Source organism: Melospiza melodia, chromosome Z (assembly GCF_035770615.1).
Source record: "Melospiza melodia melodia isolate bMelMel2 chromosome Z, bMelMel2.pri, whole genome shotgun sequence".
In the NCBI taxonomy this organism is placed as follows: Eukaryota; Metazoa; Chordata; class Aves; order Passeriformes; family Passerellidae; genus Melospiza; species Melospiza melodia.
In genome coordinates, this window is record NC_086226.1 from 37,018,935 (window position 1) to 37,163,113 (window position 144,179).

General features: G+C 39.7%; 1 protein-coding gene and 1 long non-coding RNA gene across 5 annotated transcripts; one reads left to right on the forward strand and one right to left on the reverse strand.

The window, feature by feature from the left end:
* The first annotated feature begins 240 nt into the window (after positions 1-240).
* On the forward strand, positions 241-60,712 carry PIK3R1 (phosphoinositide-3-kinase regulatory subunit 1). 4 transcript variants are annotated; one of them, XM_063180882.1, is made up of 16 exons: positions 241-383; positions 4,830-5,581; positions 33,844-33,936; positions 35,278-35,352; positions 38,151-38,282; positions 39,158-39,359; positions 39,556-39,635; positions 49,565-49,667; positions 50,338-50,436; positions 50,563-50,743; positions 51,201-51,326; positions 52,313-52,455; positions 52,725-52,901; positions 52,999-53,067; positions 55,582-55,752; positions 56,209-60,712. In XM_063180882.1, the coding sequence occupies exons 2-16, from the start codon at positions 5,248-5,250 to the stop codon at positions 56,396-56,398; spliced, it is 2,175 nt and encodes a 724-aa protein (XP_063036952.1). In that variant the 5' UTR covers positions 241-383; positions 4,830-5,247; the 3' UTR covers positions 56,399-60,712. The 4 variants fall into 4 exon arrangements, with proteins under 4 accessions (XP_063036952.1, XP_063036953.1, XP_063036955.1 ...); XM_063180883.1 differs by lacking the exon at positions 241-383 and adding an exon at positions 4,548-4,578; XM_063180885.1 differs by lacking the exons at positions 241-383; positions 4,830-5,581; positions 33,844-33,936; ... (2 more) ...; positions 39,158-39,359; positions 39,556-39,635 and adding an exon at positions 45,686-46,025.
* LOC134432308 (uncharacterized) lies at positions 13,025-48,827 on the reverse strand. Its single transcript, XR_010031288.1, has 3 exons — positions 48,762-48,827; positions 23,824-23,870; positions 13,025-13,106 (listed from the first exon to the last, which is right to left on the reverse strand). It is a non-coding gene; the product is annotated as an uncharacterized LOC134432308 (long non-coding RNA).
* Positions 60,713-144,179: the final 83,467 nt, after the last annotated feature.

Sequence of the window (144,179 nt, forward strand, 5' to 3'; positions counted from 1 at the left end):
AAGCTCGCCGACGGCGACCCAAAGGCCCCTGGCCACGGCGGGGACGCTGCGGGACACCCGGCGGCGCCCGGGCTCCGCACCGGGCTGTGCCGAGATCCCGCGGAGCGGGGGGCGGGCGGTGCCGCCGTCAGTCAGCGGCCGCGGAAGGCGGTGCCTGAGCGGGTTGGCGAAGGCGCCGGGGGCGGGGGCAGAGCCGGCGGCGGGCACGGCACCGCCGAGGCACTGAGGCGGCGAGCGCGGTCGGGAGCGCGGCGGGACGGGCGCACGGCGGAGAGTGGGGCGTCGCGGCGGTAGCTGCTGCCCGCCGGTGGGAGGGAGGTGGTGACGGCCCCGCCGCTCTTGCTGTTCCTGCTGCTCCTGCTGCCACCGCTGCTGCCGCTGAGGTAAAGCGAGTCCTGTTGCATCCGCTGCAGCTGGTGCTGGCCCTCGGGCGGCTGCCGGGGGCACGGGAGCGGGGCGGGAGGGGGCGGCGCGGGGCCGTGCGGCCGCCCGGAGCCAGGGCACCGGCCGCCCCTGTGGGGTGACAGCGCGAGCGGCAGCGCCGCCCCGCGCAACTTTTTCCCCCGTGCCGGGGCGGGCGTCCGCTGCGGCCGAGGCCGAGCCCCGGCGATGGGGCAGCCTGTGCCCTCGCGGCCAGGGGCGGCTCGGCCCGGCGCTTCCTGGACGGGCCGGGCGAGCGGCCGCCGCGGGGCTGCCCGGGTGGCGTGGGGAGCCGGGCTGGTACCCGCGCCGGGATACAGCCCCCCCGGGCGGCGGAAGGGGTGTCCGTAGGGAGCGCTGGGGCGGGAGCGGTCGGCTCGGCGTCCTCCGTGCCCGGGCCTCCGCCATCGAGTGCCGGCTCGGTGCAGCCCTGCCCCGGCGGTGGAGAGACAGCAGCCACTGAGCAGCGGCCCCGGAGAGCGGCTGCTCTGCGGCGGGGACTGCGTGTCGGCGCGGGCTCCGGAGTGGTTAACCTGCCGGTCTCTTCAACGGGACGGAAGTTCAGACTGTACTGCTTTCCTGAGTTTTTTCATTATCACCTCCCTTCGTCCATAGTTTGCAGCCTTTATAAGGTCTTTGAGATGTTTCAGAACGAGATGTGGTGTATAGTGCTTACAGTACTTATTCAATGTGTATCTGTTTGGACTCGTTTAAAGACTTGTGATAGAACCTCCACAGATTCAAAACAATTATTTCAGACTGTAAATGGTATAAAGGTATTACTACGTGATACATCACGTACCTCACTTTCTTGCAGAAAATAGTGTTCTAAAGTGGTACTTGGTCGTCTCCACTTGGAGAGTATATTTCAGAGAAAGCTGCAGTTTGAGTCACAGGTGTGTAGACACCTAGTGGGGAGAAGATTTTGGTCTCCAAGCAAATTTCCCTGCTTACCCCACAATTCTCATTATTTCAGTGTCCCCCTGAGTACGTTAGTCAGCTCTTCTATCTACCAAGCTTATCCTGCAATGGGTAAGCAGGTAGGATTGCAGGGATTTCTCTAGCGATTTTTGGAAATTGTTAGAGAGATTGCACTGCAGGAAATATGGTTATTAAATTTGTTAATATAAAGGTGAAGAAAATCTTTGCGTCTTGTACTAGGCATGCTGTACCAGTAACAGCCCACCCTTCTGGTATCACTGTGCATGCAAATGCAGTGTAGAAGTTTTTATTCTCCAGCTCCAAAGACATGATAGCTTGTGTGGGAGGAAACCCTTGGGTACCAGTGAAGTGGGAGCCAGATGTCTTTTTTAACAGGGGAAGAAAGGGAGGGAGAAGGGGAAGATTTCATGTCCCCTTTGTTTTTCACCTAAATTTGTAGGAATGTCTCGAGTTTTTCTGTTGAATATTAAATTTTTTTCCCTACTGAAATGCTCAATGTAAACGATTCTGCTAAGAGATCGGAATTCTGCCTGAACTCAGGAATCTTTCAGTGGCATCATGCTCGTAGACAGTAAATAAAAAACAAATGAACATTGATTCTCCTCCTGTACTTCTTCTTCCTTTTCCATTTGACCAGCCAAATGGAAATCCAGTAATAAAATCATCTCAAATATAGGAGTATTTCTTCCCTGAAGTGTTTGGTTTGTTTGTTTCAACCTATTTAAGATGGTGTTCAAGCTATATATTTTAGGACCAGTCAGCTTGAGTCAAAATGCCTGAATGTAGAGACTGTGTAATTTCAATTGGAGTAAAAGGAATTTTTTTTAATGCAGGATCTTAGCCAAGCACTCTAAGAGGCATTTTGCATACACTGTGGTGTTACTGAGCAGGTGAGGAAAACTGGTGTTTGTCCCTGTGTTAGATCTGTATGCAAGGCTCTTGAACTCTGAGTCTTAGTTCATCCCTGAACCTGAGACACAGTAACAATAGAAAAAGGCATAAATCCAAGGAGTTCACAATGGCTGACTCACAGGAGTGTCTCCAGGTACATGAGCCGTAGATCAGGAGGGCAGATCCTGGGTACTCTGTACTGAGGGTGGTGCTGATAAGTGAGCATGAACAGGTACTGCAGCTCTGAGCCCCAAGGAAACTGGATCTAAGGAAACTTTGCTATCATAACTTCATTGAGTTTTTCTAACGGTTTGAGTTTTTAAAATATGATTTAAAATTGTCATAAGAAGTTCTACTACAACATTTCCAGTTCTGTATGTTCAAGAGATTAATAAGAGACAGAAGTACTAATTTTAAATATATGGCCATAAAGTTGCTATCATACATTTGATAATAAAAGATCAGAGGAGTAGGTCAAGTCAGTTGAATTATGCAGTGTTTAGAAGACTTTGTTGGCTGCCAAAATGCCCACAGGCAGTAGGAGTTAAATAAGTAGTTGTAGCAGAGCACTTGTTGAACCTTCCTTAAAAAGAAAATAAATATTTCAGAGTATTTAAAGTAGTCAAAATGGTAATTTTCTAGCAGGCTTTGCTGTATGCATGGTTGGTTTTGATTGGAAACATTTGTATTAATCATAATGCTTGGATCAAAACTGTTAAAGTGCATTTTTTTTCTCTTGCTACATGAAACAGGAGAAATCCATGCTTTTGTAAAGGCTTCTCTGCTATTTAGTTGATACACTGGTACCTGTACTTTTTCCACAGTTTTTGTCGGTAGAATTTTCTCTGGTAGAAGAGTCAAAATTAAATATAAGTGAAACTATTCATGCTAATTACAAAGTCTGTGATATTTGGTAGCATCAGTCAGGTAGGCAACATAGTTTGGTTTTTCAGAAGTGGCAGCAGAAATCTCTAATTAAAGCTTTGGTGTGAGCTGGGTGCCTAATACACGTGGATAGATTTGCAAGTTGTTAAAATAAATACTTATGTGCAAGCTTTTTGAAATAGGAAGTCTAATTCAGGCCCACATAATTCTTTCCTACAACAAAAACTGGTTGCAAGGGATGATAAGGAAGTTCTTCTAGAACTTAACAAGATTTTCTTCTGTGTTCTGTCACGAGAGATGTTGTGCAACATGCTTCAGGGACCTGATGGGCTGAAGAGGAGCCACATACAAATTAGGGATCAGGTTTATTCACTGGCACAGAAAGTCCATATGCGTTCCTATAAACACTTCTTAGCTTGTCAATCACATTTCAAAGGACTTGATGACTGAGGCATTAGAAAAAATGGTGAGGAAAAGAGCTGTCAGATGTTCCCTATTCCAGCCCTGTCTACTGATGTCTCTTTAAAGAGAGTAAAAAGGGAGTGTTTTACAAAAAAAAAAAACAAAACACAAAAGGGCTTTCTATACATTGAATGCAAAGTACATAGTCAATATTTACCTGCTGGTATTACACAGCTCTCTCAAATCTTTTATTCAGATGTAGTTTAGGACTTTCATTGCAGCTTTGTGTAGTTAGTACTTTCTGGTTTCCAGTATAGCATTTCAAATTATGATTTGGCTTGTCTTTTTAGGTAGATGTAAATGAGTAACAGTTGAAATAATATTTAGAAAGCTTTTACTGTTCTATATGTCTTCAAGCAACTGTTCTCTAAATAGATTTGGGTTTTAGTCATATTTTTCTTTTACTTTATGGTTGGGCAACCTTGAGCTAAAAGTTCAGGCCTGTGTTCTCTTGCCTTTAATGTAATTTAAGCCTGTACCCTGATACTTCACTCCTGCTAGGGCTGCTTAGGTGGTCTGGGTGTGCCTGTTTCAGTTGCTGATTGTTTTTCTAGTATTATACCATAAACACATTAAAAAACATCTGGAAGATGGGGGAGTGGTAAAGCCCCTCTTTAAAAAAGAAAAAGGGGAAATATGGTAGTCATCAAGTAAAAGTTATTTTGAGTCTTTGGTTCTTCTACAGATTACAAGAAGACCCGTTCCTACAAAATGTTTTTGAAATACAGGCGTCAGGATGGGGATTGTTGCCCATCCTCACCCTTGTCATAAAGAGGAGGAGACTGGATACCCCAGTGGTCAATGCTAATTACAGTAAGCTCCTCCTCTCTCTTGACAGACCTTTTGTGGAGAAGGGGTGTGGCTGTCTGGCTTCTGGAGATAGTATATAAAATCTTGCTGCCTAGTTAGATACTGCACTAGAGTGGAGAGGAACAGCTCCAGGGCTTAGCCCTCTCACTCTGAGGCTTTTCAGTAGCCGTAAGTCACAGAGAAGGAAGTGTGCCTCATACTGCAGGGTTACAAATTTGGTTCAAGTAATTTGACATATATCCTTTATAAAAATGCAAACATTTGCTGTAGATATTTTTTGTGTTCTTGCTTGATTTTATTGTCACATAGGATTCTTGTGTGGGACAGAGTCTTTGCCAGGGTTGCAGAAGTAGAATCCCAAGTTCACAATCATCAAGTGAATGTGAAATGATTTCATGACATTTCTCTTCTCTTTCCAGGAAAAGCATGTGTGCAGAGTTTGGTGGCAGAATATTTAAGGTATGTGGGCAGTCTGTGGCAAATACATCTGAAGAAAGCGTGACTGGCTAAAGAGTCGTCTGAGCTTGTGTATGAAGACAAAGAAGTGCTGGGAAGCCCAGGAAAAGAATTAATTGGAAGAATATTGCTAGACACAGAAGAATTGGAACTTTTAACTTCTGCAACAGACAGTGACTAAGAATAAATACATTGGTAAAAACATCAGCAGTGAAAAGGCAGACTGTGTTTTTTCATTATCTTTTGGATTTTATTACTTAAGAGACGTTTTCATCATCCCATTTAATTAATCTTGAATTTCTCTGTACATAAAACTATAACTGGACAATTGCATTTCAATACTGTTTAGTAACACTTTTGAATGTTAAATCATTTGCCAAGATGAGTGCTGAGGGATATCAATACAGAGCTTTATATGACTACAAAAAAGAGCGAGAAGAAGATATTGACTTGCACTTAGGAGATATATTAACTGTGAATAAAGGTACCTTACTAGCACTTGGATTCAGTGAAGGGGAAGAAGCAAAGCCTGAGGAAATTGGTTGGTTGAACGGCTTTAATGAAACCACAGGGGAGAGGGGGGATTTCCCAGGAACTTATGTAGAGTACATTGGAAGAAAAAAAATATCTCCCCCCACTCCAAAGCCTCGTCCTCCTCGGCCTCTTCCAGTAGCACCAAGTCCTGCGAAAGCTGAATCAGAGAGTGAGCAACAAGGTCAGTATTCAGAAGGTGCATGGTTTCAAGTATTGTTGTTTCACAGTCTTGTCTGAGTGTACTTTCATGTATATAGCACCTGTTGGTTACCTTTTTTTAGTGTACGGCTCATTTCAGTCAATTAAGAATTGTTTCTACATTGTAATGTTTAGCTCACACACTTTGTAGTTTTGTATGGTTTGTCTCAGGCACAAGGACCAGTGACTTACTGTGAGGTACATCTCACAGGTTAGAAAGTCTGCTTCTAATTCTCCACTCTAAAACCTTAAGTGGAAAATGAGCCAGTTAACATTTATTTTAGGTTTCTAAGAAATGGATGGAAGTATTTCCTTTTGTGGTTCATTAAACTCACTATTGAGAAAGTTCTTGGTGAGTCCAATACTATGCATTCTAAATAAAAGCATGTTCTTACCACAAATCTTTTGCTACCAGCAGAAGATAAATAGTCTCATCATGGGGGGTTACCTGTGGCCTTAAAGATAAAATTGAATAATTTAAAATTAAGAATGAAATGATAATAAAGAGAAATTCAGATTTATAATTTTGGGGTATGGCATACAGTAGAAAAAGATATCCTTATATGAAAAAAGCTTAAACAGAGGAAATATCTTCCTAAGTTGCTTTTTAAGCTTTATTTGCAACAGGATGCTAGGCACAACTTGGAATTTTATCAGAACTCTTCTGTTAAGAGAAGAAACAAGTCTTGTCTTTTATAATTGGAAAAGCTTTGGGGTAAAAAACCAAAAAAAACCCCAAAAAACTCTTCCTCCAAGTGATTTTGTCTCTTTTACCTACTGACATTCAAATTTGGGTTTTACAGATCAATAAGCCAAGTACATTTTAGAATAGACTTTATAACTTATTGGAGAAGTCTAGACTGGCTTTTATTTCTTCAACTTCTAATGCTTCATAAATTCTCTGGGTTTCTAACTGTAGGTAATAAGAGTTGTAGTATGTGGTCATGTTCATTACTATGGTGTCACTACAGTGACACCATAGTAATGAACAGTATCATTGCCCTTCCTACACAGAAATGTTTGCAGCATCACTTGCAAATTTGTGGTATCAGTTTATCAATTTTCATCCCTTTGTGCATATTGTAACTTTATATTCAGCTGTGCTGATAACCAGCAAATATAAGGGCAGAAATATACAAAAATGTATGTGGCAACCAAGTTAACCTGGCAGAAGCATTTCTAGGTTGGTGGGGACTTAACAAAGAGTGAATCTGCAGTGGTTTATACAGCAGTGTTCTGAAGCACTGCAGCAGGTATTCCTTACAAGTCTGCAGTGCCTAGATGTAAATCATTGTTAGGATGAAGTTGAGGGCAGATGAGGCTGTAGGGGATTTTAAGTTGTGCTGTCCCTATCTCTGAAGTCCTTGAACCCTTAACTGCTAGTCATTAGAGCCTCATGTTTTCTCTTTCATTGGCATAGTTCTGAAAATGGAGTATCTCCTTTTAAAAGAAAAACTATTATATCTTTGATCATTCTTTTATTGTATATTAATTATGCTGCTCAAGTGACACTGGCTGTTTTCGTAACCCACCTGTGAAGGTAGTTATCATCATCCTGTGTAACTGCAGAAGAAATACGTTTTTTTGGATAGACACCTCAAAGTTGACAGATTATTTTGAGAAGCAGAGAATGGAAAGAAAATCCCATTCTTTACATGTTCTGTGGTGTGGTGAAGCAACCAGCGTCCTGGCTTTGATGTTTATTGTTTTAAAAAGTAGCACTTTGTAACTTCTTTAGTTTCTGTACTCATGCTTGCTCGATGCTTCTGTTCGCAGCACCATGCTGTGAGCTGGCCGCAGCACTGCGCTGGGAAGTCCTGGTGTTAATCTTGCTGTTTCCAAGCCTGCCTCAGGACTGTGTTTGTAACAGACATTTATGGGAGTTTCAGCTGCTGGGAGTTACTTTGGGAAATTCTGCTGCAGACTTGCGGGGGCTCTGCTTATATGTAACCTTCTATGTGAGATTTATTGCCCGTAGACAAAGTACTATTTACATACAATGTGTTTATTTTTAATACCATGGGACTCTGGGAATTGGAAACAAGAGAATGTTCTGATTTAACTGAGAATCTTCATCTCAAAGCCTGCGCACATAATCCTGCTGTGTTCTAAAATGCTTAAGAATCAGCTTGCAGTCCAACCTTGTTTTATTCTGATAAAAAAAAAAAAAAAAGGACTTCCCATAGCTGGTTTTGAATTAAAGATTTTAAGCTTCATATAAGAGGCTAGACACCTCCATAATGCCCTAAGACCAGGGATTAGACCCTTCTGAATAGAAATTTGAGCTTCAGGCTTAATTACTGTTAAAATAAAGTATGCTTTCCTAAAAGAAATTAGGAAAAGTAATTATAAGTAGTCTCTTTACAGATCTTTTTTCCTGAAGAGATCTGAGGCAGAGAGTGCTTTGAATCTTAGAAGCAGACTTGGAAATTTACTGAAAGAGTATTATAAAAATCAAAATGAAGGTAAGACATTTAAGTTAGCAGAATGCTACAAAAGTTAGGGTAAAATCAGAGGTGAGGGCAGAAATACAGTTCAGATAAAGAACAATGTAGCAATATATGTTTGATTTTGAGATGGCTTCACTATTTTTGTTTGTGCTATTTGGGGCAGGGAATAGCACAGTTAACATTGTCCAGCAGCCAATGTAATGGGCAGTAGGCCAAGAGATTCTTCCCAAGATGATACTTCTCTCTACACCCTTAGAGTGTATTTCAAATAAATTAAGGTGTAGTGTGAAGTTGCCTGACCAAATGCAGTCAAGTTTACATTTTCACTACTTGATGAATTGAAAGTACTGTGGATTAAAATGACAAATTAATGGAGAACTGTAATTTAAAACTACTTAAACGTACCTCATTTATTTGTAATCTGTATCATTTTTTAATTCTGTAAAAAGGGAATTCTGTATGTACTCCTGTTGCGTATATGTTGAATAAGAGTATCAGAAACTTGCGATTTCAAAGAATATATATGCATAATCAAAGAAGTTCCATTAATTTGCCATATACCTAGGTTTATTTTTTGAAGAAAACTTTTTAATACTTTCACTACTCTTTTATACTTAATTATTGAACGGTACTTAATTACTGAATGGTTTTCCCCCTTGTCTTTATTAAGCCTGATCACTTACTCATCAATGTCCAGATTGCTTTATATTGGATATAATTTGCAGTATTTAAGCACAATGCTGCCAGTACTCATAATGCTGTATTACTCAGAAACAAATAATCATAGACATCTGAACACACTTTGCAGTCAAGGAGGCTGTTGACATGGGAAGAGCTCTGCTCATCAGGCCTGTCTTATGCAGTCAGTCTTAAAAACAGAGAGCTTCCTAAATGTTAAAAGCCAATCTGAAAACAACCCCCCCCCTTGCTGGTGGTCTTAAGTTCCATTAAAACACTTAACTCTTTCCCCATATTTTTATTTTATTCATCACTTATTTTAAGTTTCTTGAACCATTGGTTAAGACAGGAATTAGCATTCCTTGGCTGAAATGTTAGGACTATTATATTTTGCCTGTCTTCCCCTTATCTTTGTCAGTAAAGAATTAGATTTAGTCTGATTTTGGGGGGATTTTTTTTAAATAGCATCTGAAAAGACATAAAAAGAAAAGAGAAACAAAAGCCCCAAGAAGTCTCTAGCACCTTCTAGTCTCAGTGTCAGATGATGTAGTGTCAGAGCTATGGCAAGGCAGATGTAATTCCTCTCACTATTGAGAGATTCCAAGTGATCCAACATGCCACATTTTTTTCCCAGACAAGGGTGCCTGGCTGCTGCTGGGAGGATTGAGGTACTTGCAACAGTGGAGACACAGCAGCGGGTCATCTTTATTCCCCCCAGCAGATATCTGAAGTTTATGTGAAACAGTAAAGATTTCGCAAGACTGTTTTTTTTTCTCTTGGAATGATTTTTTATTTTATTTTAATTGAAGCTACATTAGGCTGGTTCCTCTCGCTTATCCCAGTTTTCCTCAATTCTTTGCAAATGGAAAGTGCATAAGCTGTACAAAGTCCAGATATGGTTTTCAAACGTTGATTCAACTCATCTGATATGGCCATATATATTTAGAGTTAATTCATACAGTATCATTTCCCTACCTATTTTGTGAAGGCTGATCTTAAGCATACTTTGGAGCATTAATCTTTGATTTATGGACTGAAATACAGATTTAACTCAGAATGCTAAATTCTCACTTTGAAATGAAGATCAGATTGCAGTAGGGCAGACCAAAACTTTATATGAATAATTTGTCTGGTTTGATGTTTTGGCACTGCCTGTAACTTCCGTATAACTTAAAAGGGTTGTTTATGTTGACACTTTGTACTATTTCAGCTGATTTTGAGCCTAAAAATAATCTGAAGCTCTTCCTTCTTGTGGTGAAACTATAAAAGAGATTTTTTTTTTTTTAAAGAAAAAGTCCAAACTCTTTTTCACTCTTCTTCTAGAACAGATACAGATCAGCAAGTTACACAAAGATAATGACACATAACATTTGGAAACTCTTTCCTTTCACCAACCAGGTTATGTATCTGATAGAGTTCCAAACTGACAGAGGGCATAAAACCATTTGTGCATGGTTTAACCGAGTGTGTTGTAGGATTTGTTTCTTTAATTTTGCTCTAAAGCCAGTGTAACAATCCATTTGTGAAAATTACTTAGATTTGTGTATTGAGGGACATAAGAGTGAGTGAAATGCAGTGAACCTGGAGCCTCCATTGGCAAGAAAACAGTCATCTTGGATGATTTAGGCAAATGGAAAAAGGAAATTATGAGATCATGAGCCACTATCTCATGACATATACAAATGGTAAATATATTTACCATTCAAGCCAGAGCCCTTGAATTCTTTCTTTTTAGAACCAGTTGGAGTATAAGCCTTTGCCCTGCTGCAGTTGTCAGAACTTCATTGCAGACATGAGTTTTCACGTCAGTTGAGTTTGACTTGCACTGGGAAATGGGGCAAGTTCCTGCCGTAAAGCCTTGCTGGCTGCTTGTGATAACACTTCTAGGCAAATTTCTAGCTGCCAGATAAGTGCATGCATCTGAAAACAGAGTCCTTGCCAACTGCTTTATCACTGATGATGGCAAAGATTTTTGCAAGCTCCACTGAAGTGAGATAGAACTTTTTTTTTCACAGCGATAATATCAGGGTTGATAATAACTATAAAAGCCTTTATAAGCACCACAGGACGCACAGGGATAGGCTTTGCAAGTCCGAGTACAAACTGCACGTGGAGAGAGGCCCTGGGCAAGTTCATGGTTGATGCGTGGCCCCACCTGCTGGTACAGGAGGAAGGAAGCAAGAGGGAGGAAGGACCTTCAAACACACTGTCTTCCATGTTACATTTTAATCCTCACAGGATAAAAATTAAAGTGAGAGAGAGAGCTTTTTAAAATTATTCTTGAATTGAAAAATAGATATTCCTGTGAAAAATATATCGCTTGGAGTACACAGAACCCCCTTTTAATCCTCAAGGCTGATCTTAGACTGAAAAGGCTTGTGTGACTGAAATGAACCTTTTTTCCCTGACTGTATCAATCTAATTAATCTAACACATTATTTTACACATTTTTGCATTAAGAAGCTGAAATAATAAGACACTCCTGTTTAGCTGCTGTAACAAATATTTGTCAGTTTTGTGTCGTACTTATTTTAATATGCCTTTCTGTGATTACAAAGGCGTCACTATGTTGAGTGACTTTGCTTACATTTTCTTAGCCTTCTGTTATACTGATTTAGTCTGCTAATACCTTGTGCTGACATGAAAGCTGGGGCAGATGTAAAGCATGGCAAAGGTGAATTGGCCTACACTCTTATTGGAATTATCTTTGTCCTGTAGCTGTGATCCAGGAACATCTGAAAAAATCTTCACTGGTTAGCAAATAGTTGTTACTTAGGCTTGCATGTGATAACGTCAGTTTGTGAGTTTTAGCAATACACGGTACTGTTTGCCAAGAATGGATCATTCAGCACCCTGAGCAAATAACCATGCCCACTTAAATAGTTGTGTGATGCCATATATGCATCCAAATTTTCTTGTGTGAAAGAACACGAGTCTGTAACTGCAGCTGGCTGTGCACTGTTTTACATCTGCGTCTTACCAAAGCCACTCTCCATGATGAACATCCATGAAATCAATCTGAAGTCTAGAATACAAAGAACTTCTTTATTTTCATAGCTAAGAATGATAAAGGGAATTACACAATATTAAAGACATGGTTATTTTAACTGGAGAAGGGTATTAAGTCCTGAGAATACTTTGGTAAGAATCTAAGTGCTTGAGAGAACTTAAAGAGAATTTCTGGCTTAAAAAAAAAATAGTTGGTTAATAGTTGCTAACTTTTGTTCATGTCTTCATCAAAATACATATCTAAAATGCAATTCTGTTTTATGATGGTTTCATTAAGAGAAGGTGCTTGTGTAGATTTTTTTGTTAGGGTTTTGGTTTTTGTTTGTTTTCTTTTTTCTACTGTCTTGTAGAAATGCCTGCACCCTTGCACATTGCCTGAAATCTTTTCATAAAGTGTTAGCAGGTGTAACCTTTTGTACTAATGAGACTGCTTTTTGTTCAGTCTTTTATAAATGCTGTATGCTGCAGTCCACAAGGGTAGCACCTAAATTTTGTTCCTTATTTTCACATGTTGACCCACTTTATAAAATAGTTTGTATGTAAAACAGCATTAAAAAATTATATTTAAGCTGATTACCTGATATTTCAGGTAACAAGATTCACAAGGCAGATTTTCAAAAACTCACTACTGCCTTGATCCAGGGAAAGATGTGATTGCATATGGTTTCTACACTTCAAAAATGTCTTTTGAGACTATCTCCTACTTCAAAACTACTATGTAAACTATGAATAATGAATAATGACATGAATAATGAAAAATGTCTTTTACAATTTAGTTAGCTGTCAGACAATTTTCTCATTCAATCCACTAATGTTTGTATGTGCTCTTCATCATTTGCTATGCTAGAACATTTCCCAGAGGTCAGTATCTGAGATAATTTCTTCACTGGAGGTTGTGGATGTTGAGAGCAAGAAGTAAGATCTGCCTTTGGTAGGTCTAAACATGCCAGTTTCCATCTCTGCTGGCAAATCACTTGGTGGCATCTGGGACAGGAAGATGCTCCTGCAGAAGGGAGACATCTTGCAGGAAAGGCAGTTACTTTGAGTCCATTTATGATGCAGCAATTGTATCTTTCCAGTAAAATAGATGGGGTTGATTTTTCTCTGTGGGTTTTTTGCCTTTTTTTTTCTTTTTATTGTCTGTGTTTTAGAAAAACAAAGTTAAGCTCTACTTTCCTTGAACATTTTGATGCTTTCCTGTAAAACACATGCACACCTTAGGTTGTAAAGGTAGTGGCAAAAAGCCAAATTATTCCACTCTAGAACATTTAATTCAAGTAGTCTCTACCTTGCTCTTTCTCCTCTCTGGAGTTGTATTTGTCGGATGCATCATGTTTGAACACTCCAGTTCCATAGCCTCCTGCTCGCCACCTGGGAAGAAAGGAAGCATATTGCAACCTGAGATCTGTAGTCTTGAGAGGGAATGCACCTCTGAGCTGGTTTGTGCTGGGATAGAGTTACAACGACAACCTAGCAGAAGGCATGGCTGCACCAGGTTTGTATGTCTTGTTTACAGATATAACAGTGGAATTTATTTGTTGGGGTCAGGAGAGAAAACTTCAATGCTATCACCTATTTTTCCAAGATCTCTTCATCCTGCTTGGATAACATTGGTAGATAAGCAGATAAGCATGGAGGACTATTCTTGGCAAAGAAACTTTTGAATGGTACGCTGCAAATCAATGTTCCAAAGCATGTTACAACTTCTCCAGCTGTCTCTCTCAAGGAGAAGCCTCTTAGTTTGTGAGGTTACTTTTTTATTTCCCAGTCCTCTTCCTCAGCTCTTTTTTGCTGGAGGTAGATGAAGGCACTTAAATTAGGGAATTAATGAAAGAAACCACTAATTATGCATCATAGTAGATAAGGCTGCACAGCTGTATGTGGTTTCATTATCTCTCTATCCAGGAACATTCCAGAAATAAGCAGTTAAGGGGAAAAATTTTCAGTCTTTTTCATATTTGCACATGGTGTTCGACACTGTGAGCACAAATTCCAGTCCTCTGGTGCTATTTTTTCATGAAAATTTCACTGCAATTTTTCATGTGCTGCGCTTGGATGCAGGGAGCAGGAAAATGTCGCTTGTGTTTTCAACCTTACCCTTGAATTGCATCCTTGCCAAGACACAGCTGCTTGGCACAGGTGAGGAGCAACAGAGACTGTGGCAAAACCCTCCATCATTTCCTGCTTTGCTCTTAGTTGACTGGCACATGCATGAGAGACATCTGCCCTGATGTGATCTGCCAAGAGTTGTGAGGTGCCAGGACACCATGGGGTGCAGCGAGGTGTGATCTGTTGCTTGGCCTTTCAGTCTCTGCTGGTATATGGGTATTCTGTGAAGGCTTGTTTTAGGTACTTTGGAGTAAAATCTGTACAGATGTTTAAGTACAGTTAACAATATATTCTGGCCAGTCCAAATCTACTCAATTGTTCTGAAGCCAGAGGAGTATAGCCTAAATAAGTCAGTAGCCCAAATAAGTAATTTTCTTAGTAAGAAGATTAAGGGAGGCTTTTTTGCTCCAGTGCAAGCCAGTTCTAGCCATAAAAATTTTTCTACTCATCCTCGTAATCTGGCTTGGCCAAATGATAGAATTTTAAGGAACAAATTCTAAACAGCAAGTAGCAAAAATTTCTTCTGAAATAACCAAAAATAGGACCTCTGTTCATTGAATGAGGGCTTCTTAAGGGCACAGAGTGATGAATGTTTGAATTCTCTTTGCTGTATTTATAATTAATTACTGTTGGTTGAAAAATTAGTGTTCCCTGCAACTTCCATGTTTTTCTGACTACTTCTTGGATCAAACTTAGTGCTTACAATTCTAAAAACTTTCTGGTAGCCTGTGTAAACTGCAGTTTCCCCTACATGAAATAAGAGATTTTCACAATCTCGTTATTGTCAGGATTTGGGAATAATATTAAACCACTGGTTGAACAATGCTTACTACAGAGCAACTAGCATTAAATCTTGCTTCTTAGCAAATTGAAAGTCTCATCTATTTTTGATACTAAAACCTTCACTGAAGGCGCTAGTGGGCTGCTGCTGCCTTCCAGAGTGATTTAGAATGCAGGACTTTGAGTTGCATGAACAGTTTAGCAAAAAAGGGGAAGACAGTTACCAACTGTTATGCTTTTTCTCCAGATGTTTCCTCTAAGACAAATATGTAGAGTTTTATTATGACACAGTAAGAACATGCCAATTAGATGAGTATGGTTGTTTTGTTGGGGGGGTTTTGTGTGGGTTTTTTTTTTTAATTCCCAATGTCTGTTTGAATTAAATAGCCAGTCAATCAAATACGGTGGTAAATTGTCTAGTAGTTTGGATGGAACATGCCCATGCTTGTTAATGTGAGCTGCTCTGTTCTAAATAGAGTACTAAAATCCTTTCTTCAAAATCCTTTTGGATGCAAACTAAAAATAAAATTATTGTAAAGTACTGATGTTCTTGAAAATACTATACATGATTGAGGGTTTTTTTTTCCTTTACTTCAAGAACTTGTTCATACACAAAGCCATAAGTTACTATTCTACTTTCTCTTAAATTTGTGGCAAAACCCATCTCGACTTCAGAAGGAACAGGATCAGACCTATAGTCAAGATTTAGCACCATTGGGAAAAATCGCATAGTTCTTAGTCTTAGTTCTTTTTGGCAAAATTCACAATACTTTTAGTGTTTGGAGCACAAATCTTATCTCTTTTTGGAAGAGATTCCAGTATACCAGATTCATAGAATATGAATGTGCATTAAATACTACACTATAAACACTGGTGTAAAGAGCAGAGTCTGATTGTCCTTTCATAAATTTTGAAAACAAGTAAGGGACTTGTGAGCATCTCTTCTGAGGTCCTGGGCTAATGTAGGGCATGTAATTTCACCCTGTTATTCCTGCTTGAAGCTCCTAACTTCTAGATGAATTTAAAGCCAGTTATTAAATAGTCCAAACTGCTTCCTTTGTACATATTTAGTGTAGATTACTTAACTTTTTATCCCTTTAATATCCAGCACATTATAAGAATTGTGAATGTAGTAGTTAAATGTTTTCATTTAGGAAACTACATAAATTTAATTGTATTTGGTGATGACAGTATAGAAACTGCTTTGACAAGGTTATTTTCTTTCTATATATTCAGAACTCCTCACTGATACTTGTTAAAAATTTGCTCTAGGGTGATAGATACTTTGGCAGGGCTGATGTTTTCCTTAGGGCTGCCTGTTTGGGTAATAATGTGATAGTAATAGGGTTTCTTATAATTGAGGAAGTGATATGGTGACAGTTTTATTTGTAAATTCTTTTACTGTAACAAATTATTATACTTAGAATAAATACAGAGTTTTATCACCTTGATGTATGTGTGTATAGACACAGAGCTGCACACTACAGTAGGAGAACATTAGGGTTTCAAAACTGCATCTAAGTCTTGTGTTTATACATAAAAGTACAGCTTCTTTCAGTGTATACCGTCTGATGCAATTTTTTTAATTGATATAGTTGTTGCACCCTTTCCCCCATTTATTCTTGCTTTCTTTTTTCCAAGGTCTTCACTGAATTAAAATTGCTTCATTCAGGTTGATCAGTTCCTAGTATTAAGCCACCTGTTCTTCACAGCCTTCAACCTTCTCTCTGGAAACAGGTTTTTTCATTGATACTTGTGCTCTTTCCAATGACATGACTAATTAGTGTTTCACAGTACTTCATAATGACAAGTACTAAGTCATCTTTAGGACACTTTTGTGAGCAAAGGTGCTATCATTGTTCCTGTAAGGAATTAGGTAAACAAACCAGACAATTAAAAAAACAACTAAACAAACAAACCTACTGCTTCAGGATAGTCTAAGGTTAATCTCTTCATGCCATGTACATTTCACTTCAAAAATGTGAACCTAGGAAGTAACTCTTAAAAATTCTTAACATATGAGAACCTTAGCAGTTACACTTCACTGAGATAAATAAACCCAGGAACCAGAAATGGATTAGGTTCCATTAAAAAAAAATCTTTATGGTACTCACTCCTTGTGACATATCTTTATTTGTCACAAGGAGTGAGTACCATACTCTCACTCCATGTCTGGCTTCAGTTACTATGTACTGGATGTCCAAAACAATTCCTTGCAGAACAAATCTTCCTGGCATGCCTCTTCCTGCGCCAGCTGGAATCCAAATATAAGCATCAAAATCAAAATAATTACTAGAACGTGAATGCACAGATTCAACATATATGGTAACATAATTTAGTGTTGGTTTATTTGTTCCATGACTTTGCAAATCCAGAGTTTCAAATTCTCAGTACTTTGTTGTTCCTGTTAGACATGCCTTGCAATAGAAGATTTCAGTGACACGTTTTAAGCACCTCTTACTTTAGGTTTTTATGGTGCCTCTCTAGTAGTTTTGAGATGTTGTTGTATCATAGTTGTGATTCACAATACAGGAATATTTTGTGAATGGTGACATTACATAGTAAATTGCCATTCTGGGAACTAGATCTTTGCTCTTGTAATACTAATCAATAACTTGCTTCCTTGAAAGATGCCTTTGCTCCTGTCTTTATCTTGCCATGTAGTAAGCTGCAACCTTAATTAATCAAGAGGTGTGGCAGCGCAATTTTATCCTAGTATGACAAAGTTCAAAGCTTTTCCTGGGCTACTCTGTTGCTAGCATCATACATTAGATTCCTCTTTCAGGAAACACTAGTTTAGAAAGTGGAAGTCGAGACATCAAGTGTGGATGACAGATGAGTAATGAGGGAGGTATGAAAAATACTCTTGACACCTGGAATGGTTATTCATTAACTTTCCAGATGCACTAGAAACGTGGAAGGAGTGTTCTGCCATGGAGGAATCTGTGCTGTCTTGCAGGAGACTTCTGCCAAATTGGAGAAATTGAAGGATATACTTACTCCATATGAAGTTTTCTGCTCTTACTCCCTATGAAGTTTTCTGCACAAAGATCTTTTTGTTTTTAAGTTTTTCATTTTTCATATCTTTAGATGTTAATATGGAAATTGCAGGGTCATTGGGTTTGAGTGTACAAACAAGAGAGAGAACTCTGGAGAGCCATGGCATTTGATCTTTGAAAACTATGTATGTATGCATGCTCCTCTGAAAACCCCAGATTGCAAAAATCATTTGTAGTGGGCTAGAGAGGTATTTGACAGATTATGTGCAAGTACATACATGTGTGTTTCATTATTTGATTGCCTTAGGAGACTGGTGTTTAAGTTGGCAGATCTACTCACTAAAAGCAAAGCTCTTTGGCTGGCAGGATTACAGAATGCCTGAAGGAGAGAGTCCAAATGCTGAGAGCAAAAGAGAGGGAACATGTAATGTGCAGAAAGCGTGGGGAAGCTATAAAGCGAGCAGGAAAAAATAGATTTGAATATGGTTCCAATTTGTTCTGTTGGGCTCAAGTTGATAGCCATGCAGAAGTAAAAACATGAAATTCTCTTATTTCAGTATGAAGTTAATGTTCTGGAAAATACTGTGTTTTTTATCATGATAAGTATTATTTGGTTACCTATTTGCAGCTTGTCAGAAATCTTTAATCCATGCTTATTTTCTGACTCAAATTTAAAAAAAAAATCACAGTTTGTCTAGGATATTTACAGAGCACTGTCAGACTGTGACGTAAGTGGCCGCTATAATAGGCTATGAAACTTTGTTCTTCTCTTTATTAGCATGACTCAAAACTCCACTGTTGACTCCCAGTAGATGTTAAATTTCTGCATTTAATTTTGCGATATGTAATTTGTAGCTATTCTGGGAAAAAAATAAAATAAACTCCCAACCCAGTCTTTATGCATTCAAGTTTGGAATGAAACTATCCTGCAACATTTTGTAATCAGCAGACGAGCAAGTTGAGTATGTGTAGCTAGAGAAGTCTACACCTGTGGCCTTGGACTTTCTTGATGTCTTGCTCCTCAACCTACGGCAACACAGAGTAGCATTTTGACTTGGTTTTTTGTATTGCTCACTCCTACCTGAATGCCATTATAGAATAACCAGCCACCTTGCTCTGTCCCCTAAGACTTACTTCTCAGTTTGAGAGCAAGGTTTGAAGTATGGGAAGCTGACAGGTGAAAAGCAGACTGATGTACTGAAACAAGAAAAAGAGAAGCAGAAGGGCTGGCTCCCCTGAGAGATCAAGAAATATGCTATTTGAAAAAAACCCAAACCACCAAAAAAAGCAAAAATAAAAGGGAATTTCCCTTTAAAAAAGGCCAGAGTTTAGATGATTGCTCATACTGATACATCTAAATTATTTTAGAGACTACAAGTGGCATATTTACCATGAAAGACTAGAATCCTTTGAGAGGTAATAGGTCCCGCAATAAAAAGGACCTATTACCTCTCACGGTGGTGGCATAGCAGAGTTTAGATGAGTTAGACCAGCTGTCTGCTGCCATTTTTGAGGAGCTTTATATTGTAAACTCCTCAGTAAAGTTTTCTGAAGTTGCCACATGTGAACTGTTTAGGAGACAAGTTTTTCCAGCTTCATGCAGGCAGTTCATATGAACTGTGCTTAAAAACAAGGAGTCATATGCATTTTAGAAAAATCAGGTCAGTTTAAAATTAGTGTATTCCTCTTTTTCCTGTTCTCAGCAGGGAGCTGGTTCTTTTGGAATTATTTTCCTTCTGGAAGTAAGTGAGATACCCTTTTGCCTTCTGGCATAGCCGATAGATAGATAGATAGATAGATAGATAGATAGATAGATAGATAGATAGATAGATAGATAGATAGATAGATAGATAGATAGATAGATAGATAGACAGACAGACAGATAGATTTTGAAAAGGCAAACAAAATGAGGAAAATGTGTTCCCTTCTGCTAAGGCCAAATAAAGGTAACTGGTTCTTTCTTCTGGCAAGATGATCAAGGGATTCCTCTGGAGCACAATAACAAAAAGACCATAAATGTAAGACTTCCTTTCTTTCCTCTCTCGCTCTCTCTCTCTTTCCCCCAGCCCCCACACCTGGTAGGGTAGCAGGAAAACAAGCAATATATACCTGGCATTTTGACAGAATAGACAATTCTCAGTCCTTGCTGGCCAGTGTGGAAGAAGGCTTACTCCAGTCAGCCAGCAGCCTTTCAGCCTCTCAATCCCCCACCCATTTCTTAGTGAGTCATAGCTAGAAGGCCTTTTCACATGTTTGATCACATCTTGCTCAAGTCAGGAATGTATTTTTACTCCTTTATTGCATCCTATAAGCAACATTCCAAGTCAATTGAGTGAGTTTTGCTTTAAGCTTTGTACATATGTGGAAATGGAGATAAATATATAGATAGATAATGCCACTGTATTTTCAGATATGGGTTAGAAGACCAGCTAACTTTCCTGGCAGGCACATGATGGTGGAAAAACTGATTTGTATGTTTTATGTGTGTGACCTCTAGAGGAGTGGTACATGAGCAGTACTTAAATATTCAAGACATTAGTTTTTCTTGTCATTCTCATGTATACACTTAGTAGTCCTCTAAGTTCAGAGATAGCATTGATCCTGTTACCCATGAATTTTCTACAAGAAAGTTGGAGAATGTCTACAGCACATTCCACTGTGCTGGAGTAGGTCAGTGTAGGGCATCTGCTGAGTAGCAGAAGTAAGGAATGGAAGCAATGGATCAAAAATGCTTCTTGCTTATCTCTTGGGTCTTTGTAGAGGACCTAAAAAGAGCTTCTGCCTCCTCATTTACTCCATGAAAGAGCTGCTTTTATTTGATTCACCTGAGCTAAAGATCATTAGGAACATGTTGTCAGTTCTTAACCAGATTTATGTTTTTCTATTTTTGCCCTTCTGTAGCTTACACCTTCCAAGTTCACTTACAAAATCTTTCTTTCGGTTATTTCATCCTATTCTGTTCAGTCTCACTCTTCTACCACTGGTTTTCAAGAGAGAGACTTTTTTTTGTTTTAGACCACAAGGCACTCTAACACTGTAAGGTTAGAAAAGGATTTCTTGGATTTGAAGTGTTTATGTTTTCTTAGAGAGGCTTTGTCTCTTGTTTTTGGTCTCTTTGCAAATGAATGCACCCACTGCAGACTGAAATCCTGCTCCATACCTTCTTACCCTGACTTCAGTTAATCCTTGGCTTGCAGATGGTGATGTAAAAACAGCCAGTTTTTCATGAGCATCATCTTTGTTGTCATTGTCAATTTTCTTATACACTTTCTATAAACAGGTTTTACACTATGTGAATTTCATAACACAGTGTGATGGTCAGTACACAAATGAAGGTTTTTTGCCAGTTAGAGTTAGTTAACCAGTTGGAGCCCTGACAGCTTTGTAAAGGTTCATGAAATTCATTTGTCTCCCTAAGTGCTAAGGTCTGAATTAAAGCTACCTCAGAAGAGAAGTGTGAACAAACAATGATTAATGAAAGAGAGATCTTTAGGTTCATGCATTAAGTACATGTACTTGATATTGTATGACATCTTTTTGGTTTGGGATCTTGGTAGTATGAAATATATTGGAATAAGAAAATAACACTGATACTGCTATGCAGAGAAATCTCCACAGGAGTATGATATGGGTCAAAAAATCTTATTACATATAGACTTAGAGTTTTCTTCTTCATCTGAAGGTAAAGAGGATGGTGGGATTACCTCTCTATAGATTCAGTCCAGGATTTTCCTAATAATGTTGTTTCTGTAACTATGTCAGATCACCCAATGGTTTAATGGCTGTAAGGATTAATCCAGTTTTACTTTCTTATAAGTCTGCCTTTCAGCATTGCTGTATTGCTGTATTCTGTTGCTACAGCTACGGCTGTAAGCTTTTCTTTTTTTTTCTTTTTTTTAGAGGAGGAAACATGTTTGATTTGATTGGAAACACATTCAGTTTTTGAATAAAAGTCGTGCTGGAGAGCTGTTGCCATTGTTTGCATTTTTTTTCTGGGTGACTGCTGTACACTCATTATTTTTAACTTTCTGTGTACTTACAAATGTTTCCCACAATTCCCAAAAGATGAAGGAGCAGTGTTGACTTTTATCTATCAGCAGCTTCTGCCAGTTCTTTTATGTAAATCTTCCAGATCTAAACAACTTGACTTCTCAAGCATAGTAATATGCATTATCTTTTCTTGCAGCTGTGAAGAGTCTATTCTTTTCTTCTAGATTTTTTTGTCTGTGGATAGTTTGACAGGGATTTGTTGTTATTCTTCTCCCATTAGTTTCTTCACAGCAAAAAGGTAACAAAACAAAGCATTCTTTCAGAGCAAAACAACATACTGCCCTGAATTTTTATGTATTATGGTTATTGAATAAAAAGAGAATGCTTTAAATTCTGCTCTTCTCAAGCAGAGATACTATCACAAACCAGTGTTTGCCCTGCATAAGAAACTTTGTTACTGGTAAAAAGGACACAACAGTAAGGAACAAGGATCCTTTAGAGATAGGACAGGTCATTCTCAACAGTGTTGCAGTGACCATGGTATCTCACAGTGAAGGTTCATCCACCGTCATGACCTGTCCTGGCTACAAAGAGCAGATGCTGCTGGAGCACTGCAGTTTCTAACTGTCACCATTTATATGGGGAAAGGGAATTGAGATTAGTAGTCCTTGTAGGATAGCACCAGACATGATACTGCTTTTTAAAATACATGTTACTACTTTTTAAATGAAAATGGTTTCAGCACATGAATTTGCTCTATCTATGCAGTTTTATCTGATAGAGGTCATTGAAATAGTCTCACTGTGGATTTCCACTAGTCAGCCAGAACCACAATTTTCAGGTGCCTTTTGAGATGGACCTCAGCATTCCTTCCCTTAAAAAGATAGGCAACTGCCTCTTTCCTACGTGTCAAATGTTTTCAGGAAAAACCAAATATGTATTTCCTCTCCCACTTGCTAGGAAGAACTCAAGAACAAATTGTGGACCATAGTACTTTTACATGGGAAGCCATTCTAAGAGGAGATGATAGAAAATTCAGGTTTGAAGAGGAAAATAAACAGGAGAATATAAGCCTACTGCATGACCATGTGTCCTTGTACAGTCTACATAATATTCCAGGTGCTAAAGTACTCAGTGATTCAGCTGAGTTTTATCCCTTGAGAGCTCTGGTCTTTGTGCACTGAAATGGGCAGTGTAATTTAATGGAGAAAATTCTATGTTGTTATATGAAAAGAGACAAAAGCATGATCTGAAATTTAACATGCAGCCTTAGTTCTTTGTGGTCTTAAGTTTTGAGTGCTTGACCTTGGTGGTGGTCTTGATGCTCTTACAATGTAGTTTTGTTAATGTGTCTGTGTGGTATGGCAGGCATCAGAGGGAGCTTTGCTGCTCATTCCTTATGGAGTGACTGTAGCAAAAGTACCACATAAATTTTGACTAATAGCAAAAGTACCATGTAAATTTTGCTAATACATACTAGATGTATTAGCATACATCTAGTCACTTTACACTAAATTATATTTTTAGTGAATTTTCACTCTTACTTAGTTAAAAAAAAAAGCCTAGAGTGCAGAAGTTAATAGAAATCATGGCATAAATATCCTTGGGAATGATGAGGTAGTTTGTGGGAAGGCAGCTGGCAACAGTTCTAAGAGAATACTTAGTTAATCATAGTGCCAGTGAGGGAGGTTTTGTTTTGAGAACTATCAAATTTTTTTTTAATAAGGACTTCTATGTACCACCATTAAAATCTGGATGTTTAATGGCAACAATAACATTGAAGCACTGGGAACTTGATAAATAAGTCACAAGATGCAGCTGCTGGTGGAATGTGCTGTTTGTTCTCTCACCAGCACTATCAATACTACTCTTGACCATTTGGTGGTATATATTTCCCTTCTTGATAGTATGTATGGTTTCATGTCAAACCACTGTCAGAAGCTGAAATTGTCATTTAGTTTCTCTGAGGAGAACTAAGCAGGCCGAGTTGCTCAAATTCTTGCAGATCTCAGTTCTTTTCTAGTCCTGGAACAGCCATCCTGAAGGAAGGGGAGGGAATATAACAAGCCTCACTTCATGAAAAAAGCAGTTCTGCACTTTATTGCTTCAGTTATTTAGTTGACCCTGTCCTGTTCCTTTTTTTCCTGTCGTCTGTCATCATCTCCTTGCATGTGTTGATGTAGTAACTTGGTACCTACATCAGAGCTTACCTCTCATCTGCTGGTATCTCTCTGGCTGAAAACTGCTGGCAGGGAACCTGCAGATGTCAACAAGACAGGAAAAACAGGTGTTAGCTTATTAATTTTTTTCCTCTGTCATTGGAATCATGCACTGAAATCCATGCTGGCTTGTTCTATTTAGAGATGTTAACCTGTCCTTCCATTTAAAGGGATGCTCATGGGAATGTGACAACACTACTACTGCTGTGCTCCTGCATGTCACACAGGGCTTAGGTTGATCCCTGAGAGTGAAGGGTAAGAAGGAATTATTCACCAGTCTGCCACGCCTGAGAAAAGCATGAGAAGCCTCAAGCTGTGCCAATGCTCCAGACCACTTGAGGGTGGTGAGATGTGCCTCTCCTGGCAGCCAGCAGTGTCAAAGTTCCAGTGCTAGCCTGTTTGGTTTTCAGCTCCAGCTAAGTATATCCTGACCCACACTCTATCCTCCTCAGCTTTTTGAGTGCCTCCTCTACTTAGAAGCAGAAAGACGTCTTTTAGTACATTCTTGCTTATTTCTTATTTTTTTCTTTCTGTTTATCTCACAGATCCTTGAAAAAAGAGTTGAATAAGGAAGTGATTTTCCCACCTCTTGCTTGCTTTTTGGGGGAAGGAGTTTCTTTGGCAAAACTGTGTATGCATTATGTATGGCATCATGCAGTGTACTTGATGCCGGCACATTTTACTTATTTAATGTTTTTTTTTTCCTCAGAATGGTACTGCTCATGTTTTCTAATCATGCTAATAATAGTTGTAAATAGTTGCAGCCATTAAATTCAATTCTTTTTGGAAAAAGAGTATTGCAAAAGCTCACCCATAGAGGGAAGCAGAATACTGTCTGAACTATGGGCTGCTTTTAAAAAATTATCCATGCTTCAGATGAAGCCAACAAAGAACATCTGTTGTCTTAATTATAGCTTCTATTTCTAAGAAGTATGTTCTGTAGCAGATGAGAAAAATGTCTGACAGCTCATAATTCATAAAGTTATTGAGGTTTAATCTGATAGAATATTACATACAGAGTTTCTTCCCAGTACAGACATTATCACTTCCCTTTCAACTGATGATAGAAACAGGACTTTATGAAATATTAAATTAATAAGTGTGAAACATGATTATCAGCCACTATTGAAAGTATTAAACTGTTATAAAGGACACACATATAAAGTTCTCTATACTATGTTGCTTTGTGGTTTTTTCTGCTTATCTCTGCAACTAAACTTTCGTCAAGCCAGACACAATCTCTTTGTTCTTCCTTTCCCTACTTTAATTTTGCTTTGTCTTAGAGGAATTCTTTGTTGATAATGCAGCAGCTCTAGGACAAGTATTCATTTTTGTGACAGAGAAGGGTAAAAAGATCCTGGATTTCTTTCAGAGAATTGGTATCTTATTGAGTAAGACTTTCAAGATCTAATCAGACCTTTTTTCTTCCTAGTCCTGCCATCTATTCTTTACAATTTATTTTCTTGTAATCTATATTTACCAGGGCTTGTTTCACCCCTTTTCACATAGCCGCCCCTTGTCCTTTTTAGCCCCGAGAGTGCAGCTGGCACAGCTTCATAAACTGGAATGAAGAGAGGAATTAGTTCTCCTGGCCCCCAAAATTCCCTGCATAGTCACCATGCACATGATACTTTATCATACAGCATTGCTTCCATGTGTGCTGATAACCCTGAGAAGCATCTAGGCAAAGTAGGTCTCAGTTACAACATTGATTTATGCAGGTAACCTTGTCTTTTTGACGTACTATGTGTAATTAGGATAAAATGAAGTAACATTCAGGTTTTTTTCTGACCCTTTTAGATTTAGTGGGTTGGACTATAAATGGCCCAATCTTAATATATGTGTGTTTATCCTTCTGAAAAAATGATCCTTCTGCCTTATTCTATTAAGTGTCATAATATTATGACAAGTTTTGTACATTTTTCTATAAAAGTCGGTTTGAGGTCCCTTTTTCAATGGTATAGGTTATGTGTTAGTACCTATCTTGCACAGAGGAATCTGGCTTTGTTGGCTTTGTTTTGGGCAGTACACTGGGACTGGTGAGTCAGTAGGTCATGCTTGTGAGAACTGCTGTTGTCTTCGTTTTGGAATAAGCCCCTTGGATAAGTTGTTGTCAGTGTTACTGATGTAGGATCACATCAGAACTATGAATGCTTTACAAAGATATTTGAAGTCTGAAAGTCTTGGAATACTGTTTTGCCATGAGGGTTAAATGTTGCCATTAATGCCCTTGAAAGGCTTTATTCAGATGTTCCATCATTGAAGACAGAGAAAAAAGAGGAATGACAGCAGATGTAATAAACTGTATTCTCAGGACAGATCTGTATTTCCTGGCTAAAATCTTCAGTGTTCTGTTAAAAGGAAACATGTAAATCAAGTTACCACTTGTCCTCCAGTTCATACCCAACACCTGTTAGCCAGTGGAAGAAGCAGGCTGTCCTGGGTACATAATATTCAAGGATTATAAAGTGGTAGTATTTTCATTCTGCTTTGCAGTTGTACCCCAGTAATTTAAGGTCACCAGCAGGCATCATTTTCCATATTTCTTTTCATAGCACTGGGGTCATTCATATCACAATAAATCCTGAGTCTCAGACATTTTTTTGCCTCCATAATAAATGGACTTCTTCTGAGCTCAAAGGCTCATAGTGTTGGTGGGCATGACCATTTCTTTTTCTAGTGCTGCAATACTCTTCACCTGTCTTCAGTTCTCCTGAATCTAGTCTTCTCTACTGCCAAGGCTTCTGTGATATTCTGAGTCTGCACCCTGCCTGAATGATGACATCTCACAAAAGTAAGAGACAAGTAATAGTTGGCAGACTTATTAAGTTGCTTGTAATGATGTATCAAATTCATGGATGCTTAAGTCTCTTTCATATTTTTCCATGAATGATGTTGTGTTTTAAAAATCTTTCTAATGAAACCAGTACTGGAGAAACAGCTCTTCCTCCTGACACTTTAAATGGTGATTTCAGCCATTGAAAGTAGCATTTAACTATAGCCAAACAAAATCATCTCAGTAGGGACTAAGAAGTATTCTCTACCAACAGTTGCAGCTGAATTTGCTATCTGTTCCAGTCCTTGATTTATTTGAGACACACAGTAACACTGACTTTCTCTTCACTCTCACCTTTTTGTCTTTCCTCTTTACCCAGTGAAAACCTTTTGCTAATGGCAATTGGGCAGTTCTGAACATTGTTCTTTTGGTAAATACAGTTAGGTTTTCTGAAAATGCAAATGTCAAGGCAAGGTTGAGCTCTTCAAATCAAATGAGTTGCTCCTTGTTATTTAATTAATACCAGACTTATCTTTTGTGTTGGTCTGACACTGAACCAAAGCATAGATTTCTGTGGAAAATTTCTCCAGAGTTAAGAGTTGAGGGATTTTTTAGTCTTTCATACTGTTGTACGTAAACTTTTTGCAAAGAATCACTACTTTTTAAAGGAACATTTAGCAGATCACAGAATTCCTTTTCACTATGAATTAAGAGGTTTTTGTCAGTAAAGCTTCTTTCACTCAGACATTTTGTGAGGCTCATGTGGCCTTTTCTTCTCCAGCTGATTACAGCAGGTGCTGAGAGGGTGGTGGTGGCTGAGGCTCAGCATCTGTACCAGCTGACACCACAGGGCCAGGAAAGGCTTCAGGTTGTGCCATCATCTGTATGATGGCGTACCTCCTAGTGCTTTCCAGGGTCTGAATTTGTGTTTCTGCAGGCATGGCTTTTGCTGTGTTCCCAGCACAATCTCCTCAAGCTCTGCTGTCTCTGATGTGGGAGTCACTAGCAGCCAGCACCCTGGAGGGGTACATGGGACAGCTTAATATATACCACTGCCTGAAACGCCTGCAGAACTGCCAAACTGCCCTCATTTCCAATGCATCATCACTAGAATTCAACATTGTATACTGATAAGCTGTTAAATTCAGACAGTATGAATCCTTATTGAAATTCAGATTCTGTTTCAAGGAAGATGGATGATAACAGTGGCACATTGTTTGAATTCCATTTCCCATACATAGAGTAGAGTACATAACTGCTGAAATAATAGTATTTCAATCAAGAAAGTAAGCTCCTGTGTTTCCCAGAAATTCCAATAGCAAGCATGGGTATTGAACTATGTAGGAAACCCCCCGTTGTCCACAGCTGGTAATGCATTAATGGATGGTGCTGCTGGCAGAAGTACTTTAGGTGCTTGAGCAGGCATCATTTCTTTACAGTTTGTTGGCTAATCTTGTTGGAGCATTATCACAACTTGCTTGACCATGATCCTTACCTTTGCATTTCTTCTTCTGCATTAATTAATATGCCAATGTTTAATATAGCTGATTTAAGTACTGGTAAAACCTTTCATGTCTGGAGTTATTGTATGACTTCCAAACAAGGTACCTGTGTAAAGCTATAGAAAATCATTATGTTAATGGATACATTTGTATCCACTAACATAAAGAGTATATCTGCATGCAGCATAAGTATTGTGATCATCTTAAGACATGAGCTCGCAAATAGTAGACTTTTATATAGAGCTGTATTGTCATCAAAAGCGCAAAATGCGTGCACAAACTTTAATGCTGTTTCTGGAAAAATAAGAACATTCGTGGAGTAGTCTTAATTCAAAATTAAATTCAAGTAGAGTTAGTATATAGTTCCTGTAATTATTTAGAAATTAAATTCCCTTTCATGGTACATACTGTACATTTTAAGGGGTTTTATTATATATGTTTTTAAATTTCATTCTTCTTCTAGCAGTAATGAAAGATATGTCTCAGAATCATCTGAAGCCAAATTACGGCTTTAAATTTCCACTTGTCATTGCCAGGTACTAACTCTATATATTTTTACTGAGAACTCTTCCAAAAGGTGCAGCTGTGTGCTGGTTTCATCTTGCACTTTGTAGCTGTGCTGGCAACCCTTGAATCTAAGGTATGCTCTCATCTTCCACACATTGCCATTGCCTTAGAGCTGTTCAGTCCTGTCTGTAACAGGGAGAAGGAAGAGTTTGCAGGTTGGAGAGAACTCTTGATTTGTGGTTCATCTCATCATAGATTCTCACTGTTGCAGGGTAAAAATAGAGCTAGTGGAAAACCCAGCTTTTATTAAGTGTCATCAGAAACTTCCTTACAATGTGGAGTAAGCTTCCTTATGATCAGTTTTGAGAAACATTATGTTTTGGAGACCCTGGGATTAAGGGAAGGGGAAAAAAAGTAACAAAACAGAGGCATTTGGGGAGAAATATTGCTTTTAATGAAAAACTGATTTTTTAGCAAAGGCATCTACAAATTTGCCCGAATTCTTTAGAGTGGATATGGTTCTTCAAACATCTTTGCTGCCCTACAGCATTCTTCAAAGAAAAAGTCAACTTTGAAATCAGGTACTAAATGCAGGTTGCATGTGAGGTTTTTTTCAGTTGTCTTTTACTAAAACTGACCTATCTAAAAAGTCTTCCTTTTCCACTGCAAATCTTAACATGCATTCTGTGTTTTCTCCTGGTACACATAATCTAGGATTAGGACTTCTTTAATTATAATTTCTATTCTGGCTCTTGGAGTAAAAAAAAAAATTTCCAGAAATTAGGTGCAGTTTTCTTAGTTTGGCTGCTGAGATTTCCCCTCAGCATTTTGAAACTGAAGCACACTATTCCCAAATTAGGCTGTCTTCTCTATAAATGTAATAAAATGGCTTCAGTTCTTTGAGTACTGTTGAGTTTTTTGGTTTTGTTTTTTTTTTTTTTTTTCTGACTACATGTGTCTTGTAAAGCCTTTTGCCTTTAAACAAACTTAATTTTCTATTTTGTGCGAAAGCTGGGAAATTTGAAGCAAAATTTGAGCATCAGTATGATGTTGTGCACTAATTAAATTGAAGGTGACACAGTGAGTGGAAAATCCTAGAACAGGTGGGAGGTTAAATTATTTTAATTTGTTCATGCTGTCTTCAGCATGCTGATGAAGTGAATGTTTTTCGTGTACATTGCTGAGCATTGTAACTATGTGACTTAGATGTTTTCTTCTCTAACTTCGAAGCTGCTGATAACTGCAGGTTTTGGACCTGTTTGTGTCTTTTTGCTGCAGAGCTTAAAAGAAAGATGAATATCCTGAGTATTCAGTCAAATACACAGTTATTTTACATACTATGTATTTATGGAAGGCATTGTCATTCACTTGAAGTCTCATGTCATATCTAAAAGTTCAGCAATGTCTTTGGCTATATAAGTTTCCAGTTTTGCAAAGGAATGGGATAAAGAAAGGAAGAGACATCAGCAATCCTCTGAACTCCTAAAATGCATATTTTATGCTAGCAGAAAACTTTTGGAAACTTTTCATTTTAAGCAATGCAGCATTTTGTTTGCATAGGCATGTTTTGTAGATACATTACTTATTTTGTGTAAATATAAAGGGAAATGCATAGCTTCCAAAAGGGTTTCAATAAGTAAGAATACTACTGATTGATGAATACTCTACAACAAAGATATTTGTAACAGATTATGATAAAAACCTGGCTTTAAGCTAAAGGGCTGCAGGAAGAGGCCCTCTCTGCTTAGGTAATTTAGGTAAAGTCTGCAGAGACAAACTGTTTTCTGTATTGTCTTGTCTTCACCTTGTAAGGGGCTTCTTCCCCTGTGGCTGGGTTCTCCTCTTTGCTTTCCTTGGACTCTGCCCCTTGTGTAGAAAGTCTACATCAGTGGAAATTAGAATTATTTTTCTAATAGGTATATTTCTAATATTTCTCTATATTCTTGATAGGTATTTGTTGATGTCTTGCCATCATTTCAAAGCACAATTTGGTTAATGGAAGAAAGCACTGTGCTGCTCAATAGCCTAGATGGGCCATCCCTGAACCACCAAGCTGTCACTTGATAGGATTCATCTGTCTGTCAGTTTTGACTTCCATCCTCTGTCTCTATTTATCGTTCTTTGTCTCTTTCCTCTGTTTCAGTTTAGGCTGTTGGCTGTGGCTGCATGTTGCCTCCATCTGGAATTAGAAAATGAACTTCTTTGTTCAGAGATGATGCAATTTTGTTGATGTTATGAAAGAGGGAGGAATTAAATGTAACTAGCTCCCTCAGGAACCAGAAAGTTACTTTCATAGGTCAATTTATGTAAGCTCTGTTCTTAAAACATATTCTTCCTCTGCTACCATGTAAGGGATCCATTTTAAGCCCTTAACATTCACTTGAGTCTACTGGTATCTCACAATCTGAGAAATTTCATAGCATACCCTTTGAAATCACTCCAATCTTTCATTTATTATTTCAATAGATTTGTCCATATCATAAGATAGATACATAGTTTGGAGTTGAAAATAACCATTTGATTTGAATATTACAAATCTGTTGGTCTGTATTTCAGTATGCCTCAGCAGAGGCTACTTAGAGTGCAGCATTTTCCATTTGAGCCCATCTTGTGTTCATTAAGCAGATACAAAAGAGATGTTCCAAATGGAATCTGAAAATGATTTGAAGATGGAAAAAGCTGAAAAGTCCATTTACTCCCTGAGTAGCTTGGTTCTACCTTAATATACCTATATAACATGCTTGCATTGTATTTAGCTTAATCGGAGTGTTATACTAAACCAACTATCTGGCAGAATTTTGGAGTTTATTATGTCTACTCATTGGCCTTTTTCAGCTCACAAAGGTGTCACTAAGGAAAGAACCTATCTTCTAAAAAACTGTGCAGATTATCCTTCATTACAGTGCTGTCTGCTGTCTTTTGTTGCATTATATGAGCCTGGTTTTAGGTTTTCCTTTATTTTGTCCAGGACCTATAATGACATTAGCATGTAGGCATGTTATTTGTCCTTGCAGAGTATGGTATCAGGTGTTAGAGCTCTTTGGATCTGTGGGAGTTGTTCTTATTTTCCTCAAGTCATTAAAAAGCATCAACAGGGCAGAGATCTGCATAGGCAACTCTTTCTAAACTCCTGAATGGTTATCTTCCAGGCCTCCTAAGTTAAACTGTTATGACTAACAGATGTTTTTCTAATACCATCAGTTATGAATGGGTTAGGAAAGTATTTCCATCATTATGGTACCATAATTTTCCTTCTTTTTGCCAGTATGCTTCACTTGTATTAATACTATTGTCTTTCACTCCTTGTCTCTCTACACTTCCAAACTTCTGTCCCTTCCTTGCTGTCCTACTGTTTTTTAAATTTGTGCTGGTTTTGACTGGGGTAGAAGTAATTTTCTTAATAGTAGCTATCCTTGGGCTGCATTTCAGATTGACACTGGAAACAGCGCTAATAGTACTGGGATATTTTAGTTATTGCTGAGTGGGGTTTATACAGTGTGAAGGCCTTTTCTGCTTCAGACCCCACCTCACAAGTGAGGAGGCAGGGAGTGCACAAGAAGTTGAGAAGGGACAGAGCCAGGAGTGCTGACCACAACTGACACAGACACATTCCATACCACAGAGCACTGCTCAGCCGTAAATCTGGGGAAGAATAAGAAAGTGGGAGATGCACAAAGTGATGGTGTTTGCCTTCCCAGGTTGCTTTACTCAGTGATGAAACCCTGCTCTCCTGGAGATGGCTGAACATCTTCATGCCAATGGGATGAATTAATACCTTGATTTGCTTGATTTGCTTTTGTATGTGGCTTTTGCTTTCCCTGTTAAACTATCTAAACGTCAATCTGCTAACCTTTTCTCACTTTTACCCTTCTGACTCTCACCCCTATCCCACCAGAGGAGAGTGCCTGAGCAGTTGTGTGGGACTTGGTTGCTGGCTGGGGTTAAACCACAGCAAAATTGTTTGCATTTTAATGAAGTTATGTAATTCAAAACAGGGTGAATTACCAGCCAAAACTGTCTGCTCTCTCTTTCTCAGTTGATATATATTCTTTCTCAGTTGATTTTTTTTGTTGTTGTTGTTATCTCAAAGTTTTTAGTTAAAAACTCTCTGTTCATAATTTTCTGTGGGTTTTTTTCTCCTTCTACTTAGTTATCATCATCATTTTGTTTCAGTCTTCTGAAAATAGGGGTGGAGGGTGTGCGTATATATATTTATGCGTATCCTTATAGGCACCTTTGTGTATGTGTGTTCAAGAATTGCTCTCTGTCCGTGGTGAGTTTAATTGAGCAGAGATCACCATTGCTTAGGCAAAGGACAATTTTTGCTTCAATGATTAATTTTTTGTTTATCAATCATAATCCATCAAACTATGCCAGATGGTTCTGGCAGTAGTTTATGTAAACATTTTTGTTTCCAGGTGTTAAACAGCACCACTCTAAAACTTTTGAATTATTCTTTTGGGGAAAATTGTGTATTTAGAGATAGATCTTTACTCACAGAGCCAGAACATACCTTTAAGAGTGTGTTCTTTCCATTTAGAAACCAGATTGCATGAAAGCTGACTTTGTATAAAACCTGTGTGCAGTTTTGTTTGAATCTGCAAATTGTCCCTTTCCAATTATACTGCTATTTATTCCTAACCAGTCCATGTAGAAAATTCATGCTTCAAGTAAACTATACTGTTAATAGTATAATGCTACTGTTAATAGTATAATGCTGGAAAATTGAAATGCACAGAAGTTACTGAGCTTGTGTATGAGTGTGAGTTGTTTCTACTGCTCTTTCAGGCCTTTTTAAGTCTGTTTTACCCAGGGGATCAGGCACTCACAGCCAGTTATATGTTTAATAGCCCCTTCACTTGGTGCACAGTGTATGTGAATATCTCAGACAGAAAGACTTTTTCTTTCCTTACTTGCATTGTATTTCTGCACATCCATAGACTGCAAACTTTTATTGTGTTTTCTTTTCCTAGACAATATGGAGATTGAATCTAGAACTGAGGTTCCTGAAAGAAAATGCTATAAAAAATGTAGTTGTCATAATTTTTATTCTTTTTTTTTTTTTTTTAATTATGGAGCTTGTTTTCTCGTACAGCACTGACAACAGGATGTTTGTTCTGTGATTAAAAATTAACTAGTTGCATTATATGTCATGATTTTCATAAAAGTAATTGCATTGATCTGCAGCTTGGCTTATTTCTCTTCTTTTTTTTTTTTTTTTTGCAGCTTTTTCACTTCCAGACCTTACAGAGCAGTTCACACCTCCTGATGTTGCTCCACCAATTCTTGTCAAGATAGTAGAGACAATCGAAAAGAAAGGTAGGCTGAAGAATGATCTACCAAAATGTTCTGTTGCTTATGTGAAGAACTGGATCCAGAGCTGGCATGTCCTCTTTCTAGAACTGATAATGCATCACATTACTTAACATCCAAAATAATCTCCTTAACGTTTGTTAAGGTTTTTGCTCATTACAGGCTATTTGGACTGTAGGAGCAAAACCAAAGCTTGCCTCAAATGGCATTTAATCATTAACATAAGTATTATTGGAAAGTAAGGGAGAAGGGTTTGGTATTGTAACAAGTAAGCACCTTTAGTTGGTTATGTAAATGCCAGCATAACATTGACTTGGTGGCACAGGGAAAAAAGTAATGTTTTGCCCCAAAGCAGGGGAAAAAAGAAAATAGTAAAATATGAAAAGGTTTCAAGAACTGGTTTTATTCTTCAGGAGCCAATTCCTTATTGCTGCTCTATAATGAGCCGGACAGTGTTATTTTTATGGTTTTTTTCCCTCACCTGCTTTTCTGTGTTGATGTCTCTCCATCCTTTTGAAGCTTTCCTCTTTCTCTTACAATGTCATACTTCTTTTGCCCTATTTATATCTTCCTGGCACCTCCTCTGATGTGTCTTTCATAGTGCTGGTGAGGTAAGAAGCAGCTCTGTGAGTCCTGCTCATTTAAGGCCTTAAGCTGGGGAACAAGAGCAAAAGTGGTATTCTGACGAGAATCAGGCTGCTGTCATTGGGCTCATGGGTTCTAACATACTTCTCTGGCACTTTAAAAGACTGTAAGCCTTTCATGAAAGAGTGGAAGCTTGCTGATACCAGCGTGGAGGGCCAGTATTTAGCACAAGTGTGCATAAGGAGCTTCTGCTTTCAGGAGACACCACTGATAGAGTTAAATCATCAGTGCTCTGCATATGGTCTCTTTCCTTGTGTCTTCTCTATTTTCACTGATGTAGAAGAGTTGTAAACAATATCTTTTATGTGAAAACACTTTACTGATGTCTTCTCTTAACAATTCAGGTGAGTTATTTTATCACATTATGCGATATATACAGATACTTTCTCTGACACTAGTGTGAATCTGTTTCCTAGTCCTGGCCATTTGTAGTTGGCCAGCGGACAATTCTACAGAATATGATGCCAGCATCTCTGATCTTCTTTGGCCATCTCCTTCTGCAGACACAGCAGCTTGAGTGCACAAAGAGGTGTCTTACAGCCTTAAAAAAGCAATCACATTCTGTAGTGTGGTAGGTGAAAGAATGTTGCTAGTTTATACTGTAAGTACTCACTGAACAAAACAGAAATATGCTGCATCAGGGCAACAGTCACCAAAATATTAATGCTGTCCTGAACATGTCCTGTTGATTTTGTTTTGAAGGGCTGGAGTACTCAACTTTGTATGGAGCACAAGGCTCAAGCAGCGCAGTGGAATTAAGACAAATTTTTGAGTGTGGTAAGTACAGTTCTCTTCCTTAAAGCACTAGACAGATTTTGTGGTCAGACCACTCTCACACATATGTGCTGGTTCTCAATAATATACTATTAAAAAGACATATATAAATAAAAAAGTTTTCTAACTTTTACTCTTGATATGAAAAGTAATTTTCACTTTTACAAGTTGTCTTTTTTCATGGCTCAGCTGCACCTTTTTTTCCTAAGAGTATTTATTTTAATCTCTTGTTGTGTGGCTTGTTCAAAGACTGACAGTTTAGCTGTACTGAGAAAAATGAGATGTTTTGTTGAAAATCAAGATAAAGATAGATTAGTCCTGAAAGGCTGCAGGTTTTTATTTTGTAAACAAATGGCCAGTTGTTTACATACAGTTCTGTGGTGCGTTTTTTTTGTCCAGTAGGTGGGGTGTCAATAGCAGCCCATTATCTACCTGCTACAGAGTGATACTGAAGAAAGACAATTGAATTAATATTGTAGGCTGAATTCTCAGACAGTAAAATGCAACCACACCACATACCTGTTCAAGTTTCCTGAAATGTATTTCCTCTTCTTTTTTTTGAATTAATTGAAAAATTATACCTAATTTTTTCTTCAAGACAGAATATAGTGGCAGCACTGTTTCAGTATGAGAGTTGGAGGAGAGTTTGACCATGACTTGGCAAGCTGGGATGCAATGTGTGGTGTGAGCTTTCATTTGCCTAAAAGAGTGCAAAAGTACAAGGGGTAGAAAATGGAAATGGTTGCGTGCCTTGTTGCCAAAGGGACAAAAAAAGCAAACTCACTCAGTGATTTAGTCTCCTCATTTTTAATAATTGCAAACATTAACAAAGCTAATTATACTCTGAGTTGTCTGTTTTTTCAAAATAAAAGAGCATCCTATCCTATGCTGATTGTGGTAGGAGTGAAGAATTGTAAGGGTACAAGCAGGGAAAGAAGATAGGCATGTGGTACTAGCAGCCTCATGATACCAGCAACCTCTTCACTGTTGTGTTTATGTTTTTCAGTCTGCATGAATCCAGATTTTTGGTGGCATCAATATGATTACATTTCTTATTTATCTGAATCCTTTCTTAAGTCTCTAAACGGAGCTATAATTTTTGAAAGGTTTATCTGCCCCTTGAGATTAAAAACTCATGGTTTACATGTATTCCTACTTAAAATGTTGTTAGTTTTGAGTAACAGAAATAGAATTTTTCCCTTTAGTAAAAGTGTCTCTCTCTGACTTCTCTTTAAAATAGGATTAGGATCTTCAGCTCAGAGCTGGTGCAGTGAGTATCCAGATACAGGGATAGAGGCAGATCTGTCTCCTCTGCCTGCTGTCTTTGAATTAGCAGAATGCTAATTCAGAGAGCAAAGTCAGCTTTGGTCTCAAAGTTATGAACTTGCATTAGTATGCTGTTCTGCTAGTGGTTTAAATACTCTCCATTTTTTAATTGGATAACTGTCTGTTAGCATTAACACAATCCTATCTAGCTCCAAAATCAAAGCTGATTTACATCTTGTCAGCTCAGCAGATGGAAGAGTTTCAGGTCTGTTTATGATATTACACCCAGAGAGTTGCAGAATAAGTATATTCTTACTCATGTATTCATTATAGTAATTTGGGACATACTTCAGAGAAATGGTCAACAGTGAAAATGCATGATTTAACTTGGCTTATGAATTAAAAAACAGCCAGTAAGCAGCAAAATTAATGAAAGGTATTTCTTTAAGAATTTGTGGATTCTCTGACACATAATTGATCTTGCAGAAATCATTCCCACACTGCAAGTTTTATATAATTTAAGACATTTATTATGCCATTTCACTCATGCAAATTCTTGGGTGTCTGAGAAGGTTTGAGCTCATACTGCAAGCTCTTTGTTGAGGAAAACAAAGGAGGTGGAGGAGCACTAAATTTCTCATTACCCCCTCTTGGCTGCCTTATTTCACAGTATTGGTAGACACACAATTTATTTGAGTCCTCTACCTCCCTTTTCCCTTTGTTTAAAGTAGACAAAAAGATTCAATAGTTATTTTACCAAGACTCTTGCTAGATAGAAGGCTGATCAGCATTAATGCCTCCAAATTCTTGTACAAAATAAGGGTCTTTTTGTATACACTTAGGACTTTACTGTGCCAGAGTTTCATGTTATAGGATGAACCCTAACCTTTCTTTCACTAAATAAGGATTTTTGTATTTTCTCATTTTAATTTTTGCTGATGATATTCTTTGCTCCAACACTAACAAGTAGTTCTTTATGTGACGCTGCCAAACCTTATCCCAAGTCATAACTATCCTGGAAGGGTATCAGGTTTTACAAGATAAATCTCAACAGCTGCATAAAACACCAAGCACACTGTTCTGCACGTGTATATTTGTTTCGACTTCCTTACATAAATATTTGCAGACTTGAATCCCCAAGATGTTAATCAAACTTTTAGTCATAATAGGAGTAGCTCCCTGTATAGAAGCTGCATTTGGCCAAACCTTTGATTAGTACTTACTTCTTACACAAAATATTTACACATAAAACAGAGACCTGTTAAAAATATTCTGATGTTCCATAACATTGCCAAGATGCAGCAACAGAAGGCCACACACAGTTATGGAAATCATTTGGTTCATCAGATGCCAAGGGACTGGGCATGGTGTTGAACTCTGTGTGTTGTTCTTCTCTAAGACGTTTCTTGGTGTCTTACATTCTTATGAATTGTTCTCCATGAACCATATGTAAGTTAGCAATTTTGGCTTGTTGTGAGCTTGTATATTTTTTCCACTTTCTGAAGTCTTAAAAGCATGTTGCTCTTTCCCTTTAGATGCCTCTTCATTAGATTTAGAGACATTTGATGTTCAGACTTTATCAGATGCTCTCAAGAGGTATATCCTGGACCTGCCAAATCCCATCATTCCAGCAGCTGTTTACAGTGACATGATTTCTGTATCTCAAGGTATGATTACAACATTATTTCAAATGTCAAACAGAAAGGCTTTTATTAGAATTCTGGATAAGTGGTGGTTCAGCTGTTACAGAACAGCGAAAATTCTACACAACCTGGCAGCATCTCAGGAGCCATAAATATACCTTTACCCATTTTTATGAAAACTGTTTCATAGAAAACTGGTTTTAGACATTATTCTGCATTATTTGGTATTTAGGCAAACATAATGTAAAATATAAGGGATAACACAGTTCTCTTCATTTGAGTAAGTAGAAACACTATAGAAAAACTGGGGATAAAAATCAAGGACTGTATACAGAAAGCTAATTTTTAACTTTTTATCAGTGCTGACAGAGTAAATATATTAGAGGTCATGTAGTGCTGTGTTACATTGGAGTTGCAGATTATGAAGTGAGAAATACATGCATGTGAGATTCGTCATCTACAGTGGTCATTTCAAACAAGTACAGCTTATAAGCTTTCAGCACATGGGCCAAGTATTCTGTTATATATCTCAGGACAGGATATTGTTACTGGTAACCTTCAAAGTTAGAACAGCACCTGTGAGACTTATCTAGTGCATCTCAGAATTACCCAATCATGTGTGACGCTAAACACAAGACAGACTTCTACCAGTACACTCTGAACACGTTGTGGTTTTTACAAAAATGCATATCTGTTTCCATTCGACTTTTAAATACTTGTTCTTTACTCTTCCCTGAGCGTTTCTCATATTTTAAAAGAAGAAAGATATCTTTTGGTTTTAATACAGGACAGATTTTTTTTTCTGTAAAATTGGTGTTTCTAAAGGAGCCACATATAGTTTCATTTTACTTGAATGTTTCTGTGCTGGTTTCAAGAACCATTTATCTGTTTCCTTGCAGAAGTGCAGAGCTCAGAGGAATATGCTCAGTTGCTGAAGAAACTGATCAGATCTCCAAATATACCTCCTCAGTATTGGCTCACACTCCAGTATTTGCTCAAACATTTCCTCAGAGTTTGTCAAGCCTCCAGCAAAAATCTCTTGAATGCGAGGTCTCTGGCTGAAATTTTCAGCCCTCTGCTTTTCAGATTCCAGATAGCAAGGTATGTGGGTCATCTTTACCATATTTTGTACTGTAAATATGAATTAGTTATATGCAAAATAAGATTAATTAAATAATTTTCTGACCTTATTTCTGATGTGAGGACATTGTAGTAAATTCTTACTATTTTGTTTTAATAATTTAAAGTAAACTTTTGTATTTCTCCTAGTTCTTACTGCCTAATCCATCTCTTGCAGCTCTGATAATACAGAACACCACATAAAAATCCTAGAGGTTTTAATCACTAGTGAATGGAACGAGAGACAGCCCGTACCAGGTAAAAAATATTTTTAATTTTAAAAGTTTATATGTTCTATTAAATATTAAAATTCAACTTAATGACAGTAAATGCTTACAATTTTTTCTATATAAATCAAACTTCATGCAAAACAAAAGTGCACAATTACAGAGCTAAGCAGAAGTTGTGTGTTTTATAGTGGTGTGTAATGTTTGTTTTATAAGAAATAAAACATTTTTCATTAAAATCATTTTAGTGCCTGTAGTTTGTACAGCATTAGGACTTTTGTTCTCTTTCAGTAAACAGCAAATTGGATTTTGTGAGTTTTTTAAGACCTGTAAACAAGTAGAATGCATGTCATACAGTGGTGGGGAGGCTAATTCTTGGGATTTTATTGAGCTCTCAATTTACTCCCAGGCAAATTTTCTTAGATTTGCTATACCCTATGGAGATATTATTTACATACATATTTACATACATATTTTTTAATGCAGATACACAAAATATGTATTTATCAATATCAATAAATAACGTAAAAAATATTAAGAGCCCATCCAGGAAAGTTCGTTCCTACTTGTATTGCTTCTGTAAGTTAGCATCTAATTAAGTCAACAAATAGTAAACACACCAGTAATTTATGCAAAATCCCTGGGTTTGAATCAAGTATTCAGTAGAAGCAAGGCAGAGTTGCTAACTATGTGCAAAGGAAATTATTAATGCAGACAACTTTACATATTAGCTGAAAGCAATTCCTTTCACAGCTTATTAACAGAGAATAATCTAACAAAGGAAAGGGCAAATAGAACATTGGACATCCTATACCTTTCCCACCTCTGTAGTCAAAGGACAAAATAAAGTTCATGGCAGTAGGATTTGTAGGGTTACTTAAGTTCTGAAGAGCTAGAACACAGCAGAAAAGTACTTTATTTCCTGTATTTCAGGTAGGCACCTTCAGCTAATGAAGATTAATTTAAAATGGCTACTATTTTTGTTCCTAATGCTATGTTTGAAAGGCTTTTCTGATCTTGCCAGTTCTGTTAGTTAGGAAACTTTCCCTAATATTTTGTGTACATCTGTTTTCAGCTTGCTATTTAGTTTTGTTCAATTTTGGTGAAGTAGTTAACAGAGATTTCCAGAACCACTGTGTATTTTTCTGCCTAATGCTTTGTAACAACTAGGAGAGTCCAGACTTAGAGTATTTGTCCTGTTTTACTAAGAATCAGCAAATAGCTGCTAATTGTTAAAGAATTATTGTCTTTGTCACATGATGCAAGACCTAAAAAGCAAAACAGATTCTAATAGTCAGATGCTAATAGCATTTTTTGTAGTTACATGTTTGCAAATGCTTTGGAATGTGTAAATATATGTCTCGAAGCTGGTTGGGAGGTTACAAAGGTGGGGTCAACAGTTTCTTCAGTTTCAAAGCAAGAACTTCAGAAGTTTCATTTAAGAGATCGCTTTGGTTGCTTATCTGCCCAAGTAGCTTCATGTGAGGAAAGTATAAAAGTGAAAGGTGTTGATGTTAGAACGACTAAAGAGAACAAGGAATCTAGTCATTTTGAGAGCGTCATTAGAGTGCTTGAAGAAATGTATCCACCAGATTTATATGATTTGACACTACATTAATAATTATAATGGAAGACCTGATTATTTTTAATATTACTTCTGCATTAATTAATATAGCATGATGCAGTAGTTTACTTTGACAGTCCTAGGATTTTTCATGCGATATGTTATAAAAATAGAACTCCTTCCCTGTGCATTTAAAGTCTATCATGTCTAGTAGAATGTTTTTTAGTAGAACATTTAGTAAAACACATGCACAAATATGCTGGAAAAAAAACCTCAGATACAAATTTTCAGGCTTTGTAGTGCTGGTTAGCTAGTCTTTGCCCTCAGGCCTGTAAGGAGTTTGACTAATTTTCCGAAGTTGAATCTTACTAATATGTTCTGTAAGTTTGCAGGATTATGTCATGAGTCCATTTCCACACCAATATCATTCAGTCACCTGAACATCTGGAGTGGTCTGTTTTTATTGTTCTCATAGAACTATAAAAAGCACTCTAAGATGTGTTTTTCAGAATTGTCATCTTTAAGATTACTGCTTTTAGTGGCTTGATTTTCCATAAACACTGTTTAGATAGACTCTAATAAAAAGAAAATCCCAATAAAATATACCTTCTTTATCATGTAAGTATTTTGAGAATTACAATCTTAAATAGAACTTTACAAGTGGAGAATTTGAGAGGTCTTAAGCAGAAAGAAGTTTACTTATTGAAAATAATGTCATGACAACTAAGTGATAACAGGGAAGCTAGTGCTGCCAGGTTCCTTCTCTTCACACGGGCTGGAGTGATGGCTTCCTTCCTTCTTAATTCTTTTTGTTAAGATGAGAACATTCTGTCTGAAACAAGCTGCGCATGAAGTTCTAGTGGTATCTTATGCAGTATATAAATACATTAAAGGTGGTGTTAAGAGATAACCGATCTGAATAGCAGGCAGATCTTTGAAAGCTGTGGGTTTTTTCCTTTCCACATCACCCACTAATACACTTGTTACCTGAAAACACTAGAAAGTAAGCAGCTGGACCTTACATCTTACTGTATTTTAAAATCTGTATCTTAAATTAGGCATCTTCAGTTGGACATCTTTTAGCCAGAGTGGTGCTTCTTGGATGTCATAACATGAATAAAATAATTACTCCTAGACCATTACTTGACTTACCGCAGAACATATGGATTGGGGTATTTTGCCTGTCATGGTGTTAATCAGCAAACTATAGATTCTAGTTTGTGGATTAAAATAGTGCTTAGTCCTACAAAGAATACTAAAGTTAACAATACTTATTAATAGAATCGTAGATTTTTGTGTAGCAAATGAAGACAAAGTAATGTTGCAGGAGAAAGGCTGGAAAAAATTAGATCAATTTTCTGGTTCTTGTCTCATTCTTCAAGTTTGTCAGTACAAAAGGAAAAAAGATGGTGTTGGTGGGCAAGGCAGGTGATTTTTGTATCCCATCTAAACATCCCAGCTTGATGTACAGCTGCACAGACTTTAAAGAGCTCAGTGAGAAACAAAGTACAAGCCTCTAAGTGTGCTATCCAAAACAGTACTATTAGAAGAAAATATCTTAATTGTAACATACATTTTAGCAAATAGTGCTGTTCAGGTCTCACAGAATCTCACACATCATACAGACTTGTGACGGTAAATAGGCTATATTAGGCTATATTTGTAGGTATAGAAGACTGGGGTAGTTTTTCAGTTAATTGTCAAGGATCTTAGAGGCTCCTGGTTTTTCTTTGTGGAGGCGACTTGCCCTGGATGAAGATCCCAAGGCTGCCCATAGTAGGTGTAGTAAGTGCTCAGAGCAACAGGGTCTGTTTAACACTCATAGCTGTGAAAGCAGGCCACACAGGGAAAGTTGGGAAGTAATTTTTGGTGGGGGGTTTAGAGAGATAGGAGTCCTTTCTGGAGCTGGAGTGTGTGAGAATAATATCTCTTTAAGGAAGGCAAGGAGGAAGTGGGATTTGGCGAGAGAGCAAGGGGATGTGGGGAGCTCATAGCACTGCTGGTGAAGAGCAGAAGAGGAGCTGCAGCAAGGAGCTGCCTTGTATCAATGAATCAAAGCCTCCAGCAGCCTGTGCACTGACTAGAGCTGAGCTGCTTTGTCTGGGCTGTCTATCTCAGTTTATTCCTGTTTCCCAGGCCTATATGTGACCTTGTAAATAACAGCTCAGACTGAAATACTGCAGCCTGAAGAAGCAGTTTTTATTACTCAGAGCATCATATGCAAGAATGAGTGAGGTAATAAGGCTGCCTTACATGTAACTGCTCATTTGTTGGGGATGAGGTGAAAGTCGTGGTAGCTTCGCCAAAGTGCAGAACTTTGCTTTTGGCTACAAAAAATATTCACAAGTGTGGTGGCATAATAGCTAGAGCAGGGAAACGTAAAGGCTGATCCAGTGCCTCCTGGAATTTGATCCTCCTCAAAGGTACAATGCCTGTTGATACAGGCATTAGCCAAGACCACAGTCCTGTCAGTAATGTCCTGGGGAAATAAACAAATGTGTAGGAATGCTATCAGTTGTCAGAACTTATCTGCATCGTGTCAGAGTCTTGGCTGGACTGCTAGCAGCGCCGAGCGGGGTTTGGAGCGGGCAGAGGGCTGCGAGTGCCAGGGACAGCGGATGCGGTGCCCACGGCGGCCGCGGGGACCGTGTGCATCCGTGTCCGACCCAGCAGAGGGCTCCCCTTCTAAGCTAATAAAAGCCAGGCTTTATCCCCGACCTAACGGAAACCACCGTGCTTGGCTAACCACCGTGCTTTGGAATGCTGTATCCTTGGTTTAAGGTTTCACACAAGCTAGTGCTTTATGTTTCTCAATAACTAATTGCAGGAATTTTATAAAAGTGAAACAATATATACAACATTATTAGCGTCTTTAAAGATTGTTATATCCTTGTGCAGGTATGTGTGTGCAAAACATGTGGAAGCGTGTCAAAACTGCTAAGTTCTTTTCCTGCTTCAGACATAATATTTTAGAAAAAAAAATGTGCTGTGTTAATAGAGGAACACTGTGAATATGACTGCAAGGAATGGCAGGCTGCAAATTAAATGGGCACCACTCAGTTTTTTGAAATTTAGATAAAAAGAAAAGACTTGGCAATATATCAAGGAAAATACAGGTGTGTGCATGCCAGTATCTCTTTTTGACAAGACACTTGTATCTGTCCTGCAGGATAATGATGAACTCATTATCTCTGTGTGGGTATTTGTGCTTTTTTAGAGATAAAAAGTGAATGAAGTTTGCATTGTCTTTTCTCTTCTGACTATATACATCTGTATTGTGGTCCTAAAACCAAAGAAATGTTCTCAAATCCTTCTGTAATTTTAGCAGTAAAGAAGTATATCAAGTACAGTCTGAAGCTAAATTAGTTCAGAAAACACAGGTTTCCATCTCCACTTGAAGTAGGCTGTACCTTTATGACTCTGCAGATTTAAATTATATTTAGAACTGACAATTGTTCGAGTAGGCAGAGGCTAAAAGTAGGGAAGCAAGGGATTGTTATAGATGAAGCTAATCAATCAAGTGCAAAACATAAATGTACTGCAGGTATTTGGGATTTCATTATTAGGTACAAGTGGTGTTTCATAGTGTAGGAGGATTTTGGTATGTGAAGTATGAAGAAGGCAAAAACTTTTCAATACTATTTGACTGCCTTGAGGAGCAACAAGCAGATCTCAAAGAAATTCTCAGTGTTTTTATTAGAAATTCTCACTGTTTGCAAGAAGGGAGAGGAAAATATTAGTCCTCTCTTCCCCTTTTCTTAATGTGTCTGCTTCTCCTTTTACTTTGAATTTATTTCCTTTTGGAAGTTTAACTGGCAAAGAAGATAACCTCTGTGGGCTCTTCAATTGCTGCTCTGTTCCTTTAGCAATTTTGGAATCCACCAAACACTAAGGCAAGGAAAACCGATTTAACCTAAGCTACTCCCTTTTTGTACCATTCCTTTTCCCACCTGCCTGCCCAGGAAATGAACAATCCGGATGTACTGGAAACCACCATGGATACAGACAGATTTTTTTTTTTTTAATATTTTCAGTATATTGGAAATTGATAAACAGTCTCACAGCCTCAGACTAAGGATCTTGAAGGAGCACCTATATTTATGATCCAGCATGAGCATGTACAAAGTGATGCTGTGCTTGCAAGCAGGCTATTTTGCTTGCACAAGGCTGCTTCTACAGATGCAGCTCTTTTCAATGAAAATTTTTATTTTATTTTTTTCTGCAGTAGCCACTTCCTGTATTTGGCTGTTCATGGTGCTTTTCTCATCTTCAATGCTGCATGCAGCAGCCAGTGATAGGGACTATTTTAAGACTTCTTACAATGGTCTTCTCATTTACTTAGCTAAAATGAGAAAGTTAGTTCTGCATTGGCCACTTGTTAGTTGATGACAACTTTTACTTTGAATATGGCTCCCATCCCCCAGCTGAAATTCCTGGCTCAGCAAATATTTGAACCTACCCAAGTTAATCATGAAACTGAGATCTTTATCTGAGAGGGACGTGCAAGCTACTGAGGGTGGTGGTTTCTTTTTTTTCTTTCACAGCACTGAAGTCAGGTTCACTTTTAATGATGAACCAGAGTAAGTGGATACCTTCTGCACAGCACAGAGGTTTAAGCAGTTGAGAGAGAAGGCTTGGCTTTTCTCAGTTCCAATTACAACTCTACTAGGGGGTTTTATGGAACATTGGTTTGAAAGCAGAGCAATTGCTTTTTCTTCGTTGCTTCAGAGAAGCTTCCTAGTAAATGGAGATTTTCGAGTTTGTTTTTAAGCAAGATTTTTATAAGAGGAAACCAATATTGGATTGTATTTTCAACTGTTTTACAAGAGTGATCATTTGCGATGCATAATTTACAAAGTAAGTGATTTTGAATTTCTGTGGTTTTTTCATCATCTTGTGGAAGTATTATACTGCAACTGATTACCAGGTAGAGCTTTAAAAGTTTTAGAGATACATGAATTCAAGTCTAGCACTTCAGTACCTCTCCAGGTTATATATGAAATGGGTAATAGCCTATCTGCCTCCTCTGTCTTTTCTTGCCTGCAGGCTAGGCTAGTCTGAACTGAGCACTAACCTGATTATACAAGTTTGTTCAGTCCTAGATTTGGCCACCAGTGAAACTCTAGGGAAGTAATTTTTCCTGAAAATCTTTATTCAATGGAATAAAAAAAATTAATGCTCCCATATGAGACCTAAAAACAACAATGCAGTTTTTGTAGGAAATCTTTGTAAGTTAATTTAAATTATTACCTTGGCAAGTTAATTGTTTCGGCAGCAGGTGGGTTAAACCCCAAAGTTTAGCATTTAGACTTGTGTCTGGAGTGATTCTCATTTTGGAAATTGAAAGAATCTTTGGAGCTTATCTACCTCAACAGGAAGGGGAGAGTCTACTTCAAAATGAAGCTTCTTAATGTACAAAGCAAACTAGCTTGCATCTTTTTGTATATGTTTGTACTCCAGACATGCTCTTGTATGCTGATGCTTGTCTGAAAGGGGTAACCTGCTCACAGGCACAGACAGTGGGGGGGTGAGGGGGGGGCGGGGGGCAGGGGTGAAATATTTGGAAATCATACAAATTATGTTTATTTTTTTTATGTGAGATAGAGCACAGTTCAGCTGTTCCACAATTTCTTAAGGTGTAAGGCACAGGTAGTTGCTACAGCTAGTTTTCGTTGTAGTTATTTTTTGTCTCTGGTTTTCTCCCCCCCATAGATTATAGCAAGTATATTGCGTTACACAGCATTCTGCTCTGAAGTTAATAGTCTATTCTGTCCATGTTTCTTCCAAGTGGTCAGAGAGAGTTATGGTCAGTGATGAGGAGAGTTAAGGTAGAATATTTCTAAATGGTTGGAGGATGCTGCTGACATAAAGGGGCAAAGGAGACACTGACAAGGGGCAGAGGAGACACTGACAAGAGACTCTTGCTTTTAAAAACAATTAACTTGATAAATATATCAATGAGAATAGGGCAGAGAAACTGTGTGAAAAGGCAGACTAAATCTTGTTTTGTCCTTACAGCCTTTTTCATGTACAGCAAAACCATTTTTGAAGATTTTGCTCAGTTACAACTTTCTTCCATTGTTTGAGTGAATCAGCTGAATGTATGATTACAGTATTTGAGGTTTGGATTTCAAAATTAATTAATATAGATTGATTTGAATAGCAAGAGAGGAAGACATCTCTTCAGTAAGCACATTTATATCATAATATAAACTCTATCAGACCTATGTGCCCATAAAAATAGTAGAAGTATGGAGAGTTTAAAAACATAATCCATATTTCATTATGTGGATATATACATCTCTCTGTGTGTTTGTGTAAAATGAGTGTGTAATGGATATACACACACAGTCATGCTCTTCTCTAATGCATCTCTAATATGTGCACTAGTTATAGAATCTTTTTTAATATTTTTGAATGACAAGCTTCAGGCATTTAAGCAGGAGAATGCACCTGAGATGTGACCAACCTGCTTCTGAAGGGAGCTGCCCTGTGTGTGAGTGTTGTGTGCGCCTGTGTCTATGAGCTACGTGCTGCAGCATATCAGCCTTTTGTCATCCTGCCAGGATTGGACTGTACCATGCTGCAAAGTCAGGAAAATGAGCCAGGAATATGGGCAAGGAGAGTCCACTTGCTCCTTTTGCATGTAATACCAGCTTTATATTGCAATTCTGCTAAATAGAGATTCTTCCCAAAACTGAAATTGTTTTAAGATTAATGTGGAAAAAAATGAGAAAGCAGGAGTGGTTTGCTGACATTATTTTGACATGATTGGCTGAGGATTATGATGTAATAGGTTACAGTGCAGCCCCTTATAGGTTTTAAAATGAATTCCAAGACACCATTACAAAGACAGCCTGACTCTTTTCTTGTATCTGAGCTTACTCAGTGAAACTCATACAAATGTACAATACTGTTTGGAATATGGAAGAACTGGATATAGAATATCCTAAGACAGATATAAATTATGGCACAGACTTGATGTTTTACATAGAAATGGATCCACCAGGTAAAACTGCAGTCTTATTATAGAAGACTTAATTAATTTTGCTCTTTACAATAGCTGCTGAAAAATTCTTACTGGATATGTAGGATTTCTTTACTTTGTTATTGATACAAATAGGTTTCCTTTTTTTCATAAATTAGAATAAAATTGTGAATTAGTGCATGGTTGTAGTAATTAGAATCTTAACATGTTAAAATACCTGATTGCTTACTTAATTGAATTTTTACTGAATTGACCTCTTTCTGTTTTGATTTTATTATGTCAGATGTAGTATTAGTCCTGCTATTTTATCATGTAAAAATTGTATTTCTTTTATTACTATTTTTGCTCTCTCTGTTCCACGCTGTGCCTAAAAGGAGATGCTGTAGTAACACTCATATTTCCTGAAACAGTAATTCCAAATCATTGGGATGGATTGTTAAAGAAAAAACATTTTTAAAATCTAGCAATACTAATTGAATGCCTGTTGTAGCATCATTTTTTCATATAATATGAAAGTATTACACGATCCTGATATTCCTTGCAACTTTAAAAACATTGTCTTTTCAGCCTGGTCATAATATACAGGACAGGAATGTTGTACTTACTGGAGAACTGAAAGAGCTGGGTTGATTTTTAATCCTGATTCCAGTGTAGTCCCCCTTGTTACTAAGTCAGTGCTGCAGTATCTTCTCTGGCACCCACTGGTATACATATGCAGCTTTGACATTGAAAAAAGGGGGGGGGGGGGGGTCTTTTTTCAATCAGTCCTGGCATTTGGAACACAATTTATTCTGTGGGATACGAAGATTAACACAAGGGATATTTGGGTCACAGACGGGTTTCTTAAACTGTTGAGTTTGGGTTTTTTTTTGTTTTCTTGAAAATCATTGCACAGAATGCTGAGGATTTTAAAACCCTGATGCTTCTTCTACAGTATATTGCTATGGGTTTGCATCTTTTATTAATCAGCTTCTAGGTAAGAAAATAGCAACATTCCTCTAAGATCATTACATAGAAGGATAAAAAAAAAAAAGCGGCATGTTTTATTACTTGTGTTCACCCAAAGATGGTGAAAGAGGATAAAAACAAACTTCGGATTTTTTTTTTCTCAAATGCTTTCTTCACAGGGGCAGGAGTTGAGTATGGTGTTATATTTTCCTTAAAATATTATTGCAAGATAGCATCATTTTTTGAAACAGTAAAACTTTGAGTTATTTTGTTTTCAAATTTCTTGATTCCTGTAGTGTCTTTTAAATTCTGTTAATGATGGACAACTCTATTTGGTAACCAGTTCTTTTTTTAACGCACTCATAGAATTTTAAAATTTATGTAATAATGTGTAATTTCAAGGAATATATGGTAATGTTTTCAGTGAGTTACAACTTTTCTGCCCCCCTTTCATTTGCAGCACTGCCTCCTAAGCCACCGAAACCTAATACCGTAACTAACAATAGCATGAATAACAACATGTCATTACAAGACGCTGAATGGTACTGGGGGGATATCTCAAGGTAAATCACCTCAAGACATGTATTTCTTATGTTTAGCTTTGTGCTTTTTTTGCTGTGCTATTCTTTGTATATTTATTAGGCTTTGAGTATAGAAAATTCACAGTTTTAAGAGAAATTTTATTATAGTTTCCACCATAAACATATTACAGTTGGTTTTATTCCAAATATGACTAAAAAGTTACTGGCAGTCACTAAGAATGTAGTATGCAAAATGATTGTTCTGTTACTTTAAGACTTATATGAAATGCTAGCATGAAAAGATTGCACTAAGAAAGAATTTTGTTCCTGTCTTTCATTCAGAACCTCAGCTGTAGGCACTATAGTCAGCAAGTCAGACTAACAAGTGCCATATATTAGCAACATTTTTATCTGTACTATATATTGCTATATTAGACCAGCACTGACTGCTCCACTTGCATAGGCTTGTATGAACAAGCAGAAAGAGCTTTGTATGAATAATAATTTTGTCCAGTAGTGAGAGCACAGAGTATGCCATTTTTTATCCCACTTGCTCTCTAAATGTTAAATAAGGTAATATATTAATATGGAGACATAGAAGGCTTCTAAAACACACTTATTTCAAAACATTTGATTTTGAATTTAGAGCACTGTGGAAGAATAAGTGTGTGAGAACTGATTGAAATGTTGGTTACTTTTGCTTTCATTTTAGAGAAGAAGTGAATGAGAAGCTTAGAGACACAGCTGATGGTACCTTTTTGGTACGAGATGCTTCAACCAAAATGCATGGGGACTACACACTGACACTGAGGTAAGACTAGTTACACTGGGTCTGTAATACTTGATAGTAAAATGCAACAACTGCTCTTAATGCAGGGTATTCTTTAGGAAATAGTACTTGAAGCATGCCTAACTTTTCAATATACTTTATTTGCAGGAAAGGAGGAAATAACAAATTAATCAAAATTTTTCACCGAGATGGAAAATACGGCTTCTCTGACCCATTAACATTCAACTCTGTGGTCGAGCTAATAAACCACTACCGGAATGAATCTCTAGCCCAGTATAATCCTAAACTGGATGTGAAATTACTCTATCCAGTGTCTAAGTACCAGCAGGTAATTTAGTTTATTTTATTTGCGTTTCACTTAATAACAGAGAAATTATTGCCAAACTTGCCAAACATGAAACAGTTCAGCTGTTACTGTTCAAAAAAATCATGTGGGTACAAAACCTGATATTTCTGTTTAAAATCAATTCCATGCTTTGCATGTAAATATTTAAAAGTTTAAATAATGCAGATGCACTGTTAGGAAATAAACATCTTAATAATTATCCCATTCAGTGGTGAAATATGTAATTTTCAGTATAAAGCTAAACACTTGCAATGCAAAATTCCTTTTTGTAATTAATATCTCATTTGCATATTGTGCATTTAGTGTATCTCCATATTGGTGAAAGAGGAGTCACATTTCCATGTAATTATCTAAGCATTTTTAAGCAGTTTTATCCAGAAAAACTGGGCAATATAATTGTTTCCTTACAGAATATCTGTCTTTCTGCTCATCATTCCAGGATCAAGTTGTAAAAGAGGATAGCATTGAAGCAGTAGGAAAGAAATTACATGAATATAATACCCAGTTCCAAGAAAAAAGCAGAGAATATGACAGACTCTATGAAGACTACACAAGAACATCTCAGGTAAGCCGGATTTGAACCAAAGGGAGAATGGAAAACTTTGCAGATTTTGAAGAATATTATTGTGAATTTGTATTGTCATCTTCCTACTCCCCTCTTCCACCACCACTGCATTGCCCTGATGTGCTTGCTCAGAACAGTGCAATTGCTTACTCATGTTTGAACAGCCACCACCTGTAAACTAAGCCACCCTCTGCCCAAGTCTGACAGCTCCATCCAAAGCAAGTACATAACTGTCTTTATTTACACCACTTCTGCATACTGACCTCATCAAGCTGATTTCCAGTTTTCAAGGCACATTTCCAGGGAAGCATTGCATTTTGTTTTGAGTTTTTGAAGGGTCTGGTTTACCTATACAGGATAAAGAGATGACATGTGTAGACAAAATGCAGGAATGAAAAGCTGCCTCTTTCAGCTTAATCAATTATTAGCCATGCCTTGAAGTGCCACTGAAAGTCCAGTTTTAAAGTCCCAGAATCAAGAATGCTTCTTAAAAGTGTGCAGGAAATACACCTAAAAAGAATTGAAGAAAATTGGAGAATTACTGCCAACTTGAACTATTACTTAAGACCTGGCTACCAACTAGGTATGTAGGGGCAGGAGGGTAAACTAGATAACCTCCTGAAACCTGTCAAGGCTGCCTTTATTTCAGAAAGCCAGGTGGCTAATGACTTGAGTTCATACAAAGGGCAAAGTGCACTGCCATAAGGTTCTAAGCATCAATTTATTTATACAAAGCAAAGATTGTAAGTGATTCTTTTTTTAGCAGTTCTATTTCTTGATAAACCTCATCATGGACATCTTATCACGGTAACCTTTTGCACAGACCTGTTGTTTCTATGCCATGAGGCTCAGCAGACAAAATGTTTTGGTGAAGGGATATTGAGATGAAATTCTTCTACAATATCCTGAAGTGTTTCTATGATACAAGCCAATAAATCTTCCCCTTTATCTGATAACAACTGCAATAACAATTATTTTATTTTCAGGAAATTCAAATGAAAAGAACAGCCATTGAGGCATTTAATGAAACAATAAAAATATTTGAAGAGCAGTGCCAAACACAGGAAAGATACAGTAAGGAATACATTGAAAAATTTAAACGGGAAGGAAATGAAAAAGAAATACAAAGGTCAGTATTTGATTTTGAGTCCCAAATTGTATGATTTTTGAAAAAACAATGCCAAGTATAGGTCTGCCTAAAATTGAAGCAAGATGGCAAGTTTTAAATTGTTCAGCTGTAGCTGTAAGCGAAGAAGCCTCGAATAGGGTAGACGTGAACTGGCAAAATGTATAACTATATCTAGAGAAAGAATATGTTCTCTTAGGAGTCTACACCCCTAAATAGCAGACTATAAAGTTATGAAATCAGAGTGTAACCTGCCACATTGTTCCATCTAGGATCATGCACAACTATGAAAAACTAAAGTCTCGGATAAGTGAAATTGTGGACAGCAGGCGTAGATTAGAAGAAGACTTAAAAAAGCAAGCAGCTGAATATAGAGAGATAGACAAGCGTATGAACAGCATTAAGCCAGACCTCATACAGCTGAGGAAGACAAGAGATCAGTATTTGATGTGAGTATCGTGAATTAAAAAATTTTAAGTTGTTTGGTTTTTAATGGTTTCCAACTTTTGTGACTAAAAATTAATTTCATTTGCAATTATTGTCCAGGTGGCTGACTCAAAAAGGCGTTCGGCAAAAGAAGCTAAATGAATGGCTTGGAAATGAAAATGCAGAAGAGTAAGTATTGAAAGATTTAGATATTTCTGGTTGTTCAAATCACCTAAATACAGAAGTGAGATAAGGCATATTTAAGTCTTGGACCACAAAGAGTAAATCTCAAGCCTAGGTCTTCAGTAACAATGCATACTATTAAGACATGACAGACTACATAATGCAAGTATTAGAAAGGATACTGTCTCACCCTCTGCTCTCATCCTTTTTTCAGCTAAGTGCATATTCAAGTTACTGTACCAAAGCACTGAAATGTAACCTATGTCTTTTATCTTCCCAGCAAAGTTAAGTTCATAAAGTGTTAGTATTTTAGAGAGATGTCATATGGATGGATAAATTATTCAGAAGGTCTCTTAGGCATAAGCAGGCTTTTTCCAAATCTCATCTGTGGGTCCCATGATGTTACCCACATCACAGAATCACAGAATCACAGAATTTTCAAGACTGGAAGAGACCTATAAGATCATCTAGTCCAGCCGATGTTCTAACTGTTCAGCTAGATCATGGCAGCAAGTGCCACATCCAGTCTTTTTTTAAATTCTTCAAGGGATGATGCCTCCACCACCTCACTGGGTAAATGATTCCAGTTTCTGACCACTCTTTCTGTGAAGTATTTCCTTCACATTGTGGTTGGAAATGAAAAATTTGTATGTGCTGAAGAATATCCTGTAGTTTTGTGGTCTGATTTGTTTTTCTGGAAAATGGCAGGGTAGTATTCTGTCCTTTCAGTTTAGTTTACTGTGGGTTCTGACAGAGGCTAGGCTGATGAATACATTTAATTTCATTCGTGGGAAAAAAAAGGCAAAAAGTGCTTGGGTTGTGTAAACATAGGCCAAATTTAAACAAAAGCAAGACACAAAATAATATCTGAAGCACAGTAACAGTGAAAAATGAACAAATAGAAAAATCAAAATTGTCTCAGTAGTATTTGTATCAACATTTTCTGCCTATGTAGTTTCTTATGCATCCCTTTTATGTTGCCTGATTGAATATAATATGAAAGCAGCAGACTGACAATGACTGTAGTGCATTCTGTCTTGCATTCTGGCCTTGTCCATATCTATTTTCATTTGGCTTGGTTTATTGTTAATAAAGAAATTCTTACTGTTATCCTGGAAATTGTGCTTATCACTGTGGTAGTAGCAGGAGATAAAATGACAAACACATTTTAAAGCCATGTTGGTTTCTCAGTCTTAGCAAAGATTAGATATTGTAAAATAGGTAGGCACCTGTTCCCACTAGTGTTCCTATCACTTAAACAGTAGACAAAGAACACTCTGTCAGTTTAATGTAGCATCCAAATAATAATCAAACTGTTTGAAGAAAATCTTAATTTTCTCTCACTCTGATACTCCTTGCTGGCAAGTCTGATAACTGCTGAAAAATTAAACTTTTAGAATATGGCTTTTCTTCTGAAGTTGTAGTGCAGAAAAAAATTCCCCAATATAATAAACAGGATGAAAACAAGAATTCCTTTCTCTAAATGCTGGTTGCAAACAGAGCTACTACTGAATGTATGTGAATGTCATGCAGGTCAAAAGAGGGATGGGATAAGGGACCTGGAGATAGTGTTATCTGAAACAAAAAGAACCTTTCCTCTTTATGAAAAATAGAATTGTGCGACTGCTGGTTTCTGTAGACTACTTTGAGAATCTTCAGAAAAACAGAACCATGGATGAGTGAGAAGTTATCTTTTCTTAGACCAAGAAAAACTAATTAAAAGCCTATTACAGAGAGAATAAATGCATTAGCCTAACACAGACTTACTGCAAGCTGAACAGGAGAGGCAGGGCCAACCACTGCAGACTGTGGGATTGGGGAGCTCTGCAACTGCAGAATTCCAAGGTGATACCCACACAGCTGAACCAGATGCTTCTTTTTTCATGGTGGCTCTAGCTCAGAAGGTTCTCTGTAACTCTGAATCAGCTTTATAGTTGGTGGCTGATTTAGTAGAGAAGCATGTATTGCATGCTATTTTCACAATCTCCTTATAAGGGGCAGGAGGGGCAGAGAAGAGAGAGAGAGGGAGAGAGAAAGCACTCTACTGTTTTCTTGCACCTTTTCACAAAGCCATTCCCCTATAAATAATTAATGCCTCCCTGTGCAACTGCTCAGATGTTCTCTAGGAGCGACTGCATTTGATACATTGCATGATTTTTCACTGCTGACCAAGTGTTCTGATCTTTGGAAATGAAGCTGACTCACAGAGTACTGATTTTGTTGGGCTTGCTATTTACCAAAACAGTGAGCAATGATAGAAGTACTAAAGTGCTCACAGCATATTCTGAAAAATAACACATCATCTTTTTGTATTCTTCCTAAAATTTACGTTTCAAAGAAATAAGAAACAGAGCTTATATTTTACTTTTATCCAGTGGTTTAAATGGTGCAGTATTACTTAGTTTAAATCCCCAGTTTTGCCTGGGAGGTATCCTGCTAACCATTGTAATACTGAATAAAGATTACTTAATTAGTGGACTTTGTTCTGTGTTTCACAAACATATTTTTTCTTTCAAACAGCCAATACTCTATGGTAGAAGATGATGAGGACTTGCCCCATCATGACGAGAGAACGTGGAATGTGGGAAATATCAATAGAAGCCAAGCTGAAAATCTGCTGCGGGGAAAACGAGATGGAACATTCCTTGTTCGAGAGAGCAGCAAACAAGGCTGCTATGCCTGCTCTGTTGTGTATGTACCCTAACTTGTGAATGATAAACCCCACATGCAAGGGGCTACCTTCAGCTGGGGGCAGATGGTCACTTGCATATGCACAATTCCTCTTGGACCTTTTGGCTTAGTAGCAGCTCAGGGACTCCTGAGTATTCTTATTGCTGCTCCATTTCCTACACAGCTCCAACCTGTGCCACTCCCACAGAGGAGCCTCACTCAGAGAGGAAACCAAAATATGTGTGCTCTCCTTTCTGTGCAGCTGCTAAGTCCTGCCTATCTCTTTCCTCCCTAAGCTAGGATGACATTCACAAATTTGGACTAAACATACGTTTTTACCATTATCCCACCACAAAACAGAGGAATTTTATGTACTGACTAGCATCTTAAGATGTATTACTAATACCTTATTTTCTATCTTAATTTTACTGTACTCAAAAACTAAAAATTGTTTGGTTTTGTTTTGATTTTTTTTAGGGTGGATGGTGAAGTAAAGCACTGTGTGATAAACAAAACACCTACTGGGTATGGATTTGCAGAGCCATATAACTTGTACAACTCGCTCAAGGAACTGGTGCTACATTACCAACACACGTCACTTGTGCAGCACAATGACTCTCTCAATGTCACGCTAGCCTACCCAGTATATGCACAGCAGAGGCGATGAAGATCCTGATACTCTGGGTTGTTTGTTGGTTTTTTTAAAGAAATTACTTGGCAACGTTGAGGCCTCTGGAGAGAAAAGGCTCCTTTCAGCTTTACTCAAGAATTTGTAGTATCAAAGCTATTTGTCTTCAGATGGAACTAAAGATTTCCTTCACAACTGCAGTGGGAGAGATCACAGTGTTATGCTGTGAATGTATGTTTGTAATCTAAAGTGCTTTTTTTTTTTTTTTTTGTAATTATAAAAGAAAAACACAAGAGAAAAATCCAAACCTGATCTCCCTGCAGGGACATAGAGGCCTTTAAGCATGGTGCTTGTTTACGACCACTTCTGAAGCTTTACCAGCTAGAACATTGGATTATGCAGACACAAGGTATAAGAGGTCTGTGTCATTCAGTTATTGGAATTTCGTGGTCATAATCTGACTTGGAATGGTGTTGCTGCACTCAGTGGATCCAGACATACAGCCTTGTGGTTCTATTTTGATTTCTGGTGAATGATATGTAGCAGAGTGGCACTTTCATTTCTAAGGGACACTTTAAAAGGACTTCAGTTACAGTATGTTGCTCAGAGTAATTGTAATAGCAAAGTGCCAGGAAGTGTTTTGTTTAGATGATTAAAAATCCTGTTTTAAGAATATATTTAAGATTGAAGAAAACAGGATTTTCAATGGCATACAGTGTATAATAATGTACATAGTACTGGAGGACTAACTGTCATTGATGGAAACTGTCAATACCAAACTGCTTCGTTTTTGCCTTTTCTGTTCGCTCAAAGCTAAATTTTTAGACTATGCTATGCAATACTGAATTTTCTTTAGGCTGTAGTCTTCTCTCAAGCATATCTACAGATTAAGCTTGTTTTTCTTGGTTTTTTTGTCTTTTTTTTTTTTTAATTTCTTTTCCCTAATGATATTCTTCCTGGCAATTGCTTTTTGTTAATAATTTTCTTGTTTGTTTTGTTTTGTTTTGTTTTGTTTTGTTTTAATGGACAGGGAGCCAGCAAGAGTTGGCTTGAAAATTTAAACTGTGGAATATTTGACAATTTTCATTGTATAGAATATTGAGCTACTAGCTCAAAGTTTAAAAAGTTCATAAATTTTTTTTGACTAAATACTTTGTTGGGCAGTGCCTGATAAGCTTCAAAGCTGCTTAGTTCAATAAAATTGTATGAACATTACAAAATATCACTGAGTCCAACAATACTGTTTCAGAGATATCTTTAGAATACGGTACCATGCTACATTTGCTTCTTGAAGCATTTTGGACTTCTATAATGATTGTCTTATATATGGAAGACAAGGAAAATAATGTATCCTTCTTTGATAGTGACTGCAGAAATAAATGGGGATATTTTGCTACTGCAGTGTAGAGTGTAGATAGTTTGGATCTCAGAATGAATCCACCTTCACAGTAAATGAATGACTTCTTGACCTCCTGTGACAGAATTTTTGTCAGGCTCTAAAGGTATTTTCATTTCACATGAAGGAAGTTTCTCCAATCTGTTGCCTAGGTTTATTTTTTGGATACAATATAGAACTAATTAAGACTGAAAATATCTTTTTTTAAAATGATTAGGCTATGATATGTATTTTCAAAAGTCTGTAGGCTGAGGCAGTATCAAAGTGAACACTTCCATAATTTTAGGGCACCAGAGACAAAATCATGGTTCAGTTAAGGGAAACAAATACATAAATCTCACTAAAACAGAGTTACCCATAATCCTGAGATAGTTCACTGTCAATAGTTTGCAATGGTTATTTATTGTCCTGACCACTGAGGAAATTCACACTTTGCAAATCAATAAAGTAATGACATTCAGAGAAATCTTGGAGAAGATTTGATTAAGTGAACATATGAAATTATTCTTCCCCCAAGATGCAAAAGATAAGATCTATTACTATTAAAGAGAGTTGCACACACAATCAAAAGAATGAGACCCATGGAGTTCTCTCATAATAGCTCTGGTTAGAGATCCTTGTGTTTTATTTCAAAGTATGCAATGCTTTATAAGCTGTTGGAAATAATAATAAGAAATTTGCCGGTCTCCACTAATCTTCATATTATCTTTTCATTTTTACATTGTTACTTCAGTTCTGAGGCTGTAAGATTTTTGATTTTACTTTGACTTTGTGGTCTATTTTTTTTGTTGGGTTGTCTTAGCTTTCCTGTAGTTGTATTTTCTTATTTATATCAGGAAACAAGATCCAACAAATATTGTTTCACGATAGTCATCACTTAGAAAATTATTCTGAATATTTTTCCTGAATAGAAGTTTAGTCTTCATGCCTTCCCTTTCCCATTCCATACCTTTTTCAGGCCTGTAGGACCATGTGAATCTGTTATACAAATAACTGGTTTATACTACAAAAAACACCAACAATTACTCTAGCATGCCAGTTATACTACTGGGCTTGAAGTTACAGATTAGTTCAATATACAGCAGTTTAACGCTTATAGCAATCCAAGATATTCTTTGGACATATATTAATTTCTGAATGTTAAATATTTTAAGAGTAAAATTGTATTTTTTCTCTGTAGGCAAAATATATGTAATCTGAATTGATGTTTCACGTAGCATTTGTCAAGAAATTTTATCATAGTTAAAGCATTTGGATCTAATTTTCCTCATATTAAGAAAATCCCTGCTATGTCAGTGGGCCATATCCTTAGCATGCCCAGCCCAGTATGGAATATAATTCATTCCTGTGTGCTGTGCAACTTCTCTTTGTGTGTGGCTGTAGCAGAAAAAAATAGTGTGTGTGCAGATTTGACACTTGCTTTTCTTGCACAAGCAACAATGAGAAATAAGCTCTATGTTTTAATGATGAATGCTTAGGGCTTCTTAAGGGGATGTTCTGCCTACACAGGGTCTGTGCAATTTGCAGGGATCATTTACGCCCTCAAATTGGCATGAGTGCGTTTTCTTTGGTACTTACATATTGTGTGGCCTCTGCATTTCTCTCCCTCCTTAATGCACAGAGCTAAGTCCTGCCAAAGGCCCTATTCACTGCAGAGTTGTTTGTCTTTAATGTACCATATTGTTCACTCCAGTTTTGATCTGATCTCAGACTACTATATACAGAAAAAAAAGCATGGGGATATAACTAAAGAAACACAGTGTTTTTCTGTATTTCTATTGATGCAAAGTTTTTTTCATCGAATATAATCAATGGATGGGCTTAACTCTGTTACTTTTTTTTTCTTTTTTTAATTTGCATAACTTTTCGTTTTATTTTAAGTCCCTGAGTTATGCTGCACTGCAGCATCTCTTTCTCAAGGCCTTTGAAAGGCATGAGACATTGCAAAGAGAACCAAAACTCACAGGCAAAATGAAGAGTTTCTGATTTAATTCAGCTGAAGTACGAATTTGCAGGTTGGGGATGCATATCTGTGCATACTCATACACACTTGCTGTGTTTATGTATGAACAGTTCCCAATATAGATGCATTTTCACAGAACCTGATCATTTTGCTGAATTTAGTAAGTGATATCATTAACTTTGTTTAAAGACACACACATGCACACTAGACCTTTGTGGGTGCAGCATGTTTCCAGATACAGTTAGAAACCTGAGTTTCTGTGTTGTTGGATAGTTTCTTAAAAAAAAAAAAATAAATAAAAAAAGCTTGTCTGTATGGTTCCGTTATCTTGTCAAGCAATCTGTAAAACCAAATCTTCAGATTTTCTATTTGGTGTCAACTGTTCTGTAGTGAAAAAAAATGGCTTTGTCTTGTAATTGGCAATGAAATAATAATGCTTGGGAAAACATTCAGATGCTTCTAATGGGGAAAACTGCCGATTTTCACACAGTGCTTTTGCTATGCATGGTATTAAGTTGGGAAAGTGAATCCTGATACTGGTTTTTTTCAGGTTCACTTTAGAAATGGGCAGCTCAAAGCATAATGCCTCCCATGGGACAAGGTTACAAAGTGCAACATTTTATGTAAAGTCATGTTCTGTTTACTGCAGTTGAGACTAAAGTGTAGGAGTTGGTAAGGTTACATTGCACTTGTCCTGATGAGATTGCATTAGCTGCCCAAGATGCTGCTATTTTTTTTTATTCTTGTTTTTTGAAAATAAAGCTCTGTTCTGTTACATGTCTTTAAAACATTAAGATTGCTTTGTTTCAAAATTGTCGTTGAGGAGGTGGAGAGTAAAGCAGATTGTAAATTGCCTTTACAAGGCAACAGTGAAAACATGCCTCCTTAAAATTTTGTTCAAGCTGTAGAGTTGATGGAGCTGTGTCTTGTTTTTGAGTTGCTTTAAAAATTGTAATAAGTCTTCAAGCAGAATAAAGGTTGTTTTGAAACTGCAGTTCATTTGTTGGGGCTTCAATAACGACCGTGCTATCTATTTACCAGCATCCTTGCCTAACTCTTCCTGTCAATATGTGGCCTTCTTTGAAAATGATACCCAAATGCTCTTATTATTAGAGGAACTACGGAGCAAACTATTTCAGCTGACTCACAGCCATTTTGTGTCTTGAACTGAATGAGGTAGTTGAGTAGCTCCAAAATAATCTCTTGTCAAACAGTGACAAAATGATGGTTTTGCTCATCTCATGCTATTGCAAAACCAGTACAATACTCATGATCTGTGATCTGACTCTTGCAGTGCAGATAAAGTTATAGTTCTTCTGAAAAGTGTGTGAGTTTGTCACTGATTTCCATGAAGCCAGCCCTTCAGCATTTGCCATTGAAAGTCATTTACCAGCTTCCTGTCTGCATCTAATTGTGAAACCCAACAGAAGAGTGAAGAAGAGGGAAGAAGTATCGGGGGGAGGGGATTGGGTAAGGGCAATTGTGAATATTGTTTGCTTCACCTCATTATTGGTATATGGTATCTGACTTCTTCGAGTGCATTCATATCTTGCCTCAAGAGAGGTCCTCCAGGGAAGACAGCCAGCTATTCTGGAAAAAGAGATTCCTATTCCCATTCTGTCCAAGGTTTCCATTCTATACTTTGCTTAAATATTGCTCACGCTAATGTGGAAATACCCTTCACTGAGATATTCAGCCCCAACTTGAACAATTTTTAACAACCACAACATTGTCATTGGCCCTTAGAGATTCTTACAAGAAACTTAGACTAAGGGCTATTACTGTACTTTTAGCCTGTTTAATAGCAAGAGGGACTAGACCTCCAGCACTTGCATCTGTTGCAGTTTTTCGCAGAAGACTGACACTTTTATACTGACGCTGAGTTTATCTCACTCCTGCCCCCTGAACCAATGTTGGGGACCAAAACGCTTCTGCAGCCACAGAGTCATCACTGAAAAATAAGATGGGGTAAGTAGTGAATCATGTGTTATCTGTCATCATCTATTGGAGAGAAATTAAGACTGATGGATCATAATCCAGAAAAATCTATGGACTGGCAGATTTCCTGCCAGTACCATACATTGTATAGAAATTACTTGGCAGACTAGAAAAGTAATTTGCAAAAATGCCATTCTATTTTTACTGTCTGCAGACAAATGCTCCCCCATTTTCCCTCTGCTAAACTTTGATGGTCACAGAATCATAGGAAAACTGCTTAAATCTATTTTTGTGCAGATACAAATGGATGTGATATTTTTAAAGGCTTGGGAATGCTCATGGGCTGGGACTTTTTCTCCCAAAGTTGCTTGACTTGTGCAAAGTTGTGTGCGAGTAACTTCACACAAATCTCTTTATTTGAGCCATGAAGCCAAAAAGGGGAGGGAGGTTTTGAAACTCACTGTTGCTGTTTCTGTGGCTCTGCGTGGACCAACAGGTGCTCCTAGGGCTGCAGCTGGGCACAAAAGGGCAGGGGCAAGGAGAGCAGGTCCTCTGAAGCCACCGATCGCTGCTCATCATGGCCCTCCCAGCTGTCACGGGGGAAGAGCTGCTCTTGTTCTTATGGACTCTCCTGAAGTGATTGCCATTAGGATACATCTAACATTTACCACAGGGGCCCCATTCCCTCATTTAGAGGATGCAAACCAAGGGAATAGCAAACAACAAGGACTTGCCAGCATCCCTGACTAGAAAGAAGGCTAAAAATAAATGGTTTTGCTTTTTCTGCAGAACAGCTTGCAGGGGAGGGAGGTCAGACATGCTTCCACACAGATGTGGGCTGTGCAAGAGGCATCAGGCTTCCCTATTGCCTCTGGTACACAAAAAGCAGGAACTCTGGGAACACCACGTGGTTCTGGTGTCTCTTTTAATCCCTTTAAGGACCTATGTCCTCAAATACATAGACCACCAAAAAGAGAAATTCTGTTGGGACCTTCTAGATAAACGGATATTAATTGATCAGCCACTATTTAAACTTTGGATAATCTTTGCAGGGACAAGCTTTTTGACCTCTGATCAAGCAATGAGATAACCAGAAATGCCCTTCTTCGAAAAAAGGGCTTTTATCCATGGCTATTCCAGGGCTTGTTTTCTGCCAGAATGGCATTACAAGGACACCACTTGTGCCATTCTGTCTTCTACGAAGAAATTACCTTTGCATACTAAAAATGGAGGCATTTAGGGTTACTGATTTAAATGTGCAAATATTTACAGGACTAAAATTTAACAGGGAGCATATAAAAGGATCTAAAGCCTACCATTCTCAGGTCTTTGAACAAAAAATATTGACAAAACTGGACATGAATATAGTTAATTCAGATGATGATTTCACTGTCCACCTGTGTCTGGTATTCCTAACTCATTAGAAGTCATAGCCTGAGAAGAAAGATAATGAATTCATACCTGAGAGCATTTAATCCTCTATAAATGTTTGTTTTCTACATGGTTTACTTTTCCCCCCCAAATCTTGTGCTCGGTAGAAAACAAATATTGCTGGATTTATAATTTCCACAATTTTGTGAAATTAATTTAATTTTCACAACATGTTCATGTTGTAATTAGTGGAAGTCCTCCAGCAGTCATCCATGGGGTGTTAGGTGAAAAAGACACATTGAGTTTGGAGTTTGACACATCAATGTTTGGAGTCAATTCTGCAGGAATTGTGTGTCTTGTTTGTGTGACAGGGTCACCCATTACCCCTGCCTGCACAGTACCCATGGCAGTGGTTCATACAGGTGGTGGCTTTCATGGGCCCTCGTGCCTGTCACTGCACTCACAGTAATGAGCAGTAAGCTTTACCTATCTAAGAGGTATAGCAACTCTTCATAGGTGGCTTGCTGTATGGCTGAATGGGAGTAGAGACCTCCTAGAGCTTGATGTGGAAATATGAGATGAATGCAAATCTCGAGGTGTCAGAACTGGAGCCAGACCTGGGAGCAAAGGTGAGAGGAGCAGCTTTGTGCCTCTCACTGCAGGCTGAGCGAGCACCTCCCACCCAGACTGCACCGTCCACTTGCCTTCCACCCTGCCTGTGAAATCCATGAAGGATTGGCCTTAAAAACATCAGCTGTTTGCATTCTCGTGCAATTTGCAGCTCTTCATTGTTTCAGAAAGACAGTGAGTTTGAACATTTAGAGGCAGGATTCATCTTATCTAATTTTAAGCACATGAAGAAAGGCTCTTCATCAAGCTGTCTGGCAAAACTCTCTTCAGAGAGAGCCAGGCAATTCCCCAGAGTGATTCACTCCACCTTCCTCAGGCACTATTCCTAGGATGCAGTGAATCACTCTATGGAATTGTTCCATTGACTGGATGGAGAGAGCTCAGGCAAATCGCTTATGCTAGATTGCACCTTTAATGTGGCTAAGGCTGGATGAACTCAGTCTCTTCCCTACTGATAGGCAGTTCAGTTTTAGTCTTTCCAGTACCAGCTGCAATGTCTTCTGCTCTTAGGCATAATGATAAAGGACAATTAATTTGGGTCTGGAATTTCAATTGGTTCATAGAACTTGGGGTTTTTCATAATAATTGCAAGGGTGACAGACAGGTTCAAAGAGATTCTGGCCCATATCTTCCTTGGAGATGTAATGCTGGACTCCACACAGAGGAATCCATGATACTACCGCCAGCAGTAATGCCATGATACTACCGCCTTCCCTGACTGCTTCAGGGAAAAACCTGGCACTACCTCAGACCCGGCTTATCAGTTCCTCCCAACAGCCTGTCTTTGTGAGGGCTATAGACCTGTCTTTTGAGGAATAATTTGGTCTTTTGCCAGCCATGTGGTCACTGAAAAGACATGGATGAAGAAGATGCTGCCTTTTTTTCCAAGTAAGATCAGTTTGTTAATCACCACATCTATGTTTCCTTTCTTATCCAGGGGAAATCTAGGCAACTTGACTTTCTTTCCTTCCAGTTGGCTCATAGCCAAGACCACAGGGAGGGGTGCTGTGATAGTAAAACTAAGATAGGAAGGACTTTAGTCAAATTACCTGCCAGTCAGACTGAGTTCTACCTCAGGACAAGAGAACTGTGTGAAATCCCCCAGGCATCTACTACATGAAAAATTCAAGAAGGTGGCAGGTCCTATAGTGATTTTTGGGTACATTATGTATGCATACCTACTCCAGTTGAATTGAACCTTTCAGTGCAGAGTGTTCTACTGGGAAGAGCCTGCAGACAGCCTGGGGAGTTTCCCCATCCAATGAAATGGAGGATCTGGCCTTGAATAGCTTCAGCGGCTAGAGCAGATCCAGTGTCAGGTCAAAGGCAGGAACATTTTGGGGAGAAGCTACAGAAGTCTTGAGATGAAGGAAGACAAGCTGCTATGCAAACAGTCTGTTGCTCTACTGATAAGAGGCAATGTAAACAAGAAAGCCAAGGATTGACAAACAACCCTTGAGCACCAGGATTTCTCAGGATATGTTAGTAAAATCCTCAGAGTGGGTTCACAGCATTGCACCTCTTTATGGTAGGTGTAGATCTTTACTGTAGATTTCTGGGCAAGAACATATTGCTTCTAGGTGAAAACAGACTGACCTAGCTCGTGAGTGAATTTGTACAGCCACTCTCCTGCAGAGCTGTATTTCAGACAGAATGAGAGGACAAACTGATTTAAAGGAATAAAAAAAAAAGGCCAATTGTGTACAAATACACGCAATTAAATAACATTGTTATTTCAAAATGTCTTGATCTCCATAACCAACAACAGAGTTACTAAAACTGAAATCTTGTCATGGCCTGCCAAATTTGCACTGTAATCTTGGCAGGCATGGATGAGCTAGGTCTTGTCCATGGCTCTCCAGTAGAAAAAAGGCCTCTTATCTGGCAGGGCCACATGTACTTCCAGCAGGGTGTGGCCAGAGACCAGACACAATTTGCCTGTGTGCCCTTCTGACAGCTGTCTGAGGCAACTCCTGAGTAATCCTGACTCCAAACAGCCATTTCCAGAACATGGGAGCAGCCAGGAAAAGAAAGGGACTGTTATTAAAGTTTTCATAGTAAGAATTTTCCTTTTGGCATCACATACCAAAGAACACATTTTCCATGAAGATGGTTGGAGAGAGCTCCTTTTACTGGGGAAGGCAGCGGCAATTACATGAACAAGTTCTCCCTTATTTTCACTATACCAGTGTACATGCACATGCTCCCTTCAGTATGTCTCTGTTGGAGATACAGTGACTGTAACATCCATGACCTAAAGGCTCACCTAAGGTGACATTTCTTAGTGAAATACACCCAATAACGTGACCTCAGGTCTGAAGACCAGCTAACTTATGGAAAGCGTGTTCAGATTCTTAAGCCAGGCCATGCCAATGAACAGTCTTCCTTTCAAAATGCCACTCTTCCCAAATTTCTGAAATTCAAACATCCTTTGAAATTAGTATAAAATTGAGGAAAAGCCTCTGGAGAAGCCAAAGAAATCCATGTCAATGCCTAAGTAAAGAAGTAACTATGTTGCCCAAGTGAAGCACATTGCTGTAGAGGTTTTCCAGAACAGACACTTGTGGAGATTGATAGATCCTGTCCCTATTGTACATATTTGTTAGAGGTTAGGATTTTTCTGTTTTTGTTTTCTTTCTCTTAGGGCATTTTGTCCCATTTTATTGCTAAAAAGTAATAACAATTGCTACTTAGGAGAAAGAAAATAAATAACCATGGAGAAAGGAATGGAGTGCAGCTGGCTTTACTATGGTAGCTGAGGGCATTCTCCTGGAAAGGGCAGAGATACCACAAGACTGGGGCTGAGGGAAAGGGCTGGCTGCAGCTCCTAGCTCTGTCTTGCTCTCTCAGCATACGGGGGTAAGAGAGGCCGGGGTCACTGTCAGAAGAATTCGCCACCAACTGCGGGATTCTGTCTTCTGCTGCCTCCTACCACGAGTGGAACTCTGCTCCTAAGAAGCATTGATAGGATGTTAATAAAGTCCCAATGTTTCTTATGAGCAGAACTCTGCTCATAAAAAGCACTGGGATTTTATTAACACCTTACCTCACCAGACAGGGGACCCTTCCCCATCTGCTCAGCTCCCTCAGGGCATCCCAGGATCCCTGAGCCCCTTTCCCCCTCCAAGGGAACTTCTTCCTGCCATGTTCAGGAGACAGGCTGCTACTGCCCAGCCCCACTACTCCTCTGCCACTGCTCCGGGTTTTTTCCCCCACTACACTGCAGCCCCACACCCAGTGCCTGCCAAGACCTGGTGCTACAGCCGCAGAGTTTCGGATCTATCTTGTCTAGTACTCTCTGGGACTCTCTTGATCCCTGCCGTTCCAGCTGCTGCTCCGAGATCCCAGCTACAACTCATTACATTATCCAGAGGGGCACCTGGATTGGCTACCCCTGAGAATTTGTAAAGAAAACCTTTTTTCCATCCTTTCCCATCTGGGCCAAGCCGCCATCCCCGCGTGGTCCCTGAGCCCGCGGCACAGCGCCCCCTGCAGGCGCGGGGGAATCACCGCGCTGCCCGGCCCGGAGCCAGCAGCACCCCTGCTGGCTGTGACTGGAACTGCACCGAGGGGAAATGGGATAAACGGCCAGGAGGAGACTTGATTGGGTGTTCTGGTTTGTTTGTTGTTATCACTTGTTTGCCTTGTTATACGCATACATCAACCAGTAAAGAACTGTTATTCCTTTTCCATATCTTTGCCTGAAAGTCCCTTATTTTCAGATTTGCAATGATTCGGATGGAAGTGGACCATATTCTCCATTCCAAGGGAGGTTCCCACCTTCCTTGGAAGACACCTGTCTTTCAAACCATGACAATATTTATTATTTCTAGACCAGATCTGATATATTTATCTCCAGTCAAAAAACAAGGGCTGTGCTCTTTTTTACTGTTCTCAAATTTTAGTGTTCTGGCCACTGACTGGGAAACAGCCAGATGAAGCAGCCAAAGCTACTCCCACCCATGCACCTGGGTTGTTTTCTGTGGCAACAGAGCTGTGAGGGAAGGTGGTGGCTGACTTATGCCCTAATATGACATCAGGATGCATGTGAAAAACATGCCTGATCCAGAAACTACAAAAATACTCTCCCATCTGGTAACACATATGTAGCCGTTAACTGGCATGCGTCCATGCCCAATTCAACATGTATGTTTTCTTCTTTGAGCTGACATCTTCAGAGTCTCAGCACATAATTCACATCTGAAGTTTATCTACATTTTCATCTCTAAGGCTTCTGATGCGAACCTAACTCTGGAGTTCTGAGAACTAGCTCTCATTGCAAGCGGAGGACCACAAGACATGAAAAACCAAGTTTTCTTCCATAATTTTCCTGAGCTACCCATTTGCAGTAGATTATATTCCTGGTGGATCTTCTTAAATGCAAACAGAAGGGTGAAGGCACAAAAACATGTCCAGGTGTCCACACAGTCTTCTAAAACCTTGGATTTACTTATCCTTTTAATTTTGCTCTGCAGATAATAGAGGATAAGTCTTCCAGCTCAATATCCTTATCAATTCAAAGTTATTGGTGTATTTGTTAGTGCTGATGCATTTGATAATCCAAGGTTATATTCCTGTGTGATATAAATGACACACTTAGCAGCAAGATGTCATCATTCTCTGTCCTTTCCTAGAAACTAATTTAGTCATGAACCTTGAAAGACCCTAGGAAGGAAAGGCTCAGTATGCACAAATTAGAGTTGATAAAAATCATTCTTCCATAGAAATTCTTATTTTTAAAACCTCACTTATTTTATATTAAATCCCCAAAAGAGTTATGAATTTAGCGGAACTCTTTTACAGATCACAGAATCACAGAATATTTTGAGTTGAAAGGGATCCACAAGGGTCATCAAGTCCAACTCTGAAGTGAATGGCCCATATGAAGGTTCAAAACTAAAAGCACGACTTCATTTTCCATCTAATAAAGCCTCTTAGCCAACCGTGACCATCCTCGTAGCCACTTAGCCCATGTGAGATCTAGGAGAGTCTTCAGTGAGCAGAGGCTGAAGTCAGAGAGAAGGTGCTCCAGGTGAATGCTTTATGCAATTTTCACCACATTACAGAAATAGTTTCAATTCATTGGTGGTTTTAGTCCACCAATAAAATAAAATAAAATATATTTTTTGGATAATGAAAATTGTTTATAATGCCTGGTTTTGTCACTCAGCAGATAAAAGGGAAGATTGAATTCACATCCCTGCTTCAATAATTACTGCATGTCTAGAGCAAGAAAACTAGGCAGGCTTTGGGTAGATATGGGTAATTGTACAGTTATAAAGGTGGTGATGTTTTTCTATAGGCAGTTTGAGTTCTTTGGTTTTTACTGAGTATTACAGACCAAGAAGTGATATCTAGATCAGAAGTATTTTTAGATCAATATCCACATTTTAAGGCTTAATTTGTCTGCAATTGAGTCTGGCTTTGGATACCAAAGTATCAAAGTCTGGGAGATTTTTCGACCATTAAAAGCTCTCTCATGTAATCACAGAAATAACAGACCTGCTGCTTTGGACATAAGTAACTTAAAAACAGAGCAGGAAACCATACCTAGCCAGATCTGAGTATGACACAGAAACCAGACTGGACTGGTATATTCATAACCATATCTCATCCATTTAGAAATCAAAGGTTTGGCTCCATTGTACTGAAAAACTCAATACTGCCTAGTCTTTTCGATCAGAAACACAAGCATTTGACCATAGCAATAAAAAAAGGCCAATGAACACATTAGAATCTTTTATGGCTGCATATAAGACTAACCATATAACATAACTAGCTATTACACTGATTGGAAACTCCAAATTAGAAAAGACCCATTCCTATTTGTTTCAGACCTCTTCCCTCCAGACTACTCCAATCTCAACAGAAATTGGTGTGAACTAGAAATAGACAAATATACATGATGGAACTGCATATGCCAAAACTCTCTTTAGGTTCACTGATCCCATCTAATCCCAGCACAAAATGTCTCCCTAGAATTACCTACCCTATAGGTAGATCTGGCTGCCATTCAGGTCACTATTCTTGCTGTTAAATTACAGTGATTAGCCCTGCCTATCTGCTACACTAGAATATTCTTAAATGGTTTCTGCTTTCTTTACTAACATTTTAAAATGTGGCTGAACTAAAATCACTGGTCAGACCTCCCAGTCTTGAAAACATGCATCATCTGTTAAGGAGAAACTCTTCTCCTATCATTTCCAAGGGAGCAGTATCAAAGTGCAAAACTTAGAAGTGAGTGATAAAATTGCATCAGGGATATTAATTTCAAAAAGTTTAGCAGAAGGAAAGTCACATTAAAACTTCACTCAGACAGTTCCTTTCACAAATTATTGGAGGGGCACTTACTCAAATGCTGTTCAACCAGCAAAATGGTTATCATATCCATTAGGCTATTTATTTGACAACTTTTTCAATAATTTATCTAGATCTGATGATACTGCTTTTGTAAGTGCTTCTGTAAATTATCTGTCTCACCTAATTGTTCTGCCACAAGTTCCTGTGGACTGCCTTTGTACAAGTGTCATAGAAACCTTTTCCCCTTCTGTGCCTGACTGATTGCACCTACTGCACCTGAATAATATTTGCAATGGAGAAGAGAAGTTGTCTTTCCTAATTAGAGAGCTTGACTGTTCTTACAGATGATCAAGTTTTTTAATCTCTTTGTCCTTTGAATCTGAACTATAAATTTTGTTTATATATTCTTCACACAAGGTGGATTTTGTCTTTTTAGGTTCTTCTGCATGTTCATCTCCCTGTCTGAAAAATAAACTGGTGGGAGTGAAGGAGAGAGGGCAAATTGCCAGTCTGATCAGATGCTTGTCTCACTGAGTCATCAGGAGCCCCACTCTTTCAGGATGGGGCAAGCAGTTGGTAGAAGGGCAAATTTCAGGGGATGGTGAGAAAATTGTCTTAGTGGTTACCTTATTTTGGAGGGTTCAATATTTTCTGTCTCTTGTTTCTTTGTGGAGATAGCTGGGGTGGGGTGTGGGGAGGAAGTGGCTTTTTTCATTAGTCATAAAGGCAAAGGGAGGTGTACCTTTCCTCTTCTAAAATTGCAATGCTCCTAAAAGCTGCTGGGTTTCTGGCTGTATTTGTTTGTTTGTTTGGTTTGGTTTTTTTGTGGGTTTTTGCATGTGTTTCTTCAGGCACATAGGACAAGTGAACAAGTAAATGTCACTGCTAGAGCCTCTCGGCACCATGACGACAATCAGCCCGAAGACCCGTACAGACACACCTATTGTTTCATGGGCTCTAGTGGAACTTCACACTTCAGTGTTGCCTTATCAAACCTGAACCTTTGAGACAGCCCTTATATAGAACCCATCTCAAAGAGGCTCAGTTCATAAGCTGGTAAACAACTCAGCTGCTTCAAAGATAGTGGGAGTCTTTGACTACATATGGTTACTGTCTTCTTCATCATGAAAAAAAAGCAGATGACAAGCAGATTAAAAAGCTAGCAAATGTAGAGGTAGCATGACAAATGTGGTCAAAGGTGTGGCATAGCTTCACTGAAAGAGGACATAGGGTGCTTTAGCTCAGCAAAGAAGCTGATGAGGAGGTGTGATAGGTACAACCACTTCTGAAAGACAGAGAAAAGGCGAACAGAAAATTTAGTTACTGCTTCTTAGAACACAAGGTCCGAGGGCATCAAACAAACTGAACAGGTGGTTAACTTAAAACACATGAATACAAATAATATATAGATGCACTGTGAAATTCTTTAGCTGGGAAACCATGAATACTGAGGGGTGATAAGGCAAACTCATTGCAGTCAAATACAGCCAGACAACTGAATGAAAAACTGCTGCTACAATTACAGGCAGTAAAATCTGTAGACTGCAGGTAGAACTGAAGGAATGATAAACCACAGAAGCTATTATAAAGGGACTAATCAAGTGTATAATAAAAAGATATTGAAATCATTCAGACCTGGATGCCAAATTTTTGAAGGTTTTGAGAGTTAGACCCTTTATAGCGTCACCTGTGGTTATCAACTCCACATAGATCTACATTCAAAAATGTCAGGTCTTGTTATGCTTTTCCATTTTCCAGAATTTTGGTTCACATTTAGAATAATACCTTTTTTTTTTCTTCCTAAGTCTCCCAGAGCTCATGAGACATTTAATAGAAGTTCTGGAAAAATCTTGAAAAATAGGAATTTTCTCTCAAGAGTCTGTGAGACTCACTTTCAAACTCTAGAGTGTGCAGTACCATAACTACGCCACATATTTGTTAACACAAACAAATAAGACAATATTCTTATTTCATTCTTATGACCTTTTGCTTCAAGGGTAAATGCAATCTTAAATTCTAACACTTCTCAGCTTTTGCAGTGGCATTCTAAGAGGCTCAGTTTTAAACAAGATGGAACATGTTCACAGCTGAAATCTAAATGGGTTCTGCATCCCTGTTGAAATGTTCTGCTTAAATGTTTGATCCTTAATGCAGTCTACACTCTGCCCACAGCAAATGTTCCTCCCAGCTGCTGTTCTTCCCATTAGCAGGAAGGGGAAGAAGAATTAAGGTACTACTCTATCCGAACATGTTGAAGCCAAGAGTTCTTTAGCTGCTATCCAATATGGATTGGACTATAAGACATTTGAGAGTTGCCTGTCCATATATTCAGAACTCATGCTGCATGTAAATAACATTTATTTGGTTAGAAACATCTTCCTGATAACTTAGTCCTTTAAATTTTCAGTCATTCAAACAGGGCTTCCTCCTCCTTTCCATTCTGGAAAACACTCACCAAGAAGAATAAATATGAAGATTTTTTTTTCATTCTTTCCCTACGTTTAGCTGTAAGGGGAAGTTTTGTCTTGAAGTGAAAGGAGAGAAAACGAAAGCCCTACGATCATGCTGGATTAAACCTATTAATCCCTGAATTATCATAGATTAGTCACTGCGTTTCCACCTGATGAATTTCTGAATTTTTATCCCCTCCTGCCCTTTGTCTCCTTTCTGATTCTTCATTACTCAAATAAGTATGAGGAAAATAGGATCTCCTTCTATTTCCAGACACTGCAGGTACAAAAAACAAAACAAACCCAAAACCCAAAATGAAAAAAAAACAATAACAAAGAGATGAAACTAAAAAACCCTCATTTAGACAAAGCTAAAAAAAAAGTAACAACTTTTAGATTAACACAGTGACAAACCAATTTTTCCCTCCAGCTGTGAAGATACCAGTACAAAGTTATATCATCCTGATTAATTTTCAAGGCAGATATTGCAGTTCCTCCTGTTCAGTGGAATGCAGATACATCTGAAATTCATTCCAGGCATGAGATGAAGCCCTGTGAGAGGATCCACTGTGCTAGACAAGCCTGTCAAACTCTGTCTATTCCTCAATTCCTCAGTCTCACCCAGTAGCCTTAGAGCCACTGTACTTCATTTTTGGCCTTATGTTAATAGAAATTATTTGGAAGGACACTTTTCTGTCAGACCAGGCTGCTTGTGGAAAGCTCAGTCACTCTCATCAGCCTGTCTCCTTTCCTCTAGATGACTCTGGGAAGGAGAAATAATTCACTTAAAATATCTGAGTGCAAAAAATTTACTCACCCCTCCCTGGGAGGGTTGGAATATGGGCGGGTTTTTTCCTGTTCAGATTATTTCTTTTTCCTCCTGTGATGTTTTTCTTGTGGTCATCTGACTATGCACTAACTAACACAGCATATTAGGAAAGCAGAATTCATGTGAGTGTATTAAATTACCCAGTGCAAGCTTATTGCAATTGGTCACATTTTTTCTTTTCTCTGTTTTAGCAGAGCCTTATGTCTTAGCTTTCTACCACAAGCTTCTTTGAGGTGGGGAGTGTTCTCATGAGAGAACACTCAATCCATAGAGAACAAAATGTAAAAAATTAGACACACAAATGAAAAGTGAAAAAAAACTCTTAAAAGAAACATTTTGGTGAGGCTCTGAGACTGCAGAGCTTCCACTTTCCATGTCTGGGAGAAATGACCAAGGACACAGTACTTCTGGAAGAGTGTTGTGCTATTATAATCATACACCATGTTTAGCAAAGTATTATCATTACCATACTCCACCAATACCAGCCTCTTTTGTGGGAGTTATTCTTCACTGTGGAAATAATTCAACATTCACTGGCCCAGAGCAATGATAGGCAATTAGGAGGGATATGATGGCACAATGGCTAGATCTCTCACTGAGGGATATAAGAGACAAGGTACAAGATCCTTCTCTAGCATCTATTTAATTATTTATAAGCCCTAGTAGACATATTTATCTAGTTTAATAATATTAACGAGAGTTTTCATTTGGAAAAGTCATATTTCAAGTATGTGGCTGCATCATGGCGAGAGTACTCCACTACGTTGTGGACAAGCTGCTTTTTGATTTCTTAAACTGACTCAGGAACAGAAGCTCATTAGCAATTAGCCATTCTAGTGAGCAGAAGACTGTTCTCCTTTCCCTTGGGTTTTCCCCCCACCAAACAACAATGCCATTCCTGTGGCAAGAAAAAAGCATCCCAGCTGGTAGGTTTCCTCATGTCATTTGATACCTTTTTTCTGGAACATATAAGGAAGTTGTTATAGGTGAGTAATACAACAGTCGGCTCTCACAATTAAGAGATAGATATTAGGTGGATGTTAAAATGTAGAGTGATGTTATGGCAATATGTCCTCCCATATTCCCCTTTCCCTTTCCCCCTTGCCCTTGTAGTAGCTTCAGCTGCCAGGACATTTGGAGAAGGCGGGCTTGTTACCAGGAGGCGCGGTGTAACAACACCTGACCTCCAATTAAGGTGTAAGAAAGTGATCTCCACCAGTGCATGGCAGAGAAGGAGTTGACTGACAAAACTTTGGGCAGAGCTAAGGGTGTAAAAGGCAGAGCATTCCTTTTGTAGATGAGCCTGTGGCTGGTAGTCATGGGGGTGGGGCTTAGCTTGGCTCCATTCCCAGCACTGTAATTTTTTCCTTATTTAGTCCTTTTGTCGTATTTTTTGTTAAGATTTAATAAACCTTTTAAAATTTTAAAACTGAGCAGTCGTTTCTCACAAAGTCAATAGGTGTTGTAAATGGATTTTGAAGTCCTCTGAAATGGGCTTTGCTTGTGGGAGCAAGTCAGCAGTGTGGCATCATCTTGACTCTTTCAGGGAAAACAAACCCAAGAGAAAACCTTCAAGCCACCACAAACTCTAGGTCAGGGTGGAGGGGCCAAGAGCTCTGGCCCCAGTACTAAGACCTGTGGAGTAGACTTTGTTACAAATCAGCTAAGCTGAAATACAGTTTTTTGAGGATTACTGAGAGAACAGCTAACAGCAGGATAATTTGGTTAGAGACATGGAATTAGGTGAAGGAGTGGATTAAAATAAACTGCTTAGATGTTTTAAAGCTATGACTAATAGGAGAGACTGAAAGAGTGTTCTGGATTATTTTTTGTGTTAGATTTTTGAAGAAAGCACTCGAGAAGATTTGCTGGTGGCAAAGGCTGTGTTGAGGAGGAAGTAATGAGCACACGGCACTGGGCACAGATACAGAACCACAGAGGGCTGATACAGGAGTCTCTCTCATGGGAAAGGGTGCTTGGCAGGGTATATTTTAGGAAATTATCTGTACACATGGGTTGTTATTCCAGTTTGGACTAGGAAATAGTTTTGCATTGAAAGGGATTTCTCTTAGTTTTCATAACGTATTTTGGTTGCAGTTTTTCTCAAACAGAAACTGAAACACTGATGCAGCAAGCCCTATCAGCAATCAAAATACCACAGGGAAGCAAAATCAGCATCATATTTTATGCTTGGAATGGGCTTGCAGCAGTACCAATACTCCAATCCATCCCTCACTAGGCAATTTGTCATCATTATTTTTACTTTAACTGTGCAGAAATTAAAAAAAATATTTTTTTAAAAGATCACAAAAAAAAAAGGGCCAGCAAAAATGGCAGTCAAATTGTCCCAATATGTGATCAGAAGTAATTAAGGTGGTTATTGTGCCCTGGGCCTCAGTAACCCCCTAAGAAGTGTTTAAGTTTCAGTGTAAAACTCCCTTCAGGCGGGGAGTAAGTTAAGTTTTGAGAAGAACTCATTTGAGCAGTGGAGAACCTTTTGCCAGAGTAGTTCTGCCACACCACACAAGTCAGATGTCCAAAACTGCAGGGTCCTGCCAGGCCCTCAGTTTTCCAGCTCTGCTTCTCATTTTTACACGGATGAAACTGAGACAATGCACAAGGTGTTGAGATTCCAGCTTCTCTCCACCCTGCTCCATGGGCCCCTGGCTATCCACAGCCCTGTTTTGCTTCTCTGACAATGAAATTCTCTGTGGCAATTGTTGCCCTGATTTGTGCATGGAATCCATTCCTTTAGAGGACAAGAACAAGGTGTCCATGTGCATGGGAAGGGCACCATCACCATGCTCATTGTTGGACCACTGCCAGTTGGTGTTCAGCTCTTGGTCCACGCCACAGTCAGGCTATGCTGCAGGTGGGGCTTAGGTTTGTAGCAGTGCTCTCCTTTTGAAAAGAAAAGCATTAGCAATTCCAAAATTTTAAAACATGGTGGTGGTTGCAGTGGGCAGGGGAATCCAACTCAGAATATTCAGAAAGCTGACAGCACCATGGAGAGGTAAGCCATGCTTTGCTTGATCTTCTGAGCAGCCTGACCTCTGCTAGGCCTGATGTAAAGCAGCCCTGACCATGAGCTACTTCCAGCACAAATGAGGGGTCATTAGAGCAGTAAAAAGTCCCCTCCTGTAGTTCTTTTAAACTCTGTTGGAGGCTGGGTGGAGGGAGGGACTGGAGAGGGAGGAAGGTCCACCAAGAAGACTGCAATGCAAGGACTTGGAGAATAGAGGTTCATTTCATGTGTCTGTCAGGAAAAATGCACAGTCATAAGCACATAAAATTCTGCACTTCAGACACTTCATTTGCTGTAGAGCATCTCTTCAAGGAAGACAAAATTTGAGAGTATGGCATAAGCCATGATGACCTCATGAGCCATTATAACTAATAGACCTAATTCCGTTTTGTGATAAATCATGAATTGATCTTCCATTTATGTCCTCTTTTTAAAAACAGCAGTGTGGCTACAGCTTTGGGGCCATGAAATGACTGTCTCATGGATGGTAATTGTGTTGCTGTTTCTGCAGATCATTTGGGAGCAGCCAAAGTTCCCTTTCTATTTGTCCCTTCCCAGCCCCTACCCTGTGCCTTGGAGGCCAACACTGAGCAGCCAGCACCGTGTCCTGCCCCGTGGCTGCAGCCACCTGTGGTTTGGGGCAGCTCTAACCATCAAGTGCCTAAATTGAGCTGGGAGGACACACTGTGTGGGAAGGAGCCTGAGGATGTGGCAGCTTTCCACGCTTAAGGGTGTCCATTTGCTGCAGGGTTGGTGAGCCACGCCATGTCCCCGGTGCAGCAGGAATCCTTCCCGTGGCTCCTCCAGGCTCCAACTGTGGTGGCACTGAGGCCACTCTGTGACCGAATTTGCAGTGAGCCCTCTGAGCTCAGGGGCACGCCAGCACTGCCGGCCAGCCTGACTTGCCTGGCATTCCTTGCAGGCTCTGCCCTCTCAGGGGGCGTCTGGAAACCATCCAGGCAAGTCCTGTTCCTGCAACCAGGGCCAGCGCTGACCGGGCCTGGCTTTGTGAAGCCCCGTGTTAGTGCTCCCGTGTCCATGAACCGAGGCGGCAGTCAGCTGCAACACAGAGCATGGCTTGATTGGCAAGCAACACCTTCTCATCAGAGCGTGAGGGCTGTGTGCCCTTCCTCCTGAGCCCCCTTGCAGCAGGTAGGCCGAGGGAACACTCTGTGCCTGGGCACTCTGAGGGCTGGCCAGCTCCGAGCAAGGACAGCCCTGCCTTCCCCTTGGCTGTAGGACATTACGGGCACGGATGCTACGTGAGCACCCAGACAGGGGCACCGAACAGGATTGTGCTGCCCAGCGCTGTCCAAGTGCAGAGGAAGCCCCAGTTAAAGCAGACACAAAGCAGAGACCCATAGAAGGATGCAGCTGGAGACATGACAGGGACCGGCGGGAGTGCGGGGCAGCACCGCCAGTCTGTGCAGCTGCAGGAGCTGCAGAGTGGGGCCGAAGAGCTCCCTTTTCTCTTTAGCATCACAAAGGAAAGCTTCAGTTTGAAGTGAACTTTGTATTACCTCATTCTTGCAAGTGTTCAAAGCCAGTCTTAATGGGCCTTTGAGCGATCCAGTCTACTGAAAGTTGTCTCTGACTATGGCAGAGGAGCTGCAACAGGATATTTTTTAGGATCACTTCTAATTCCAACCATTCTATGACTTTATGATCCTAAACCCTTTGAAAAATGAGGCTTGATTCTTAGTCTGGGTTTGAAATCAGAAAGCAGGAAGCAAATCCCTGTACAAATTTACTTCCATCAAGCTGCTATGTGCTTTAGGACCAGTGGGAAAATGTGTATCTTGTATAAACTTACTTAAGCAAAACACAACTATATGACTGTTCAGTCGGGTTAATGTCATTAATCACAGTTCAGCAATAAGGAAGAGGTATCTTTGATCATGGGTCTTTCATTCCTCTTTAGGAGTAGAAAAGGCGTAGCTAGGTTAGCTTAGGGTGATTGAAAAGCCCAGTGCAGTACACAGATGAAATTTTCAAATATTTTAGTAACTCTTTTGTATCCTGTAACTTTTGTGTGGGCTCTCATATCACTGTTTTGAATGTCACTGGAAAGTTGCTAAAGAAGTTAGATAGTGAACCTGAATATACATCTATCTGCATACATACATATCAGTGACACTTAGTCGCTTGGAATATGTTTATACCTATATTGTTTCTTGGTTTTATTTATGCTACATTAAGAGCAAAGCGAAGTTTGAAGGTGTACAATGAATTGTAGCCTACACTAAGTACCCCCAACCAAATATGAGCAGCTAACAAGTTTTTGAGCATATTAGCCTGCAGCTTAACATAACAGTCTTTGAACTGCATGATTTGCATTGCTTGAGCTAATATGAATGCAAAATTTTACCTTTTAGAATGCTGAAACTGGATCTCTGAGGAAGCAGGGACAGAGTTCAAAATTAAAAGATAAACTTATGCTGGAGATTGACTTTTCTGCCCAACAAAATAATCAGGCCAGATCCTGAAGGTTTGTGAATGTTATCATAACTGTCATATAGGTGTGGTGCAAAAGCTACTTGCTCTTTGCTCTACCCAGTGAGATTTCTAGTCCTGAACTTAAACCATATCCTTAGACGACCAGTGAAGTGTGGCACGGTTTGTAATGCTGCAGTGAAGAAGACTTTGGAAAAGTTGTTTTGCAGCTGCCATGCATAGGATCACCATGGTTGGATGGGACTTCAATCACACACTCCTTGTCCAGCCAAGTCCAGCTCTCTATTACACAGAGCCAAAGTGCTGCATTGTCTCGGGACTGCATCTGAGCCTACATGTAGAGGTGTTGATCACTGAGATTATAGACATTTCAGCCTCTGCCCACCAGCAGGTTATCACTTCCCTACCAGCACTGCCCTGGGTTCTGATTTGCAGTGAGCCTGTTGACTAAGTTCTCTCAGAGAAGAGATGCTGAGCACCTACTAATCCTTTTAACTTCTTGGAATTTAAAGACTTTGTCACCACTAGGAATTACACAACAGCTGGCAAGGTCTAAAAGAGGAACACTAAATGCAATATATTTCTCTGTTACACCTCTGCTAAGATCTGCACATAATGTCAGGCCACGTAGAGATTTAAAGTACAATTGGTGATTCAAAACCATGGCTAGTTTTCAGAAACCCTTCACTACATATTTGTCAGGTCTCTGCTCACTCATTGCACTCAGAAATTATCATCCTAAATACAGATGCTTCCACTTGACATTTTTTCTCAAAGAAGGAAAAACTTGTCTTTATTAGACACTTCAAAGCTGTCACTCCTTGAGGTTGTTTCCCATTATGTCTAGAATAATGTGGATGAAAAAAGAGATGATGAAAGCTGCTTATCTATTATGACCAATCTGCTCTACAGGCCTCAGTAGGCCTTGAGTGTACTGATCCTCACTAAACATCAAGCTGAAATGCTTAAAATAATTTCTAACTGTAGACCATTACTCCACAACTGTGCAGACAAGATTGTTTTGTATTCTTGGCTTTCTCTTACCTCATCCAGGCTCCACCTTGACCCCATGGGAATGACAGCACATAGCTACACAGAAATGAAAGACTCAGAGACACTTTTTAACAACTTTTTAATGCAAGAACTTCATTATTTTTTTAATGTAAAAGAGCTGTAATCCTACTGTTCATTACATAATTTCCCTATCCATTGGAAGCCTTAAACAATAGACAGACACCAGATAGCCTGCCTTACCTCCTGGGAATCTGGAGAGAACCAACACCTCCTCATGGACAGTTTGGAGATTATTAAATGCCTCTCTACAATATTTAGCAGAATAATAATTAAAATAATAATTCTTCCCTTCATATTCAGCTGCAGAAATGGCCTCAAAAGCAATAAGCAGTAAGCAGTAAGCATTAATCCTGGAATTATCCTCTCAATGAAGACAGTAGCGTAAGTATTGCTCTCTCCTATATCACCACCCTGCCTCCACCTATTGCTTTTCCTCTCTGGTCCTCATCCACTGAGGAAATAATTTGAAGGACTGAGACAGGTACTGGGAAAACCAGCTCACCGAGGACATGATTTAGGCTTGAAGATTAGGAGCACAAAAGCCTCCAGAAATGCTGAAGATTTTTTTAATGTACATTTTCACATTACTATACTTAGCTCTTTGCCCACATTCCAATTTTCTCTTTAACACAACCTGGCAACTTGTAGGCTTGATTGCTTTATTTTGTAGCAGATCTGAAAGGCCTAGTTCCTGTAGGCAGGAACAACCCCTGGGTAGCTCAGGGCCATTTCTGATCTGTACTCTTTATTTCAAGTTCCCCAAGACTTCACGCCTCTAACTGCTCCTACAGAGGATACTCGATAATCCTAGGGAGCCTCTTACCCTGCACTAGACATGGGACTAGGCTGTGCACTTGAAGGGAAGGGATGCCCTGTGGCATAACTTCTGATTGGCACTGAGACCATCAGAACTCAGACCCAAAGCTCTTTGAAGCAACATAACAGTTTAAAACTTGTAAATGGGAAAGCTGGAATCTGCTAAGATTGACCTAATGTGAAGTCAGAAAGATCATGTTTGATTTACTTCGAAAGACATATACAATTTAGAGCTAGGTGTTGCTATACTAATTTGTCTTCATTAATCTTCAGGAGTATCCCACAACTGCGAGTTTTTCACTTTCTTGATGGTATAAATCTGTGACAATATAGAACAGCATGAAATACATTCAACAATTAAAGTTCAGCTCTTAGAGACATTTTATGCATATGGTTAACTAAGTGCAAGGAACTCTTCTTTGAATACACATACATATTTGTCAAAATCAGATGTAGACTTGTAAGATTATGATCTAAATTATCTACTGTAGTATAAACACGGTCACTATGTCAGCAAATCTCCTTTATGTAGTTTCACCAGACTGCAATGTGACAGAATCTGGGCTGCTTCTTAAAAGAACTTAAAAGAGGGTTAGAAATCTCTGAGGTGGAGTTAGTTGCCAGAAAAACCATCTATGCCATATAGGGTACTCTGCATGCAGGTGATCCTGATCGTCTTTTCACTTTTGATGTGATGGTATCAATGTCTTAATTTGCAGCTTAGAGGAAAGATGAGAGTTCACAGATCAGACTTCCAGAACGAGACAGTCAGAACTAGAAGGTCAAACATTAAGTGAAACAGTAAACATTTGTAAGTACAGGGAGTCCACACACACCAGACATCCCTGTTCTGAAATACCCTCTTCCTGTTTAGATTGCATAGAAATACAACTCAGTGCAAATTAGCACTTCTTTTAGATAAGATAACCCTCCTCTGAGAGCAGAGATACTGTGTCAAGAGTTAGATGTTCAGAGTTCAAATGTTCATCCCAAAATTTACCACAGTTTTTAACCTTCCAAATTTGCTTGCAGCATATATACAGGTTCCATTAGCCTTTGCTTGCTCTGCTGAAGATAAAATGCTACTAAGAAAGAAGCTAGTTTTACCCTCAATTGAGGTTTAGGTCATCACCTGACACATCCCTGAGCTCTGTTACTACCCAGGTCCATGGGTTTCATCATTGTCAGGGTATCTGTTATGGCTCATTCCTACACCACACCACCACCTCAAACACTGATCTCACAGCTATTAGTAAGAACTGAAGAGCAGAGCCTGAATAAGTGCTATACAGCCTGATAGGTGTTATACACAGAGATGTAAAAGAGCAAGAACTCAGAGAAACCTGCATTTGTCCTGTCATGTGGGTAGCAGCTGTGAGATATAACCTAAACCAGCCAAAAATTGTATACTGGGGAATACCTTGAACTCCAAGAAATCAAATTTCTCCTTCTCATGTACCTCTCCTTTTTAGCTGAATGCTTCCATTCAGTGCATTGAGAAAAGTTGCCTCAGAAATAACCTAACAAAAACTTTGCTGCTTGTTCCACTGCTCAATTAAAGTAGCAGCTATCCATCTCCAAATATTGAACCTGAGCCTTTTTAGTCCCCACCTTTTCTGTCTAACTGCAACGCATGTAGCAAAGTTTCAGATGCAGGATGGACTACATTGTTCAGTTGAAATGGGCTCTTTGACCAAATTTGACCAAACAGCTTTTCCAGTAACTGGCTTCACTTGGATAGTAAAAGCTAAGATAAAAGGTAGCATTTATAGCTCATTGCATCACCAACCACAGCAACAGGCCCCATTAACAGCCACCCAGCTCAGGGAGAGCTGCAGTCCCAAATGTAAATCAGTTAAATGAGAAGGACTGGCATCTAATGGTAGATAAAATTATTTGACATTGACAAGGTCACAATTACCTGTCTGTTTTTAAAAGATACTGCTATCAAATTTAAAAGATGTAAAAGGTGAAGTGTACCATTTCAGGAAAGGTTAAGGGAAGAACCAGAGAAGAAGATTTAGCTGCATGCTCCTTAGATAATGATATTCATAGGTTATTCTTCCATTAACTCCAAATCAGGCGAGAAAGGACAATACTTGTTTGGTTTTTCCTTACAACCCTCTTTCTACTGCATAGACTCTGCAAGCCATAATCCAGATTCTAGTAGAGAAACTTGTCAGGCTTCTGATGGGGCCAGAATTTTATAGATCCAGTAACCTCCTGGTTACTGGGAGCAAAATTTATAGATTTCTCACGGGGGATGGGTCAGCTGTGGAAATCTTTTTGCCTTGACACCTTGAAGTTTGGTTTCAACCATAATTAGACAATAATACCTACGTCATATTTCAAGTGCAAAACTCAGCTGGCCTCTTACCAGGGAATTTAAGCAGTTGCAAAAACAGTCACACTGGAGTGGGGAACCAGAAAATTATTGCCTTACATATTCCACTTTTCAGTGTGAAATGGGAAGCTTAAAACCTGTCTATAGATATATTTCCTTTGAATAAGATAAAAATTTAAAGTGCTTTTCACTGAGTCTCACACAACATGGTTTCCAAGACAGGATTTTATTTGTGATCTTTTATTTTGTTTCATTGATATGAAGATTCAAAATTGTCCATGCAGTTTGTGTGTGTTCTGTTCTGCAGAAAGCTCAAATCATGAGCAAGGAAACAGTGTAGCTGTACCTGTGGATGAATTAGGCCATCAAGGGAAGAAAAACTCTTTCCTTTTCAGACAGGTCTTGTGTTAGGGACAGTCTGATCACCTGATTAACAATCCCCTCCTCTGCAAAATTACTTAAGCATTTTTTCTTTTAGCTTGCTAGCATGTTGTATAGCTGTCTGGCTGGATCTCTGCTGAGAGACTGATGGCTGAAGATGGAGACTGCTGGACTGCTTCAGCACTGTCCATTAGGGTCAGGCTCCTGGGCAATCAGACTGCTTCTAACAAACCTGTGAGCCCAGCCTTGTCCTCAATGGTGCCTTGAGTCCATTCCCACTGGTGATGGACATCAGGTCTTTATAAAATGATAGCAGTTCTCAGAACAATGATGATCACAGCGCCTGCATTGATTTGCTTGAGATGCATTGTGTGCTCACAGTTGAGTGGGAACAAGCTGTCAGAGCACAATAAGCAAAATATTTAGGAGGACACAGTTTAGACAATTTCAAAAGACCCTGTTCCAAAGCATATGGCCCTTCTTTTTAACTAGAATCCCTCAATCAAAACAGCTAAGTAAAAAATAATGTTTAAAAAATCACATTACAACAGGTAGAAGAAAACTGCTTTTTAAAAATCTACACACAAAGTAGAAAGTAAACATTTTTAACAATAAAAGAGAAACATACGTGAGTTCTGCAGTTTTACAAAATTGCCATTGATTTTACATGAAAGGTTTTCAGGTACTTTGCCAATGGTCATCTACAGAAAATCCTGAGACAAAGAGTTGTAGATGTATCTTGCAGTGAAATACTTGCTTTGTCCCAAAGTTTTGCATTGCTTCTCTGCATAACAAAACTTCAGGGCATGAAATTACCAAACCTGTAGATGTCTGTAGTCTCACAAAGTGGGCACAGCTTCTCTTAGTGACACTGCCTTGAACTAGAAATGTCTCCATGAAGTACAGCAAGGGCTTGTGACAGCAGCTCTTTCCTTTTTCTTCAAAAAAAATCTTGGGACTCCTTTGTATAACAAACAGATTTCACACAGGCAAAGCAATCTGCTATGTATTGGCTTCTATTTTTCTGTAACAATAACCAAAAGAGCTGCATGAGGCAGAAGAAGGAATTGTTCTGGCTTTGTCTTGTTCTAAACAGGTACAAAAAACATTGCCATGAAAATCATCCCTCAGTGGCTGATAAAAATAGAGCTGCAATTTATGCTCCCAAATACTACCTTTATCTTAGGGCTCTTAAGGAGCATTTTCAGTAATAATGGCTGATTTAGATGGATTCCCAGGGTGCTGGATCATTGCCAATGACATTAATGGTTTAAGGTTCCCTGAATTTTGATTGATTGCTGTAATCTGCAGAAACTATTTCAGGACATAGATTTATTGTTATTAAGCCTATAAAATGGTGTCATGGTCAAAGCAAGTTGATGATTTGTGTTGTGAAGCAAACATAGCACAGGAGAAGATGAAATCTTTTAATAAACGTGAAATTTGTGAGAGAACAATGTTTCATCTTCTTTGAAGAATATGGGGCCAGCCAATTCAGATTGCAGCAGCAGGGAGAGTGTTTTTAGGCTAAGGCTACACTGCAAAAATTATTCTTCAACAGCACACTGATTTCACTGAGTGCTATTCCACACAGTGATTGAGGTGTTTCACTTCTTTTACAAAGTTAAAATGTGCTCACCTCCCCTTCCTCATTCTCTGTTTACATAGTCTGATATGATATTCTTTATTTCACTAAATACTGAGGTCCTAAATCCATCTAATATCACACAACATTTCAAAGATGGTTAAATTTTTCCCCCATAAGGCCCATAGCTAAATAAAAGGAAGACCACCTATACTCCGACACCTCCAGAACATAATGGAAAAGGCCAAAACTGAATCTAGAGATCACTGGGGGTTTTTTCCTATTTAAATGGGTGTTCATAAGCAGAATCAGAGCAGACGATTTCTTGTAAAAAGGAGAAACAGGACTATAACAAAGGAATTCACAACATTGCACGATGTAAAAATATCCTCAGTTGCTTTTCCCCTTGGGACTGGATTACAAAATGTTGTCAGATTGAGGACTAATAGTACAGCCAAGGAGAAGGAGAGAAACACATACTCTCAAAAATGAGGTGGCACATGGTTGTTTTGCAGTAGTCCAGACTGCATGCTGATGGGTTAATGGTTCTTTATATAACTGAATAACTTCAGGCAAAAGTTCTTTTTCTGCAGTTGACAGGACAGCTGCTGAAACACTGAGAAGTCCACAAAATCTGATCATTCATTTATTCTGGTGGTTCTGATCAACTAATAACTTTGGATGAGAGATTACCAGTAAGCTCCAAAAATCATGATGTTTATTTTATGTTGGCACTGTTTAACTTCATTTTGTCCTATTGTGTATAAAACCGTTGTCATCTCACTAAGAACTTACTATATTATTGTTGTGAACACAATCCACTATCATCAACAAGATGCAAAACCAGAATTAAAAAGTCATCTTTATCCCTATAAGTTTACCAAAGTAACTTTAAAAGCAGAAAGACCTAAAGAAATAGGATTCAGGAAAAAACAAGCGAAGTACTTGTTTTTTTTAATCTATGGTAGATGTGAGGTGTTGTAAATATTTGTAACGTCTATATTTTCTGTCATTATACAGAGTTCACTGGAGTTGAGGCAGGATATTGGAGGAGAGGGAGAGAAGAGGAATAGGCAGGGCAAAGTGCACAAAGGCTGCTACAACAGGATTTAGATGTGACCAAAAGCCAGCACCTGCACAGCATATAAGCAACTACCTAAAACAGAAGGTATTTCTAGAGTTGTAGCTTCTGAATTAGAAGGCCTGGAAGATTAAGGTGTATTTGATAATGAGGATCACAGATGAGGACTGGAGAGAGAAAAGGAAGGGTACTCATGTGTGGGTAGGACTAAGAAGAACCTTTTGCACTGGCTCTTGTGGTTGAGAAGTAGCAAGAAATGTAAACCTGTTGAAGATAGTCATAGGTACTCTCAATCCCTGTTCACTAAAATATTATACAAAACCGACAGTTTCATGAATACATAGTTTTTTTATTTGAAATTATAAAATTGTTCTAAACAAAATTTTCCCCAGTTTTCCTGGTTAGTCTAGTATCTATTTCACTCTGTTTAGAATGTGTCTTTCATGCTCCAAAAAAAGTCAATTTAAACTGTTTCATCCAAAGGCAATGAAATACTTTATTTGTGCCAAACTCTGTATACAAGGTGCTAAATTCCTTCAATATTCTGTAATATCACTGGAGTCAGGCTGGAGCCCCTGGCAAGGATAGTGCTCAGGAATACATGAAGATGACAAGCAGTCTGTCTATAACAGTTCAGTCCTGCATCTTTGGCTACTTTAGGGAGTTACATCCATAAAAATTTAGTGGAATGCAGAAGTAACACTACTGGGTATCTCTTCAGTGAGAATGTCCCCAGAAAATGCAGTCAGTCCCATGACCACTGCTGAAAATGTGTGGACAGGATATGCTAGCAGCCCAGGCTTGGAGAGCTGAGGGAACAGCTCTGGATCCTTTCACAGAGAATCTGAGCAAGAATTTGGATAAGCTTCCTCAGTGACAACAAGGAATATGTCCACATTTTTCTTCAGAATAAGAAAAAATTTAATTATCCCATGTAGATAATAATGTGAAACAGTTCTGTAATGAGGATTAATTAGAAGGAATAAATGCTCTATGTCAAGACAAGACAATAAAATAATTTAGTGGTTTTGCCCTTTTCCCATATTCTTCATTGTTTCTGACTATCTCTTTTTTGTGTATTTATTTGCTCAACTTTCATGGTACTCTTTGGTGGATTTTTCGGGCAATGTCACGAAAGGCCTTAGTGTTTATTGTGTGTGGATGATCTTAGCAGTCTTTTCACAAGCTGTACACAACCAGTTCACACGATAGGTACAGTCACTGATCAGCCAGGTAGACAAGCTTAATTTGCAAATTGCTTTGTAGACCAAGATAAAGCTGGGAAGTAGGGAGGAGCTGATCCAATGTCTCACTAACCTGAGTCTGAGGCTATGCTGACTTTTAATGGGTTCTTTCATAAGTTGTTTTAAATAGTGAAAAGTAAAGGGGCAGAGATTTGGAGACAAGTGTGAAACACAGTAAATAATCTATGAAGTTAGAGTGTAGAAAGGTAAACAAATTGATAGAGAATATTTTCTGGAAAAATGTTTTTAAATAATTAATTCTTCTTATTTAAATGGTAGAGTGTGAGGACTATAAAAGTCTTTGGAAATCTAAGTTTGACTTTTGGCATGGTTTTCTAAATGAAAATTATGACATTGGTCTGCTGTCTCTTCAGTATATTTTGAGTAGATTGGTTGATTTCTACCACCTTTAGAAGGCAGAGAGTTAAACTTGAGCTGATTTTGTGTTTGTTTGGGTTTTATTCAGTTGAGATCTTTATTACACTAGACTATATAGAATATTATCCAAGAATATTATCCTGGTCTTCATTCCTTTAAAACAGAAAGAAACAGATATGCACATCTAAGAGAGTGTGTGATTCTCCAGTTATGCTTGTGTAGAGCTACATGCATGTATAAACTATTGAGGCTTAAACCATCTTAAAACTGCAACCTATGTTTATAATTACAACTATATAGCTATACAGCTTTTTCATAAATAAATTTAAATATTAGCATGATCTGATGAATGATAAAACATTTCAACAGGCTCCAGGTACCTGAAAGACTAGATGGAACTTTCTAGAAGGTTGGGTCTTCTTTTTCTGTGTTCTCTGGTGCTCTGCTGAAGCTTTGCAGACCTTATCTGTGTTTTTCACTCATTGCATTACTTCTTATCATGTTATGGGGGCATAAAAATTACTGCATCTGAATAAGCAAAACATTAAATTCCCTCACTTTGCTGTTAGTTCACTTCACTGCATTACAGCCAGAAGGGATTTACTCACAGTTGCAGATCATCTTAGCAGCAGAGTGTGGGACAGGCACCAGATCTTTTGAGTCACAACCCAACTAAAACTATTTTGGCAATCTAGCTCACTGCAAAAACTGTACAGCACTGCTGATAAGATTACTGATGAATGTTTGGAAGCAAAAGGTAATATTTGGAAAACTGAACAGCATTTCCAAGGTTACATTCCTGAGCTCATAAGCAGAAAAGTCAAAGTAATAGGGCTGCAGTTATATCTCTTTAAGGAGATGGCCCCTCACCCACATTCACCATAGTCTGATAGCTGTGATTTCTGAGCATGGCATCACTGGTGCCACCTCCCAGCAGGACCACCCCACACTGCGCCACATCAGTCTGGAGACACTGCACCTCAGAGGGATTAGAACTGAGCTGGTCTCAGAGACAAAGAGGCAGCTCTGGAAGCAGCTCCTGGGACCCTGAGATCCAGGGATGAGCAGGATTCTCTCTCTAAGTAGCCAAGTTTCTCCTCAAAAGACCCAAAGGATTTCCTAAAAAAAAGCCACATGACTTCCAAAATAGAGTCAAGCAAAAGCACCCTCAACTTTATCATACCTCAATCCTCTGTATGCCTTCTTTGAAGTTTTGGTGGATTAATTTCAGGTCATTGGAAGAAAGCCAGAATTTATGTCTGAGAATTTTCTGAGAAAGGAGCCTGTCATAGGTTCCCAGAATCATGTGCAAGGCACAATTGCAGTGTGACCTAGTGGGCCATAAGCAGCCTCACTCTGCAGCACAGAACCCACTGCAGGATATCCCTTTCCCACAGGAGTGGACCTGAACCATCCATGGTAAAGAGGTTCATGCTCCCCTACAAGAGAGCAGAGACACCACCATCTAGGTCTGAAGATAAGTACTGCACCTGAGTATTAACCAAGAGCAAGAAAAATAAAGCCCAAAAGGGTGAACATCAGCCTTCCTCCCTGTAGTACTCGACTCCCTGCACTTTCCTCCTTAGGCAGCTGGGAGACAAGTGACTGGGAAACTACTGCTGGCCCATGAAACAAGAAGATATTTAACTGAAAAATGGGCATAGAGCAAGGAGTGGGAAAGCCGAGAAGCAAAGGAGCTAACATCAGTCACCTACTCTCACCTCTCATACATGAAGAATCTTTGTTACCAGACCTAAAATATTCTGGTAAGCAACTAAAAAAATCGTAGCACTGGTGGTGGTGGGAGCCACATATTCAATTCTGCAGTCAGTGTGGGATACAATAACAAAGGAGGCCAATGCACAGGAGAGTTGTGATAATGGGAGGAGGAGGACTAACGAGCTATTCAGGCTGAAAGGCCGCCTGGAGAGTCACGAGCACAAACCGGATCTGAAGGGGTGTTCTGGGGGCAGTTGTCCCTCACAGATGTATAGGCAGGTCTAGCAGGGCAGAAGCAGATAGCCATGGCAATCAGACCAAGAGCAAAGTTTTGTCTTCCTTTTTTCAGAAGCAGCAGACTCCTCTGGGTGGCTTCCAGGCAAAACCTGTTTGATTTGCTGTGATCTCACTTTATTGCACAGTTAGATGGGGCAGAAAGCAAAGCTTTCCTAAGCAGTTTGGAGATGTATTTTAATGCTGCACTTCTGTTTTTTTTAAACCTACCTTGCTCTGACTGTTTCCTAGCACCAAAGGTAGGACTCTCCCAGGACAGCAGTTTTTTTTCTTTGCAGTATCTTAGGATAAATAAATTATCCAGCAGTTCCTACTTTCCTTTGCTGGACTGAAAGGACACCATTACTTAACAGCTCTCTTTAGTTCAGATCAAACTTACAAAAACATCTCAGCTTTGTCAGTAAAGATACATCTGCTTTATCTTTGTCTAAATTCAGAGTTTTCTGAGTAAAGTTCAAGGGGAGTTGAACTAGCTCTATTCAGGCCAAAGTGAGATACAGACTTTTAATTGTGCAGGTAAGCAACTGACAAGGTTTCTTATAAAGGGTCAGAGCTAGTCATGTGGTTGTTTCAGAGGCAAATCTGAATTATTTCTTTGTGTAATGTAATCTTTGTCAAATGCCCTTGGGCAGGAAGCCACTGTAATCAAGTTGACTAATTTACCTTGTCCCTTTATCAAAACGCCTTTCCTAAGTAACCAGTTCTGAATTTGCCTGTGAGGTCTGTGGAGAAATACAAAATGGGCTACAAAGATAAACAGAGTTTTTAATCATCCAGGTGGAAAGAGCAATTCATGGTTAATAACTTATCCAGTTAAATCAGCCTGTTTGTCTGCTTTCAGAATATCCATAAGCAGACCACAGCTCCCCCTCACTTACTCTGTTTGCATTTTCCCAATGAGTATGTTGCAAGACTATACTCAGTGACCTGCTCCCTTCCTCCTCCTGCCAGCAGACTCTTCTTTGTAAGAGCCTTAAATGGCTCTTCTTTCCCCAAGACTCTGCATTTCATGTCCCCCTTTCTCACTAAAGTCCTCAGTCTCCTTTTCTGAGTAATACTGGGTATTTTAACAAGAGACTTTGAGGCTGCTACTGGTCTCAGGGTATTTTTTCCTGTATTTTCTAAGCCAAATGGTCCATAGCAAGGACAGAAGAGAGTACAAAGTTGCTGTGAAGCAGCTGTAATGAAGAATTACAGTATCTTACAAGATTTTTGTTTAAGGCGACCTGGTCTTCTTGCTCAAAGAGTCTTTCATGAGAGTCAGAGTCTGTTGGGTAAAGTCCTAACAGTCCATGTCCCCCTCTTCCCCTGTGTAAGATAATGCACTTTTCTGGAGAATATACCTCATTTAGGAGGGTTTAATTGGAAAACTCTTGACTGGTTTAACTTGAAAAATGGACAAAGATTCACACATGCAAACTTCTGAGCCCAAACAGACCTTCACAACAGTCAGACCATGCAGATGTCTGATCTCATGCACCTGCATGCCAGGATGACATCAAAAATTTATGGAAGGGTTTTCCTTCTTTTTTTTTCCCCAATGTCTGTTTGATCTATTTAAAATATTACAGCTGTATGTTAATGACTGCTCTGGAATTTTTTGTTGCTTCTGTAAGTGACACAAAATAAACAAGTGTGTGAACCCATGATCGCCAGTTTCTCCTCATCTCTCTACCAAAAAAAAAGGAGGAGCCAAAATCTAGAGCCTGCTGCCTCCCATGGATTGTTGATGGATGCGCAGATTGTCGTTTGTGCATATTTCACCAACAGGAAAAATGTTGCTGTGTTCCCATTAAGCTGCAGTACCATCCAGAATGATTAATATAATTCATTAACACATTTATATCACTCCAGAAAGCAAAGATAATTATATGGAATTTGGCATTTGAAATCAGTGCTACAGACTTGACCCTGTGTGGAAACACAGATGTGCATAGGTATTGCAAAGGTGCATGGACCCACAAATAGATAGACAGGCTTATTTCTGTGTCTGAAATATGTTTTAAGGCTGTGGTCTTTATTTATGCCTATTCTAATACATTTGTTCCACAAGGCCAATTTTGCTTTAACCAAGAACCAAGCTGAAGAGGTTTATCAATCACTGAATGGATAAAGTTGAAAGAGCCCTTGGAGGCCATCTAGACCAACCTCCCTGGTCAAGATGTCCCCTACACATCTAGAGTAGAGTAGAGTCCCCTAGCCCACATTACACAGGACTGTGCCCAGAAATTTTTTAATATCTCCAGGGAAGGAGACTCTACAGCCTCTGTGGGCCTTGTGTTCCACTGCTCAGTCACTCTCACATCAGTGCAATAAAGTTTATCGTGATGCGAATCATAAAGAAAAAGAGATTTGACTAGCTGCAGAAAATTTATATTGGTGAATGATCCACCTTTAGATACCCATCAGATTTTAACTTTCCCCTTCCTTAAAATGCACCCCATCTGAAATTGCAGTGAGAACTATTAGTGAGAACTATTACATATATTTGACATAATTGTCCTCTGTCCCATTCTATTGTATTTTTTCTGCTCTGTTTCCATGGAAATGGGAGAAGGGAGGTCAAGCATATGGTATAGGCAATTGTTTTAAAGGAGCTTGAAAGGCTTTATTACTCCCTGATCTAATTTTCGTCTGAGAATGGTTGTGGGAATAAAAGTCAGACACCCCACTTGTTATTTTTGGTGGTATTTAATTTCAATCTGTATCCCCACAAAGCCAGGAAAGGCCATTTTTGTTCCTTCTGCACCTAGGAAGAAGATTGTTCTTGAGGGAAAGTGATGAGATAGGCATCTCATATAGGAATCTATTCCTGATCATATTGATATAGTCCTGTCAAGTCACATGCTGTATGACTTTGCTATGTAATGTCCGAAAGGCCCAGCCTCAAACAGGGATGTTCACACCTACATGGGAAGGGAGCCCAAAAAGCCTGTTTGTCCATTAGGAAAAGGGAGAACTATTTCCTTAAGGACATTTTGAGCCTAGCTGTAGTTACTCTTGGAAAGAATTTTGACATCCACCATTGGAAATTGCTGTAGATGGAACGCATTTGCCTTCTTGCTACTACTAAGTAGAACTAAGATAAAGGTATTCAACTGCTCTCTTTTGATGGTTTTCTCCTATTTTATTGTCGTAGCTCTTAGCTTTCATTTCCATGGAAACAGAGAGGTAGTTTTTAGCAGTGTGAGAGTCTTAGTTGAGAACAACACGTGTAGATTTCAGCTGTTGGATGCTGGCTGATAACTATAAAATGAAGGTACAATACAAGGGGAATGACAAGAAGGAAAGGATGGACAAAAGGAGATCCAGACATTTCAGGGGCCATGAGCACCCCTCCTTCCTAGAAAAGGTTCTGGATATCTTTTGTTTTTCCTCTCTACTACCTTCATTTTCCAGGCCTGTGCTTGGACCTGGCCTTTGTTCTGTTACTTCTGTTTCAGTGAGGTAATATTTCATTGCCATGGTGTCTGGAGGCCCCAGGAAACCTGAGGCTCTCCTGAGCTGGAACTATGCTGCTGTGGCATAGGAATGGTACTTCCCCAGTTCATTGCTCCATGGAGACTCTCCCAACCATATGCTGCTCCTACTGAAGGCACAGAAGGCAAAGGTCGTGGGCTGAATGAGATAAGAACAATTTACCGGAAACAGCAATGAGATAAGAAAACAAATAGTAATGGCAAAAATATTATTAACAAAGGCTATAAGAAAAAAAAGTATTCACATGGACAAACACCCCCAATAATAGAGAATACTGGACAGCTCCCTCCACCACATTTTCTTGACTAGGAGCAAGCCCTTTTCTCTGGAAGTGAGAGTTCCTTTCCCCTGCTCCTGGCAATGACAAGAGATGGTATAGAATAACCTCTGTGTTCCACCTACACCCCATTACAGTTACTGCAAAAAATTAACTGTATACTGGCTGGAACCAGGACTCATGCAAACCTGGAGCAAGAGACATTAGCATAGTGTGATGGGGAAAAAAAAAACACAGGGAAGATGAAATTATTTGGGTGTTTTTACTCACAGGATATTGGCAAAGCCAAACCTGGACTTTATTCAGAGTTCATTGCATAGCTCTCTCCTCTTACTTACTGTTCACTATACCAATGCTGAGGGAGATATGCCTTTTTCACTTATTTCTTCAGTTTTTCTTGCCTCTTCTGAACCTATGATTTTCCTCCAGAAAATGTCTTTCCCACTTGCTTATTCATTTTGAGTTTTTCTTCCATGGCTGCAGATGTCTACAGACCACTTCTTTACTGTCTCTCCCACGTGGAGTAGAGCATTCCACCACGGCCCTGCTCAGGCAGAGAACTGCCCCAACTAAACCTGGTGTGGAGGAAGCATCTTCCATCTTCCCAGTGTATGCTAAAACCTCACCCATCTGCCCAAGCCTGTAGTCCTTCAGAGAGAAGTTTTGCCAATGAATTAATTAATTGTGTCTTGAAAACCCCTGATTAAAATGTTTCTCATCTTAGAAGTAGTGAGAGGTTGCAATAGTAGGGCAAATCTCTAACTGTCAACTCCTTATCAGTTATGGATACCCCACCTTTCAAATTCTCAGCCTGATAACACACAGGCTGTGCCACCTTTATCCTGAGTTCTGTGATCAGTTACCCTCTTTGCTATTATGACCCTTGGTTAGGAGCCACAAGTCTCCTAAGGACTCCACTATTTCTGAATGAAATTTCATGCTGGAATTACTACATTTTAATTACTTCATTTTAAAAAAGGTCTTCTGACTAAAATACATGACACTGAACGAACAATCTTTTATTGTTCACAAGGCAGCAGGAGCATCACCCTATTGTCAGATTTACAATTTTTCTGTTGAAGAAGGTTTTTGCTGCTAGCTACACTGGTTCACTGAGATACATAACCTTTAACTCACCAGCATTGCAGGAAGCAAAGTGCTGCAGGGAAAGAGGACACAGCCCAAAGACCAGACTCCTAAAGGATGGCTGAGCTAGTTTTTCTGATGATATGGGAAAGGACAGTATTTGGGCCAAGCAGAAGGGAAGAATTGTGTTTGGGAGGTTTTAGTCTCTGTGCTAAAGGCTTGATCAGACTCAAGGGACACAAGATATTAATTACTGCATTAGCACAGCTGACTAGACTGTCTACTGAAAAATCACAGGAACAGTAGGATGAGGGACATTAATGTGAAGTCCCTCTCTATTGAAAAGTATATTAAAGACTGTGTTTATGAGAAACAAATTTACTGACTGAAATCAGTGTGCTTATTCAGCTTTTCTGCTTCTCTCAAGACTTTCACTCTTTTGGGTACTCCAAATTTAATTTACAACCCAGGTCATCACCCCAACCTTTGTTTTTTCATTGAGTTCTCAGGATCAGTGTATGACTCTCTTCTGTTAAGAATGGGAAGACTGAAATACCCTAAGTATCCAGCCAAACCAGAAAGCTTGAACAAGAAGGTAACCAGCCTTCCTCTATGTACTCAGAAAGGATTGCTATTCCTAATGTTAAGGCAGGCAGCATCAAAATCTCCTAACAATCCTAGTATGTTAGATTTTTACTTTTTTGGTTGGTTGGTTGGTTGGTTTGGGATTTGGGGTTTTGTTTTGTTTTGTTAGTTTTTTGTTGGTTTGAGTTTTTTGGTTTGGTTTGGTTTGGTTTGGTTTGGTTTTGGTGGGATTTCTTTAGTTTGGCTTGGTTTGGGTTTTGGGGTTTTTTTGTTTGGTTGGTTGGTTGGTTTGGTTTGGTTGTTGTTGGATTTTTGTTTTGATTTGGGACTTTTTGTTATTTATTTAGTGCACCAGGACTGTTTTAATCATTTGCTGTTCTTCTTTTTATACTTCCCAAAAAGGAGAGAAGGATTTAGGGGATTTTATACAACAGGGAGAGTGAATGAAGAGATATATGATACAACACTATTCCCTTTGCGCCTTAGAACTCAACAGAGTAATGCTTCCTCTCTGTGTGTTACCTTCTTCTTCCACCTTCAGCCACAAAGTGTTTCATTGCTTCACACTTGAAGTCTACATTGTAGGACTGTTGCCCCTTTCTTAAAGCACCTAAAAACTGATTATAGCTAAACACCAACAGGGACTCCTATCACTGGAGTGCAAGCTGTCCCCAAACCACTCCTGCAGAAGAAATCAGTTTTAAACATGAAAATGCAGAATAAAACAAAAGGTTTGGAAAGATTACCGGAATCAGCCATGCTGCAAATGTTCCCCACATCCTCTAAAATGAAAGTGTCAAAGGTAGGGTGAAGTTTCAGTTCTGTTTGCAGCAGTCAAATTTTCCACAATCCAGACTATCCCAACATTTACATCCGCTTTTCAGCCCTGAGTGCTTCCCATTCTCTCCAGAGATCAGCTTAGCACAATGTCAGGGACTTTGCACATTGTCAGTGTCAGATACAAGTGATAAGCATCCTTGGCACTGCAGAAGACCTTTCTATGTAGGAGACCACACTGGAAACACACAAAACCCTATGTTTCCCCTTCTTTCACATTTCAGCATGTTAACAGAGTCATGTATCAGAGAAGCGCTGCAAGAAATCAGAGTGACCACATAAAACTCAAACCTATTCCAGCCATAGCTAATGAAAAATATCTATTAACAGCATTACCAACAGAGTTTGACTGCACTGCCATGGGGAAGGTGGCTCTCCTGAACCACAACATGGAATCTCCTGGAAAAAGCTTTTTGTACCTGACTGATTCTATAAATTGTGCTTGTCACCAAAGCACTTCTCAGTAATGGGATTATGAAGCAACTAGAGAAATATTTTCTTTTAAATCTTTTGACCATGAGGTCAACCCCTGCAATGAAATCATAGTTTTGCAACACGCTAACATGTTAGCATCTACCTATAGTCTGTTAAAAAGTATTTGTTCTTGCTCATAGGATTTCATAGTCATCTCTCTTCAGAAATTGTTCAGAAAGGGTTGAAGGAGAAACTTTTGAAAAACGTTAGTTCTGATCAGCACCAAAATAACAGGAAGGGGGTGAACTTTGAGTGAAGACCAAATGGGAGTAATAAAAATACCTGAATACAAATGCTGTAGATGAGAAAACATCATGACATGCCTCTGCATCAAAGGAGTTTGCTCCTACAGCATCAGAATAGATTATAATTCAGCAGGCTGTCTCATTCAGACTGTTCAGAGTGTTTGCCTGAGCCAAACGCTGTGCTAGATAAACATTGGATTCCTATGAAAAGCGGTGAGTGCTGTGTTTAATGTGTAACAGCAACCCAAAATGTGTTTAATATCTTGCAACTGGAAGCAAACAAGCAAAAGCCATCCTATGGTACCATACTTGTGAGTCTTATTCTACTTGTGCCACCCACTCTTCACTATCTCACCACAGAGCAGATGTGCCACAAGGTGGCAAAGCAAAAGGCTCGGGGAAATGTAAATGACATAATAATTTTGGATCTGCCTAACGATTTAATTCCCCCAAAAAGCTGAATCCAGAAGAGAGTTTTAGAAAGCAAAGAAAGCTCCTGAATACAGTGATTACAAGACAAATGGCATTACATTTGACAGACAAGCTATTTCTCATTTAACCAGATCTAATGTGTGGCACCCCTGCCCATGGTAGAAGATTTGGAATTAAATTGTCATAAAGATCCCTTCCAACCCAAGCCATTCTATGATTCAATGATTTCTTTTGTACTTCTTTGAAAGCCTTTTCTCTTATAGCCCCAAGACTAGAAGAGCCTACAGGAAATCACAAGAGGGAAAAAACACTTCCTCTGGGGAAGTTGCACTTTTGTGGGATGATCTTCCACCAAATGTTCCATTGTAAATAGATATATCACTGCACTCCTCTTATTATCTTGGGGCCTCAACTATGTTTCTTTTTCTTGTGTGTGTGTATAAATAAAAAAATTTATTTACTATCAAGCCATGTCCAAATATTTTCCTTCTTACCCCTCTCAATGAGACAGGAAAGCAAAGCACAAAGAGGAGAGCATACCCCAAACAAAAGAGCAAAATTCTGGCTAGCTCATCCAAGGAAAACAGCAGTGTCCCTGCAGCATTCCCCCTGTCTCTTCTCTTCTGGAAAGTGTTCTGGTTCCCTGGTGCCATTTCATATGCAGATACCTTCCTGACAATCAGTTTGCCTCCGTCTCCTCCAGTCTGCCTCTGTCCCCTCAGCCAGCATGCTCACTCCTTTTGCTTGCAGGGCAGCTGGAAACAGAATTGGAAAAAAAAAAGCAGCTGGAAATTATAAGAAGTGTTGGCCCAGAAAATAAGAGGGAGCCTACTATGAATCCCTCATCACCCTGGGTCTGAATCATTCTAGCTTTCTTTCACACATATCTCTGGTAATATTTCTTTTCTACTGCAATGAATTATATTAAATATTTCCTACTCTAGGTTTCCTAGTTTAAATATTTTAAAATTGATTAAACCTCTTTCTACTTGAAGAACTGGATCCCTGCAATATTTAAAACTTTCCTTACCCTAATAATTTCTCTTTATTTCCTTATTTAGGCCATGGGTTTAGGAATTTTTTCTTTATTTCCCCTCACTTTCTTTGTTTTAAATCAGACTCATATTGAGCACTTCAGGAAAGAAAGATAACACTTATTCTGCACCATGTCCCTCTAAGTTTATCAAAGAACTTGGTTAGTCAAATCTTGGTCTTTATCAGGAGTTGGCACTTTATTCTCCTGACTTGTGAAAGGCTCTGAAAACACATATTCAGGCAGTTAGGACTGATCACTGCATTTATTATCTAAGAACTCTCACAAAGCTATTTATCAAAATAGCAAATATATCCACAGAGCTCATGGAATAAGTTCTTAGAGCATAAGAATAGATACCAATATGGCATGGTTTCAGAATGGCACAGAAGATTACATTTTTAATGGCAGCACCACGGACAGAGAACGGAACATAATTTCCTAATGATAGTTCACATTTTGTTAAACTCTTAAAATGGTGTGCTTGATGTCTACAATCATCAGGAAAAATAGCTTTACAATCTTTCCTGTGATGGAGCAATTACAACCTACTATTGAAAAAGCAACCTGTTTTCTTCATCCCAAGCAGATGTCATCTGAGGGTTCAGGACAGGAAGATGAGTCACCTGTCCCTGCAATCAGTTTCTGACTTTGTGTGGCTGAGGAAAAATCATTAGACTTTTCTGTGATACAATTGCCTCATCCATGGAAATAAGAGAATTCCTGTTCATGCTTGGAGATCATGCAAATGCAAGTTTTGTGAAGTGCATTGTGATCAGCGGAATGGAGGGATGCATTGCATGAATGTGAAGATCCATTCATGCAATGCAAGTACTTTATTACTAACTGACAACATTTGGGAGGACCTCAAGTCAGTCACTTGTGGACATCCCTGGTGTCCATAAATTCTTTCCACATGCTTACAAGAATGGGCCATGCTTGTGGAGTTACAAGAGACAAAATCAACTTCAGCTGAATGTTTGAGTTCTAATTTTTTATGTCTTTTGCTAGCTCTTTTTATTTGGAGACTTTGTCTTAGGAAAGGGTAGAATGGTAGTCTGTTTTGGATTGTGTACTGTGTTTACACAGAAGAGCACACTGACCTCCAAACCCCACCTTTCTGCAGCAGAGCAGTACCTATGTGCGGCACACACAGTCAAAAATGGCTACAGAGTTAAAAGCTGGGGCTGGGTGCTAGGAGGTTATTTTTGTCACAGTCAGTTATACTTGCAGTTGTGCATGGTCATGAAGATAAATCGGAGTTTATGCTTTGTGGCAAAGCAGAAAGCTTGTGGGATTAGATTTCAAAAGAATTCTCAATGAATCTGTCACCTTCAGGGCCTGTGCTGGCAGTTGCTGGCAGTGCCTACCGAGCTGGATAGGAAGGAGGATGTCTGTCTTTGACATACATAATTAAGGTAGTCATTTTGGTGTAAAATAAGCAAAGGACAGATTAACATAATTTACTGTTTGTGTGCTGAGGGCCTGTCCTAATGTCTTCTCTTGATTAAAGAGAATAGCTCCTCAAACAGATGAAGGCTTATCAAGTACTGCAAATAATTACCCTGAGGTCCTCTCCATGGGAAGAAAGAGATTGAGGGAGAGAGACAGTCCTGCCTGTCCCCATGTGTGCATTTGGCTCTCACAGCAGCACGTAGGGCATTGTTGGCATTGTTTGTTCAGCTCCTTTCCCCCATCAGCACTGCAGCTTGTGTCTAGCCCTACTGTCCCACGTGTTGTAACTGTTGACCAGCCATCGACAATTTTAACTTTTAAGACCTATTATGTCATCTGAAACAGCAAACCTGAAGGGGAAAGCTGACACAAAAGGGGACATATTCCTTTTCATGTGGAAAGGAAATGAATAATTGGTCTTGCACAATAAATAAATAAATAAATAAATAAATAAATAAATAAATAAATATCAAGCCATAAATCATACCTACAAGCCAAAAGAGGGAAATTGCAAGAGAAAAAAAAGTCACCACTGAAACTAATAACCCAAAATCTTGTGATCACCTGTAACTCATCATCAACAGTTGCTGATGATGTGAAAGCTGCGCTGAAAGGTGTTCTCTGAGTACAGGCAATTCAGAAAACACCTCTCAGTGCAGCTTTCACATCACCACCAACTGTTGCCTTGAGAGTGGCACAAATCAGGGGAACTGGTAGAAACTCAGACAGTAACAATGAAAACAAGAATTGCAGAGATACTTCAGTCTTGAGAAAGTGCATACTTACTCCATGTACTGCAAGGGCAGGAAGGCACTTTTGGTGGCTTCGTCAGCAGGCTGGATATCCTAATACATTACTGCTGTTTTTCTGCTGCTTATTCTGGCCACTTTAAAGCAGAGATCACATATTATATGGTCTCTAGTACAGACCCTATAACAGATGGTACATAACATACCCTCATAAAATAAGCATATATAGCAAAATATCATACAGGTTCAGATGGGTTCATCTGAAATGGGACATCTTTGTGAAAATCAATTGAGAGAGGAAGGTCAGTGCATGAACTCTCAGAATATCAGCAAACATTTTTCCACATGCTTCTGCAGAGGAAAATCCACTCAGTTCCATATGACCATGACAGTACTTAATCAGACTTCTTCCTTTCACTTGTTCTTCTTTCATTCTATTTTTTTGGTTTTGCCTCATGGCAGTGCTAATCCCTTATCTCCCTTGCACCCAATATTAAGCTCCACCACCCCATATTTAGTGCTGTTCTCTGGCCTTGAGGACATCACCATCTGATCCTTTGTGCTTATAGCTCAGTTTGAGATTTCATTAGTTTGAATAACAGATATAATTTGCTTTCCAATTTATTGGTCTGTTGTTGACCGTTCTTAGTTTGGGATAAAAAGATATTTAATGAAAACGGTGTTGTCTCTTCTCACACAGAGAAGGATGAAGTCTGTAATTGCACATGACACTATATGGTTCTGCTATCCCTCAGTGACCACAGAGGTAAATCTAAAGAGATACAGACATTTATAGTGATGCACCCTGTCCACACTGTACAGTATTCCAGTATTCCAGGGTCTATCCATGGACTTCTCCTTCTCACCATCCTTCCTGGAAGAGGCAGTTTGGACAATCTAGCCACACTCTTCTGCTTCATGTAGAAGAGATACACAGCTAAAATGGGTTGTCCCTTTACCAGTAGGTTCATAAGAATTTTTCTTCCACAGATGGGTCATTATATAATGGCTTTACTGCAGTGTAATATATATTACCATTCTTGAGACAGTAAAAAATCAGATAATGCTGCTTAGTACTGATTAGTCCTAAACAGTTACCAGGTTTTGCTTCAATATGTTGGAAATCCTTTCCATAGGAGGAGCCTCTGACACATGGAAATGAAATGTAGATTGTAACTGACATCAAAAATGGTAAAAGAAATCTGCTTGTGAGGGTAGTGTGTCACAGGGGATTTATGAGTAAAGCTGTGTATGATTCCTTAGATGAAATTATTTTCTCAGTCTCTGAAATGAGCACATAAAGATCCTTGAGAGAAACAGATCCACCTAGGTGAAAAGGAACAGCTTATAGGAAAACTTTCTAGAGGTCTGTAAGGGAAGGATGCTTGGGAGATAACTACTTTTGGTAGGGCCAGGACAGGGAGGATATGGAAGGACTTCAATACCTCTGGAAAAAGCCTCAGGAGGGGTGCCATGTAGGGCTGAAAAGGCAGCTGAGCAGGGCATTAGGTCAATGTTGAGCTCCACGTTGATGGTCTTCTGCCTTTTGCATGCACAGGACCAAGGCTGTTCTATCAGAATTTGTGTCTGGAACAGGAGCAGGGGTCCACACACTTACTAACAGCTGGTTAGCTGCAGCAAACACTGTGCCTCAACACCACAGTGCATACAGAAGGGACATGGAGAATGAGGGAAGGCTTCTGTGTTACTGCTCTTCACTGCATGAGCCTAATATTTAGATCCTCAGGCTTGAACTGTGGTTGCTGAGAGCTGGTGTAGAGCTCATCCTGGACACAGCTGTAATGCAATCTGAAAATGATATCTTTATCTGCACTCAAATCCAAAGCTAACGCAATCACTAGTATTGTGTTGTTGATGTGAGTCTGTGTGTGACCCTGCACTCTGCTACTGACCCTTATTGTCTAATGTCAGTATGCTTGGAGCTGTACAGCTGGAAGAATAAATATAATCCCTGGTCTTACCCAACTGCTTTCCAGTACTGTAAGAACCTCTACAGAGGCTTTACTGCCTTAAACTGCATCTGAGAAGATTGCATTTACCCAGGAGCTTCTGCACGAAGGCTGCAATAGGATCACAAGGCAGTCGCAGTTAGCACCCTTGAGTTCTCAACCTTTGTGAGTTTGAAAAACATTCACTTTTGCAGCTTAAAATGTTCATCTCTGATTTCCAACCAGAAATAAATTATTTTAGTGGCTGTATCTCTTCTATTGTTACTGAGTTATGACAGAATACATAAAACATATTTTTCCTTGTGTTGCAAAATAAATTCTTGCAATGCTGCTGTGCTGTTGTTGGGAGGATTTAGGATAAACAACAGCAAAACCAGCTGAACTCTAAGAAATAAAATCTGACAAGGCCTCAGTTCAGCTAAGGATTGATCCTTCTGTCAGTCCTTGCTCAGGAAAATAATTTAGCATGGACAGCAAGTTGAGTATGTGCTTACATCGCCTTCAGGTCAGTGCTAAAGTTACAGTTAAGTATGTGATGAAGTACAGCGTGGTATAGGAATTGTTCACTGAATTTTGACTGAGCTATATTTCTTGCCTGGAAAATTAAATGTCTAAGCAGGAGCTGAGGAAAAGCATTTCAAAACTAGATTCTCAGGACACAGAAGAGACAGACCAAATCTGCAGAGGGATACTTAAGCATGAGGGTCAGATATCCAGGACACTGCAAGCAAGACTTCCCCCAAGCTATCAGTGCACTTTGCAAGTTCCAGAGCAGGAGAACTTGGGAGGGGAAGATGGAATGGTTCCATTGTGTGGGACTTGCTGGCCCAGCACGGCCCACAAAACTTTTCCAGAATTCAGGCAGGCTAGGAGGGACAGAGAGTAATATTAGATGCTTCTTCCTCTTCAGATCCTCCAGTCTTGCCCACCACATTCTGCTGCCCAAGCTCCATCACACACCAGAGGGCCACTGAGCTGCTCTGACCCCTGGACCCTACACATGCCCCGCCCTCAGTTTACTGCGTCTGCTTCACACTACTGAAAAATCACAAAATATTCTAAAATACCAAAATTAAAATACAGTTTTCATAGTCCAAGTCTAACACTTCTGCTGCTATTGTGCCCCTTATCTCTATTTCATTTTTAATACTTAATACTGATAAATGACAACAATCAGCTAGTGTCTCTCTCTCTCTCTTATTTACATGTAAAAAATAGACCACATGTACCATCAATAAACACCAATATGTCTGGGTTTTTTTCCATGGAAAAAGATTCTTGAGAACTTGTAGATGCTCTATTGGCAAGGTTTGCTTTTCCAGGCAAGCAACTTTTTTCGGGCTTGCTGCACTCCTGCACCAGGATTTGGAAATATTTTTGTATATCTAATGTGACTTTCCAAATCATCATGGTTCTTCTCAGTCAGTGAAATCCTAATTTCAGGATGGTGCACTTCATTTGGAAACCACAAGCCATTCTTACCAAGCTAAGCACTGGACCTGGCGTGAACTTGCTAACTAACTTGCCCTAAGCAAAGCATCATCAGGTTGCTTTTTGAGCTGGCAGCCGGAGGTCACATTGTCAGGTCTGCAGAGTCCAAAAGCAATGTGAGCAAAGCTTTCCTGTAAAATAGAGATACATTAACTCAAGGTTCAGAGTACAGAGCAGCTGTATGGATGGAAACCTCTGATTAGGGATTGCAAAAAAGAGGTTAATGTTTAGCCGGCTTATCTGCTGACGAAACATTGCCAAAGATCTTCCTCAGCTTCTGATTTCTAAATGGTGTACAGCATAATTTGGGTATCACAGGGCAATTTTGTCTGGGTCTTAGTGAGCTGTGTAAGAACAGTGATGAGTATATTTTGTTTAGATTTAGCTTCTCTGTTTTTTATTCTGTCCCTGACTTCAGTGTTCAATAATGTATACAAGGTATCTGTTCTTTCAACATCGGAATGATGCAGGGAGGTGAAAATGGTTTAAAGTGAGATTTTAAAATAGCAGATAAATACTTCTGAGCAAATAAATTAAAACCTGCTGAAGACTGAATTAGGAGATGAGAGTGTGCATTGCTGCAGTCAGCCCAGTAGCTCTGTATGCAAACACCAGAGCTCCCTTTTGTGTTTGAAGTGCACTTTGTTGCACTGCCAGGGGATGTACAACACCCTCACGTTGAGTTCTGATACTTCTTTTCCATATTGAAGATAGTGGAGGAGCTGGAAGAGGCTGGAACAAGCTGTTTTACACATGCCCTGAAGTGGAAGTGGCGCAGTATGTTATGTATCCACAGTATATGCGCTGTATGTTCCTGCTGGGATCCACCAGGGCAGATGTCTGCCAAGGGGACCCCCTTGCCTTGTTCTTGCCATCACTCTTCATTAAGCTTCTTTGAGGCATTTCTTTACATGAGGGACTGATCTAGGCCAGAGCTAGGGATGCAAGATTAAGTATGCTGTCTCATACTGTCTGCTAAGACACAGCACTAAGCCAAGGCATTAGAAACACTGCTCAAAGTAATTTTTTGTTAATCAGATTTTTTATTGCATCTCCAGTAACTGTTTGGTTGTGGTTTTGTTTTTTGTTTTTTTTGGTTTTTTTTTTGTTTGTTTGTTTGTTTGTTTGGGGTTTTTTTTGGTTTTTTTTGTTTTTTTTTTTTAATTTTGCTGTCATCCTTTTTTCTTATGTTCTGTTGTAGTTTTATTCTTCTAGGATTCTTGCAGAAATGGGGTTGACTTGAAAACTTACCCATGTCAGTTTGCGAAAATCACTTTTTACTTCTGGATTAGCTTGTTGGGCCTATCATGCAGGGCTAAAGGAAGAGGCAGGTTGATTCTGCTAATTTGTGGGCATGGAAAATAAACAAATTCTATTTATCTGAAGTAGAAGTGGGTTGATTCTATCTATGTGCATTTGCTCAAAATTGCATCAGTGTGAGATTTCACAGAACAAACGTCAGTGAATCAGGTCCCTGTTTGAACTTCTATTCCTGGTATCATTGGCAAAATTTTCTAGGACAGTGGCCATTCCTGGGAGCTGTGCATTCAGGTGCCCAGAAGGTGTTTTAGGACCATGGTTGTTTTCTCTGTGACATTTTTGAGTGAGCTTCATGGTGACAAAATGCTTGGGGTTTCAGGGAATTCAGCATATCTCTGAGTAGTAGCCCTACTTAGCTGTTCCCATCTCTGCATGCATAGGAATGGATTTGAGAATAAGGTTTGTACTTTAGAGGCAGACTTCTGATTCTGTTCTACCAGTTGGTTAATTTTTGTGTACTCAGGTGGTAGCTGGCAGAATCACAAGGCAACTAGTGGAGGTACAGCTGTTTTTGCAGTTGTTTGCAGGTGAAGGAGGCTTGGCTGTTTTTTGCAGCTGTCCACGGACAACCTGACATTATTAGACTGCCCACGTGCCGTTTTGACTATAAATACTCTCTGCTTAGCCAGCTCCCTCCTTCTGCTTCCTCGTCTTCCACGTGCCTAGGACTTCTCTTTCTGCTGTGCTGCAGCCTCCAAGAGGGGAAAGTGCCTTTGCTCTGTGCTTGTTCACTGCTTGGCACTGTGTCTATCAGTGTGCAACAACGACTGTCACCACTGCTGTCATTGCTGGAGCAAGAGAAGTTGCAGCCTAGGGGTCTTAATTGGGATGCTGTGTCCTGCCATTAAAAGAGGCATGATGAGAGCAAAACATAAGGTATGGCACTGTGGATTTGATATGCTCATCTGTCCCAAGAACCTGAATGTCATGGGCCTTGAGCAGAGCTTTTAGATGACACAGCTAGAGTACCAATGCACAAAAGCATTCTTCAAGAGGAAGAATGAAGAAGAACTTATTCCCTGTCTGTAAAGCATCCCTTACAATCTGCTTCATATGCAAACGAGCAATGAGAAAGGAGCCAACATGTTAAGGAAATGTCATTTTATCACAACAGAATGTGCACATCTTTCACTGGATGACAGTCCTTATTGATGTTAAGTATTGGTACTCCTGCAGGTATGTTTATCCTTCAGCATCTGTGGTGTGAGCAAAGAGAGAATATGCCAGAAGCTGATAAACTTAACACATATCTTTTTAATAAAACTCCTCTCTATCTTTGTATGGGACACTAAATCTTGCTGTAACAGGGTACATACAAGCCCACCACAGACATGACTATACTCATGTCATACTCAGTACTTTGGTGATGGATGTAAAACAAGAAGTAATGGATTTGCCCCTTTTTCTTCTGTAGAGAGTGAGCATCATGAAATTCAACAAAGTTAATTTAAATTTAAGCAAATCAGCTGGAAAAGTAGTCAAAGGAGTTAATAAAGGAGATAAATAGAGGACAGACATACCAGACTCTGGAAAAATTCTACAGGTGCTCTGAGAAGAAGTTTACAGCAGTATAGATCCCTATATGACATAGTCATAGTCTGAGAAAAATCAGTCGTCCTCCAGACACTCCCACAGCCATTTTGGTGAAGGCTGTACCTATAGGTGTCTTTAAAAAAACACTGGGCAGAAACATTTGAATGTGAAGATAAATCCAGGATCTGTGCTTGAGTCCCTGATGAGAAGGTTTGACTTTCAGAAGTACTAAACCACATTTGGACTTGCTAGAGTAACCAGCATTAGTAAACAAGGCCAGTTCCCTCTACACTCACTTCTAGGGTGCAAAAGCTCAGCTCCTGCTTCTGTCTTACAATTATCAGTCCTGGAACTTCACTACATTTTATCTGAGAGGTAGCCAGCCACTGAAGCAGAACTTCATCCAAACTTAATGTTTATGACAATATACCCACTGGAAGGCCTTCCTGCCTTGAAATGTATGGAAAATACTCTTCAGATTTTAAATATCTCATTTTGATTTTTTTAAATTTAAAACTTTAACCATTTAGTTAGAGTACGCAGCAAGAGGCGTGGGCATTTACTGTGAAGAGGGAGGGCAGATGGAAAGGAATACCAGATCAAATATGACACATGAATTCTTCCAAAAGACAAAAAAATAAAAGAAAAAGGAAAAATTAAAGTGATAGACACTGAAAAACATGACACAGAAGGAAAGAAGGAAAGTGTATTTGTCTGGGCTTCCATTATTTCAACTTTCTGCCTTGATCTGAGCTACAAAAGAATTGTAAAAGCCTAAAAATTCCCTCAGGTTGAGGAAAAAATCTGCTCCAGTCTAGTTATTTACATCTCTGTCATAAACTCAGATCAAAGTTCCTTGTCTGAAACGGCAGGCAGTTCTGGCCTTACTAACTTTTTAACACTTAAACCAGGCCTACCTTCCCTCTATAGTCCAAACCTTATTCTGAAATCTGTCCTTGGAGAAGTGCAGGTGGTGGCACAGGTCTCAGTGTGGGGAAGAGCATGTCCTGCCAGCAAAGGGTGTTCAGCCCACACCCACCCTGGCTGCCTCTAGAAGTACTGGGGCTTCTCACAGGTAGATTTAGAAATGGGCTTTGTATGCCTATGGATAACAAGTGATGGTCAGTACAAACAGATACCTCCACATCAGTGTTCATGATGTCTCAGAAAAATGCAGTCTGAGGCTCATGTCCAAAAACCTTGAGGAAACTAATGAGGAATGTTTTAATGTCATTTAATTATAAATCCTGTTGGATATAACTTCTGTACAGTATATAACTATCTTTAATGGGTATAGAATCTAAATTGGAAGTGATGCCATTGGTATAGTGGTCTGATAAAATGAAAACCTAAAATGTTTTATTTTTCTTGTCTTCAGCAAGGACTTTCCTATAAATTAATGTAGTTACAGATCATGAGCATTGTGCCACTTCAAGGATTTTCTGTACTGAAAAGGGTGGTTTATAACTCTTCACATAGAGAAATCAAGCAAAAGCTTAAGGCAGGTGGCTGTGCTCAGTGTACAAGCATAAAACAAGAGTGTGACAAAGCAGTAACTACTGAAGGTTGACAGGTACTTAAGGGGACACTGGACAAGTACACACTAGAAAATAAATAATCTGAGGCATTTAAGTACTGCTCCTACTGATTTTTTTCAGATTTTTTTAACCTATCCTAACCAAAAATAGTTGTTTCCTCTCTTTATTGTCCTCTCCCCAGAAGAGCAGAAAAACAAAGTATTTAGGGGACAAACTCTGGAGTAACACTGAGGAACTCAGCACAGAATATGTTTCCAGTTAAAGATATTCTTCTGTAACATGGAAGCTACAGCTGAAAGTGTGTCCTCCTTCTTGGGTAAAGAACTTGAACTCTGAATCCACCACAGGCAAAATGGAAGCCCCCTGTTTGGACTACAATTGCATGTGGTTTTTTCTGCTATGGTTTTCACAATGAATATCAAATGCCTTCAGTAAATTTTACTGCAGAAATGGTGAATTGTGGTGATCACAAAGACTTCTAATGGACATAGAAAAAACATTTCTAGCTGGCCTTCCACTGCAAGTGATCTGATACATGTGACTTCACAGACACAGGTAGCTTGAACAAAGCTTCGTGTAACCTGGCTTTCCCATGAGACTGAAGGCCCTCTGTATGCTCCTTGAATTACCCAGGGCAGTTGCTGTGATTATGTTTTCAATGTCTCTGGTCCCTAGGAGTCTGAGAATCAGATTTTAATAGAATAATTAGAAAGTTCCAATGAAAGATTCCACCTCTGCAGTGAAGACAGGTCTGCTGGACAAGTGGTTTATTGGGTGCCTTTGAATTTTCCTGCTCATACTAGCATTTACCACAGGATGTTTTGGTCAGGTGTCTATGGCCTCTCTGCTTTTCCAGATTTTATTCCAGATTGCCTCAAATATGCCCTAGAGAAAACTTTCCCTGTGGTATGGTTGTTTTCACGTGTGATGTTGCCATGGTCCGCTCATCCCATCTCACCAGTCTTCAGAGGAAGATAATATCTTGCTTTTACTGTTCATCCTCCCAGAAGATCAGCTGGTAGAAACAATTTGCAATTTGTTCTTTTATACAGCTTGTTCTCTGACTCTTCCTAACCTCTGTCTTGAAATTGCCACATGACTACCTCAATTGAAGTGTTCTGTGTCACATAGTTTCCTGTATTTCTTTCAAGCTGATGAAGTGATTCCTTTCAAATTGATGAACTGCCATGCTTTGTGTCACAATATCCCTTTGGAAAAGAAGCCAGCTAGGCACACCTCAGTACCCTGAAGTGTATTGTATAAGCGCCAGATCTGCAGTATCAATAGCATGTGGGGAAAGTTTCCAGAAGCTTCCAGTGAGGTCTTTTTTTAAAGGCTTGTCATTCATGGTCACCTTCTCTTTGAAGGTTTCCAGTGCTCAGACAAATTGAGCATATTTCTCATGTATTTTTCACATGTACATGGTCCTGCAAGCCCCAGTTTCAGTGTGGCCTTCAACACAGAAATGACACCTACTGCCACTTCTGAGGTAGGTGTACTCTCTATCACATTTTCTGTACACATCCCAATATTTTTGAGTGGGTAGTTCATGTCTGAGATGTGGCATAGCTATGTTACATCAAAGTAACCATATGGCTCATTTGTGTATTAGTAACAATGAAAGGTTATTACCTTCTACTTTCACCTAAAGATTCTGGGGAAAGAAATGAAGCTAGTTTAGCAATGTTAATAGTCTGTAAACTGACTGAATCCATTTAGTGTGGATTTGAGTTTTCTTACTTCTGCCTTCCCAAGGCCAAGTCACAACTCTTGGGTGGTCAGTGGCTCGGTGACACCTCTTCCAGCTGCAGTCCTGCACCCCTGAACAGTCACAGAAGACAATGGGGATTTCTGCCATTATTTGCATCAGCCTCCCCCCAGTGATTGCATCTATGCTGCCAGAACATCATCTGCTGTGATGCCACTTCCTAGGAATTTTGTTTATATATCTTTCTGGTAACATTGGATGTTGCCCTCAGTTTTTACCCCAAATGTCATTCTTTGCCATTGCTGTCAACCTAGTGACATACCAAATATGGTAAAGTAGCTTTAATGACATTTATTAGTATCCATTGTTGGTACTGGTTGCCAACATGTTTTGCTGTTGTCAACTCAGTTTATATGACTCCTTTTGCAGACCTTTGATGTTGATCTTGTTTTAGTACTTTGTTTGAAGCACTAAGGGTTTCTGGCAAATTGCTTGCCTGATTTCTAAGGAAGTACCATGCTACTCATCTAGCTGTTGGCTTTTGTGACAACATGATCTGCTTTTCCATTCTCTTTGCAGCTCTCACTCTTGGTTTTTTGGCTCTTGCAATGGGAACAGCCCCTATAATAACCAAACTCTTTTATCTATTATCACATATTACCGGGCCGGAAAGATATTCTTGCCTACCAAAAAAAACCCGCCAAAATATAATGGCAATTTATTAACCTTCCAGCTGCCCTGATGGAAAATTAATTTTACTTCCTGCTGCTATATCTTCAGTTTTCCATTTTTCTATAAGGGGAATATTTCTTTTGGCTCTGGAATTGTTAGGGTCATATATTTTAATAAAATCAGATATTTCTCATTCTCTCTTTTTTTTTTCTCTCTCTCTCTTCCTGAAATCCCAGTCTTTCTCTTTCCTTGTACTCTGCTTTTAAGTTACACTATGATTCTAGTTTTTTGACCATGTCATCATATGATTTCAATTTTATTTGTTTTGCTGCAATTTCACCTTCTTTCCTTGCAGAAGACTTTGGATACCTTTGTGATATAAAGCACAAAGCCATATCCCACTCTTTGTTTCTTTCACTTCTGGCTTCACTTCCAGCATCACTTCCTTCAAGCTCAAGACCAATGTATTCCCATGAGCAAGGAATCAAACAAAAGGGCCAGAAGACCCACAGAGATGAGCAGGGAGCTTCTACAAAATCTTAAACAGAAGAGAAAAATGTGTAGGGTATGGAAAAAGGGACAGGCCACATGGGGCATCTATGGTAACATATCAGAGGATGTAGGGATCCAATGCCCATTTGGAGTTGAGTATATAAACAGAAATCAAGGATAGCAAGAAATGCTTCAAGTACATTAGCAGCAAAAAGAAAACTAGGGAAAATGTGGGGTCACTACTGTATCAGATAATGTCCCAGTGAAGGAAGACAGAGAAGGCAGAATTACTGAATGCCTTCTTTCCTTCAGTGTTAACTGCTGAGGCCAGCCCTCAGGAATCCCAGACCTTGGGGGAAGGAGAGGAAGGCTGGGGAAAAGAAGACTTCCCCCAGTCATAAAGGGTCTGGTTAAAGATCCACTGTGCAGACTCATAACACACATAAATCCACAGGCCCTGATGAGATGCACCCATAGGTGCTGGGGGAGCTGGCAGATGCTGTAGCAAAGCCACTCTCCACTATCTTTGAAAAATCACAGGAAACAGAAACAGGGCCTGATGACTGAAGGAAAGCCAATGTTACTCCCATCTTCAAAACTGGCAAGAAGGAGGGGGATCCAGGAGACTACTGGCCAGTCAACCTCCCCTCCAACCCTGGAAAGGTGACGGAACAGAACATTCTGGAGGTCAGCACCAAGCGTGCAGCAGAAAAGAAGGTCATCAGGAGCAGTCAGCAGGAATTTCCTGGGGGGAAATCATGCTTGACCAGTCTGACAGCCTCCTGTGATGGCAGGGCAGGATGGCTAGGTGAGGGGAGAGCAGTGGTTGTTGTCTGCCTCCACTTCACCAAGGCTTTGGACACCATCTCCCATAACATCCTCATAGGTAAGCACAGGAATCATGGTTTAGATAAATGGCAGTGGGGTGGACCAAGGAGTGGCTGAATGGCAGAGCTCACAGGGTCAGGATCAGGGCAGCAGAATCCAGTTGGAGGCCTGTAGTCAGTGGTGTTCCCCAGGCATCAATACTGGGCCCAGTCTCACTCAGCTTGTTTATCACTGGCCTGGGTGAAGGGATCCAAGGTACCCTCAGCAGGTTTGCTGCTGATCCAAACTGGGGATGGCTGATACACCTGAAGGCTCTGCTGCCTTTGGGCTGGGCCTGGCTGGGCTGGGGAGTTGGACAGGGAGAACCTAACGAGGTTCAACAAGGGCAAGTGCAGGGTCCTGCAGCTGGGCAGGAATAACCCCAAGGAGCAGAACAGGCTGGGCTGCCCCACTGAAGAGCAGCTCTGCAGAGAAGGACCTGGGAGTCTTGGTGGACCACAAGGTGACAATGAGCCAGCAGTGTGTCCCTGTGGCCAGGAGGCCCGGTGGGATCCTGGGCTGCACTGGGAAGAGCGTGGCCAGCAGGTCAAGGGAGCTGATCCTCCCCCTCTACTGGGCCCTGGTGAGGCCACATCTGGAGTGCTGTGTCCAGCTCTGGGCTCCTCAGTACCAGAGAGACAAGGAGCTCCTGGAGAGGGTCCATTGAAGGGGCACAAAGATGATGAGGGGTCTGGAGCACCTCTCTTAACAAGGAGAGACTGAGAGAGCTGGGCCTGTTTAGTCTAGAGAGGAGAAGACTGAGAGGGGATCTCATCAATGCATATAAATATCTCAGAGGTGAGTGCCAAGAGGATGGTGCCAGACTTCTCAGTGGTGCTCAGTAACACTGGAAAAGTAATGGCAATAAACTAAAACACAAGATCTTTCACTCATCACAAGGAAGAACTTCTTTACATTGTGGATGGCAGAGTACTCTAATAGGCTGCCCAGGGAGGTCCTGGATTCTCCCTCTGCAGAGGCATTCAAAATGCACCTGAACATGTTTGCTCCTATGTCACCTGCTCTGGGTAAACCTGCCTTGGCAGGGGTATTGGACAAGATGAATTCCAGAGCAACCTTCCAACCTTAACTATTCTGGTGGTGCTAGTTTATACATGGGTTTGGCCCTTCTCTTGCATCTGCTGCTACACTGAGCTCTACAGACATCTTCCGTTCATTTGTATGTTTTGTGATTGCTGGTTTGCCTTGTGCTACACTGAGCTCATGTATGTGCAAGTTTTCACTCCTTGGATGCCTGCTTGTTTATGTGGTTTTGTTCCTTTATTTCCCTTTATTGTAGACTTTTTTCCTCATGGCATTCGGAGTGTCTGCAGTTTTTATCCTCTCTATTTGGGCATGGTTTCCCTGTTTATGCCACCACATTTTCCAGCAGCAGCTTCTTTTTATATCCTATCTTTGCTCTGTCTTCAAATGGAAGATTGTGTACTAGATTTGCCCAAGTCTTTGTGGAGTTACATGGCTGATTTGGTAATTTCCTTTGGATGCCTTTCACCCTGATTAGGAATCTAGCAATAACTGTTTCATGTTTTATAGCTGCTCCTTGCTCAAGTCAGTCCTTTTGCATTCACTGTAATTTGATCAGTCTCTTGTTCTCTCTTTTTTTTGAGTACTCTCACTCAAAAATAGATGATTGCTTTATATCTCTGGGGAAATGAGTGTGCTTTCTGAGTGTTTTTATGATTTTGCATGGAGCCTCCCAGTCTGCCATTGCTGGATTCTGCTGATGCAGGTGACGGCATTTCCCACCACCAAATACTATATCTAGTTCTTAATTTTACTTTTTTACTTTTTTTTTTTTTTTTTACCCAGCCTCTGGCAGTCTTGTTCCATCACAACAAAAGAAAACAGTTTTGCCAAAATAATTGATAAATTCATCTATTTTCGAAAGCCATGCTTGGGAATAGGATATTGGTCACAACCACAAGATTGTTTTCTTTGTTTGAGGAGTTTAGCTTTCACTGTTGTGAGCAATTCAGAGGTTTTTTCCTGACCCTGATTTATGTACTCTTCGGGAAGTCTTCTGTCTTTGTCAGCTGTGTTTCCTGAAAAATGGCTACATCTGAGTAAAGACCCCAGTACCCTTCTCCCTTAACTGAGGGACTGACTGCCACATTGCTATAGCTTTATAAAGAGAATGAATAATGAAAGCACCATCTTCTCTTAGGACAAAACCTATGGGGAAAATGGCAGGTATTCTTCCAAACACTGCAACATGCTCTAGCCTACTCAAAACTCTACGGTTCTATGCTGTCAGTATTTAACAATGCCTCACAAGAAAATAGTTTTTCCTCTCTGCCTACAGTATAGTCCATGTACCAGCTGTCTGCTCTGTCTGTATTTCAAATGTGGGGGACAACATGACACAAGTTTATCCATAGTGTTATGTTTGGAGTATTATGCAATGTGCTTAAAAATATGTTGAGCATTAAAAAAAGCAGTATAAAGATGCATCTGTCTGATTGGGGCAGGGGGGGGAAGAGGAAGTCAAGGACAGAGCACTTTCTGGAAAAAGTACTTCCCACTCTGTTGGAAATTCTTCAATTTCCACTGCAAAAATGTGTCTTACAGAAATTCTTTCCCAAATCTCTGTGTTAAATCATGTTGTGATCATAGTGATGTAGTCACAGTCATATAATGCAGCAAATTCCTCCTACTTTTTGTCTGGGTAGCAAAACACTAACATTGACAAACTACCGCACTACTGTGGTGACATTACTGAAATACAGGGTGGGAATAGCAATTTAACAACACATAGTTCCTCGTGCTTTGGCCCTGAACTATTTGGGGTGCTGCTGGTCCACTAAGGCAGCTGGCTCAGGTGTGTGAAGAAATCAGACGAGTTCTGTGGAATGAACAAATCGGAGCCTCTCAGAGAAAGTCTCTGCCACTCTGCTCTTTTGCCTGTTTGAAATATCCAAGCACCAGCAGTCTCCCATGTGCTCTGCACACAACTCTTCTGATAGCACCCACTTTCTTGTTGGCTGGACTCCTTGGCTTCTGGCAGCAGCCCTAGCCTTTCAGCTAAATGAATCCATAATCTGGTGTAACCTTGCTGTTGGCAGGTGAACCAACCCTTTGGCCAGGCTTCCTGCACACCACCTGAGGCTGGAGAGCAAATGTTTGTGGGAGACTGCAGATACAGCTACCCACTCCAGCAGAGAGGTTTCCTGAGTTGGTTAATGCTTGCTTTAAGTTTCTGCTATCTTGATTATTTATGTCATGGCACTGTTGGCATAGCTGCTCAGGAAGTAGAAGGTAGGACAACAGTTTCCCACCAGCCTTCATGATCCTTGTCAGACCAGGAAGTACATGGTAGAAAAAAACCTTACCTGACCTCCAAACACAGTTTGCCACATGCTGGAGACTCTTGACACTCACCCTATGTAGTTTTGATAACAGATGTCAAGCAAATTATAATAGGATCTCTACTGCTTTTAGATATTGATCCCTCTAACTACCCTGTAAAAAAAAAAAACAATTACTGTAAAGAATATTGGAGATCACAGCTAAGCCTCAGGAGCTCCAGCTGGAGACTGGGAGACGGGCTTATCTTCTGACTCATAACCCAAACAAGCTCCTGAATGTGCATTGTACATGGGAGTAGATGAGAATGCTCTGAAGGAACAGAGCCAGTAAGAACAGTACTGAAAGTAGATAAGGTCAGACCAATTCTGGTAATAAAGGCTAATTAGTAAATCAGCAATGGAGTGTTTCAATAACACTGGCTGCATTGCATCAGAAAAAGGAAAGACAGAGTGTACCAAGTGTCTGAGGGCATGCCTGAAAGGATGAAGTCAGCACACTGAAGAATTACCTCTACTTAACCATTGAAAGGCTGTGTATGAGACCCATTATTTTATTCAATCAGCATTTTTTCTATTCTGGAGACCAAAAATACTCTGTGTGGAAACGGAGGTGTTGAATGATGTATTTTCAGCATGAAAAGAAAGCAGTTGGTCTTAGAGTAGGGTTTAGATTGAAAGCTAATATTCCAGAAAAAGGTCTAGCCCTGCTTGAAAAAGATTTTCAAGGCAGAAGTGATGGGTCATTTAAGTGTGTAAGTGAAAAAGTAAGTATATTGTGTTATGTTGCAATGAAGAGGAGAAATATCAATGACATGACCTAGACCAAGCATTTATGCAAATGATACCATAGGTTCATATCAGATTTGTTATCAAACATTATTGAGAGTAAAAATGTAATACTATGAGAGTATTTCCAAGAAAAAGAAAAGTGAACAAAGGCATAATTAATGAGTGTATATCTCTTATCTTTGCCTTTGTGTGCCAAACAGCCCCGTCTTTTCAATGACCAGGAGTCAGACTGAAAAGAGCAGCATTTCCTTTGCTGTAGAGTGCAGTGGCATTTTTGTGAAGGCCCCGAATGTTAGTTTTCCCTGTGGGGGCTGAGATGCAGCCACTCAGACCTGCAGCTGAAACGTAAGAAAGAAAGTCAGCACTAAGTCTGCCAAAGGGGTGACTCCCCAGTGCCTGTGCAGTGGAGACTCCAGTGAGAAGAGCTGCTTGCCTGGTGATACAGACTGCTGGCAGCGCTTCAGCACTGCAGATACCATGATGGTTATAGCACCATGTAGAGACTCCACATCATGGCACTGCCAGCCCAGAGACAAGGGTGACTTCTCTTCACATCACTGTCACTGTCATGATAGCTACAGGACCTAGCTACACAGTTTCTAGATGAGGATCCCAGTGATCCAGCAAATCTCTGCCCTAATGAATAGTAAAATAACATCCCTTGTCTTGGGAATTTCTGTTTCTTTTAATCAAAAATGCAGGCTAGAATACTCTGCAGACGAAAGAATCTAGAATGTAATAGTGAGATTATGTAGGACAAAAGCCTCTCTGTAAAAACAGGTGGGAGAGATGGGATTTCAAGACATCCTTTTCAAAGCTTTGTCATCGTAGGGGTTTTGGGGTTTTTGGGTTTTTGTTTTTTTGGTTTTTTTTTTTTCTTTTATTAACATACCCAGGTAACGTCAATTATTAATGAAGACGTGAAATTAGGAACCTTTTGTAGAAAAATCCAGTCTTCACTGCTTTTCACTCAAACTGCTCTCAGAGACCACTGAGACTTCCTCCTCTGCTTCAGGAAACCCAGAAGACCAGAATGCCACTTCCACTAGATTTAGTACAAACTTCTTTTTGTCTGCCTTCTGCCTCTCCTCTCCTTCTACCTGCCAAAAACAATGCTACAAGACATGGCCTGTCTCTCAAAATTGATAATTCACTTCAGACCAGCCTAAATCAAATAGATGTTTTCTACCACAGTCTTGGTGTGCATTTTTTGTTACAAAATAGGAAATGGTCAAACTCATATTTAATAGAGAAACATGAATTTGGAGGGATTACTTTACAGTATTGATTTGATGTTGATCTATAGCAGAGTTGGAGACAAAACGGGTTTTTTTGATTAAAGATTTTCAGGAAAAAATTGATGATTTATTGAGTTGTGAGCGCTGTCCCAATCTTAGGAGTCTAAACTCTTCTTCCAAATAGCTAGTGTAGAGGAATGGTATCATTCCCATAATGCAGGATGACAAGATAAAGTCTTGATGTGAGAGGCCTTCTTTCAGAGTATCCAGGAATGAGGAAATTTGTCTGGGCACAGTGACCTAGCCAGCTACAAGTGTCCCAGCCATGATGGGTGCTCCACCCTGGACTCATAGGCATTCCAGCAGTAAGCACATCCTCTTCTTGGGCCCTTATGAGGAGATGTTCAGCTGCAGATGAAAGCAGGTGATGTGGCAACCACTCTCTCTTCCTTCTTTCCACACATTTTTGTACTCAGTAGGCTCAGGGTTTATATGTGACAATGAGCTGCAAAGTTAAATAAGTAGGAGGAGGCAAATTTTGTGAATTCCAGTTAAGATTTAGTCATGAGTTACTCCCTGGACAGCACTATCATTTGTATGTCTACCTGCCAACAAAAAAATATTCAAATTTAGAATCTTTTATTAGAAAATCAGATTCAGAAGAACCTACACTGTCAAATGACAAGCCGTGAGCAATACTGGAGCCTGGCAGTTGAGTTCTGATTCTTACAGAGACATTTAGGCTAAATCTGTGCAGCCTTTATGAGCCATGAAGGGAGCCTCCCATCAGCTGGTGAGGGATGACTCATGCTCACACTTTTTATGATCAGCCCCTCTGGAGCACAGTGACTGCAGCAAAGCTCAGAACAAACCTTGTTGAGTCCCTGTTCCAGAGCCCTTTGTATTCATTCACCAGCGAGCCCCTGAGCTTCACTCTTCACCCTCTGTGCCGCACTCTGCAGTAGGCCACACCAGAGCACACAAAATATAGGCAGCACACCTTCATCTTTGCTCCCTGGCAAAGCTAATCCTCAGCTATTTCCTGCCCCACTTGCACCTGCAAAATTCTGCAACATGGTGGCAGAAGATCTTCACTGGGTTGGCCTCAGCCTGGGAGAGCTTGGGACAGGCGTAAATGAGGGGTGCCATCAGATAGGGTGTAACTGTGGCATCCAGATCTCCAGACTTCCCTTTCTTTTAGCCTTCCTCAACACATCCTCACTTGCCGAACAATCTCAGTTCTGACTGCAGCCTATGGTGGTCTTTTCCCTGTATAGGTGACTGGGTGGGAACTGGGAGGTTCAATGGAGAAACATTATCACTTTTAAGTCACCATGTTTAAAAGTCACTTCCATGGAAAAGATGTCAGACAACACAGCCTTAAAGGACAAAAGACTTAATGGATATAAAAATAGAAAAAATACATTGTGGTCGCACAGGTGATAGACGTTTGCAATGCCACTCTGAAGACTTTTTGTATCCACATGGTCCACATTGCCCAGTCAAGGCTACTCATTTTTGGGCAGGAGTTGCTGGTAAGCTCCATGTCCATGCTGCAGCCATAGCAGGACAGTGATAAATGATTTATACAAGCCCAGTCACAAGGACCTGCCTCTCAGATGGGAGGCAAGTGTCACTGCCATCTGTGCTAGTGTAGCTGCTCTAGCAACAAATAACCCCTGAACCTGGCTCACCCAGCAGCAGTTCATTGTTTGAACTCCAGTACCTAAACCAAACCTTCTTCCAGAGGTTTCCCTCTGGAACACCATCTCATCCGAGTCAGGTGTGAGTTGGAGGGATAAAGATCTAATGGTGAGGGTGTACTTCCTCTGGTTCCTCATCTTTAGTGCTGAGAGATGAAGACATAGAAAAGGCACCTGAACTCCCTGGTCTCTTGGGCTTGAAACAGAGCCCCAGGCCCAGACTAGATGGACATTGAACATGGTACAGGAACAGTGGTACTGTGAAGATCTCATCACCAAAGACTCAGTGCTGCTTGCACATTAAGCTTCTGAAATGCAAGCTGACAGAGTTCATCACAATTGTTGTACCTTGTGCCAAGCTGCTCTGCCATCCTGTGGGAGATGATGGAGTCCTGAGGGCATCTGGGATGCCTTTCAGCTCTTCAGCCCCAGCTCACGCCTCTCTGCCCCTGCAACATGCTAGTTGTTGTTAGTATACCAGTGCAAAATAAGACAAATGTGTTTAATTGACAGCCCACAAGCACAGTGTCTTTATCCCAGGAAAGCAGAGATATCAAATGCATGCATAGGATATGGGGGAGCTCACAACTTAAACTGATAATGTTGAAAGACTTGTGGGTAGAGCAGCAAACCCCTACACAATTCCAGATCCCCACTGACATAAAGCAAATCCTGGACCAAAATCCTTACCTTACAAAGAAATACTGAGAAAGTTGGGGCTGTTCTGTCTGAAGAAGAGAAGGTTATGTGGAGACATAACAACCTTCCAGTATCTGAAGAGGCCTACAGGGAAGCCAGATGGGGGAACTGTAGTGCTAGGACAAGGTGTAATGGGTACACACTGAAAGAGGGGAAATCTATGTTGCATATTAGGAAGAATTTTTTACTTGCAAGGGTGGTGAGACACAGAAACAGGTTTCCCACAGAGGTTGTAGATGCCCCAAACTTGGCACTGTTCAGGTTGGATAAGGCTATGAGTAACTTGGGGAGGTGGCCCTGCCCATGGCAGGAGGGTTGGGACTGCATGATTTTTAAGGTCCATTCCAACCCCTTAATTTCTTATGATTCTGTGATTCTGTTCATTAGCTCTGGGTTTCCTCTTGAGAGGAATTAATTGGTCCATGACTCAAAGCTCAGGAGTTAACTAGCATAAGGGCAGTGCTGAAGGGGTCAAGGTCCACAGGAACCCATGGAGAAGTGCTTTAGTATTCCTTCCTCCCCCTTGAAAATCTGGAGTACCCAGTCCCTCACAAGCTGGCAATGCCATAATTGGAAAAAAGTTTAGCTATTCCTGCTTTGAACATTCTTGTGTGAGGAGTGGGATGAAAATATTCCTTTTCACAGTGATCCCAAGACAATGCACATATATGGTCTTCTTGTCCTGGTGAGTTAGAGAATGAGCTGCCCTACTTTGTGCTCATTGGGGGATTTCCAGAAAGATGAGAGCTTTCCTTTCTGTCTCTCTGATGAGTCCACCCGGTGAGTTCATTAATTCCCCCTTTACTCAGCTGCAATCTCGCCCATTGGAACCAAGGGCACTCATTAACCTCCTCCACAACTCCGAGAGCTGCTAGTGGTTCAGCAGAGCTTAACCAACTATCTGTCCAGGCTTTCTAGAACTTGATTAAATTCCCAGAAATCCAGGTGTCTGGCATAGCGTGACTAAATATGCCACTAACCACAGACCCTCCTCGGGGCCACTTCCCATCCCCTACTTCTTACTTTCCTGTAATTAATCCCTGTATCTAATTTCTTCCCATTGTTTCACTCAGAGAGTTGAGAGCTTCTCAGTAACTGTACCTGAAGGCTATGCAATGCTACTCAGCAAGCAGCTTTTCTCCCATTTTAACTAAAACAGCCTCCTGCACTCAACAAGCCATTTTCTGACGCTATACTCTAGGCTGTGTCTGTTATACTGGAGGATATTATTTAGAACCACATACTGCATGTGCCAACAATTACATTTTAAAACAAAGCAAGTACAAGGTAAACAAATGCAAGAGCAGTGAATTTTTTATTTTAAGAGAAGAAAGTCTATATAGGATATTGTATTTCTGATTAAGAGATTTGTAGTAAAACTCAGCTGCTGGGTAGGAAGTACAGGTGGAATTTTCTGATTCATTATTGAGCCAGTTTACCAGCATGATTAGATGGGGTCATAGAATTTTATCAAAACTGAGATCTTGATCAGATGGTACTCATTAGTTTTGATGCATAAATTATAAATATTTTTCCTAGTTGAAGTGAGTAGAGTTTTTAAAAATTACTTTCTCTTTGTTTCTAGGATAAACCACATCTTAATCTAGGCTGATTACAAGTAAACTAGGGTGAGGTATTGCATGCAACACCATTGCTACCTGCAGTAGGCACCTGCACAACTTTCACCACCGGAAAGATTGAGAGGCAGAAATGCTGTTCTCTGGTGCAGCAGAGGAGATTCTGCATTACCACGATCATCGTGAAGTGGCAAATGTTATTTTAATGACGCCCAGCTTGGTAGTTTCCCAAGGACGAAATAAATATCTTGATGGTTAAACTGAAGGTACCGTTATATCAGTGAGAACATATGTATGACCTCATTGACAACACTCAGAACATTGAGCTGAGAGAGGGCAATCTCCTGCAGATGTCCAAATCCATCTGCAATATAGAGAAGATGTGTTCATTAAGATAATGCTAGAAAACAGCAATAGAGATAGCTAAATGTTCATTATAGGCGAGGTTCCTTCTGCCGCTTTTGAGCTTAAGCAGTAAAAGGTCATACTATCTCTAATTGAATTGCTTTGTATTGTTCCACTCTACATAATGTACTGTTTACAAATAGAGCATCATCTTAAGCACTTTGTGCCATGTGGCCAAACATTGAAATTTTGCTCTTTATTGTACTTGTGCATTTTGTAATTAAGTCATTGGTATCAGAAAACTGTTGGTCCATTTAGAGATCTGTGCTACCATGAATGGACTTTTTATTAGTGTATCTTCATTTTACAATCTTTTATTTCTAAAATATGAAACTCAGATAAAAATTAAATAAATGCAAACACAGAGCTAAACCCACAGACAAAACCTAAACACACACACACACACACCCACACACACCCAAGCACAAGCAGCAAACAAAACCCAAACCAAACAAGAGAGACAGAAGGAAGAAAAAATACTCAGACGTGAAATGTGCAGCACAAATATCTTGTGAATTTTTAAGAAGAAGCAATTTTATTAGGAAATGTGAAAAAGTATAAATTATTATAGAGAGAATTATTTCATAATTGCACTTCTGCACCTTTATTGGCTGAATGCTGACTGGCTTCAAATCACAGCAATGACAATACAGGCCTCAAATACAGGACACAGTAGATATAATTCTGGTTTGCTGAATTTAATGCAATCCTCTTTCCAACCAAAATCATCCACTGCAGGCTTAAGTTATAAACAATGGGCAGCAGAATACAGGTATTCTGAATACAAGCATTCAGGTGAACTTCTGTAAGATTTTTCATATGCAAAGTTTTTAAAAGACCATTTCTAATCACAGGCAATATTTAAAGTGAGAATACAGCAGCTGGAAATGGAGCTGGTTTATGAAATATATTTGTAACATTGTTTGAACTCCAGTACCTATTCAACTATTGGTAATAGGCATGAAATACCATCCAAAAATTAATTTAAAGAATATTTTTCTTCTACATGACTTTGCCACTGCACCATGCTTAAAATGCATATTTTGTATATAATTTACATTGTTATCTAAAAACTGCTGTCTTCTTGACAACCAGGACTTTGACATGTGGAAGGCAGCTCAGTCTATCTTGGTAAAAACTTAAAATTCAAGTCACTTCAACTTTAAGACAAATGCACTCCATCTGCAAGTGTATGTGTGTACTGCATTGAGTGCTCATTAAATATAAGTAGCTGCTTAATAATAGTCAAAATAGTAATAATAATACAGAACTCCCATAGCAAATACCAATGGTTCTCTGACTGATAAAGAAAGCAAACACTGTATTATACTTTACATGAGCAAAAAACCTGAATCATAAGATGACCAGGGAAATTAGGAATGACTATTCCGTACCATCTAGTTTACTTATGAAGTACAACTCATAAAAAGCTAAGAGGCTTTTGTATCTAAAAGATTCTTACACTGGAAAATGTCTTTTTTTATTTCTTTTTATTTCTTTTTTTTTTCTTGGGTTTTTTTTTTCCTCCCATAAGAAGCATAAGTTCCAGGAAAATTCAGCAGGAGGAAAACAGTTTCAAAAAAATTTATAATGCTGCAAATAATATTTTCAAGACAGAATTTGTTTAGAATGCAACAAATTTGTTAACTGAAGATTTTAAAAAAATTGTATTGCTTTCTTTCTATATATCTTCACAAGATATATCTTCAGTAGTTGTACATACTCTTACTCAACAAAGTGCATATGCAAATAAATTAAAAGACACATGATGTAGAAAGAAAAGAAACATATACTCAAAAATATTTAACTGAGACCTCACATGTTGGATAAAATTTGAATATATTTGTATTTCTGAACAGAAAGCAAAATTAATTTTTTCTGAAGAAGCGTCTAAGAAAAAGTAGCTGAATTTCCATCACTCTCAGTTAAGCTGTTTCCAGAGGTCAGCATATTCACTAGCTCTTGCTTTGTTAGCATCACAAGCCCACACAGAGGAAAAGAGCAATGTCTGAAATCTTGCAGTGTTTGAAAATTCATGTATATTCAGTCTCTTCTGACTTTCATACTCCCTTTCCACAAGCGCTCACACACTTTAAGTGTTAGTGTCATGAATAGTGAAGAACCAGATGGCCGCACTAACCACCTCTCACTTCTCTGTAAATGTCTGAAAGGTCAGTTACAACTGAAGAACTTGTAAATAGGGGAATAATCTGAAAAACTGTGTTTCTTAGGTCTCAGAGAGATTTTCTGTAGATCTGATGGCTTTATGCAGTTGGCAGTTTTGTGAGCCGTCTGGTCCCTGCAAAACAGCGTGTGGGCTTGTTGGGCAATGACAAAATGATGGCTAACATGAGCAGAGTGGGAGTGGGTGACAAGGCAGTAAGTGTCTGTCTGCAGGGAAGCTTGGCACAAGTGTACCTGGCAGATCTACTGTAATTAATGTTTAAAAAAAATCATCAAACTATTTAATCTGTAAGATGTGCATGAGCAGGAAAGAATCTGAAGTATTTTTTTCTCTCCTCCGGAGCTGAAGCCTCACTACATTTCAGCTACCATAGGGAGAAGAAATATTTTTATTGAAGCACAATAGTCACAGCCTGAACAATCTGTTCTTGCTGTATATTTGAAGTTTAGATTCTCTCCTCTGAAATTAGTGGATTAGAAAGTGGAACACCATGTATAAACTATTTTTGATGTGAATAGTTTTGCAGTGCTAAATAAGCCTATCAATTACTCCCTGGATAAAACAGCTGAGAGTAGTTTTCCATATATTTCAGTACTTGCAGTCTGCTCCATTATATATTGTTTCATTAAGCAACATGACTTCTGAGATCTTCAGGTATTAATGAATACATGCAAGGAAAAAATCCACACCCACTGCAGCAAGTTGTCCCCGGTGCTGGAGCTGTAGCACCCCTTTATCACTGTTACTTTCCTCACACTTATGTCCTACCTGTAATGCTGTGCAATGTCACTGTAACATTTTTATCATAGAGGTCAGTCTTGAAAATATCATCTCTCACAGTACTCTGTGTGTCTTCCAATACACAGTCACTCCTTTTGCATGCCAGAGCCTCAGTCTTTATTTTAATCAAGCAGCACTTGTGTGATTTCCTGTACCCTTGTCAGCTGCATGTGTTTAGGAAGGAAAATATAGTTGGCATTCTAGGTGATGCCATTTCCTGGTCTTAAATTTGAGAGCCAGACATGGTTAAGGGATAAAGGGGCTTTATCTCAGTATTTAATAAAGATCCTTATAGTGCACCACTTTGCCAACACGGGATGTGCCGCAATGCACCCCCACATGAGATGGTGTATACAATTTATAGAACTTACAAATTAGCATATATAACAGGGGTGCCCCAATGGGAGGCCTGGATGAATGGTGTGATATTTCCCCATACGAGGAATTCCCCTCTGGATGGACCGAATCTTTGTTTACAGGATATGTCCTAGAGGGGTCCCTGCTTCCTCAAGATAGCATATGGCTTTCTGGCCTCCTACTATGAGGCCTCTAGGATGTTTGGTCTCCTGGCCTAACACAACACTAGGGCTATGCTAAGTTATCATAATGGAATTATACCTGCTAAGAGTACTGAGGGTACACAAAAGGTATATAAAAGAAAAGGAAAAAATCCTCTTGGCATCATAGGGAGAATGAGTATGTCTTGCAACAAAGCAGTGTCTGCAGCAGCCATGATGGCTCTGTGGGCAGGACTTAGTGAAACCTGTTGTGAACCAGTAACCTGTCCTGGCAAGCATGTTATGGGAGGGAGATACAGTCATCAGACAGAATACATTTTTATGGAATACTTTTCCACATTGGAAGCAAACGTATCAGACAAGTAAAACTTACCCAAACTGATGTGGACACAAATATAACACTGAAGCATGCTATGAAGAATACTCCCATGAGAGTTGTAAATTGTTGACTACCCATTTCAGTGGACTTAACCCTTGTAATGATTATGAGCAGAAAAAATAAAAAATTCCTACCTTCTCTGCCTTGCATATACTCCCATCCCCAAAGGCAGGAACCATTAGTCAATAACCAGACAACGTACAAAGATCCGAAGAGTGATCCTCATTTCGCTTCCCACCTGAGAACAGTTACTTTAATATTCAGGAAGGCCTAATATGGCATGATGACAAGGGGCTAAATGCAGTGTTCAAACTGCTGTCTCACACAAGAGAACTAACAGTAAAGCTGAAGGTTTTGTCCCCACTGTTTCTTGACACTGTCTGGTAGCCAGTGACTGACTCCTGACTTCAAGCCTCCTTATTCTAGGGGTATTTTTAATACACTTACACTCTGATTCAGCATACTCTGAGGACCATACCTATAGTTTGTTCCTTACTGCACTTAAAATGTTCAAGATAATAATACATTGCATGTAGGAATGACTGCTGCCTTTTTTGCCTTAAAAATAAGAAAATACATACTGATTATCAAGTTTGAAAAGCTATTGGAACTAAGTAATAAATGAATGGAGAATTATGTTCACCCCCATGAACAAAATCATCAAAACTACTGGACATGAGAGCACTACAAAGGGAAAAGCTGCTCATCAGTCTGTCCAGCTGCCCCCAGTAACCAAAGTGTTCACAACGGGTTTCAAACCACAAACTTCAACTACAATTATATTGAGGTGTCAGCTTTACCCAGTCTTGATGTTCTGCTGCCCTGTTTGCAACTCCTCAACTAAAAATTCAACCTCAAGATTTGTCAGATATTGAGAGCAATATATAGACAGAAGGACACCGTTACAGTGTCAAATTTTCCTTGGCATTAACAAAATTTAATTTCAGGGTTAGGATTGAGCAGAGAAGAAAAGGGAAGAAGAGCAGGAACACTGTGCATTTGTTTCTTAGCAAACCCACAAGGAAAGAAAACAGTGGGAAAAACCTCTCAAATTTATTGTTTAAAATTTTCTTCTTCTGCCAAGGCAGACTTCAAGACCTAATTTTCATGACAAGTTACATGAAACTTTAATAGCTGTGGAATGTCCTTATAAATGTACTTGGCTATGACTGGACTTTAGAGCATATGTAGAATAGGAGATTAAAATCTGTTATGAGTTATTTCTGTTCTTCATTATATCATGTGAGGAAAAAATACAGCAAAATTACATCAAGGAAGATGATTTGCTGGAAGGACTAGTATCATGTTTATTGAAAAACCAAAAAAACATAACTTGCCAGAAGAATTTCTGTTAACGGATGAGGGCAGGAGCTAGGTAGCATGAGTTTAAGCAGTTACCAAGGACTAAGATGAATTTAAGGGTCCTGATTGAAAAAATTGTTAGCAAACAGCTGTTAAGTTGGCAAAAATAACTGTACAAAAAAAAAAACCCCACAAACAAAAACCACCAAACATAAAAGGTGCCAAGTACAAGTACATGATCTGCACAAGCTTTGCTCCAAAGATTTAATGGAACAAGAAATTAAGGAAACAACAAAGCATCGGGTAAGTGCCTCAGTCAAGACAGTTATAGCAGCCATTACTCATCAACTCTCTTTTAATAAAAATGACAATAGCATCCTAATAACCTCTGCAAGGGGTTATGGCTAAGCAACCTCTACAGATCAGAATGGCTTTTGCTTGTGCAAATCTGCAAATTCACACATATTCAAAATCACAGTTGGTGTAAAATTGATTTTTATTTTCTAGTCATTTTCCACTGCACTAGCCTTTGACACTTTTGAAAGGAGGGACCACATCCTGTTCACACCATACAGAGCTTGACACCTTCAGTGTGACTGAGGCACCTCAGCCAAGTCAGAGGCCAGGCAAGGCAGCACACACACAGAAGGGGACAAACAACAACACTGTTCTGATGGGGAAGGTCTACACTGAGCATCATGACCTCCTGACATTTCTATTCTTAGCCAGCATCAGTCTTTAGGGATAATCCAGGGAAGAATGGAGTTCCAGGACAGAACAACTATATCTAGTGTTTAATGGACCTTCAGAAGATGAATGGGTCTGCCTTGAGGAGTCCCTGGACCACCTTTGAGGCATTTACTCATTTCTATCTCTACATGAACAGCATAATCAGGTTATTTCAATGGGGATGCTCCATTTTCATATATAAAGTTACAGGATCCGAATAATGCTGCTTGCATTGGGTGGGCTGGACTCCCACCCAAAATGTGAGCTATGAAGGTTTCTTTCCTGTGACTTTTGAAGGTCATATGTCATACACATTACAGAGTCCTGGCTTCAAAGATGTGTGGTGGGGATAAAGTTGATAATAGTATTCTGGGACTGCTCTAGTGAAAACAATTTAAAAGAAGGAACATCACTATTTAAGACTCTTGTGTTGTGTGTAGCAGCACATCTGAGAGGATGTCCTCTCTGCCATTCAGTTTTTAACTATCCTCCAGAACAGTCACTGATTACAAATGTTTTTCAAGTGAAGCAACAGATACTACAAGGTGGAAGTTCTTAAACACAAAAGGACCTTTACACACGGACACCAAAGCTGCTGCTACTGCTGAGGGCCCCACTTCTGTGTCATCCTCCACACAGGAAGCCACTTGGGGTCTCCCAGCTGTCCCTGCTGTCCCCACATGGACATGCAGCAGTGACAGGATGACAGCTTTATAACTCAGTCTTTCATTTATGATCTCTTTGATGGATGCCCCTATGTAGGGGGGCATGTACCTATGTAGGAGACACATTAAGTGTAGGTGAACTGCTGTGCTGAAGTCCTTCTGCACCAACTGAAGTACAGTGTGAGTGTGGATACTTCTAGCCTCAAATGTGTGGGGTCAGATGCTTTTCACTGATGTTTAAACCACCACCCTTGATGCTGAGGAAAACATAGTTCGTTTTTGTGGCTCAGCTGACGCACATGCCTTTGTTCCCCCCAAGGACCGAGATCTGTGTCTGAATCCTGATTGGGCAGATCACAACCTCAAACTGTCTAAATGTCTGAGATGATGTTTTATTGATTTCCTCTGGCGCAGCAGCTGTGCAGCTGGAGGGAAGCGACAGCCTCTGTGCAGGTGGTTGCACAAGAGCTCTGGGTGATGGCACTGTTGCCTCCTCACAGCCACCTGTGGTTTTTGTGCTTACACTTGACACATAACACATGCGAGGTCTGTGGGCCAGCACCAAATTTTCTTTAAGACACCTTGCAGGACAGAGCTATGGGTGCAAGCACAGGTGCTGCTCTTGCAAATTCCTCAGTCTTGTACTAAACTTGAACACCTGCACTCCCATTTTTGACCCTCATTATACTAGATTGCAGGTTGATGATTCTTCAGAATTTTCTCCACAAACCCTTCAGATGCAATGTGCATTGCTACATGCAGGAGACTTCCTTTGAGCCTTTTTAGGAGCTGTGCTTGTACCTTCTGAACATCTGGTCAAGAGAGTCATTGGAAACTTCCCAGATGTTCAGGCCCTGGAAGCACTGGACACACACCTGTATCATTAGGAGAAACATTGTCTGTAATCTCAAGTCTCATTTTTACCTGCACTAGTTCAGTCCAACTACTCTGGTCCCAGGATGAAATTTTGAGTTCTTATACCACTTTTTGATCCAATGCCAGTTCCCTATTTGTCATGTCTTCTTCAAAGCAGCCAGCTGAGATCTTTTCCTGATGATACCTTCCTTCACTGATCTTCTACACAAACTAAGCCCTTCAAGCTCTGCTTTCTCTCAGTCCAGGAAAAAGTTCAGTGTCCCAGAAACAGTGGTCCTTTTGGTCTCTAGTTATTCAGGTATTCTGTAGCATTTTCATCTCCCGTTACAAAATTTCATTGAAACACCAACAACTAGAGATATACTTATTACAGCCATAGTTTTCAAGCGTCCAATGGCTGGGATTAGTCTCCTCCATGAGATACCTGCATGAAACACCAGACCAGAGGGTAACTACAGCTGATCCTGTCTTAACAAGTACTTCCTAGGGAAGAGACCCAGTGCAGCTGCCTCCTTGCAGGTAGACATCCTCTGGGATTCTTGTTTCCAGCTATGCAGGAGACATCAGGTGCAAGACCTGTGTATTGCACAACAGGCTTGGAGATCATCAAGGTCCCAGCTCCTGGACAGCTGTGTGATGGATTGTGGTGCTCCTACTGTGTAGCTGGTACCTCTGTGGGGGCACTGCCTTGGAGAAACAGGTCTGGTCTTTGTCTCCCCTGACAAAGAACCAGATCTTGACAGTAGAAAGTGAGCCTCCTGTGACATTTCAGCATCACTCCTTGTCCCTGGCCAAGCACAGTTCTTCAGAATGACAGCAAAAAGACAATTTTACAGGAGGACTCTAGCAGCAGGAGGACCTGTTCTGTGATGCCATGGGCAAGTGACCGATAAGTCATTTCAGAAACAGCTATTTGCTCAATGGGATGCTTTCATTCCCTTGGATCATGCAGTGGAAGGTCAAAGGTTTTTCCTGTTCTGTAAAGAAATACACAATGAGCAAGAGATGAGAAACAATGTACAGAAAGTGGTAGGGTTTTGTAAGCATCTTGAGTAAATAAATGTGTCACTTTCTCTTCATCTTTAAAGAGTGGACCACTTTATGGCATCTAAGTTTGATCCACAGCTTTGGACACAAGAATATATAAACTAGACAGAATTTAAATGTAATAAATTTATATAAGAAAATTAGAATCCAAATTCCCTGACTCACATCATCAATCTGTAGTAATATATATATATATATTACTACATATATAATATGTATGTATTATATTGTGTGATATAATATAATGTGAAACCAACATCTTCAAAGTTCTTCCTTGTTTTCAGCTACCTGCTGGACTTTCAAATCTTCTATTTCACATGTGCAAGGTGCTATTAAAAGATAGGCTTATAAATTTAAAAAAGAACCTCCAAGAAACTCTGACAGTAAAAGCACATGTTTCTAATTAAAAAAAACAAAACCCAAAACCAAAAAAACCACTCCACAAAGACAACAACAACAAAACTGCTGATAAGACTGGCTAAAATAGCAAAGGATATGTTCTGGTTTGACTTATCACCAGAAGCATTTCTCTCTTAAAGCAAGGGCTTGGTTTGTATATTTTTACATCTTTAAAGTCTTTTGTATCAAGTTCTATATGGGAGTTGTCTCATGATTTACTGTAAGAAAACATCAGACTTGAAGAATAAGCCACAAACTTCTATTTTTGAAATTCTTGTGGTGTGTTATTTCCCATTTGACCTTTTCTTGAGGTACTCTTGACCTTAGGTCTGTGCATTCATTAGTCCTGGAGTCTAACGTCAATCTTCCCATGTCTATACTTCTGTCCATACTCTCTTGGAGCCTTAGAAGTATTTCAAGACTATACTTTTTTTTGAAGAAAAATACTTTATGACATTACTTCTGACTTGAATTTCAGGTGGGGATGGCATTCAAAATAATGCTTGGATTTTTGTGATACCTCTGCAAATACGTGCACCATATACATACATGTATGCTATACATGACCCTACTGACTGCAAAATTTTCTGCTGCTGGTTAACACACTTTGTGTTGGAATAAAGAGAAAGTAAGATCTATAATTTTATTTTGTAAATAGACAGGTTTGGGTAAGCCAGGGAAGAGCTATGGTCTCCAAGATCAGCATTCACCTGGAGTGAATATTTCAAGGCCTCCCACTTTAAATCTCATTAATTCTTTTGACTGCCTCATGCCAATTACTCAATAGGAGGCTTTCACAGAAAACCAACAAGACTGTTCTTTATGTAGACTCCATTTTGTTGGTTCTAGCTACATGACTTGAAGGGCTCGTTACAAAGAAAGAATATGTTAAGAGCTGTCCTGCTTTCTGTCATTGTCTATAGCAGGCACACATTACAGATCATTCTGCTCAAACCTTCATCAGCCACTCACAGACTTGGGATGGAAAATAAACAGCTCTGTTGCAGCTGATGATTCTATCATCTCAAACAACTGTTTACAATTTCCAGACTGCTGGAAGACACAATGTTTTGGGCCACAAACTTCGCAAGAAAACGCCTGACTATGAGTCTCAGACAAGCTCTGCAATGGCAGGAGCTAGGTTAGAGAAAACCCAAGTACCAACAGTGGTGCTACTGTTGCCATCTTTGTGAAGGCCAACTTTCAAATTGTTACCTGAAAGTGGTAAAGAAGATTGAACGCAGAGATTCCTCTCCTTGTCCCTTAATAAGGAAAGTGGAAAGCATAGTTATATATGTAAAGGCAGAGGAGGCTCATGCACAAACACACGGCAGGAAGAAGCTGCAGGTGAACTACGCATGTGTGTGTCTGCTGCGCAAAGCTCCTGTGTGCGGCTCAGCTGCAATGGAGGTTTGGTCTTGCCATGATCATCTACATTTTAATGAGGAACCTCTCTCTACAGAAGGAAAAGTGAGAGATTGTCTGTCTGCTACTCCTTAATAATTCTTTGGGAAATTAGAGAAGAACAGTTCTTTGGAGAATAGGGAGCAAATCTTTTGAACAACATATTGTTCCATACATAAATATTCAGAAGCAATATGAGATGAAAAAGCAACAAGTGCAAATAAGATAACTACATGAAATGTCACTGAGGATTGCAGTGATGACTCCATCCCAGTTAGAAGCAGATCATTACAACTGCTCTTATCACAGGACTGAACCTGATGGAGACCTGAATTACTGTCCTTACAAGAGCCAGAGGCTGGAACCTCATTCCATGTCCCAAGAATGTGCAGATGAGGGCATGCAAAAGTCAGAGATGATATGCACTATAATTGATGTTATAGTCAGCAAAAAACATACAGTGAAACCTTAAGATAATGTCAGCTTTTTGTTTTTCTTTTTTTTTTTTTTTTTTCTTTTTTTTTGTGAAAACAAGTGAAAAAACCCTGAAAAATTAAACTAAATTTACAGGTCATACTGTGCTATTACAGACTACAAAAGACTTTTTGGCTGTACCTGTTGAAGGAGCTGACACCCATTCTCTGGGAAGTGGCTTGATCGGATCAAAGTTAAAACTTCCCTGGCAAATCCTTTGGCCTGTCATGAGACTCAGGTGTTGCTTTAGACACTGACTCACACAACCATTTTTTAAAGAAGAAAACCCTTCTGCAAGCATGAAGTCATACCAGCCTCAACCCAGAACAATAACTCATCCTCCAAGAAAAATTACCTAAATTTGCAGTTAAACTTCCCAATATGTTCCTCAGAATGCCGATACCTGGGTCATTTTTTGTTCTCCATAATTTGATGATGACTCCATGACAAGATAATATCTGTGTATGAATTACAAAATGCTGTATTACAATGAACAGGTGTATGAGGAACGTGACAAGAATCAGCCCTATGCATGGTCTTTAATACTTTCTCACTGATAACTGAATTCTGAGATACATCAGTAAGTAGATTTTTAATCCATTTATCATGATCACCCATAAATTTTGTAATTCAAGTGTTTTAAATCAAATTGTCATGGAGGATGCCTTGCAGATGTCAGTTATTGTGTCAATACAGTTACCTGTCAACCAGACCCACTGTCACATCAAATAAGATTGTTCCCTTTCTTTGATGACCTGAATTCCATGAAAATATAAGTGAACTTTTACAATTCATAACATGTTAGTTCAAAATGAAGTAATAGAAAATGAAGAAAGAAAATTTTCTGTTCTGATAAGGTCAAAAATTAGTCCAAGCTATTAATTTTAATTTTTCTAAATGTAATCTTACTGAAATAGACGTTTCACCTAATTTCATTCAATATTTCATCTAAACATATCAGAGTATAATTTTTGCATTGAAAACATTTACTGTGATATTTTTGACCGGCAGTGAAAACAAAGCTCTTACCACTAAAAATTTGCTAATAATTATGTAATTAGTCAATTGCCTTCTGAGTCATTCCTAAGAGGCTGATAGAACACAGGCTAGGACACTGGTATGTTAGGAAGCAAAAAGCTGATTGCCCCTAGAGAAAAGCATTTCATATACACATATATATTTATATAAAATTAAAACTGATGCAAGTGTACTATTTGCATGTTATTAAATACACCTCAAGCTGCATTGACTGAAACAGCACTTTAGCATTTTACAGGTCAAAATTAAATTTCAGTTTAAACATAACAGTCAGCAACAAGGGACTCTTAGTCCATGCACGTATTGTCTGGTACAAGGGTAGCCAAATCAGGTGGTTCTGCTTGAGCAGGGAGGTTGAACCAGATGACCCACTGTGGTCCCCTCAAACCTCAGCCATTCTGTGATTCTGTGGTTCGCTGATAGGGCACAGTTTGGTTATCTACCACCTTGCAGTTTTTCCTGGAGCTAATGAAGTGCACTGACACTTCATCACAAAACCAGGCAGAGTGTATGCACTCCCCACCTCCCAGAGCATCAAGGGACAGAGCCCTGAAAAGCTGTCTGAGGCTAGGCAGAGGTTTGCTGCCCACTCCATCTGGATGTGTCTGAGAGTTCCCAGCTGACAGGGCTGCAGGGACAGTCTTCAGCTGGCTTCCCAGGAAGCCCCATTACACTGAGCTATTTAGGGCTTCTTCATTTAGCATAACCTTTGTAGTCGGCTTTGTAGAAAAGCCAGGCTGACAATGTTTATTACAGTCACCATAGCCTGTGCAGGGCTCTATTCTGATTAGTTTCTGATAGCTTTGGAATTCGTGTCTGCACTAAATAAACTTTGCTGACTTTTAAATAGTTGGAATTGTTGACTTAAATATGGACATATTCATTGCCAAACATCCCTGATGATGAATAACCAGACAACTGGCCTCAAAGGAGATGGACAGACACAGCAGCACAAATATTGTTTCTATTAACACTGGCTTCAGATTTTCCAGTTGATTTTCTTTACTTTCAGAAAACACTGATCAGATAAGACAAAAAAGCCAGTAAAGAAATTATTTGGTCATTGGTTATTAGTTTTCAGTGGAAAACTAGTGATGCATTTTATGTGGTAATCCCATATGATTTATGTTGTGTTATGTTTTTGCCTAAAAGTTAAGCAAAAAAAGAAACAAGCCAAGATGTCTTGGCCTAATCAAAATAAGATATGGGGACCTTTCCCAAATAATATATTTCATGTAAAGGCATTCTTAGCACTTCCAAAATTAAATGATTCATAGTAAATGACAACCTTTTGAATTTTGATGCTGAGCAAGGACAAAAGGCAGGACTAAGATGCTGAAAGTTCTTCTCATGTAGATTTTCTTTTCTGGATTGACAACAAAATGCAACAAGCTGTAATGAAACAAGCTGTTGAATAAATAATTACTCACAAATATTTTGCAAAGATTAACAGGGCTTTCCCAGGACTACAGGAAGTTAGGGGCAATGGGTCATGAGTACAAAACAGCTACTTAAAACATCTTGTTTCACTATCTAGATGACAGATATAGAAATGGGGAAAATAATTTCTTTTCCTGTAAAATGTAATTCTTGAGGAACAAGAACTGCCTCTCAGCACAGAGACAAAATATGCATTATAGGGACGCACAACCATCACAGGGGAACAGGAATACTTCAGAGTTCAGTGTAAAGCAGACTAGCAATCTCATGCTGGCCTATTTTCTTCTTGTCCACTGAAGCATTAAAACACCCCCTTTTAATCTCTTCTTTGTTGTTGGTGGTGGTGGTTTTTTTCCAAAGAGCATAGGTCAGCTGAAGGGAGAATCCAGACTTGTCAGAAGAAGAAATGCTTAAAAAATTACTAGTTTTTTTTGGAAAATTATTGGAAGCATTGAGATAAGAATATTACAGGGGAATTTAGACATTCTTTCACCTTGATTATTTTTTTTGCTAGTTTGAGGATCTGTTGGTACATTCTTTACAATTGTGAAGACATCGATCATTTGTACACAGGTATTCAATGGAAATACACATTTATCCTTTGGTTTCAATATCCGCTCAAATATTTGAGATTATTTCATTTAATTTGAAACAGACATTGGGGGCTTTTAGACTCTATGGCTCAGACCCAAACCAAAAATGAGTCCCTAACTCCTACTGCAACACACTGGAATGAAGGCCTGCTGATTGCACTCCTTCAAAGGACAGAGGAAAATATTTTAGTGAGTTTAAAGAGCTGTGCCCCATTTGAAAAATTTCCTTTTACCAGTGTTTTGATATCAGCAGATCTGGGGAGCTTTCTTAGATACTGTCTGACTCCATTTTGATCTACTCAGAACTGGTTTCATCTCCCAAGTGGTATTTGCTCTGTGTCTACACCAGGGTGGAAGTCCACAGTCCTGAGCACCCAGCCATCCCTTGAAGCAACTTAGTCTTATGTCTGCATTTGTGTCACAGTTAATTCTCAAAGACTCTGCAATAATAAGTTTAATATCCACTTTTATTATGTAAATAGTTAAATTTGTCTTTCTCTTCTAGCATTGCCTGCATTGGTGGTAGCCATCCAGCTGGCAACAGAGACCATTTCCTGAGACCATTTTAGAAAGACTTGTAGTGGAACTGCAGCACCATCACTGTGGTCAGCTCCCATTCCCCAACAGCCTTGATCAGGATGAAGATGCTGATGATGAAACATGGTTACACAAAGAAAAGCCTCAATAGACTCAACAGTCAAAACTATAAGTGAGAAAATACCTGTGACCTATATGCCGATGGCTGTCCAAATTTATGATGGTATGATGATGTGTGTCCAAATTTAGATCTCAGCTTAAATGCCTGAACTCTCCTTAAGGAAGTGCACAAGGAAGTGCACAAGGAAGTATGTTCCTGACCTTGCTTTGGGTGCCTCATACTGCTGGACATGGAACAGGTGTGGCCAAGCCCCCATCTATGCCACATCTATCAGGTGTGGCATAGTTCTTCCAAGAAAGACTTACTTTCTTGCTTATTGGTCAGTAATGCATCAAACTGAAGTTGGGTGTACCAAACCAGAAGCACACTAGGGCTGTGCCAACAGATGGTGAGACCCCAACTTTCTTCCACTCTTTTCCATCCATTCTCCCCCAAAAGTCTTCTAATATCCACAATTGTATGTCTTCTGTCTAAGCCAGTGAGCTCAGACTCAAGTCCAAAATGCAGTATAGACAGATCTGCAAAAATCTGGCTCTATCTGCCTAAAAGTTGAGTATTCAAAATTGCAGCTTCTGGAACTGATGATTATAATTTTTATGAGATTTAATATGTACTTGAGAATTTAGGAAGTGAAATGTTAAAATGTTAACACTCTAAAAAGAGCTAAAAAAGAGAATGTTTCCTGCAGCTGGTCTGAACTTCTTGCACTGTGTGCAAGTGGCACAATTTATCCACTTTCATGTAAGTGCTGGAAGAAATAATTATCTACTTCTGATTTGTGGGGACTTTTCTTTTGTAATTTGCAACTACTGTGTGACTCACAGAAGACTCCAGACCTAGATTTTTTGCTGAAAATCTCTTCAACAGAACAGCTATGTTTATTAATATTTGTCTCTGCTTGCTCATAAAAGAGTAAAAGAGCTTGTTTATAATACAAGATAAAATCATGTTGACTTTATGGACAATTGCCAGACTGAAAACTCCAGGAATTATTACCACTAACATCAGTACCAAGAGGCTTGGATTATTAATTTTAACAATCTTTGTTACCTTGAACTCTTCTCAACATCTAGACATCAAAAGCAAGTTCATTTCTACCTTCATCCTCATCTGTGAGCAATGACCAGCTTTGCCCTTGCTGAACACAGGCTCTGGTGCCTCCCACATTTGCTTTCTTTGTCCTAATCCCCAGTTAGCAGCAGATAAGGAATATTTGCACTTAAAATTAATAACTCAGCTTGCTCTTCTGGGGAAAGGAAAAGGCCGTAAGATACATTTCTCTCTTTTAATCTAAAAGGATTTTTACATAACCTTGGTTACTGCTGGCATTCTGAAAACTCAATGCTGTACATGAATTTGGCTCCTTGGATGTAATCCTAGATGCATTGAGAGCAAGAAGGGCCACATTCCAGTGGACCTCAGCATTTCCAAGAAATGTGGGAGGCGGGTCATGTCCAGGGAGGCTGATGTCCAGGGAGGTTGATGGGCTGATGTCCCCATCTTGGCTTGCCCACACCACAGCTGGGGACCTCATGGGCCCCCTTGAAGAGCTGCATGGAATTCCAGCCTGCTGCGGTGACTTCAGCATGGCTGTGTCTTCAGTTTCTCATTTTTCTTTCTTTATTACTCAGCTCTGTCCCTGAGGAGAGTGGACCACATTTCCAGGTTCCAGCAGAGAGAGGAACAAGTGTCACAAAACTGATTTGCACCATGAAATATATCATCATGATGGTCTGGTTTCTCTGATCTGAAGTCTCCCATTTGCCACTTGATTTAGACAAAACCACAAGTACCTCAAACACAGTTACCTGCTTAGCTTTCAGTCACCTGGATTTAAGTAAGATCCATGCTGTTACACTAATCAATTATTTTTCTCTTTTAATTCTAGTGTGTCTGCACAATGCAGACAATAAAATACAGGCAGAAGGAGCTGAAGATAAGAAAACGTAGCGCTTTGAACATTTTTCAAATTAACCCAATTGCTTTATGTCATTTGAGGAGATAACATGCTTTTTCCTCTTGTTGCTAATTAAATTGAAGCCTCAGAAATCCCCATAACAGGACGGTTTGCTCAGCCTCAGCCATGGTCTTTTGGCAATTGCCTGGGAAGAGAAAATGGCCCCAAATGGGACCACATATACTCATTGGTGGGGAGCCAGAGCACTCACATGTTTTCCAATGTCCAGCCATAGCATAATGTCCTGACTGTTCTTCTTGACCACAACCCAAAGGGAGCGGTTTCACCCATACAAGAGAGGAATCCTTCAGCCCAGTAAAGCCCAACAAAGTTCTGAGCACAATCAGAGCAGTCAGCCACATGTGATCCTGAACCTTTCAATCCTATAAATCTCCCAAATGTTTATATTTTTCTATGGGACATATGCTAAATTAGAGTTTAAATTAGATTTGTACAATTTTTCTTTGATCTGCACAACAGCTGTATATGGCCTACAGCATTTATAGGTGCTTCAAAACTGACACGTTGTGAACAGCACAAACAGCACAATGAGCTGGGATCTGTGCCACAGTGAAAAAGCTGTCATTTTGGCAAATAAGGAATGTTGAGTGATGCTTTGTAAGGACTTCTGGGGCCTAAGGGATTTGATAGGGAATTTTGAATACCTTCTAAGAGTAGAATGAAGGAAATCACTAAAAATTCAAGTTCATTTTATTAAAATAGTCTCAGAATACATTCATTGTTATTCATGGATATCTCATTCTATTTCATTATATTTTAACCCTTTAAAGTACTTTTCCATGTCCTGCTACTGTTAGATCCATATCATGCTATGACTAATCGTGGCTGTTGCTTCAGAAATAGACTCACAACATAATGAAAACAGGCTCTAGGGGATTAAATGGAATTCCACTTGAAGGCCCATTTTAAGGTAGTACCCGAAAAAATGTACCTGCTGCCCATGCGTAATGCCCAAGCTTCTTCATAGGCAGTCATCCAGAAAACATCTGTAAGTGGGAGAATCTGGAGACAACATAGAACATTTCTGCAAGCTGTTTCTGGAACCATTTTCTCTAAATAGAACACATGGACCCTAATCCACCAGAAGACAGTGCACACTGCCTAATTCTGGACATATGAGAACTTCCCATCATGTGGTGTACTTGGGCAGATCAGCTACCTCTGCTTCTGAAAAGCCTTTAGTAACTAAGCAAATAAGTTTTACTTGCTTTCAGCAGGACTGCACATGTGCTTCATATTAACTTAAGTACTGTGCTAGAGCTTTTCACTCCAGAGATGGGCTCTATTTGCTGTTTACCTTGATCTGGGACTAGTTTAAACAAAAATATTAATCACTTTTAATTCTTTGTGACAGGCAAGTACCAAAAAATGACCATGATAAAGCTGCAAAGTCTGCTTGATGACTCAAGCAGGGCACAAAAGGATGGTGCTTAGTATGCAGTGGAGGGTGCCGTTATACTTCTGACATTGAGCCTTTATCCCTGCCCCAGCTGCCTTAACCCTGAAGTTTCAGGTGCTTTCATGCAATGGAGCCTGCAAGGACAGGCTTTGGGGAAGGAAAACCTGCTGCAGCAGGCTCAGAGAGAAGATTTGCCACAGCAGTGACCAGCAGCAAGGGTCCCTGATGATTTCATGCTGACAGAACCATATTTAGGCGGTGCATGGGCAGAGCACCTCTTTCCAGCAGTCCTGCCCTGCACAGCAGCAGACAGCCTTCAGCCTCTCTCCCGGCAGCACTGACTGACTGCCAGAGCCCTGGCGTCACCACGACACTAAGTGATGACTCAAAAAGTGACTTCTTGTACTATACACATCCATTTCGTCTTGTGTTGACTACAGATCCCAGCTCAGAGATCACACATGATAGGATAGTTTGCAAGGTCTCAACCAACAAATGACACTTTCTCTAGGACACAGATGTTGCTGTTTGCTTTTCAACACCTCCCTGTAACTTTACACATGCAGTCTGGGGTTTATTTTGAAACAACATACCACAGCATAAAGTTTATAGCTGTCCTCAGACCCACTTCCAGGAAAGGACTCTGAATGTGTCACCCCACACTGCCAACCACCTCTGTGACTGCTCAGTTTGCTGTGCCTCAGCTCGACGTGTTGGAAGAGTCAACCTTTCCTGATGTTTTCTTGTGAATGTTAGGTACAACCATTGCAAAACTCCCCTAGAAACAATGCTCACCTTCCTCCAAGTAAGAAAGAGTATGAAATATTTGATGGATAAATCATTTTGGTTCAGGTAGGACCTGCCCTTCCAATACTCTGCTCCATTTAGCTGAATAGGTATAGATCTATACCCATCTTTGAAGCCAAAGGAAAACACCTCAGGACTTCTAGAGCAGCCTGTCAATCGCCTGCCTGGGCAAGGAGGGTACCAACATAGACTAATATCATAGAATCATAGAATGGTTTGGATAGGAAGGGACATTAAAGATCATGTAGTTCCAAGCCCCCTGCAATGAACAGGGACACCTTTCACTAGTCCAGGTTGCCCAGAGCTCCACCCAGCCTGGCCTTGAACACTTCCACGTGTTGTTGTTGGTATCCACAACCTCCAGACAACCTGTTCAGTGCCTCATCATCAGTATTTTTTACTAATATCTAATCTAAACCTACTCTTGTTCAGTTTGAAGCAACTCCCCCTTGTCCTGTCACTACATTCTCTTGTCCATCTGTAAATTTTCTGAGGGTGCCCTTGATCACTCTGTGTCATTAATAAGGATATTAAACAGCACTGCTCAACATGTGGAGCCCTGGGGGTCACTGATGTCCATCAGGAGGGACTCTGAGCCACTGACCATTACCCTCTGGATGCAACCACTCAGCCAGCTTCTTATCCATCTAGTCCAAAGTCTATCCAAAGACCACACAACAAATCAAGGCTTTATTCAACAAATGACATCTCTAGACCTTTCCTTGTTGCACTGATGTATCACCCTGTCCTTGAAGGCCACTAGGGCCCTTGTTGCAGCCATGCTGGCTGTCCAAAATCACCTCCCTGTCCATGGACCTTAGCACAGCTTCTAGGAGGATCTGTTCAGTTCTTCCCAGGTACAGAGGTCAGGCTGACAGACCAGTTGTTGCTAGGTGTCCTGACAGCTGTGGGCTTCTGCACACCTCACAGCAGCTATCTGCATGCTTCAAACACTGGCTGCACATAAGGTCAGGCTTTCAGTTTGAGTTCTGAAGGGACAAGGCATCTATTGTTAAGGACACTTGGTGTCAAAATATAACATAAGCAAGTTGGCGTTCCTGTGCATCCCAGAGTGCCCACAGGTCATTGCAATACTTTGGGATTTGCAAGAAGAGCTGTATTCCACAGTGAAAAATAAGATACCTGAGTACCTCTAGATTCCTTAAAAAAGAAGGGATGGAAGAGCAGAAAAACAATTCCAAACAGACTCTCAAAGGGACTGAAATTTACAAAACCCACCATTTTTAATAAGTAAAGAAAAGGTAGAGAGTGCTTTCTGTTGTAATTTCAAAGCAAACTGCATGATATTGTCATTTTATTCATGTTCATGACTGCTTAGAATGATCATGCTTTAAGAGAAGTTAGAACTAAAGAAAAGAAACCCCAGCAAGATAGAAACACACTGAAAAATAGTACCATTCCCTTGCCTTGTGTATCCTGAAGCAACCTACTCATCAGTTAGAGGTGCTGGATGAACTCTCCCCTTGCTGCCTTGTTAGAACTGCCTACTTACCCATGATCCTGGAAAAGGAGGGACATCCCACTGAAGTCAACCTGGCATCAATTCAGCCAGTGGGTGTGGTACTATGCACAAAAAACCACGAGGATAAAGTTGTCAGTGTCAAAGCTCTACTCTGTGATGATTCAGGACATTTGATCTTCGAGGGGGACAAACCTGAAGACACCAATGAGTGAAAATGTTTTGCATCAGCCCACAGACCCCAGCAGGCTCCCTACAACATTGCTGCTCCCGCTGTTGTGTTCTCCCAGGCTGGCGTGGAGAAATGGCAGGCCTGGCGTGTGGCTCTCGCATTCATACTGGGTTTCCACAGCTGTTTCCATAAAGAGTGTGACCTTTATTTTGATAGTACATATGTATTCTGTTTGAACCCCATGTTTTCATCTCTGGCTACACACTCCATCCCTCCTCACGCTATATCACAGTTCTTTTCTCCACCATCTGCTGCAAGGAGCTCATTTTTCAAAGAGACAAAGTCTTTAAGGATGTAGAGGAAGAAGTTCATCAACACTGCTTTTGGCCTACCATTTGTTTTTGGAGGGGAGCCAGGGGCCAACTAGCTGTCAAGAACAATGGCTAGTTTCTTTAAACTCATTTTAAAATAAATGCTGGTCAAGGGCACAGGGCTCTCATGTCAAAGAAAAGGGCCCCACCCTGGAAGGAAATCAGATTTCTGAGGATGGCACTACTCCCAGCCAAAGGCAGCCACCTGCCTTGGGTGCTGCAGTGCACAGGGACCGTGCTCAGCCCCTGGCTACTGCTGGGAGCAGAGACAGTGCCAAATTGCTGCTGGTGCACGCGACAGAGAGAGGCAGTGCGGAGTGGGTCAGCAGCACCTGGCTGTGCTGGAGTGAACCCCAGCCGTTGCAGCATCTGGGCTTCCAACCATGCCAAATCCTTGCCCTCCCTTCTCAGCTCTACACCTGGACTCCTGATTTTGAGATGCACTGAAAAAAATATGGCCTTCCTGACAAAGTAAGAGTTGAGACACTTCATAGAGTTAAAAGATTTTAAAAACTCCCTGCCTTGAGGCAGGTCCCCCATAAGAGAGGCACCCCAGATGAGCACCTACAAACTGCAACACCATCATCTAGTGGGGCATGATGTATAGCAGGGAGGTGAGGGCTCATTCTCCAGGTGCAAACCACTGGACTGATCTGCTGAGGTAGAACTGAGCATTCACCTCATCACTGACAACCCTTTGAAGCAGTGATTTTGTTTTTTGCCCAAACTCTTCCAGTGCCCAGTGCCTTCCTGGAGGTGAGGCTGAAGGCTCAGGAACAAGCACTTCTAGAAGAGCACAGCCCTAGGGCTGGCACATGGCACCAGCAGAGACTGCATGGAGGAAAAGAAAGGACTGCAGTGCACAGAGCTCATCAGTAGGTGCCAGCTGGGTGATGCTCTGCTCTGGCCAAAGCGCAGCCAGAACCACAGTCACATGGTCTCTGTGAATGTTTAATGTTCTGTTGTTTAGAACTGATTATTTCAGACCTGGAAATCAGACCAATGCTCTTTTCAGGTTTTATTCTAAGTGTGAAACCGTCTGGCAGATCTCACAGCTCTGATTCAGCAGGGAATGGGTATTACGTAAATTGAGAGAATTTATCATATTAGTGGGGGCAGATATGTTCCTCCACTATAGTTTGGGGAACTCCATGCAGAAAGGAGACCTAGATGGTGTTTTGGCAGCAACAAGAAGCCAGAAAATCAGTTTCTGTCTCATACTGTGCCCCACTCTGTGTCATCAGGTATAGCCATGCCACTGCCCAACATCATTAGAATCACAGAAACATTTAGCTTGGAAAAGACCTCTAAGACCATTGAATCCAAAGGTTAGCCCAGCATTGCCAAGTCCACCACTAAACCATGTCCCCAAGCAGCACATTGGTTTGTCTTTTAAATTTGGAGAAGGTAATTTCCATGCAGGGTTGAGTGTGGCATGCACTGCCTATTCTTTGCCCTCCCCAGATCTGACTAAGGTTTATTTAGTCCTTATTGTTGATACCTGAATGGAAAAGCTATGCAGTATGAGTCACAAAGTGAAAGCAAACTGGAAAAATTAGAATGCCCACTGCTTCCAGATGCCAAGTCAAAATTAATCAAGCTGCTTGATCTCTGTTGTGATTAGCACCTCTCTGTGCTAACAGAGAAGTGTGTGTATATTGCCTTGTTTTCTCTCTATCGTCTAACCTGCCCTGGGATCGTATAATTTAGAGGTAATTAAGTTCAGCAAAAATTATTGAAAAACAGAATAGGATGACTTACTTTTATTCATCTGCCAATGAGGTAATAGTATAATTTTACACTTACCTCTCCTAAGACTCACCTAAAGGGAACTTAACTATGCCAGAACCTAAAGGGATCCCCACCCCATAGA

Excerpts from the sequence above, each read along its gene's own strand:
- PIK3R1 (XM_063180882.1), top strand. The coding sequence starts at position 5,248 with ATGAGTGCTGAGGGATATCAATACAGAGCTTTATATGACTACAAAAAA. Across the intron at positions 5,582-33,843 it reads ATCAGAGAGTGAGCAACAAG|CTTTTTCACTTCCAGACCTT; the intron begins GTCAGTATTCAG and ends TTTTTTTTGCAG. Across the intron at positions 35,353-38,150 it reads AAGACAAATTTTTGAGTGTG|ATGCCTCTTCATTAGATTTA; the intron begins GTAAGTACAGTT and ends CTTTCCCTTTAG.